General features: G+C 34.7%; 3 protein-coding genes across 3 annotated transcripts; all 3 read right to left on the reverse strand.

Annotated features, from left to right (window-relative positions):
* Positions 1-54,796: 54,796 nt before the first annotated feature.
* Positions 54,797-116,838, reverse strand: LOC101897331 (chaoptin). Its single transcript, XM_059122030.1, has 7 exons — positions 116,399-116,838; positions 112,225-112,487; positions 68,473-71,383; positions 64,298-64,375; positions 63,908-64,111; positions 59,799-59,806; positions 54,797-56,385 (listed from the first exon to the last, which is right to left on the reverse strand). The coding sequence occupies exons 1-7, from the start codon at positions 116,754-116,756 to the stop codon at positions 55,213-55,215; spliced, it is 4,995 nt and encodes a 1,664-aa protein (XP_058978013.1). The 5' UTR covers positions 116,757-116,838; the 3' UTR covers positions 54,797-55,212.
* Positions 84,551-85,361, reverse strand: LOC105261483 (uncharacterized). The gene is made up of 3 exons (XM_011292007.3): positions 85,298-85,361; positions 85,060-85,233; positions 84,551-84,994 (listed from the first exon to the last, which is right to left on the reverse strand). The coding sequence occupies exons 1-3, from the start codon at positions 85,320-85,322 to the stop codon at positions 84,675-84,677; spliced, it is 519 nt and encodes a 172-aa protein (XP_011290309.1). The 5' UTR covers positions 85,323-85,361; the 3' UTR covers positions 84,551-84,674.
* Positions 116,839-139,610: 22,772 nt separating the features above from the next.
* On the reverse strand, positions 139,611-140,388 carry LOC101897497 (uncharacterized). Its single transcript, XM_005178114.4, has 3 exons — positions 140,282-140,388; positions 140,047-140,217; positions 139,611-139,982 (listed from the first exon to the last, which is right to left on the reverse strand). The coding sequence occupies exons 1-3, from the start codon at positions 140,304-140,306 to the stop codon at positions 139,660-139,662; spliced, it is 519 nt and encodes a 172-aa protein (XP_005178171.1). The 5' UTR covers positions 140,307-140,388; the 3' UTR covers positions 139,611-139,659.
* Positions 140,389-144,179: the final 3,791 nt, after the last annotated feature.

Raw genomic sequence — 144,179 nt, forward strand, 5'->3', positions numbered from 1 at the left:
TAACAGAATTTTTTAAGGATTATTTTTTTTTTTAAATTTCTAAATTCGTTACAACTGGTGGAGGGTATTCAAAGTTCGGTCCGGCCAAACTTACTGCTTTTTAACTTGTTCATATTAATGCATTCCCTTCGTATTTATTTTCACAATTAAGTACAATTTGTTTAATTTCTACATTCGAACGTAAACAGTCATGCAATACAACGCATCAATTGAAAACTAACTTTTCTTCTGTGGAAAATTTCAATTGATATTTACACAGACAACAAACAATAATTACAGTTCTCCATGATAACTGATTATATCATGACATGACGAAGACATAACAGCAATCGTATTTCTTGGTATTTTTCTGTCTATCAATAATTCACTGTCTGTCTCCTACATTCTATTTCTGATGTCCTGTCAATATTTTAATTCGAAAAATATTTATCTTTAAGATTATAAAATTTAATATTGAAACAAAACTGGTATTCTGTAAAGTATCTGTACACACTTCTGATTTAATAGAATTCCAAAAAAAAGTAGGATTAAAACAACAAACATTTCTTCGAATAATGTTTTATTCATTCTGTGAAAATCCATAAACATGAGGATTGCATCAGACACATGAAAATTAAAAATGAAATTCAATGGAAGAATTCAGTAATTTTGTTATTTTTGAAAGAATTTATGTATAAATTTATATTTTGAAAGAATAAGCATAAAACAAGTAAAAAAGCAGTAAGTTCGGCCAGGCCGAACTTTGAATGCCCTCCACCATTTGGAACGAATTAGAAAATTTTCAAAAAAATAAAATCCATTAATTTTTTTTTAAATATTTACAATATCTAATATATGAAGGTGCCCATATATGGGGGTATATATGATATTGTGCACCTATTAAGACAAATCTATGTCTGGGTGTAAAGTACTCACAAGGAACTCCTTGTGTGGATTTTCAGATAATTCCATTGGAAAAAGTGGCTAAAATCATCAAACTACTGAATATCGGGGGTACCGTTTATGAGGGACAATTCCCTTTCAGGGGGTAAAGTGCTCACAAAGAACTCCTTGTGTGGATTTTCAGACAATACTATTTGAAAATGTGGCTAAAATCATCAAAATACCGAATATCGGGGGTACCGTTATATGGGTGCTATACGATATCATTAACCTATATAAAGAATTCTCTGTCGGGGGGTAAAGTACTCACAAAAAACCCCTTGTGTACAATTTCCGTTGAAAAATGTGGCTAAAATCATCAAAATACCGAATATCGAGGGTACCGTTATGTGGGAGCTATACGATATCGTGGACCTATATAGATAATTCTCTGCCGAGGTATAAACTACCCACAAGGAACTTCTTGTGTGGATTTTCAGAAAATTCCGTTGAAAAATGTGGGTAAAGTTATCAAAATACCGAATATCGGGGGTACCGTTATATGGGGGATATACGATATTGTGGACCTATATAGACAATTCTTTTTCAGAGGGTAGAATACTCACAAGGGACTCCTTTTGTGGAATCTCAGACACTTCCATTGAAATATGTGGCTAAAATCGTCAAAATACCGAATATCGGAGGGTACCGTTATATGGGGGCTATACGATATCGTGGACCGATATAGCCCATCTTCGAACTTGAACTGCCTGCAGACAAAAGAGAGATCTGTGCTTCCTATCTTAATTCGTTTAGACTGTAGCGTGATTACAACAGACGGACAGACGGACGGACGGACAAAGCTAAATCGTCTTTGAATTTTACGCTGATCAAGAATATATATATACTTTGTTGGGACTTAAATGATTATTTCGATGAGTTACAAACGGAATGACGAACTTAATATACCCTCCATACTATGTATGGTTGAGGGTATAAAAGGCCAGAAGTTCGCCTTTTGTGTATTTTGGATCTCGCTTGTAAGTTATTTTCAGAGTTTCGGTAGAATGGAAAATTCGATAATTTTTTACACAAAAGTAGTGGTTCATTCTACCCGCTGTCCCAAAACTCTAACTTCATGCGAGATTTCGTGTCCTTTGTTTTCTATTTGTGACCTTTAAAACGGATGCAAAATCAGGAATATTTTTAGTTGTTGGTCCATTTCAACTCCTAAATATATTGCGGACATCTTTGAAAACAATAGGCCTAACCCTTCTGAGCCTAACCCTACATTTTTTTCTCGTGAGGATCGGAAGATAATTGCAGTATGTACATAATAACAACAAACTGTTTTATAGGGTGAAAAAAATATTACAAAATATACACTTCAATATCATATTGAAAAAAATCGCATGCGGTAAAAAATATGAAAAAATAAAAAAATGCCAAAAAATACAACAAAATCTATATTAACATTATTATTGTAATCTTTTTATTCGATTTTTTGGATTTTATATTTTTTATGCCAAGAGAGAATTCTGAATTGACAAAATTTGTCAAAATTGGTTCAGCCATTCTGGAGATATAAGCATTCTAGCTAACATCCCATTCCTTTGTATACATACATTGTATATATTTCGCTATATATATCCGATATATTTAAGATCGGCTTCTGAGTAAAGGTCAGAATTGACCTGTTCGTCTTTTTGTGATTTCGCCAGGATTATAAATTTCCGCGGTTTAATGGAAGATTTGACTGTTATTTAACACAAATGTTACGGTATATTTTACCTACTAAATTATACCCGATGACCATGAAAATTGAAAGGCTTCTGCCAAGCCCTAAGCTCTAACCCCATGCTAACTTTCGCGCCGATTGGTCTATAATTGTGACCTGTATAGCAATTGCAAATCAGGAATTTTCAGTTTTTGGTCCATTTCAACCCCTAAATATTATGCAATCATCTCCAAAAGCAGTAGGCTTGTATTTTGACCATAACCCCACCTCCATTTTCAATTTCGTGAGAATCGGGCCATAATTGCGACCTGTAGAGTGATTACATAGCTCGACTCAGCTCGACGAAATAGGAAGATCCATACATATTTTCCTATGTGGGAAACCAATATTTTGAGGTGTTACATAATTTTTGGCCCAATCAAACTTATAATACCCCCAATACATAGTGTTGTAGGGTATAATAAAAATTTGGTAAACAATTATTGGAGCCGATAAAACAAAATTTTAAAGGCCGATTTTAAACTGCTTTAATGAGTATTCTAAATTTGTCGATTGAGTTGGAAAAACAAAATATAAATATAGACTTTATGTAGGGTGCCATTTTCCAATCAACTATTTTTTCTTCATTTTTATAAGCTCCTAGTAACATTACTACTTTGGCATATATGTACATACATCCACCATCAAATAAATATATTTTTAACATTTTCTTTCCTTCTTTTTGTTTGTATATTTTTGCTACAAACAAAATTAAATTCCTTTCATTTGCATATTCATTTACACCTCAGAAATTTAATCCAAAAGAAAATGTTATGCCAAACACATCAAATGTATCGAATACATACAAATATGTAAATAAGAACTATTGTCTGTACGTGTATGTGTGTGTACATGTGATTGAGTGTGTTTGGCTTTTTCTCCAAGGATTTCCGATCAAAAGAAGTAAAGAAATTAAAATAAATCAATTTACTGGCATTGCCTGCAAAAAAAGAGAATTGTGGAAAAAATAAATCCTTTTGCATTTACATATGAAAGGCAAGTCCTGTACAAACACATTATTTAATGTCAATGACTGCAGTAGAATGGGGGCGAATTGGGTGGCGGATTGTTTTAAAGAAGGTTTAATAATATTGATTTTTTTTTATTACCAAAATTTTTTATTATTACCAACATTTCTACAGGAATTCCATTAGTACTCTGTAAGCAGCTAAAGACAATTTTTGCTAAATACTTTGGTAAGAAACGAAATTTGTGGGATAGTAAGTTACTTAAATGGAGGAAAAATGATGCAAACCTTTATATTACAAATTTTGGTTTTTTGGAAATGCGACAAATAGGAAGATAGAGGTTTTTTCACATAACAGATTTAATTATTTTTTACTTTTAAGTGCAGAGGTTTAGAATTAAATTTTACATATGTTTAAAAAAATCAATTTCGGAACATTAAAAATTTACTCACTTATGGGCGTATTCAATATGCCTGGCATGTACGATCTGCTCCAAGCACCCTAATATTTTACCACACATATACAAATTTTATAGATCCTTAATCCTTAATCCTATTTTTTTCTGTCCAAAAACTTGGCATTATTTTTTTAAATCCATTAAAATTAATGTTAATGGAACAACTTCATAATTTTCAAGGTCATAATAGCCAAATATATTCCATATGTCTTCCATTTTTCTTACATAATACACTGTGCTATAATTTTCGGTCCATTCCAATCCTAGAACACTTTAGATCCAGTTCGGAGATGAGCAAAAACTGTCCACTCCTTCCGGTACCTCCCCCACAAAAGGTCAAATTTGTATACCTTATAATAAAATAGTTTACCTTATAGAAAAAGAAAGAATCGCCCAATTTTGAGTAAATGTTGCAGATCCTAATATTTGTTAAGGTCACGATATTAAATGGAATATATCATCCCACTCCATCAAGAACCTCCCACATGAGGGTTCAACATTTTGAATAATTATAACGTTTCTGAAATTTGAAATAACAGTCCGATGATCTTAAAATTGTTCACACCTCAATATTTTTATCAACACAAAATGTGGTGTGTGATAATAATCGTCTCTCTTATGTGAAATAAAAGTCTTGACACATCCCTATATTCCTACTAAAATAAAATCTGGTATGAAAATGGAATATATACTGGGTGAGATGGAAAAACTGCAACCAAATTCAGACTGCTGTAATTTCTAGGCCACTCGTCGGACAGCTGTGAAAATTATTCCAGTGACAGCTCATTTTATTATTTACAAGCGTACAAAACATATTGGTGAGAATTTTCCAGAAAAAAAAAACGTACTTCGTGATGGAATTCAAGGGTGGTAGTGTGATTTCTTTATATTTGGCTGGAAAATCACAAGTGGCTTTTGTTAGAGCACTCCAGCATTTAAATGTGAATAAATATTTTGTGTCTCGTACCATCGCTCGTTACCGTGATACTGGTAGCGTAGCCCGACGTCAAGAAAGTGGACGGAAGAAAACAGCAACATCAGCAGAAATGTTTCGAAAAATAAAGAAACTACTTGATCGAAAAACGCGTCGTAGTGACTGACGAGCTGAAATAGCTCGTAACCAATATTCCATTCGGCACATATGGAAAAATGAGCTCGGATTTAAGCCATTGACATTCAAAAAAGTGCAAGGACTTACACCGCAACAGAAAGAAAACAGATTCAAAAGAGCTAAAGAGTTGCTTCGCTGGGCCGAAAGTGGTGAAGTGCCGAATTTGGTTTTCTCCGATGAGAAAACATTCGTTGTCCAGCAGTTTCCAAACAAACAAAATTATCGTGTTTACTTGCCAAAGAGGTCGATCACCTCAAGCATACGCTTCGCCGGGAATGGACTAAAATACCGCAGAGCAACGTTCGGGCAGCGTGTGACGGTTTCATTGGCCGTTTGAAGTCCATAATTCGAGCCAAAGGATTTAAGCCATTGACATTCAAAAAAGTGCAAGGACTTACATCGCAACAGAAAGAAAACAGATTCAAAAGAGCTAAAGAGTTGCTTCGCTGGGCCGAAAGTGGTGAAGTGCCGAATTTGGTTTTCTCCGATGAGAAAACATTCGTTGTCCAGCAGTTTCCAAACAAACAAAATTATCGTGTTTACTTGCCAAAGAGGTCGATCACCTCAAGCATACGCTTCGCCGGGAATGGACTAAAATACCGCAGAGCAACGTTCGGGCAGCGTGTGACGGTTTCATTGGCCGTTTGAAGTCCATAATTCGTGCCAAAGGTGACCAATTCGAACAAATCTAAACTTATTCCAAAATTTGATGCTATTTCCGACATTTTTTGCTTTCATTCAATAAAATTAAAAAAAAAAAACAAGTAAGCAAAGGCTACAGTCGAGCGGGGCCGACCGTTGAATACCCTACAACACTATAATAAACGATACAGTTTATATAGGCGAGATACTCGAAAGAATTCCACAAGATATTGTGACAAATAATAAAAGAAAACCATAAGGTTTCGTTGCCTAATTTTCGAATAATAGCAACTTAAACTAATTTGCTCATTTCCAATTTATTGGTAGATGTTGCACTTAAATGGTCTTCCTAGATCTGGAACCAATATTTCCCAAAGACCTATAATCTCTCAGAAGTGGCAAAAGATTAACATTTATTATTGGTTTTTGACTGAAACGCATCTATATGAGATACAGCCATTTGACTATATTCTTCCATGAAATCAGCGTTAACGAAATAGTCAGAAGTGCGTCTTTCCTGTATTTGTGAATTCTCCAAAAAGTCACAGGAATGGAAATTTTCGTATTTTGTCTACAAAAGTTGGCAAATTATTTCACACAATGAATATTTTTGGATGGCCATCCAAAACTGCTTGGCTTTTGCAATGTCCGGTAACCCCCATTCAAATGTGCGTGAGGATCGGGCGATAATTACGACCTGCTGACAATTTTGCAGTTTTTTGGTCCATTTCAACCCCGATCATCTCCAAAAAGAGTAGGCCACAATTCTGAGCCTCATCATATCCCCATGCGAAATTTCGTAAGGATCGGGCCATAAATGCGATCTGTATATGATATCCTGAAATCCTAACTACTTAGTTTTGTTAGCTGCAGAAATATTACCAAATGTTTAATTTAAAATGAAAATATGACAAAATTGAAAAAATATGAGAAAATTTTACAAAATCAATATTTTCATCTTTAGAGAGATATTTTTATGCGATTTTTTAGAGGTTTTTTTTTTCCTGCCAAGAGGCCATTCTGAATTAATGAGAACTGTCGAAATCAGTTCAGCCGTTCTCGACATATAAGAGATCTTTCAAGCATATTTTCTTTGATAGACATATATATCGCACATATTTTGCTATATATCCGATTTGTTGGATGTTAACATCAATGTAAAGATCAGAAGTAACCTTGTCATGGCTTCGTGATTTCGCCAGGATTTAAAATATTCGCGGTTTAATGAAAAATTCTGAATTTTTTCAACACAAAATATATGGTCTATTTTACCCGCTAAATATTATCCGATGACCACCCAAATTGGTAGGCTTCTTCCCCGCCCTAAACTCTAGCTACATGCGAAGTTCCGAAGTTGGTCTATAATTGCGACCTGTATAGCTACTGCAAAATCCTACATTTTTTCAGTATTTGGTCCATTTCAACCCCTAAATATTATGCGATCATCTCCAAAAGAAATAGGGTTCTATTCTGACCTTAACCCCACCTCCATTTTCAATTTCGTGAGGATCGGGCCATAATTGCGACCTGTAGCGTGATTACAAATTAACATGGACAGACGGACAGACGGACGGACGGACATACATAGCTAGATCGACTCAGCTCGGCGAGCTAGGAAGATCCATATATACTTTCCTATATGTGAAACCAATATTTCGAGGTGTTACATAAATTCTGGCCCAATCAAACTTATAATACCCCCAACACATAGTGTTGTAGGGTATAAAAATTGAGTCCATCTGTCTGTGTGAATCGAGATAGAAGGCTAACTTTTTGCACACATATATATTTTGCCAGTGACAGGTTTAGTTCGAGAATGGCCTGTGTCTGTCCACGGTTTCTTATATTTCCATATATCGGTACCTGCCAAAATTCGGTATTAATATGATTTTGGCAGCATTATTTAACTAAAAACCCCTATATAAAGGTTTGCATTTAAGCGGTATTTTCGATGTATTTTTTGAAAATGTTTAAGTTTCTTCCAAATAGTGAAGGGTATTAAAATTTCGGCCAGGCCGAACTCAGCTGCTTTTTTACTTGTTTATACTAATTTCGGCAAATTTTAGTAACTTGAATTCTTATTGCAAAAACTCATATTTCGGGTGTCTTGGGCACATTTTTAAGTTGGTTTTGCCCTTATTTGGCATCCTGGTGTCTAAGGAGATAGATTTCGCAGAAAATTTTCAATGTGGGTCAATGTTTCGGAGTTTCGTACGAAATTTTCAGAATTTAAAGGTTTCAAGAACAATACGAAAATTTTGACCTTTTACTCCAAAAAGTCTTCAAAATACAAAATTTGACAGAATACGAGGAGAATATTAGTAAAACCTTTGCACAATAGACCCACATCAAGTTTATCTGCCCAAAACTATTTCAACGTCTCCATATGTAAATATTATTCAGAATTTTGACCCGTTGTTGGGGAGATACCAGAAAGAGTAGGCCGATACATCCCATTTTCATGCCAGATTATATGTTAATAAAATTTTTTGGATGTGTGAAAACTTAAGACAATCGTTTTTTATATATTCCAAATGTTTCCGCTTTGTGGGGGAGGAACTTGATGGAGTTTTCCGATATTATCCTTTTTCACACCTGACCTAACAAACGAAATATTAGGATTTGCAAAGTTTGCACAAAATTGAATTGTTCTTTCTCTTTCTATGATGTAAATTATTTTCTTTGAAAATTTTCAGCTTTTGTTGGGGAAGTATCAGATGCAGTATACCTATATTGCCCTAAGTTTGATATTAATATTACAAAGTATTGAATTTGAAACGAATAGGAAGGTCCCTTCTAGAGTTATCGTGCGCAGCCAGACAAACGGACGGACGGATATCACTAGATCGATTCCAAACGTCCGGAAACGGATTTGGTCAAAGGAGACCTATGATCTAAAACCGTTTTTTTTTTTAATGAGGCAATGAGGTTTGGGCCGTAAATTAACGTCATCCCAAGAAAGTATCCCAAGTGCATTTGATTATAACCACATTTAATGGATGATTTTTTTAATTGTTAAAATTTCACATAGAAGAATTTTAAATTTAATACTGAAAAGCGTCACATTTAATGTACATTTTTTTATCGAATGACAAATAAACAAAAGAAATAATCTGTCAGCGCTGCAGGGGTTATAATAATTGTTATTATTTATACTAAAGCGCACTTTTTTAGACTATGATATTTTATTCAAAAAAAAAAAAAAAAAAAAAATGAGAAAATATGGTTTCAACTGTATTTTAATAGGTTGAAATAAAAGCATGAACATTTGGCGAATTATTAATTTTAAATATTCATTAAATTTGCAACTGAGAACAGTGGAAAGCAAAATATTTTTTTTGGCGAAACGCATGAAAAATTACTTTTCACTTTTGTGAATATAATTTTATTATACCCTACAACAGTTTTATTGGGCCAAAAATTATGTAACAACTCGATGTATTAATTCCCGATATAGGGAACTTTATACGGATCTTCCTATCTCCCCGAGCTGAGCCGATCTAGCTATGTATGTCCGTCCGTCTATCTATGTCAATTTGTAAACACGATACAGGTCGCAATTATGGCCTGATCCTCACGAAATTGAAAATGGAGGTGGAGTTAGGGTTGTATATCAAGATAGAATTTATAGGTTGTATAGCAAGATAGGTACAATATATACAGGGTGAGATAAAAAAACTGCAACAAGTAAAACGCCATAATTTTTAAATTTTTTTACCTTTATTGAATGAAAGAAAAAATGTCGGAAATAGCATCAAATTTTAGAAAAGGATTAGATTTGTTCGAATTGGTCACCTTTGGCTCGAATTATGGCCTTCAAACGGCCAAAGAAACCGTCACATACTGCACGAATGTTGCTCTGCGGTATTTTGGCCCATTCCCGGCGAATCGCTTGCTTGAGGTGACCGACACTTTGGTAGTTTTAGTTCCTTGTATTCCAAAATATTTCAGACACAATAGTCCAACGGATTGGTATCCGGAGATTTTGGAGGCCATTGCGCTCTGGAAATGAAGCGAGGAACCTCATTTTCTAACCATTCTTGGGTGGAACATGCTGGGTGGATGGTGCTGAGTCCTGTTGGAATGTCTAAGGTCTGCGGCCAACACCCTCCATAATATTCTCGCGATAATAATTCTGATGCCACGTCGATTCATACGAGCGGAGAGTGACCTTTGGATGTTATGGCGGCCCACACCATCACCATGGCCGGCGCTTGAGTTCTGTTGGCCAATCGAAGGTGCACATTTTCAGCTAACCTCTGTGGCAAGGAAACACGATCATTTTGTTTGTCTAAAAACTACTGAACAACGAATGTTTTCTCATCGGAGAAAACCAAATTCGGCAGTTCACCTATTTCGGCCAAGCGAAGAAACTCTTTAGCTCTTTTGGGTCTATTTTTTCTGTGACGGTGTAATTTCTTGCACTTTTTGGAATTTCAATGGCTTTACCCCAAGCTCATTTCTCAATATTTGTCGAATGGTATATTGCGATATGTTCAGAAGTGATAGCAGTCTGAAGTTGGTTGCAGTTTTTTCATCTCACCCTGTATATAAAAGAAATATATCTTAGTTGTTCTGCTTATAAGTCAGGAACCGCTGGACTGATTTTCACAATTCTCAACAATTCAGAATGGTATCTTACCTTCCAATCCGTTCCAATGGACCAAAAAATTAAAATTTTCCTGTCACAATTGAAGAACCAATCGACACGGATTTTTGTATGAGAAGAGAGCTAAGGACTGGGAAGAAGTCTACCATTAGGGATGACCTAAGGATTATATTTAGAGTCTACTATGGACAGCAAATTTTGGTGTGAAATTGTTAGGGGTAATATCTCGGCAGGGCTCTATGACATAATTTCAAAAATAAAATCTTCCGAAATGGATTTGGACATAGGGGGCTTCCAACATATTGTAGTGTTGTGGGGTATCACATGGTCGACCCCGCACGACTATAGCCTATTCTTACTTGTTTTATGATGTAGCCCCTACGCACTTAAACAGAATAATTTAAAGGTTTGAAGCTCCGTTTATATAGTCCATGTGGGTAGAAAGTAATTCTTTTTTTTTTAATAAATCCAACTTGTATTATCCAAGATTGGGGAGATTTTGATATTCATTTGATGTATCGTTTGAATTGCAAGTAAGAGATGAAGACATGCATGCCCAGTTTTTGCGCTCATAATGGATATAATTAAAAATTTTGTTTGTTCCTCTCATAGACAGTATCCTCGCAAGGAGCTATTGACTTTGAATATATTCCAGCAATTAGAAAAACATGTACATGAAATTACCAACACTGTACACTGTTTTGTGGCAATAAACAATTAATTCCAATTAAACTCACCAATTTTTTACGGACACCTAAACCCATTCAGCCATTGAAAATTAAAAGTTTAAAAACACAAATCACAAGCTTTGATAACAAAATTCAAAATAGTTATTATTTACCATAACTCAATGAAATTAGCCACCACAACATATACATCTATAGTTTTGCTTTTATTTGAGTTGGTATTTTAAAACTTTTTTCCGTATGTTTTTCTCGCACAACTTTATATTAATATTTCTATTTCAATAACTAATGTTTGAAATTCTAGCTTTTTTGTTACAGTTGTTCACAACAGAACAAAAACATATTTTTTGCTGAAAACATCAAAGGAAACTTGAAAAAAAAGTCTGTAGTTTAGCCCATGGTAAAAAGTTTCACAACATAATTTTTATTTTCATGTCCTTTTTTTCTCTGTGTCATAACATTTATAGGCAGGATGGCTGATGACTCACAAACAAAGCCATTTCGTTGAACACACACACACACATGTTTTAAATACCACCGAAAATTGTTAAATGGTTTTTGTAAAATTGAATAATTCACAGAATGCACAATGGGATAAATAGTAATAGAAGATAGGGATGAACATTAACAGCGACTTTTTTCAGGAACTATTATATTTTCTAAAACATAATTAATGTTAAAATGTCATATTTAAATTCCAATGTCATATTCCATTCGGTAAATATTTAAAATGAGCTCGCGGTAAAGCTATTTAAATTCCAAAGAAGTTAAAAAGCAGTAAGTACCATTTAGAACGAATTTGGAAATTTTCAAAAAAATAAAATCCGTAGAAAATTCTGTTAAAATCTTAAAAATACCGAATATAGCTGTTATATTGGAGTCTATACGACGTGAACCTACATAGGCATTGTTTGTCATAAGCCATTAACATATTCAAATTCGAAACGGTGATTAATGTAGACAAAAATATCAAAATGCCGTATATAGGGACCGTTATATCGGAGATATACGAAGACTTGGACCTGCATAGACAATTTTCTGTCACAGGATGAAGCATCCATTATGAACCTAAAAGACGACATCTCAAAAAATTTCTGTGAGTATTGCACCTAAAACCGTCAAAATACCGTATATAGGGAGATACTGATATATGGGGCCAATACGAAGACATCACAGACTGTCGTTCCCATTACGTAATTTGAAACAATTCCGGTGAATAATGTCGCTAAAATCATCAAAAACAAACGAATATCGAGAGATACCATTACATGGGGGCTATACGAAGACGTGAACCTGCACACACAATTTTCTGTCTTAGGCTGTAGTATCCATTCCGAACTTAAAATTCCAAATTTTAAACAATTCTGGTGAATAATGTCGCTCAAATCATCAAAATACTAAATATCGGGAGGTACCTTCATATGGGGGCTATATGAAAACGTGGGCCTACATGACCCATTTACGAATTTAACCTGCCTACTGGCAAAATAAACATGTGTGCAAAATTTTAGCCTTCTATCTCAATTGGTTCGAAAGATAGCGTGATTACAACAGACGGACAAACAGACAGACATACAGACAGACGGACGTCGCTAAATCGACTTAAAATTTTACGCTGGCCAAAAATATATATACTTTGTTGGGTCTGACATGAGTATTTCGTGGAGTTACACACGGAATGAAAAAGTAAATATACCCTCCATAGTATGGTGGAGGGTATAAAAATGCAAGAACTTTCACCGAAAAAGAAAGAAAATAGACTTAAAAGAGCTAAAGAGTGGCTTCGCTTGGCCGAAAGTGGTGAACTGTCGAATTTGGTCTCCGATAAGAACACATCCGTCGTGTTTACTTGCCAAAGAGATCAGCTGAAAATGTGCACGTCCGGTTGGCCACCAGAACTCACGCGCCGACCATAGTGATGGTGTGCGCCGCCATAACAGCCGATGGTCGCTCTCTGCTCATATTAATCGAATTCTGGAGGTTGTATTAAAGCCTTGGGCACGCAAACATTTTTGGCCGCAGACCTTGGACATTCCAACAGGACTCAGCACCATCGCACTCAGCATGCGTCACCCAAGAATGGTTTCAAAAATAAGTTCCTCGGTTCATTTTCTGCGCACAATGGCCACCAAAATCTCCGTATACCAATCTGTTGGACTATTTTGTCTGGAGTATTTTGGAAAGCAAGGTTGGCACTAAAAAATACCAAAGTGTCGATCACCTCAAGCAAGCATTTCGTAGGGGAGGGACAAAAATACATCAGAGCAACATTCGGGCAGCGTGTGACGATTTAATTTAAGGCCGTAATTCGTACCAAAGGTGACCAATTCGAACAAATCTAAACTTATTCTAAAATTTGATACTATTTCCGCCATTTTTTGCTTTCATTCAATACAATTTAAAAAAAATGTTGAAATTGTGGCGTTTGTTGCAGTTTTTTTATCTATATCCGATTTGTCTTTTATTGTGCAACATATAGTTAATATAAGTTCGAAATGACTTAATTTGGCACATGCGACCCAATTCAGCCTAGAAGGAAGTGTATTCAATTTGGTGAAATTCGGTTCAGATATAGCAATAGGTCCTGTATATATATCCGATCCTATCTAGGATTTAAGTCCCTCACATCCGTTAAATGCACTCCACAATAACGATATTTGATCCCAGCTATCAGATACAGCACACAAATACCTCTTCAAATTATTTTAGAGATAATTTCAGATTTGGATGTAGCTCCCATATACATTATCGTGGGTTTCAACTATATTCTGGCTATATGAGAAAGTAGACCTGTGTGGATAATTTTCTACCGAGAAACTAGTTACTATTGTGAACATTAACCTTGAAGAAATGCCTTTAATCAATGTAGCTAAATTCATGAAAACACTTAATACCTGGAGGTACAGTTATATGGGAATATATCTAAAATTACTTTAATGTTATTTTAAAAATGTTTTCTACACACCAGGACACACCTATTTATTTCGTGATGATTTTCACATACGTGTGATTTTCACATACGAAAAAATAAACAGACAGACGGACATGTCTAAATCGACATAATCTTTAATACCAAGCAAGATAAAATAGTAAGGAATTTAGGTTTGAAGAACCTTCCATTTTTCAGACTGAATTCATTTACATTTCCCTTAGTTTGCCAAAAAAATAAATTGCAATTTTAATCTTCATTTGACAAAATTGAAATTTGTTTATCCCATTGTGAAGTGGTCCAAAAAAATTTCACAAACTCTTCAAAACTATGAAATTGTTAAAACATGTGAATCATGTGAAAAAATGCTTTATGAAATATGTTCGTATATTTGTAAATGTCATGAATATTAATTTTATGTTTTTATTCGCGTGCGATTGCGAAATAAAACTTCTTTTATTTCACAAAAACAAAAAATCTGTTACAACAATTGAAAATAAAGTAATAATTCACATGAAATTAATGGTTCTCTGGAAAATGTTGATCCAATAGCTGTTGTAGCAAAAACAATGAGATGGACAATATAGTTCAATAAATATTTGTTAATTTTTAGTCAGGATTTTGGGTCTAACCTTCACAATTATGTGATTGAAACAAGGCTGTGATTTAGAATAATATTTTCAAATAAGATTTGTAAGCGGGAAAACCTAAATCCACACCGGGTTAAAACTATTTTAAAGCAATCCGTTAATGTGTGATACTTGTTTGGGCCAGTGTTATATTTAATTTAAGCATGCCAGTAGGTGGACAATAATTTGGCACACAAGACATTGAATGATGACGCCGGCACCTAATTCTTTCATCTTCCTAATAAACTGACAACCATTTTTTGAAATCCTACATGACATTTAAAAATGTAAAATTTCGATTTTCTTCAAATTTCTAAATTTTTACGAAATTCAATCATGCTTCAATAAAAGTGGAATCTAGCGGTCCACTTTTTGTAGTACACATCCGCCTCCACAATAGGTTGAAATTTTGTAAAATCATTAAAGGTTAAATTAGTCTCATATTTACAAAAGTTAAATGAGGTGCGAAAATAAAGTACAAAGTTTTACTTTGTTTGCTATATTCTTCAAAAAACGCCCAAAATATTGAAAAAGACATGAATTCCTTTCTTTTTACGGACTTCCAAGACTTAAATTAAACATCAACCGAATTCCTGAATCGTGGATATGGGCCAAATCTGTTTCGGGACATTTGGAGTCGATTTAGGGATGTCGTACTTTCATCTTCCTGTCTATCGATTACTCTCGAAGACTGTACCCGATTTGATCCAATTTTGGTACACTCCTTCCGATACCTCCTCCACAAAAGGTCAAAATTTTCACAGAAAATAATTTAATTCATAAAGCATTCTTGCTTCATAAGATATTCATGAGACAAAATTTGGAAATCCTTGTATATATATATCAGTGCTATGTCAGGTGCGAAAATGGACAATATCGGCCCACTCCATCAAGTACCTTCCCTAGGAATAATTCAAACTCTTATAAAGTCCGACTGTCTTCAAATTTTAATAATCACTAATTCAATTGAATAACCATGAAGCCCATAAAACTTGTGTTGAGCGGCAGAACCTTATACTTATAAAAGCACAAGATCTTGTGAGGGAATTTTTGAATAATCATAATTTTCGTAACATATGTTGACGAACCAAGTCAACGATATTTTTATACCCTCAGGCATATGGTTAGTTATACTCTCTGCCATATGGCTAGAGAGGATATATATCATTTGATACGGCCAAAACGTGCCTCATCGAAATAACGTTTTAAGACCCTAGGTCTCTGCGGACCGAATTCGTTTCAGGACATTTGGATTTGATCTAGCGATGTACGTCCGTCGTTCAATCTATCTGTCTGGCTGGCTGGCAGGTACGTACGATAACTCTCGAGGGGATTATCCGACTTGGTCCAAACTTAGAACATATTAATTTTATTATCAAACTTAGATTGAGTTCAAAAATGGGCAGCATCGGTCCACTCCTTGCGGTACCTCCCCCACAAAATGTAGAAATTTTTGAAATAATATTTTATTGCACAGGTAGAGAAAGGATGACCCGATTTTGCTCCAATTTGCAACTCCTAATATTTTAGTCAGTTCTAGGGCAAGAGCGAAAATGGACAATATCGGTCTACTCCATCAAGTTCCTACACTCAAAAAGACAAAATTTTGAATAATTATAACTCTTTTAAAATGTAATGTAAGGATCCAATTGTCGTCAAATTACACACATCACAATATTTTTAATAACCCAAGGTCTTGTGTGAAGGCAGTATACATCTGAAGGGGGTATACATCTGTCGGCAAAACCGACTAATACTATATAATTTGTTTTTAGTATTTTTCATAAATTCAGAATCATCGGTTTTTATACCCTACAGCACTATGTGTTGGGGGTATTATAAGTTTTATTGGGCCAAAAATTATGGAACACCTAGAAATATTGGTTTCCCACATTGGAAAGTATGTATGGATCTTCCTATCTCGCCGAGCTGAGTCGATCTAGCTATGTATGTCCGTCCGTCCGTCTGTCCATGTTAATTTGTAATCACTCTACGGGTCGCAATTATGGTCCGATCCTCACGAAATTGAAAATGGAGGTGGTGTTATGGTCAGAATAGAACCATATTGCTTTTGGAGATGATCGCATAATATTTAGGGGTTGAAATGGACCAAAAACTGAAAAAAATCCTGATTTTGCAGTTGCTCTACAGGAAGTTTGCATGGGGCTAGAGCTTAGGGCTGGGCAGAAGCCTTCCAATTTTGATGGTCATCGGGTAATATTTAGTGGGTGAAATAGGCCACAACATTTGTCTTAAATAAAAGTCTAATTTTCCATTAAACCGCGGATATTTTTAATCCCGTCGAAATCACAAATAGATAAACAGGTCAATTCTGACCGTTACGTAGATGCCGATAGTAAATATATCAAATATACATAGCGAAATATATACAATATGTATATACAAAGGAGGGGGATGTTAGCTAGAATGCTTATATCTCAAGGATGGCTGGATCGCACAGGTTGAGGTTATTATATACAGATTGCAATCGATCTTCACGAAAATTTCCACAAGGGTAGGGTTAGACTGAGAAGAGCTAGGCCTATTGTTTTCAAAGATGTCCGCAATATATTTAGAGGTTGAAATGGACCAACAACTTAAATTGTTCCTGATTTTGCAGCCGGGCACAAGGACACAAATAGAAACCAAAGGACACGAAGTCCCGCATGAAGTTAGAGTTTAGGACAGCGGGTAGAATGGACCACTACTTTTGTGTGAAAAAATACTAGCATTACTTATGGGCGATATCCGAAATTCACAAAGGGAAATATAGCCAAATTTCGTAGACAAGAAAATCGTATAGATAAATCTAAATTTGGAGATACAGAGGGGCCTCTGGCTTGTGGTCCTGATCACACAATTGAAGCCAATCGACACGTCTGAGTAGGGAGCACGACGGAGTGCGTAAATATTGGGCAAATGTCCCTGGTCAAAATGCTTAGGGTAATGTCTGGGCAGTGCTCCGTGACATAATTTCAAAAGCGAAATTTTCCAAAATGGACTTGGACATAACAGGGCTTCTATCATAGTGTAGTGTTGAAGGGTATCACATGGTCGGACCCGCACGACTATAGCCTTTTCTTACTTGTTTTATTTTTTTTATTCTTGACTAGTTACTTTTTGAAATATTTTTCCAATGTCTTAAAATTTTAGGTATATTTTTGAAAAATTTAGGCCCAAAAAGGAATTCCTGGACCAAAAATCATGAATCTGATATTGCTGCCCAAAAATCGTGAATGTGTTTTATGTCCTTTGATCGCATTTGTTTATTATAATATACAATTATAAATTACCTTAAACTAAAGACATTCATGTGTCATCATATCGACAGATTTTGTGTTGTCTCCTATAAATAACTAACCAAGTACACAAATAATTATTAGTACCTTGTATAAAACTGCATTCGATTCCACGAGTAAATATTTGTATCTTCTTAATTTGAATCACGTAAATAAGTAAAGTGAATTCTTTATCCGCAGCCACGAACTAATTTTAATTAAGATATTTTCACCGCACGAACCTTGTGGCGACATTTCTATTAGATTTCGTTTGCCATCTAATCAGTAGCGTTTTATCGTTGTTTCGGTGTGTAAGCCGCAGAACAAAAAACAAAAACCATTTGAAAAGTGCAGAGTTGCATTTACAGAAAATGAAGAAGAAGAAGATGATGATGATGGTATTATGTGACGGTTTTAATACCCAACTGAACACAGAAAAACCAAGGAGATGAAAAGAAACTACAACCGGGCGGGTTGCGTAGCACTTTCAACACCATTGCAACATAATGCAAGTTGAAGGTGGTGTTGCTACTGGTGTTTGTCTTTCGTGTTGTCGTCGTCGTCGTCATTTTGCCAACAGCCTCAAGTGTTGAGGTTAAGCTCGGAAGTGCTGAAACACACAGTTAACGAAAGAGGTGTAGCTCTATAGGGAGGCTTTGGTCGGGTGGCATTAAAACACACACACACACACCCCCATCACACGCAAAGTTTGGGCTTTAGTTAAGAAAACCATAGGGTAAGTATATAATTAAACGTGTGTTTATATTGTGCTTTTCGTTGGCAAGTAAGTAACTTCAGGTATAAGTGTACGAATAATCTTTGGCTTGTTGGTTTTCACTGCTACTGCTGCTGTCGCCGCTGCCACAAGAAGCTCTCAGCATCCTTACAACACTCGACAAACACGCACGCCCTTTTGTGTACACGTTCTCGCAACAAGGACTTGTGTTGTGTGTGTGTGTGACTGTGTGCGTTTGAATGCGTGTTCTCTAATTAAGATAAACTTTAATTGCCAAAAATTTAGTATTGTTGTTAATTTGGTTTTTGTTGTTGCGTCTTTCTTTTTCATTTCAGCGATTTCTTCAAGCAGCACCCCAATTAAAGTAGCATTTTTGTGCGTAGTCTTCGTTTAGATTGAGACCAGTGGTAACAGAGTAGGGATTTGTTTTTAAATTGTTGAAAAAGTGGTTAATATCTAAATATGCAAATGAATTTAATTAAGAAACGAATAGAAGTGCCCTAGGGGTCGTGGTTAACATCGTCATCAAATCTAGGTAGAATCAAATCATGTCTAACCGTATTTATTTGAAAATAAAGGAGGATATATACAAGCAAAAAATTTGAAAAAAAAAACCAGTAAAGAAAGCCTCAAAGTCGGGCGGGTCGACTTTATTATACCCTACACCACTTTGCTAATTTAGTAGAGCTCCGCATAACAATTGAAAGTTTTTATGGGAGAATTCAATCATACACGCTATGATTACAATTATAATTTAAAGATCAAAAGAACTAAATATGACGAAGCATTTGTATCTTTTAAATTCGGACTTGTATTGCCCATTGGGTGCAAAATTAATTTGAAATCGGATAAAGATATATATGGGAGCTATATCCCAATCTGGACCGACCTCGATAAAATTTGGCAAAGATATTTATGAGCTGTATTTGATATATTTCCCTGAATATCGTTGTTACGGAGTGCATATTACGGCTGTGGGTAACAAATATAACAAATCGGATGAACAATATATATGGGAGCTATAGCTTCATCTGAACCGATCTTCACCAAATTTGACATACTAGGTTCTAGGCTCGATTCGGTCGTATGCGCTAAATTCCATCGCATTTGGGTAAATATTAGACGTTTGGTGCACAATAAAAGGTAAATCGGACGAAGTTATATATGGAAGCTATATCCAAATCTGAACCGATCTCGATAAAATTTATCAAATGTATTTCTGAGCTGTATTTGATATATTTCCTCAAATATTGTTGTTACACAGTGCATATTACGGCTGCGGAGGACAAAAAATAACAAATCGGATGAACAATTCCATACTATTTAGGCTGATATTACACGTTTGGTGCACAATAAAAGGCAAATCGGACGAAGATATATATGGGAGCTATATCTAAATTTTGACCGATTATCTCCAATTTCAATAGGGTTCGTCCTTGGGTCAAACAAATGATTTGTGCATCATCTCGATTGGGCAATAAATGCGAACTGTACTTTGTTTTTAAAAATACATGGACAGACGGACGGGCGGACATTCATAAATCGACTCAGAATGTGATTCTATGCAGATCATCAAAAGTAACTACGGGTCTATCTCTTTCCTTTTGTCTGTTACAAACAAATGCACAAAGACATAACACCCTGACCACCTTGTGGTGTAGGGTATAAAAATAAAAAATTCGGTCGAACTTTAGAATTTTTCTGAATGCTCTCTTCCAAATTTTTGTTCTCTGTACCACATGGTGATAAGGGTATTATGTCTTTCTGCATTTGTTTGTAACATGGAAGCGAAATAGGTCCATAGTTACATTTGAGGATCTTCATATAATCACTTTCTGAGTCGATTTATCCATGTCAGTCCGTCCGTCTGCCCATTTATTTTTTGTGAACAAAATGCAGGTCGCATTTATTATGATTATGACATCTTCTGAACAATATTTGTTTGGATTAATGACGACTCGTATTGGAATTGGTGAGAATCGCTTGAAATTTAGATATAGCTCCCACATAAATTTCCAATTGTTAATTGTGCTCGAAATGATAAATATCAGTCCAAATGACCTGAATGTTGATACATCCGACCGAATTCAGTTTAAAAAAAAATACATAAAATCTGGAGAAAATCGATCCAGACCGATTTTTGATTTTAAGTCCCTTACATTAGTTTGTTACCAGAAAACGTATGGACCTTAAAAATACCTCTGTCTAATTTTATCCAGATCGGATCAGATTTGGATAGAGGCCCCATATATATCCTTATCCCATATCAATTTTTTTGAGCACCAAATGGCAAATATCAGGCTATATAACTGAATTTTGGCAATTCCGACTGAATTTATCCTAGAAATAAGCACTTCATACTTGGTGAAAATCGGATCAGACATAGCTCTTATATATGTGCTTTATGCGATTTGGTTTTACAGTTCTTCACATGGGTACTATACACCCTACAACAACAGTCTTTGGTAACAGATATAAAATACAGCTCAGAAATAAGTGTTTAAAATGTTGTCAAGATCGGTTCAGATTTGAATATAGCTCCCCTAACAGGATGAGATAACAAAAAACTGCAGCAAAGTCAAACGCCATAATTTTTACATTTTTTTTTTAATTTTATTGCATGAAAGCAAAAAATGTCGGAAATAGCATCCAATTTTAGAATAAGTTTAGATTTGTTCGAATTGGTCACCTTTGTCACAAATTATGACCTTCAACCGGCCAATGAAACCGTCACACACTGTCCGAATGTTGCTCTGCGGTAGTTGGGCATATTTTCGGCGAAGCGCTTGCTTGAGGTGATCGACACTTTGGATTTTTTTAGAGCCAACCTTGCTATCCAAAATACTTGAGACACAATAGTCTAACGGATTGGTAGCCCGAGATTTTGGTAGCCAATGTGCGCTGGAAATGAAGCGAGGAACCTCATTTTGTTACCATTCTTGGGTGGCGCGTGCTGAGTGCGATGGTGCTGAGTCCTGTTGGAATGTCCAAGGTCTGCGGCCTTTAATATACCCTCCAGAATATTTTCGCTATAATATTCGGCATTTATTCTGATGCGACGGTCGATTAATAGAAGCGGAGAGCGAACATCGGCTTTTATGGCGGCCCACACCGCCACCGAAGGCGCACCTTTTCAGCTGACCTCTTCTGGCAAGTAAACACGATCATTCTGTTTGTTTACAAACTGCTTAACAACGAATGTTCGGGAAACTAAATTCGGCAGTTAACTACTTTCGGACAAACAAAGCGAATCTTTAGTTCTTTTTAGTATATTTTCTTTCTGTTGCGGTGTAAGTTCTTGCACTTTTTGGAATTTCAATGGCTTTACCCCGAGCTCACTTTTCAATGTTTGCCGAATGGAATATTGTCATATGTTCAGCTCACGAGCCATTTTCGTCCACTGCGAAGCGGGTTTCGATCAAGTCGCTTCTTCACTTTTCGAAACATTTCTGCTGATGTTGCTGTTTTCTTCCGTCAACTTCCTTGACGTCGGGCTACGCAGCCAGTATTACGGTAACGAGCGATGGTACGAGACACAAAAGATTTATTCACATTTAAATGCCGGAGTGATCTAACGATAGCCACTTGTGATTTTCCAGCCAAATATAGAAAAATCACACTATCACGCTTGAATTCCATTACGAATAGCTTTTTTTCTGGAAAATTGACACCAAAATCCTTTTGTACGCTTGTAAACAATATAATGAGCTGTCACTGGAATAATTTTAACAGTCTGAAGTTGGCTGCAGTTTTGTCATCTCACCCTGTATATAAGTAAATTAAATAAAATTGCGATTTCTCTACTATTTAGTTGCCTAGGAATTCAGATTTGTTACTCCCCAGACCGACCGACGTACATATATACTTCTATTTATTTATTTACGCACAGTTAGATCATGCAAACAATAACAAACTTGTTCTTTTCCGAATATTTAGACTACGTCCATTAAATTAATTTCTCATGTGCTAGAGTACTGGTCAAGAAGCACTTGGTAAGTTTCTTACCAATTTTGATCGAAATCATAGGTTCCAGTTAAGTCGCCTCAATAAATTGTTTTACTTCTTGTGCATTGTTCGAAAGGGATGGACAGCCCAATCACATTTATTTAAATCTTTTTCAAACCTATTTGTTATCTAAAAATTTATTGATTAAATCAAAAATGCTTTAAGAACTCCTTCTTCATCCCTGCTAATTACTCTCTAAGGTTTTGTAATATTTTGCCGTAATTGAATTGCTATGCCGTAATATAATTTGTAAAAATTGGTTCTCAGAAAACCAGGAGATTATTACACAACCTTAGAATAACTAATCAGCAAATTTTGTTCTCCTCCTGGCATTCCCTTTCAAATTTTTGCAAATTGAAAGATGGTCATAAATCTTTCTTTCTTTACGGCTCTATGTCAACGATTTTAGGAATTTTATTTTAAATTTAAGCTTCACCTCTATTTCGCAAACGGGTTGAGCATTTCATCGTTTGTTTGGTTGGCTTTATTTTAGTTTTTACCCAACAGTGGTAGGAAATTACAACAGTACATCTAAAAATATTTGAATGTTTGACCAACTCAGTGCTAATTTGGTTAGCTATAGTAGGTGAAACAAATAAAAAAGTAAGTTCGACTGGGCCGAACTTTGAATGGAACTAATTTGTAAATTTCAAAAAAAAATAAATAAATAAATAAATAAATAAATAAAAATTCTGTTAAAATCTTGAAAATACCTAATATAGCCGTTATATTGAGGTTCATACCAAGAAGTGGACCTGCATAGGCAACTTTTGTCATAAGCCATTACAATATTTAAATAAGAAACTTGGTAAAAATCCGGTGAATAATGTAGCAAAAATCCTCAAAATACCGAATATAGGGTGGTACCGATATATCCGGGCTATACGAAGACCTGGATCTGCATTGACAATTTTTTGTTACAGGCTGTAGTACTTATGAGAAACTCCAAATACGAATTTTCAAAATATTTACCACTAATATACCGAATAAAGGGACGTACTGATATATGGGGCCTATGCGAAGACCTAGACCTACATAGACAATTTTTTTGGCATAGACTGTAGTGCCCATTACGAATTCTAAATACGGTGAATAATGTCCGTAAAATATTAAAATATCGAATATCGGGAGTACCTTTGTATGAGGGCTATACGATATCGTGGACCTTTATAGACAATTCTCTTCCAGGGGGTAAAGTGCTCAAAAAAAACCTAGTATGTATTTTAAGACTTTTCCATTGAAAAATGTTGATAATATCGAATATCGGGGGTACCATTATATGGGGGCTATACGATATTGTGCACCGATATAGCCCATCTTCGAACATGACCTGCACGCAGACAAAAGACTGATTTGTGCAACATTTTAGCTTCCTATTATTATTAGTTTTGACTTTAGCGTGATTACAACAGACGCTCAGACGGGCGGACGGACGGACGGGGCGGAATCGACTTAGAATTTTACGCTGATAAAGAATGCAGGGTGAGATAAAAACCGCAACAAAGTCAAACGCCATATTTTTTACAATTTTTTAAAATTTTATTGAATGAAAGCAAAAACTGTCGGCAATAGCCACAAATTTTAGAATAAGTTTGGATTTGTTCGAATTGGTCACCTTTGGCACGAACTATGGCCTTCAAACGGTCAATGAAAGTCACGCCCTGCCCGAATGTTACCCTGCGGTATTTAGGCCCATTCCCGGCGAAACGCTTGCTTGAGGTGATCGACACTTTGGTATTTTTAAGTACCAAACTTGACTTCCAAAATACTCCAGACACAATAGTCCAATGGATTGATATCCGGATATTTTGGTGACTATTGTGAGCTAGTAATGAAGCGAAGAACCTCATTTTGTAACCATTCTTGGGTGGCGCGTGCTGAGTGGGATGGTGCTGAGTCCTGTTGGAATCTCCAAGGTCTGCGGCCAAAATATTTGCGTGCCCAAGACTTTAATACACCCTCCAGAATATTTTCGCAATAATATTCAGCATTAATTCTGATGCCAGCGTCAGTTAATACTAGCGGAGAGCGACCATCGGCTGTTATGGGAAGTAAACACGATCATTTTGTTTGTTTCCAAACTGCTGGACAAACTGCTTGTAAACAATATAATGAGCTGTGACTGGAATAATTTTAACAACTGTCGGACGAGTGACTTAGAAATGACAGCATTTTGAAGTTGGTTGCAGTTTTTTGATCTCTCCCTGTATAGACTTTGTTATCCTTAAAATTGTTAGTTCGATGAGTTACAAACGGAATGACGAACTTAATATACCCTCCATACTATGTATGGTGGAGGGTATGAAAAATGACAAGTACATACTTCCGGCATTACCACTAAGCCAAAAAATAATCAGTTGTTCCTATAGAATTTACTATGCAAATAATTGTCTCCTCATCACGAAATTAGTAACGACGTTTCATATTCGTGTACAAAATCCAACCACTGTTTCGTCACAGGATGAAGATAGCGTCGAAGCAAACCTGGCAAAAAATGAGGAATATTAAATCCCTTTTAACATTTGCCAACTTAATCCGACCATCCACGTGGATTTGTTTTTTGTTCTGTTCGTTTTCTTCTTTATCTTCCGCTTCTTCTTTGGTACTTTGCATTTTCGATTTGAATGAGTTAAATACAGCCGTCTGCTCTTATGTCCTCCTAACTTTATTACCATTTCCTGGCATTGAAGGTAAGAAGCAACCATCACCACCACGTCCACAGCTAGGTGATGGCAGTTTTTCCAGTCAAATGAGATGGTGTTCGTTAGCGGTACCCATCCATCCATCCATCCATTCACTAGCGTAGCCACACGATCATAATGCCGATTTGAATTTTTATTTCACTTTAATTCCACCACACAATGTTTTGTGTCGAGTCAAGTCACCTTTTGGCTGCTTAAAGAGCTACTGCCACAGCCACTCCTACTCCTCCACCTCCTCCTCTTTCTCAGGCGCATTTAGTACCATAACCAACCAAGTAACCACTTCAATAGTACTTCTCCGACACTTTTGCTTGTTAATGACAGCTTTTGCAGCAGTGTGGCGTTTGAATCCTTTGTCGAGGAGGACAAACGTGTGTTTTACTTTTGTTCGCTGTTCAGCGGGTTTTGGTTTGGCGGTTTGGAACAGAAATTGAGGAAGAAGACGACTACGACTATGGTAGGCCAAAGGCAAGCTTCCTCTGGTTACTTGGCTTGGTTCACCCAAAAGAGTTTAGCCATGGCATTTATGGTTTTGAAAAATTGTGATGCTGTTGTTGTTGTTGTTGTTCAATTCAATGTTCACATTTCGTTGCTGTTACTTTTTTTTGTTGTTGTTGCTATTATTGTTTCGTTTGTACAATGTAAAACGATTTACAGCTCCCTTGGCCATAGTAGGGATTTTTATTTCATTTCTATGTATTTTTAAGTATTGTTTCATTCTTTCATTTTGTTCTGCTTCATCTTCCCAAGCAAAAAAAAAAAAAATAAAACGATTTCTATGTAGGGATGTTGTAAAATGATGTAAAATGTTTACATGTGTGACATATTGAAATGGCACATAAGACATTGGTGTTTTTAAGGAATAACAAACAATTCGCTTCAAAATCAAAAAAGGCTTGAACTTAAAAAAAAAGTAAAAAAGCAGTTAAGTTTGGCCGGACCGATATTTATTACCCTCCACCATTTTGAAAGAAATTAAAAAATCCAAAAACTTCCGTCGAAAAACACCGCTGAAAGAAAAAACGAAGACTTGGTCCTGCATATACAATTTTTTAAGGATTTCCGAATTTACGAATTTTAAATGCGAAATTTGAACAATTCTGGTAAAAAATGTCACTAATATCATCAAACTGAAAATAATTCCGTTGAATTATGCCTCTAATATCATCAAAATATGAAATAAAGGGAGGTGCCGTTACATTTGGCCTATATGAAGATGTGGACCTACAAAGACAATCTTCCGTCATAGGTTGTAGTACCCATTGCGAACTTTAAATACGGAAGTTGAAACAATTCCGGTCTATAATGTCGTTAATATCATCAAAATACCGAATAAAGTGAGGTAGTATTGTATGGGGGCTATTCGATATCGTGGACCTATGTAGACAATTCTCTTCCAGCCTTAAAGTAAAGTAAGGAAATCCTTGTGTGTTTTTTCAAACAGTTCCATTGAAAAATTGGACTACAATCATGAAAATACTGAATATCGTGAGGTACCGTTATATAAGGGAAAACAATATCGTGGACCAATATAGACAATTTCCTTCCAGGGAGTAGACGATATTGTGGACCTACATAGACAATTCCAGGGGGTAAAAATTTATTTTTTTTTTCCCTACACCACAAGGTGATCAGGGTATTATGTCTTTGTGCATTTGTTTGTAAGAGGCAAAAGATAACGAGATAGACCCATAGCTCCTTTTAATGATCTGCATAGAATCACATTCTGAGTCGATTTATGCATATCCGTCCGTCTGTCCATGTATTTTTGTAAACAAAGTACAGTTCGCATTTATTGCCCTATCCAGATGAAATTTTCAAAAATCATTTGTTTGGCCCAAAGTTTAGATATAGCTCTAATATATATCTTCTTCCGATTTTTTTTATTGTGCACCAAACGTGTAATATCAGCCCGAAAAATATGGAATTTTGCACAACAACCAAATTAGGTCTGAAAATAAGTATGCCAAATTTGATCGAAATCGGTTCAGATATAGCTATAGCTCCCATATATATTATTCATCCGATTTGTTATTTTGTTCTCCGCAGCCGTAATATGCACTCTGTAACAACAATATTTGTGGAAATACAGCTCAGAAATACATTTGCTAAATTTTATGGAGATCGGTTCAGATTTGGATATAGCTCCCATATATAACTTCGTCCGATTTACTTTTTATTGTGCATCAAACGTCTAATATTTGTCCAAATGGGTTGAAATTTGGCACTTACGACCGAATTGGGTCTAGAAGCTTGTATGTCAAATTTGGTGAAGATCTGTTCAGATATAGCTATAGCTCTCATATATACTGTTCATCCGATTTGTTATATTTGTTCCCCACAGCCGTAATATGCACTCCGTAACAACGATATTGAGGGAAATATTTCAAATACAGCTCAGAAATATCTTTGCCAAATTTTATCGAGATCGTTTCCGATTTGGATATAGCTGCCACATATATTTTTATCCGATTTCAAATAATTGTGCATCCGAATTTAAAAGATACAAATGCTTCGGCATATTAAGTCCTTTGAACTTTAAATCATATTTATATTCTTAGCGTGTGTGATTGAATTCTCCCATAGAAACTTATGCGGAGCTCTACTAAATTAGCAAGTGGTGTAGGGTATCATAAAGTCGGCCCGCCCGACTTTAAGACTTTCTTTGCTGGTTTTAATTTTCAAAATGTCGGAAATAGCATCAAATTTTAGAATAAGTTTAGAACTGTTCGATTCGGTCACTTTTCGCACGAAGTATGGCCTTTAAACGGCCAATGAAACCTCACACGCTGTCCGAATGTTGCTCTGCGGTATTTTGGCCCATTCCCGGCGAAGCGCTTGCTTCAGGTGATAGACACTTTGCTATTTTTAGTGCCAACTTTGCTTTCCAAAATATTCCACACACAATAGTCCAACAAATTTATATTCGGAGATTTCAGTGTCCATTGGGCGCTGGAAATGAAGCGAGGAACCTCATTTTGTAACCATTCTAAGTGCAATGGTGCTGAGTCCACTTGGAATGTCCAAGGTCTTCGTCCAAAATGTTTGCATGCCCAAGGCTTTAATACACCCTCCAGAATATTTTCGCGATAATATTCGGCATTTATTCTAATGCCACGGTCGATTTATACGAGGGGAGAGCGACAATCGGCTGTTAATGCGGCCCACACAATCACCATGGCCGACACAATACAAATTGTTCTATCAAATTTGAAGCTCTTCAAATAATGTGGGCAACATTTACAACGCTTTATATGTTACGCCATTTAGAATTTTTGGTACATTTCTGTCTTTTTCGTAAAATCTCAATTCGTATCCCACCTCTGCACATTAACACCCCGACCCCCTTTCTAATTTAAGAACTTTATCTTGACCCATTTAACAAAACTAAGACTTTTCATGTCGATAACGAAATTTTCTTCAATGTTCAAACTTTAAATGTATGCTATAAAATTTCCCACAACTGTATATCTAATTTAAAATTGTTTTGTGCAAAGTATGTACATTGTGTAAATATAATCCTTTCTATTACAGCCATCACTTTTTTTTGCGGGTTGTTTTGTTTAAGTTGAGATTTCAACATTTACAATCCTAAGTACCTGGCCGGCAAAGACGAGCAATTTTGTGTATAACACACAACGCTGTTTACCAGCCCATTCAGCTAGGGACATAAAGCTCTTTCCTCCCGAAAAGGAACCCATCAAAAAAAAAAAAAAAAAAACGAACGACCGAACACTCTTCTCTCTTCTAGACATTTTGAGTTTTCTTCTTTTGCTGGCGCTTTTGGTGAAAACTTCTTCTAATGAAAAGTCATAGTTATTAATGTTGTTGACTCTCAGAAGTGTAGGGGGATGTAGAGGACACACGATGAACAACTCTTGGCCGAATGTCTTCAACATATTTTAATTTTCATGTAATTATCATAAAATGCCTGTGGAATTATTTATTTAGCGTTATAAAAGTTTTTGGCCAATAATTTGAACGGAACTCATTGGTCCAAACGGAAGAAGAGAGTAGTGGTGGGCAACATTGATTTCGGTGTATGAGTGTGTCGATGTCGTGGAGGGTGGGGTGAGGATGATTGTCTTCCAAAAGTAGGTAATTAGCATCTTTTCGACATTTATTGATTTTATTTGTTCGACAGCGGAACTTTTCAAAGTGCCTCTTGCATAAATTATCACATTTCTCTTTTCGCAGTTTAATTGTTTTAATGTCAATGTCTGAGTAGTTTAAAATTAAATTCTGAATGGATGAGAAGTTTATTGATGAAATGATTGATTTGGCCAATGTAGGTCAGTGTTTTACAGAGGACATTTAAATGAGGTAATTGTAAATAATGTTAGACTTCCTTTTTGAAAACGAAGGAAGACGTCGAATTCATTTGGTAAGGTAATAATGTATTGTTAACCATTGAGTCAAGGAAGACTGTGCATTTAAAAAAATGTGTTTTTATACCCTCGACCATACATAGTATGAAGGGTATATTAAGTTCGTCATTCCGTTTGTATCTCATCGAAATAAGAATTTAAGGCCCACAAAAGTATATATAGAAGGTGAAATAAAAAACTGCAAAAAAGGCAAATGCCATATTTTATACTTTTTTTTCTAATTTTTTAAATGAAAACAAAAATGTCGGAAACAGCATGAAATTTTAGAATAAGTTTCGATTTCATCGCATTGGTCACCTTTGGCACGAATTATGGCCTTCAAACGCCTAATGAAACCGTCACAGGCTGCCCGAATGTTGCTCTGCGGTATTTTGTCCCATTCCCAGCAAAGTGCTTGCTTGAGGTTATCGACACTTTGGTATTTTTTAGTGCCAACGTTGCTTTCCAAAATGCTCCAGACACAATAGTCCGACGGATTGGTATCCGGAGATTTTGGTGGCCATTGTGTGCTGGAATGAAGCGAGGAACCTCATTTTCTAACCATTCTTGGGTGGCGCGTGCTGAGTGCGATGGCGCTGAGTCCTGTTGGAATGTCCAATGTCTGCGGCCAAAATGTTTGGCTTTAATACACCCTCCAGAATATTTTTGTGCGATAACATTCGGGATATATTTTGATGCCACGGTCGATTAATACGTGTAGAGAGCGAACATCGGCTATTGTGGCGGCCCACACCATCACCATGGCCGGCGCTTGACTTCTGGTGGCCAACCGATGGAGCCTATTTTCAGCTGACCTCTTTGGCAAGTAAACACGATCATTTTGTTTGTTTACAAACTGCTGGACAACGAATGTTTTCTTATCGAAGGAAACCAAATTCGGCAGTTCACCACTTTCGGCCAAGCGAAGCAACTCTTTAGCTCTTTTGAGTCTATTTTCTTTCTGCGGTGAGTTGCGGTGTTAGTTCTTTCACTTTTTGGAATTTCAATGGCTTTACCCCGAGCTCATTTTTTAATATTTGCCGAATGGAATATTGCGATATGTTCAGCTCACGAGCCATTTTTCGCCCACTGCGACGCGGATTTCGATCAAGTCGCTTCTTTACTTTTCGAACTATTTCTGCTATAACGGTTCTCATTTAAGCGGTGTTTTTCAACGGATTTTTTTATTTTTTTTTTTTTTTGGATTTTTTAAGTTTTATGAATACTACAGCATAAGGCAGAAATTTGTTGGTGCAGGTCCACGTATAGCCACGTATAGTAGGTATAGCCCCCATATAACCGTACCTCCCGATATTTGGTATTTTGATGATTTTAGCGACATTATTCACCGGAATTGTTTTAAAATTGGTATTTGAGATTCGTAATGGATACTACAGCCTATGACAGAAAATTGTCTGTGCAGGTCTACGTCTTCGTATAGGCCCCATATAAAGGTACCTCCCAAAACTCGGTATTTTGATGATTTTAGCGTCATTATTCTTCGAAATTGTTTCAAATTACGTATTTAGAGTTCGCAATGGGAACTACAGTCTGTGACAGAGAGTTCCTTATGCAGGTACAGGTCTTCGTATAGGCCCCATATATCAGTACCTCCCTATATTCGGTATTTTGACGAGTTTAGGTACAATACCCACCGAAATTGTTTGAGATATCGTATTTGACGTTAGTAATGGATGCTTTAGCCTGTGACAGAAAATTGTCTAGACTGGTCCAGGTCTTCGCATAGCTCCGATATAACAGAACCTCCCTATATACGATATTTTGATGATTTTAGCTACATTATTCACCGTTTATTTCAAGTTTCGAATTTTATAGGGAAATGGCTAATGGCAAACAATGCCTATGTAGGTCCACGTCGTATAGACAATAATTTAACGGCTGTATTCGGTATTTTTAAAATTTTAACAGAATTTTTTAAGGATTTTACTTTTTGAAAATTTCCAAATTCGTTCCAAATGGTGGAGGGTATTCAAAGTTCGGCCCGGCCGAACTTACTGCTTTTTAACTTGTTACTTGTTACACTTTATTTATAAAGTAATTCTAGATTCATTTGTAATATGAACATCAACAGATGTTTTTACAACGCATATTTGTACTTGTCTTTAAAAAGAGTTTCATGTTGATATTTTCGGTTATTTAAGAGCTCATCTTCTCAGCGATAGGTAAATCGAAATATGTATAAAACAAAAATACTCCATTGTAAGTTTTTTAAGGATAAATTATTTGTTAAGTGATGATATGTATTATTTGTTTTTCTCTTCTTTAAATTTTTACAGATCTTCTACTTCTTCTGACTTTGTGGGCTGTTGATGCCTGTCGCTTTAATTGTCCAAAGAATGTTCCCGTTGAGGAACAATTTTGTGCAACGGATAAAGTGGGCAAAACTTGTTGGCTGCTCAGTAAGTGTCGTCTGAATGCCGAAAATTGTAATCGAAGAATGTTACGACAACCGGGTAGGTTCTAGGGTTTATATTGCTATAAAAATTAAATAGTAATTATATTCCTTTCGATAATTCTAGAGCTTGGCAGAGTGGATATGGGCCGCTGCAGAGGTATAGAGTTTCCAAATGCGATCGGAAATTGTCGCATCCATTGAAAAAAGAAAATACACCGATACAGTAATGAAATTTGACTTGACTTTCAATATAAAATAAAAAGGAACAACGACACAAGTTTTGGAAGGCCCGAAATTGCTATACCCTCCACCATGTAAAATAGGACATTTTTGTAAAATCAATAGTCATAACATCTTCAAAATTTGGAGTTGGCTTCATATGTCAAAGAGTTTAAAAATACTGAATTGTATTTATTTCTGATAAAACTGTGATTTGAATCTTTAAAAAATCAATAATCATAAGGCTACCGTCATATGGGGGCTCTTCTAAAATCTCGACTTATATTGAAAAAGTTCTGCATTGCCAATATCACAAAAATAACAAATTAAATTAACTTTGGCTGAAAAAGGTGAAAAGTATGAGTAGTGCCCTTCAAATCGTAAATGTCTCGGAAACTTTGACTTACGAAATTGCATAGTACAGACAATTGTGGCTAAGAAATAGAGATGTACCTTTACGAAATAACAGATCTATATGAAATTGTCAGTACACAAAATTAAATGAAAGGATGTATTAGTATACATTTTTAAAAGGCGAGAACTTAGCTATCAATATCTCTAAGTGAAAAATAATAATTGGTTTCATTGAAAACTCAAACTCATTTCATTGAGTCGCAATATTTTTGCAACACCAAATAATGAATCTTAATTGAAATTTGTGCATTCTCGGAGAGCATTAAGCGTTAAATGTATCCTTTGAATCTGCATGATAAAATTATACATAAATTTATAAAATTGTACAATCAATTGACAATTTTTTTTTTTTTTGAATTCAAATTTTTGAATAAAAAATTAAATTAGTAAAATTTGTTGAAAAACAACAATCTCTGAAAGTATTGGAAAATGTATAAAAGTCAATTTATTTTTGCAGAATTAAAAAAATGACATATCAATATTGGCAAATGTTGATGCATACACCAGCATTATTATACAGTACACCACATAGTGGTAAGGGCATTATGTCTTCGTGCACTTGTGTGTAATAGAAGGAAGCGAGATAAATCCGATTTCGGGGTAATTGTGCATCAAATGGCCAATATCAGTCCAAATGACCTAAATTTTGTCACATCCGACCGAATTCAGTCAATAAGCAAATACACCAAATTTGTAGAAAATGCAAATAAAGCTATAGATCCCAAATATATGTTTCTTCCGATTTAGAGTTTAAGTCCCTCACATGCGTAGTGTGCACTTCACAAGAATTATATTTGGTACCAGAAAATTTATGGAGCTCAAAAATATTTCTGTCAAATTTTATCGAGATCGGTACAGATTTGGTATAGCTCCCACATATATCTTCACTCGATTTCAAATTATTTATATACGAATGTATTCAGCCTGGTAGAAAGTGTATCAAATTTTTTTGGAATTCGGTTTAGATATAGCTACAGGTCCCATACATATGTTTCATCCGATTTTCTATTATACTCCCTCACACCCGTAAAATACTGTCCACAACAATGATATTTTGTGTCAACTGTCACATACAGCATAGACATAACTCTGCCAAATCTTATAGAAATCGGTTCAGATTTGGATATACCCCTCAAAAATATTTTTCCGATTTCACGTTTATTGTACCTAAAAAATGTATTATCTATCAGCTCAAATAGCATGGATATTGATGAATATCGGTTTAGACACAAATGCTTCCGTCAAATTTTAGAACGCGATAGAAACCTACCATATGTTAGTTTCTTTCAGCTTTAAATAATAACTGATTTAACGACCACAGTTAGTGTGTTTTAATTCTCATAAATTCCCCATAAAAAGTTTGTTTGTTATATGTAGCGCCATTATATATGCAAAGTGGTGTGGGGTAAAATAAAGTCGGCCCAGCCCGATTTTGGCCTTTCTTTACTTTTGTTTTTCTGTATCCTAAGATTGCCAGTCATTTTAAGGCTTTCAGATGACAACCAGTATGTCAGACGAATATAAATACAACAGTAAGCAAAGGCTATAGTCGTGCGGGCCGACCATGTGATACCCTACCACACTACAACATGTTAGAAGCTCTCTTATGTCCAAATCCATTTTGAAAGATTTCGCTTTTAAAATTATGTCACGGTGCACTGCCCAGATATTACCTTTAGCATTTTGACCAGGGATATTTGCCCAATATTTACGCACTCCGTCGTGCTGTTAGTGGTCGTGGTCCATTTTACAGCTAAATATAATGGTCATCAAAAATGGTAGAATTCTTCCCTGTCATTAACGCTCTTCTCAGGCGTGTCGAATGGCTTCAATTGTATGATCAGGAAATTTTTTCTGTTTTTGGTTCATTTGAACCCCTAATATTTTGCGATCATCTCCAAAAGCAATAGGCCCCTCGCCTGTAAGTAATGTTGGTATTTTGCAGACAAAAATAGCAGTTCAGACAAAAATAGTTCTACCCGCTGTCCAACACTCTAACTTCATGCGAGATTTCGTGTCCTTTGGTTTCTATTAATGACCTTTATAACAGCTGTAAAATCAGGAACATTTTTAGTTGTTCGTCCATTTCAACCTCTAAATATATTGCAGTCATCTTCTTCCCTTCTGAGCCTAACCCTACCCTTTTCGTGAGGATCGGAAGATAATTTCAATCTTCAATATTTTAAGTCAATATTTAAAGTCAATATTTTAAGTCAAATTGAAAAAATCGCATGCGATAAAAAATATAAAAAAATCACAAAATACTACAAAATCAATATTAACATCTTTGTAGGCGTCTTTTTATGCATTATTTTTAATGTTATACTTTTATGTCAAGAGGGCATTCTGAATTGACAACATTTATCAAAATCGGTCCAGCCATTCTTGGGATATAAGCATTCTAGCTAACATCCCTTCCCTTGTATATACACATTGTATATATTTCGCTATATGCATCCGATATATTTACTATTGGCATCTACGTAACGGTCAAAACTTACCTTTTCGTTTATTTATGATTTCGCAGGGTTTAAAAATTATCGCGGTTTAATGAGAAATTTGACTGCTATTTAACACAAATATTACGGTCAATTTCACCCACTAAATATTATCCGATGACCATCAAAATTGGAAGGCTTCTGCCCAGCCCTAAGTCCTAGCGGCGTGCTAACTTCCGCTTCTATTGGTCTATAATTGCGATCTGTATAGCAACTGCAAATAAGTTTTTGGTCCATTTCAACCCCTAAATATTAAGCGATCATCTCCAAAAACAATGGACAGATATACATAGCTAGATCGACTCAGCTCGATGAGATAGGAAGATCCATCTATGCTTTCCTATGTGGGAAACCAATATTTCGAGGTTTTACATAATTTTTGGCCCAATCAAACTTATAATACCCCAACACATAGTGTTGTAGTGTTTACTTTAAGGCTTAAATAATAAATAGTTTTAAAGATCGAACCTGTTTAAATTTAGGTTCAACTTTTTTGTTATTGAAGTTCCATACATCTGAAACATGGTAAATCGAATTGTTTCATTTTGAATGTTGCTTATTTTTAAACCTTCATTACATCGTCCACATACAGTCACCAAATATCATTGTGCAGTTTTCCATAGGACATCCCAAAATATTTTCAAATTCTCCTACTTCCGAGTAGCCCATTTCAACAACGCGTTTAAATAAGGAATTGAAATAAAAACACATGTTTATTGTTTAAGTTTATATTCACCGCTTTTTTTTTTTCTGATGTTATTTATTTTCTTTATTCCACCATAAATTGTTTTTAGGTTTTTTGTATTTGTTTTGCTTTTATATTTTTCCCCGTTTTGTTGTCATTTGCTATTGATTTATTTTCTGACGTTTTATTGAGTTCCTGTTGTTTTATTTGTTTATTTACTTTTATTTCATTTTTTTTTTTTTATTTTTTCAATTGGCGCAAACACATGTACGCATATATATACAAGTGTGTGAAATGAGTTTATTAAAAATTTATTTATACATTTATTTACTTTTGTTTAAACGTATTTCATAACCGGGTAATCTGGGTCATTGCAACTGTTGCGAAGTTGCATTTCACTTTTTTTCTATTTCAAAAAAAAAAAAATTTTTTTACATAATTGTTAATGTTTTTGTCCACTATATTTTATTTTATTATCTACTGTGTTTTATTGCTATTTCATAATATTGCAGTTGCATCTCTTTTGTAATTGTCATAATAGATAGTGTTTTAGGTGTTTTTTTTTTTTTTTGTTAATTTTTAATATTATTCTATTATTAAAACTTCCATATTTTTATTATTTATGAATGTCGCATTTACACAGTGAAACAAGCAGAATTAACCATAACTACGATTGCGAAGTTTCAAATATTAAATAAGGCTCATTTGTATTATTTGAAAATTTACACTCCCAAAGTATATATGACCAGTTATGCATACATACACCTGCTTTGCATTATAAACTCCTTTCAATCCTGATGAAGCCAGAATCTGAAATTTTGACAAACTCAATATGAAATAACTGATTTTTACGGGATTTTTTTACTATTACTTATTTCTCAACAATTTAATAATCAAATAATATGTTACCCAATTTCAAGATTCTTCTTTAGATTGAACAGGTAATGCTGATGGTACAATATTTCGTACTACTGAGTAGATTCGTTCCCTTTTATTACAACGATACACAAACATATAAATATCACGTACGTACTGATCCAGTATTTGATTTTTCTGCCCAAAACCCCAGTTTATCACTAATATCAAGTATGTTTATGAGATTATACACTCAGTGTTATGGCTGTCGTAGACCAATATGTGTCTCATAAAAAACAAGTAAAAAAGCTGTAAGTTCGGTCGGGCCGAACTTTGAATACCCTCCACCATTTGGAACGAATTTGGCAATTCTCAAAAACAATAAAATCCGTTAAAAGATCTGTTAAAATCTTAAAAATACCGATTGTAGCTGTTATATTAGGGTCCATACGACGACCTACATGGCCCCTTTTCAATACCAAAAGTCCTGCAAACATGCATTTAAGTAAAATTTTATCAATCTACTTCAATTCGTTCGGAAGCTAGAGTGATTTCCACAGACGGGCGGACATCGCTAAATCGACATAGAATTTTATGCTGATCATGAATATATATACTGTGTGGAGTCTAAAATGTATATTTGGAGGTGTTACATACTATGGTGGAGAATATAAAAAGATAAATTCTTTAATAGCACGATTATAGACACTTATAAATTCTTGGAAAATGAGACCCACACATTCATTAGTTTTTTAATGAGCAATAGTTTTATTTTTTTTACATTAGAAGTGTTTTTTTTATTATTTTTAGTAATTGCCAAGTTTTTAGAAAAAAAAAAATTAAAAAACTGTTTATAATTAAATGATAATTAATTAATGAATATAACTTTGTACTTTAGTATTGAATGTTCTCTTCGCAATTGAACAAAGAGCTTTGTTTTATTTTAAATTTGAAAACTAAATAGCCAGCGGTAGTTTTTAATAGCACCCACTTAAACGCTATACATTTTCAATTACTTTGACAAATATTTATACTAAACACTTTTTTCGCAGACCTTAAAAAATTCAAACCAAAAGAGAAGAAAATTTGGCAATTTCGGAAGCCGGCATATCGAATTATACATCGTTTTTCGCAACCAAACGTAGCAGAAAATAATAACAATGTCTGAGCAAAATTTCAAAAGAAAGAAAAACGGATCTGCGCTTCAGAATTACAACAAAAAACTTGGGCGAAAAGTTTTTTTTTAATTTTTACGAGAAAACTCCAAATGAAAGCTACAAATAGAAGATATGTGTGTCGGCGTTTTGAAGGTCTACAAGTCAAAATAAGAAAATAGCCAGTCAAAATATTCTACAATTATGTTTCAAAAATTTCTACCGGAAATTCGTATTTATTATTACCTCAGTTATATGGCCAGAGAGGGTATATATTATTTAGTACGGCCAAAATGTGACTTTGGACCAAATCCGTTTCAGGACATTTGATGTAGCGGTGTTCGTTCGTCTATCTCTCTGTCTCGATAACTCTCGAAGGGAGTATCTGATTTGGTCCAAAGTTGGTACATCGTAATATTATTATCAAAAATAGAACGATTTCGGAGATGTGAAAGAGAAAGAATAATCAGATTTTGTTCCAACCAATTAGGTCAGGTGGGAAAATGGACGATATCGGTCTACCTCATCAAGTACCTCCGCCACAAAGGGTCAAAATTTTGAATAATTATAACTCTTATAGACACTGATGTAAGGGTCCGATTGTCTTCAAATTACACATATCACAATATTTTTATTAACTCAAGGTCTATTGTGAGGATGGAATCTACCAGTCCACTCTTTCTGGTACCTCCCCCACAACGGATTTTGAATATGCATGAAGTAATTAAAACCACACATCCCATTATTTTTACACAATTTTTTCTGTGAAGATGGGATATATCGGTCCATTTCTTTCCTAGGGTCCAAATTGAATATACATGAAGCGGCAAATTAACATCCGATCTATATCTGAATATTTCCCTCCACCAGAATAGTAAGATGAATTTATGTATATGATATGGAATTTATGATTTCGCATATAATTGGATATAAATGTTAAATTTTCTTGTAATTTTGCACATATTAATCTTTTTATTTATATTAGATGAAGTTTAAAAATAGAATACTTAGTTCGACTATACCTGGTATCACATATCTAATATAAAGTTAAGGAAATAACCAATCCTATCATGTCACAATAATTATACCATATTAATTTAGGTCCGATATGAAATGGACAATATTGGCCAATTCTTTCGGAACCTTCTCCATAGAGGGTCAACAATTTGAATAATTATAGTATTTATCATGCTCTTAGTCAAATTTAAAGTTTAATTTCAATAAATTTTGGTATTTTGAATTCCATGAATTTGAATGAATTTGAATTCCATGAATTTGAATCGAATTATGTACTAGAAACTAGAAAAAATATATTAAATTATGGGTTCGCGTTTTAGTACAGCCTTATATACCCCCGAATTGCCGTTATTTTGAGGATTTGAAAGTACAATAGAACAGTGTTGGCATGTTTGTTTGGGATACCGTAGTATTTTGTTGTTGCAAAAATCGTCAGGCTTAATCCCAAGGAAGTACATTTCAAACGATTTGACAAAAAATTTGTATTTTGGTTTCTTCATGGAAGCGAAACTTTCAACTGAAGATATATAATTTCTTCGCGTTTTTTTTTTTTTTTTTTTGACAATGTAGGATATATGGATATTGGGATTTATTCTCTTTGGGTGCTTATAATAAAATTTGACGAAGAATAATTTTGTCTTTGGTAAAACCATGCTTTGCAGAATATATTGACTTATTATTCGTTTAAATTGAGTTTTGAATCAAGCAACCTTAATCCGAAAATTTCATAAATATGTTTACTATGCGATGTAAGCTTTTAAAATGATACCATTGTCCTACCATTTTTAGCTCAACTTTTTTTCTGTAATTACTGACAACATTTATTTTTTCCCACAGTTTAATATTTAAGAATAACAAAAAAACTCTCAACACGACCCCGAATCTCAATGTAATGTACAAATAGTGACCTGTCAAAAACTCAGCTTCATTGTGTACCTCGAAAAATTCAATCCTACTGACAAACTCACCATCAAACTTTAATATTCAAGCTTTAACTCTTCGCCCAACTCTTCTCATCAATGGCTCTTTTGCTTAATTTCAAGATTTATCAGTCTGTGAATCCATGTGTCACAGTACCATATATAATTTAGATACAAATCTGTGTATATGTCCTCATCTCATACAAAACCTTTCATACTTACCATGTCCTTTCAGTCAACTCTCCAATACGCGTGTTATGCTTTAATATTTTTTAATAATTGTACATTGTTGCCTACAATTGATAATCTATAACAGTTTCCCATTCCGATTCCGAATATAATTCAAACAAATCCAGGCAATTGCAATAAATGTTCACTTTGCCAATTCTGCTTCCAAAAATGTACATTATTAAAAGCTTTTGATAATTTTTCTTTCAGATTACGAAACTTCTTAGAATTGAAAACTACTTAAGATGTAGACATTTGAAGAGGGATACACATTTTTGTTATCAATCAAGTAACTTGTTACATCGGCAGACGAATTTCATGGAAATCTGGATTTTCAAGACCACTTTATTAGACTGCCTTCGATTTCAGATAACTCCCACTGAGATTAGGAATCTTCAAGAAAACAATTATTACAGAAAAAGAGACGAGACAAAAGACTTATAAATTTTTTATGGTTTTATTTATTTCTTTATTTTTTTTATTCTTCATATATTTATATGCATATCTGTGTGTATGTATGTCAGTTGTTTTTTTTTTTCAATTTCATATATTGTTTTAGGTATATAAATGTTGCTTGAGCATTGGTTTGATTTAATTTTGATAGTTTTCCATTTTATTTTTTTTTCGGTTGTTGCTTTTTTGTTTCTCTTTATTTGTTTTATTTATTAAAATATTAAATATTTTCTCTTGTTTTTTTTTATTATTTTATAATTAGTAATTAAAACTAAAATGTTGGGGGTTTCTTATGGTATTACTTAATTTTGATAATGTTATTTTGTTGTCAATGTTTTGTTATATTTTTCAGTAACTTAACTAAGTGTGATGAAGGCCTTGAGAAGTATAACATATTCTCATGATATTAAAGGTTTTTAATATTTTGAATACTTTTTTAAACAAATATTCGATCAGTGCCCATGGAAAAAGTTTTGAGTATTTTCAAGAAGATTGAACAGAAAATAAATAGGAATATAGCTATATTTTTTAATATAAATATTAGTTTTGACAATAAACTCTTCTTTTATAAAACCTCAGCCTACATTTGTCGTAACCAACCCCATTCCCATTTCCATATCAAAAATCTTTTGAATAGAAAATATTTTTGCTCGAGAAACACTTATTCTTCACAAAACGTCAACATTTTTAATAAAAAATCATACCTGATTTGGTCAAACTTCAATACCTTTATTATTAGTAACAAAACTGAATCAAGATCAAGGGCCAAGCTACATAGGTCCACTTTTATGTACCTCAAAATATTTTACCAAAGCTGCCGTAATTGAACATTTTGTATTCCCAGTAGTTAGTCGATGTTTGTCCTCTTTTTGGTATAGGCACAAAAATGGCTTTAATTTCGTATTTTGGATTTTTTATTGGTCGCTCTTCGCTCGTATTAATCGACCGTGGCATCAGAATAAATGCCGAATTTTGTAGCGAAAATATTATGGAGGGTGTATTAAAGCCTTGCTCACGCAAAGATTTTGGCCGCTGACCTTGGACATGCCTTGGACAGGACTCAGCACCATCGCACTCAGCACGCGTCACCCAAGAATGGTTACAAGATGAAGTTCCTCGCTTCATTTCCAGCGCACAATGGCCACTAAAATCTTCGGATATCAATCCGTTGGACTATTGTGTCTGGAGTATTTTGAAAAGCAAGGTTGGCACTAAAAAATACCAAAGAGTCCTCAAGCAAACGTTTCGCTAGTAATGGGCCAAAATTCTGCAGAGCAACATTCGACAGCGTGCGACGGTTTCATTGGCCGTTTGAAGGCCATAACTTGTTCCATGGGTGACCAATTCGAACAAATCTAAAATTATTCTAAAATTTGACGCTACTTCCGACTTTTTTGTACTTCGAACCTTTTGATCTCCCTTTTTCAGCCAAAATTGCAGTAAGTGTACATTTCAGTAAAAAAAAACATTAGATATTTGTCCTCTTATTGGACAACCCTTACATATGTCGATATATAATCCTCGCGAAATTTAGCATTTAGTAAATTACATGGTCGCAATATAATATGGAGATGAAAAACAGAATATATTCCTGTTATTGCAGTCGTTCTTCAGATCAAAATTATTGACCATTACGCGTACATGGGATTAGTGTTTAGCACAGGGCAGAAGCCTACTACCATAACTTTAGTGTGAAAAATTCCAAATTTTCAATTTCATTTTTTCTATTTTTGGTGCTGAAAACCATTTCCTGGCGATCCCACCAATACGTAACAAGTACACTTCTGACCTTAAAATAAATGCTGATTTCATTGAGAACTCAGATATATAGGAAAATAGACCCACGAATCTGAATTTTCAAATTTATTCCTATTAGCATGACAAAGGGCCTTAACGAAGACGTGTTCCTTCATAAGTAATTTCATGTAGTATCCATTACGAACATTGGATACAAAATTTGAAACAATTCTGTTGAAAAATGTCGCTAAAATCGTCAAAATACCGAATATTGGGACGTACCGTTATATGGGGGCTATAGGTAGACGAGGACCAGCACCAACACTATTTTGTCATACTTTCTAGTACTCATTCATCCACGAAATTTGAAACCACTCTGGTTAATAATGTACATTTGTTGGTAACATAGAGAAGGAATTTTTGGATTTTTGTAGCCAAAGTACAAGTTGCATTTTTTGACTGATCGAGATGAATTTTTTTAAAAATCATTTGTCCCAAATCAGATTTGGATATAGCTCCCATATAAGGATAAAGCTGTGATTTTATAAGGATGTGAGTTTTATCACCCAGTGTGAAGTACAGTCCATAAAAATGTTTGACAATTTTGGTGAATATCGGTTCAGATTTAGATATAGCTTGCATTTATATTTTCGTCAAATTGAATACGTGCTATATTCGTCCAAATGGAATGGATTTTGACACCTTCGATCGAATTCAGCCAAGAAGCAAGTACTTTAATTTCGGTGAAATCGGTTCAAATACAGCTCCCATGCATATCTTTAATCCGATTTCCCTAACATTTGTAATTTCCAGCCCACCAGATATCAGACACAACCTAGAAATACCTCTGCCAAATTTTATCGAAATCGCTTTAGATTTATTATAGCTCCCATATACATCTTCTTCCGATTTGAGATTTATTGTGCAAATAATATCAGCCCAAATTGACTGGATTTTTGGGCACGAATTCAGCCTAGAATTTTCACGAACGAATTCAGTCTAGAACCAAATAGCTCAAATTTGGCGAAAATCGGTTGAGATATAGCTATATCTATATATATTATAATAACATTATAACATTTTCCACGGATTTGTCTAAAAATTGGTATTTGTGGGTCATAAATGATTCTAGCTCCGGTGGCGAAACATAGTATATGTAGGCCCACGTTTTGGTATAGCCCCCATATAACGGTGCTTCCTAATATTCGGTATTTTAATGATTTTCGCCACATTTTTCCATGGATTTGTCTAAAAATTGGTTTTTGTAGTTCATAATTGGTTCTAGCTCCGGTGGCAGAACATAGAATATTTAGGTCTATGTTTTCTTATAGCGAACATATAACGATACCCACCAACATTCGGTATTTTTTAAATCCAAGTCACATTTACCAACGAAATTGTTTAAATTTTGTTATTTAAGAAGATTTGGTAAATGACCATCCTTAAAGTATAAAATAGTCTATAGAGGTTCTCGTTTAGGTATGACCCCCCCTCCATATAACGGCCTAAACTAATTTTTGGTTTTTGAAAAGTTTAACAGCATTATCGGGCATTAATTCAGACACTTTGATGTAAAAATGTTTTCTTTACCCAAAGGTGGAGGAAATTAAAATATATGGGCCCATTAGAGATCTTTTTTTTCTCTAAGTAATTAGCTGGCATTTAATATAAGATATTAAAGGAAACAAGCGCTTTTTCCATTTTTTGATAATGACAGACGACGACTTAAAAAAACCTTTGTGTTCCTACATCTTCAAAAATTCGAGGCATATACATTTTTCATATTTCTAAATGATTACTTACCTCTCAATGCCTTCATCACAACTTCATATCTTTTCTATTGGTTAGATTATACATTTGCAATTATTTATTATTTTATAATTAATTCACACTTAATGCTAATGAAATTATAATTAAATATTTTCAATTTAATTTGAGGGTTGTGTTTTCCACTCGTTTTAATGTTTTTCGTTTTACAAATGAAACTCTTTGAGTTTTTTTCTTCATTTTGCTTTTGTTTTTTTTTTTTTTTTGCAACTAAAAGTTGGTTTATTTTTTAGATTTTCAAATTGATTTAATGTTTGTTCTTTAATAAACTACCTTAAGCGATTTTTTATATTATAAAGTGTTATTTATTGTTATAGTATATTATTAATATGTGTTTGTTTTTAGTTCCTAATTTATTCATGTTTGCTTATTTTCCACAAAACTTTTTTTTAAACTGCTTTTTTGATTTGTTCTTATTTATTTTGTAATGTATTTCTTGTTCGTTTATTTGTTATGAGTTTTGATGTTACCGCGCTTTCATTTCGTCTAAGACATAATTTTTGTTTCATTTTTATTTTTTTAATGTTAAATGCAAAATGTATTTTTTGGTTTTATTTATCTGGTTTGTATTAACTTTTTTGATTTGTATTAACTAAATCTTAACATTATTTTAATTTTGGTTTTTAATTTTAAAAGTTTACCTTTTTCATTTCTTTCTTTCAATATTTACAAATTTTGATTATTTTTTATCAGTTTTTTTCGTTTGGTTGTTTGGTTTTCTTTCAATTTAGTTCTATTTAATGTCATAACAATCACTAACCTAATATTTGTGCTTTTTTATCTAAAAATATGCTTAACATTCGATATTTCTTATAAACGAATTTTTGTATTAAATCAAACAAATTCGCAACCAAAAAAAAAAAAATCATAAGATTTGTCTAACCAATCTCGTTTGGCAGAAAGGCAGAGAAAATTTCGAAAATATTTTTTCTTCAGATTTTCGTAAAATTTTACATGAAAAATAATGAATGTTAACATGAAATAGTTTTCTGTGCACAGTGGATAAGAATTACGACTTATCTTTGTTACTTTTGGTCCCTACTCCAATTATAAACAAATTATTGAAATCTTAAATCACATAAAGAATTTATTTATAGATAGGGACAAAATAAATGAAAGCCCAAGGTAAGGGAAATACGTAAGGAAGTTTGGTAATAAACAAATGTATAATTTGCAAGAATGTAAAAAAATTATCACTTTTCCAAAGTTTAGAATACAAAAATAAGAATTTCGAGAGTATTTCATTATTTGTTCAAAATAGAAATTTTAATTTTCATTGATAAACATTACCGATCAACAAACGTTATTGGTCAATAATTCTATTGCATAAGTGCAGTCCGTTCTATCGATCAATGACAAAAGAATTATTTGAGGATAATAGTTTAATAGACCGTCTGAACTCGAAAAGACGCTACCATACACTGCTTAAGGAATTAACAATCTCGATCACTGGTATAACCTCATATTAATATCCTGACACCTTTTCCAATAAAAACACTTTGACATATCAGTAATTTTTACTTTGTAATTAAGCCCAAATTAAAAGCTTTATTCCCTCCGACAAGTGTGTTCATCTTTGTATTTTTATTTTTTCTGAAAACCATGCGTACAATATGTACCTTCAGTACGCATGTACAACCACTTTAACTACCGTCGCCATATCATAGATTTTTGGTCAAAAAGTTTTTGACAAAAGTATATAAAAACATTCGATAAAAAAATTAAATTCTAAAAATACATAACATTTTTTTCTAATAGGATGGTGGCTCGGCACTTTTTTCAGAAAATTTGAACAAGGGGTCCCACAATGTTTTCGCCTCGAAATCCTTAAAAAAAGTTCTACAAAAAGACTTGAAATTATTGGTCAAGAATTATTTGAAAACAAATAATCTTAAAAGCGCACATGGTATCGGTTGGGATGAGTTAAAACTAAAAAAAGCAGTAAGTTCGGCCGGGCCGAACTTTGAATACCCTCCACCACTTGGAACGAATTATGTCTAGGGGTAAAGTACTCACAAAAAACTCCTTGTGTAGAATTTCAGACAATTCCGTTTAAAAATGTGGCTAAACTCATAAAAATACCGAATTTCGGGGGTACCTTTATATGGAGTTTATGCGATATTCTGGACCTATAGAGACAACTCCGTTTCAGGAAGTAAAGTGCTCACAAAGAACCCCTTGTGTAGACTTTTAGACAATTCCGTAGAAAAATGCGGCTAAAATCATCAAAATACCGAACATCGGGGGGTACCGTTATAGGGATATACGATATTGTGGACCTATGTAGACAATTCCCTTTCAGAGGGTAAATTCCTCACAAAGAATTCCTTGTGCAGAATTTCAGACAATTCCGTTGAAAAATGCGGCTAAAATCATCAAAATACCGAATGTCGGGGGGTACCGTTATATGGGGGCTATACGATATCGTGGACCTATATAGATAATTCCCCGCCAAAGGATAAAATACATACAGGGAACTTTTTGTGTGGATTTTTATACAATTCCATTAAAAAATGTGGCTAAAATCATCAAAATACCGGATATCGGGGGGTACCGTTATATGGGGGCTATACGAAATCGTGGACCGATATAGCCCATCTTCGAACTTGACGTGCCTGCAGACATAAGAGAGATCTGTGCAAAATTTTAGCTTTCTATCTTAATTCGTTTTGACTGTAGCGTGATTACAACAGGTGGACAGACGGACGGAAAGGGCTAAATCGTCCTTAAATTTTACGCTGATCAGGAATATATATACTTTGTCGGGTCTAAAATAATTATTTCGATGAGTTACAAACGGAATGACGAACTTAATACACCCTCCATACTATGTATGGTGGAGGGTATAAAAACATGAAGCACTGGGTTGAAAAAAAAAAATTAAAGCCAAAAATTTGTGATCAGCGGATGCTCGAATTTTATTTTTAAAAAAATCCATGATTTTTTATGAAATTCTAGAAAAATGTTGGACTGACTTTCAAAAAACAAAAAAAAAAATGTAAAAAAATTATCCCTTTTAAAGCTTTTTCGCCCTTAAAAAATATACGAAATTTAAAATTCCACGAAATGTTAGCCATGAGTTCCTTGGAAAAAAGGTCCGCAAAAAAATCGAAAAGTTTCCGAATTTGTGGTCAGTAGATCCTGAACAATTTAAAAGCTTATCAGCCGATCTCGATAACAAATGTTTTAAAACATATTTGAAATTTTCGGTAGAATGTCGTTGAAAAAATTCTTACAATTTTTTGATAAACATTTTCTTGAAAATTTGCAAAAATCGTGCAAAATTCTGTGTTGATTTGTTTTTCATTGAGGCCTGAGCGACTGTAAAATAAGGAAAATTTACATTTTTGATACATTTTAAAACCTAAACATACATCTTCAAATCAATAGGATTCTATACTGACCCTAAACCAAAATTTCGTGAGAATCATACGATAATTGCGATCTGAATATATTACCCTTAACACATGGTGTTGTAGAGTGTAACAAATACTACAACATATACAAATTAAAATTATAAGTAAAATATGAAAAAATCGCAGGCTATAAAAAATTATACAAAAAATATTTACTTTCTTATTGGCATATTTTTTGGCGATTTTCTAAGATTTTATCCTCCTCTGGCAAGAGGCCATTCCGAAATGGTAAGATTTGTCAAAATCAGTCCAGCGGTTCTTGACTTATAAGCGGACTTACTAACATCAATTTCTAGTACATATTTTGCTAGGTACGGTTATCGGTATCGCTGTAACGGTCAGAAGTGACATTTTAATGTATTTGAGATTTGGTCGGGATTATATATACGCGATTTAGTGGAAATGTTCGTATATGTTGACATAAAAGTTATGGTTTATTTTACCCGCTAAATATTATCTGATACCCGTCTAACTCTATGCAAAATTCCCCGTCGATTGGTTAATAACTGTGGCCTGTAGAGCAACAGCAAAATCAGGTCCGTTTCAACTGCTTAATATTTTGTGAACATCCCCAGAAGCAATAGGCTTCTATTCTGCATTTTAAATTTGGTGAGGATCGGGTCATAAATGCGACCTGTAGCGTGGTTACAAGTTGACATGGACAGACGGACGGACAGATATAGCTAGAACGACTCAACTCGACGAGATAGGAAGTTGGCCAAAATCATACTTTTTGGCCCAATCAAGCTTACACATTAAGTACAAAATTTATGTACTTAAAATATATTAAAAAAAAATTAAATAAAACAACTTATCAGCTGGTCCTTGCAGGATGTCCTTGAAAATTTCCTTAAAACTTTTACAAATAAATATCTTGGAAATATGCAAAGTTCTGACAGGAAGTCTCGAAAAAACCAAAAAATGGAGGAATTATTCGACATAAGGGCTTGGATATTTTTTTTAAAGGTCCATCAAAAAAAGTTCTAGAAATTAGAAAATTTTGATCGTTAAAATTAAAAAAAAAATCAAGTAAAAAAGTATAGATCGGTTTTGCCGACAGATGTATACCCTCAGCCCTCTTGACCTGACCCCCTGTGGAGTTGGTTTTTAAAGAATGGGTCAATTTTGTCCATTTCGTATCGGACCTAAATAATTAGACTTAGATATAGCAAGTTCAAAAGAATCGCTGAGTTGTTTCGCAATTTATGACAGATAAAAGTATTGAAAATTGTGTCCCTTTATGGTGAGGTGCCAGAAGGGGCTTGCAGATATATAGCATCTTCACAACAGATGTTGTGTTAACAAAAATGTTTGTGTGACTTTCGCATTCTTTGAGCGTTATGTTTTTCAAAATCTTCAACCCTATGTGGAGCAGGTAGCAAAAGAAATGGTCCGATCTGTACCATTTTTATAACAGATCTTGTGTTGATGAAAATATTGAGATGTACCATGTCTTTTCGACCTTTTGTGGGGGAGGTACCAGAAGGAGTGGACCGATATTGCCCATCTTTACGCCAGACCTTGGGTTAATATAAATATTGGAATGTGTTAAATTTGAAGACAATCGGACTCTTACATCACATTTTATGAGAGTTCGAATTATTCAAAATTTTGACCATTTGTGGGGGAGGTACTTGATGAGTGGACCGGTAGTGTCTAATTTTACACCTGACCTAGTACGGATGCAAATATTAGGATTTGCAAAGTTAGAGCAAAATCGGATTATCCTTTCTCTTTGTGTGCAAAAAAATATATTTTTTGAAAATGTCGACCTTTTGTGGGGGAGGTACCAGAAGGAGTGGACCGATGTTGCCCATCTCCGAACTCGATCTAAGTTTGACAAAAATATTACGATGTACCAAGTTCGGACTAAATCGGATACTCCCTTCGAGAGTTATAGTGCGCACCAGCCAGACAGACGGACGGACGGACATCGCTAGATCGACTTCAAATGTTCTGAAACGGATTTGGTTCAAAGAGACCTACGTTTTGACCGTATCAAATGATATATACCCTCTGTAGCCAAATGGCTGAGGGTATAAACAGCAGTTCCTTGCAATTTTTTTAAAGTGACGATTCTTCTTCGATTTTTTTTTTAAATTTAACAAATTTTTAAACAGGAATATCTTCAAAGTGTTTTTTTAAGTTCCACGAATTTTTGAAAAGAATTATTAAAATTAATTTTTAGCTAGGGTATTTTTGAAAATTGTTTTTTTTTTTTTTTTTTTTTTAATTTATGAATTCTTCTTTTCATTTTTGATGTGTATATCCATGAGAAATTTTTCTTAAAAATCTACCAATATTATTAATCCTATAATTAAAAAACTAATTTTTTTTTCATCAAGATTTTTTCTTTAAAAGTAGGACGTATTTCTGGTAAAAAGTTTCTTGAAAAAATGTCATAAAAAATCTATCAATTTTTGGTCAGGCGGTGTTTAAGAAAATCTCTATAGGCATCTACTTATTTTTGTGGAGGTGTCTTCTATATTTTTTTTTTTGTTTTCTAAACAATCACGGATATTTGCTTAGAAGATTTTTGAAAAAAATGTTATTAAAAACCGCCAATTTGTTGTTTGGAGGTCCTTGCATTTTCATTAGAAGATCCTCTAAATGTTTCTTACAAAACTATTTACTACTATTTTAATTCAATCATTTAAATTGTAATTCAGCAATTTCCCCAAATCCATCTCACAATCTCGTGAAATTGAAACCCAGCAAAATAAAGCAGCTAATAGTAATGCAATTGAAATGCATTTTTCCCAAAACCATAGCGAAGATTTCCTTAAGTCATTTGCCATGGCCACTAATCTGTAACAGTAGAGCAGCAAACCAAAGAACTGCCAATGCCATACATTTTATTCTTCCCTCTACCCTGCTGTCATTTGCTACTTATTTACAATTATTATTATTGTTACACGGTAGTGCAAAATCCTCCGCATTATCCCTGAACATAAATGAATGGCATAATGAAGTAGCTTAAGATGTGCCAACAACAACAACAGCTGCAGCAACGACAACGATGACGACGAAAAACATAAAGGAAACAACAAATTGTTAAAAGTCAACAGAAAAAGTGTACAAAAGAAAGAATAAATGAAGGCAAATACCAACCAACGAAACGGAGTCTTCTTCTGTCTTTCAGATCCTGTTGATGATAATACTGATGACAGGAGCTGGCCTTAAGGTAAGCTTGGCACAAAATATAACGATAAATGAAATTAAAGGAAGCCACCACAACAAACATCAAAATGCCGAAAAGAATACGAAAAAAGAACAGTAAAGAGCTTAAAACTCATTTAAATAAACCACAAAAATTGTTTAAGCCAAAAAAAAAAAACATGGAAACAAAAAAAGTTGCAATGGCTAAATAAAATTGTTGGCAGAATTAGTTATCGCTAGAATGGCTTCATTCTAATGCCTGCACAATGGGATGATTTTCTTTGGGCGATGAAATATTAAAATGCCGATAAAAATGTATACCAACTACAAGGTTCTCTCCCAGATACAAAGTTCGTAAATGGGCCATGTCGTTCCACGTTTTCCTATAGCCCCCATATAACGGTACCTCCCGATATTTGGTATTTTCATGATTTTAGGGACATAATTTACCGGAATTACTTTAAATTGCGTATTTGAAGTTCGTAATAGTCAAGTCTTCTTATAGCCTCAATATAACGGTACCTCTCGATAGTCCCGGAATCGTTTTAAATTTCTTATGGGGAGATCTTAATGGGTACTACAACCTATCGTATGCAGGTCTACGTCTTCGTATAGCCTTCATATAACGGTACCTCCCGATAGTCGGTATTTTGATGACTTCAGCAACACTATTTACCAGAATCGGCTCAAATTTCGTATTGGAAGATTTTAATGAGTACTTCAACCTATGGCAAAAAATTTCGTATGCAGGTCTACGTCGTCGTATAGCCTCCATATAACGGTATATCGGTCAGCTCGAAAATTTGCAAAGCCTAAGATTTGCATCAGTGCTAGGTCAGATGCGAAAATGGACAATATCGGTCTGCTCCATCAAAGAGTCCCAAATTTTGAATAATTATATCTCTTATAAAATTTGATATTAGAGTTTGATTATCTTCGGATTTCACATATCACAACATTTTTTTTTTAATCCAAGATCTGGTGTGAGGTTGAGATATATCGATCTACTTCTTCTGGTACAATGGGTCAAAATTTTGAATATCCGTGAAGCTCATAAAACCCGAAATTAATATTCGATTCCATTCAAACTTGCCACATCTCAATATTTCTATCAACACAAGGTCTCTTATAAAGATGGTATTAATCGGACCATTCCTTCTGGTACCGCCCTCACAAATATCCAAATTTTGAGCATAGAATCCGAAATTAGAATTCGGTTCTCTTCAAATTTCACACATCCTATTGTTTCTTCGCACACAAGATCTGCTGTGAAGATGGGTCAAAATGTTAAAATTCAAAACGCTCATAAAACGCGAAATAAGCATCCAACTCTTTTCAAATTTCACACATCCAAACATTTTTGCTAACGCAAGATCTGTTGTAAAGATGATAGATATCTGCTAAACCCATTCTACCTGACCACCAATGGATCACAATTTTCGATACTTATATCTGTCATAAAAACCACAAATGGCAATCGTTAGAGCACTCCAGCACTTAAATGTGAATACATCTTTTGTATCTCGTACCATTGCTCGTTACAGTGATACTGGTAGCGTAGCCCGACGTCAAGGAAGTGGGCGGAAGAAAACAGCAACATCAGCAGAAATGGTTCGGCAAATATTGAAAAATTAGCTTAGGTTAAAGCCATTGAAATTCCAAAAGGTGCAAGAACTTACACCGCAACAGAAAGAAAATAGACTCGAAAGAGCTAAAGAGTTGCTTCGCTTGGCCGAAAGTTGTGAACTGCCGATGAAAAGCATTCGTTGTCTAGCAGTAAGTGAAAAAAAAACAAAATGATCGTGTTTACGTGCCAAAGAGTTTATCTGAAAATTTGCACCTTCGGTTGGCCACCAGAACTCAAGCGCCGGCCATGGTGATGGTGTGGGCAGCCATAACAGCCGATGGTCGCTCTCCGCTCGTATTAATCGACCGTGGCATCAGAAAAAAAGCCGATAGCGAATATTATCGCGAAAATATTCTGAAGGGTGTGTTAAAGCCTTTGGCATGCAAACATTTTGGCCGCAGACCTTGGACATTCCAACAGGACTGAGCTCCATTATGCGCCTCCCAAGAGTGGTTACAAAATGATGTTCCTCGCTTCATTTCCAGCGCACCAGGGCCACCAAAATCTCCGGAACCAATCCGTTGGACTATAGTGTCTGGACTATTTTCGAAAGCTAGGTTGGCACAAAGAAATACAAAAGTGTGGATCACCTCAAGCAAGGGCTTCGCCGGGAATGGGCCAAGATACTGCAGAGGAACATTCGGGCAGTGTGTGCAGGTTTCATTGGCCGTTTGAAGGTCATAATTCGTGCCAAAGGTGACCAATTCGCACAAATGTAAATTTATTCTAAAATTTGATGCTATTTCCGACATTTTTTGCTTTCATTCAATAAAATTAAAAGAAAAAAATGTAAAAATTATGGCGTTTGACTTTGTTGCAGTTTTTGTAGCTCACCCTGTATATTTTTAGGTCCGATATGAAACCGGGTTTTCTTTATTTTAAAGTAATAAAATAATAAAATCCAAAGAGGACATATTAAAATTAATAAAAAACAAGTAAAAAAGTATCGGTCGGTTTTGCCGACAGATGTATACCCTCAGCCAATGTTCGATTATTTAAAAATATTTTTACTTCTGTTGTGATTATTCAAATGTTTAACCCCCTATGCAGAAGGTTCCGAAGGAATGGGTCAATATTGGTCATTTCGTATCGGACTTAAATAAATATGATATAAATATTGCGACGTGCTAGGTTTGGACTGTGTTATGTTAATGGAAATTTTGGGATGTACCAAGTCTTGAATAGAATCGGATGTCAATTTCGCTTCTTATGACTTTTATGGATATTCAAAATTTTGAGCTTTTGTAGGGAAGATACCAGAAGGAGTGGACCGACATATCCCACCTTCACAACGGATGTTTTGTTTGTGGAAATAATGGTATGTGTTAAATATAAAGATAATCTGACGCTTATTTCGGATTTATAAACGTTTTGGTTATTCAAAACTTTGGAGAGGTACCAGGAGGAATGGTCCGATCTCTACCATTTTTTTATAGATCCTGTGTTGATAGAAATATTCAGATGTGTCAAGTCTAAACGCGTTTTAGGAGCTTAAGGGATATTCAAAATTTCGACCTTTTGTGGGGGAGGTACCTGAAGGAATGGACCGATATCGTCCATTTTCACACCTGACCTAGCACTAATGTAAATATTTGGATTTGCAAAGTTGGGCCAAAATCGGATTATCGTTTCTCTATCTGTGAAATTTTTTTTTAATCCGACCATTTGTGAGGGACGTACCAGAAGGAGTGAACCGATATATTCCATCTTAACATTAGACCTTGGGTTAATTTAAATATTGGGATGTGTGAAATTTGAAGACAATCGGACTCTTACATCACATTTTATGAGAGTTGTAATTATTTAAAGTTTTGACACTTTGTGGGGGAGGTACCTAATGTAGTGGACCGATATTGTCCATTTCCGCACCAGACCTAGCACTGACGCAAATATTAGGATTTGCAAAGTTGGAGCAAAATCGGATTATTCTTTCTCTTTCTGTGAAAAAATATAGTTTTTGAAAATTTCGACCTTTTGTGGGGAGGTACCAGAAGGAGTGGGCCGATATTGTCCATCTCCGAACTCGAACTAAGTTTGACAAAAATATTACGATGTACCAAGTTTGGACCAAATCGGATACTCCCTTCGAGAGTTATCGTGCGCCAGACAGACAGACGGACGGACGGACGGACATCTCTAGATCGACTCCAAATGTATTGAAACGGATGTATTGAACGGTCCAAAGACACCTAGGGTCTAAAACCGTTATATCGACTAGGCACGTTTTGACCATATCAAATGATATATACCCTCTGTAGCCATATAGCTAAGGGTATAATTAAATGTTATCAAACAAATCTCATCTTTTAGTATCTTTTTTATATAAAATTTCTAATTCTGGAGTATTTCCATTAGTGCTTCAAGAAAAACAAAACAAAAAATTAATTTGTTAAGAATAATTATAGCTAAATGAAATTAATTAAAAAAGAGTAAAATTCCCTTCACTGTGCACATTTCAACTACATTTAAGCTTTGTCTCAAATGCCAAATCTTTATAAAATCTTTGTCTGACTGCATGAAAAAATATATAAAATAAAATCTATAAAAGTACACTCACACACACCTCACAGACACACATACAAAGGGTATACAAAATTCACACACTCACACTCATACAACACTTTTACAAAATAACTAAAGATATTCATATTCTATAATATTTCGCAATTTATTTTTCATTTTATTTTTCCTTACTTGTTAGGGTTTTTTATTTTCTTTTTTAAATTGAATCTGGTATCAGCATTTAACCACCAACATCCTAGTGTGGCATAAAAGGACAGCTCTTTCACAGAACTCCCATCTTCCAGCTATCCGCTACAACTAACGACTACTAACAGGCGACGTTATTTAAATGATTTGCACCTAGCACGACTCCTGCCGCCATATAGCCAACGACATTGCCATTTCCTTGTTGATAATGCTGTTGGGAAGCGTGCTGATGGTTATGGTGATTGTGATGATGCGTTGGCATGTGATGATGGTTATTTGTTCCGGTGCCAGACGACGACGATGTTGTTACAGACGCTGCGGCCGCCGCACCACTCTCCGACTGAGAGACTGAAATTAAAGTTCCATTGCCTCCAGCCATAACCGCATTACCGGTAGACGTTGCTGTTGTCGCAGGAATGCCACCCCCACCCACACCCATGCTACTATTCAGACTTTCAGTTACTTTTAAAATTCCAAGAGGTGTTGTGGCCGTGGCCGTTGTCGTTGCACTCGTACTTAGACTTGTGCCACTGATGTGAGCACTAATGCCACTCGGCACACTTGACATGACCGTACCGGCCGTCCCAGTTCTCAGCAACTCCTCATTAGGTATTGAGAAATGACGATAGGACATGTAATCGGGTGGCAGAGCGGCCTGGCGTTTGGCATTCTCAATGCGTTGTTTCTTCAGCTTCACATAGCTCAGCACAGATATCATGACGATGAAAACAATGATGCCCATGCAACAACCCACAATCAGACCGAGACGTCGTGTAAGTATGGAATGGATGAAGCCATTAGTGGCCAGGCCATTTTCGTCGGTGATAACACTGGGCGTTGAGTCGAGTGTCTGGACATCGGTGCAGGTGGAAAAACGTGAATTTTTGAGAACTTCTTGCAGGGCATTGTCGCTGGCCACGGTGTTTTCGATTAGGGCCTGCTGTTGTTGTGGCTGGGCCAGCGATGGATGTTCGCCAAAGGTCATGCTATTTGTATTAAACAAACTACCCGTATACGATAAATGATAGGGTGTATAGCCGGCTCCCTCCGGCACGGAATACGATGGCGAAGACGAGGATGAGGAGGCGGAGGCAAAGGGATACATTGCTGCGTTGGGTTCATCACGTGGCGCCATAAGGAAGCTATCGTTAACATGTATCCTTTGTAGGGCGTTTGCCACAGGCTCCGATAGCCAATTACCGGTGCCGATAACACAAATATGGTAACGTGTATTTGGGCTAAGTTTTGTTAATTTGGCTGAATGTGCCGAACCATTGAGGCGTTTGCCGCGTATCTGTAACAAAAGAAAAACAAGAAAAAAAAACACAGAAGACATGAGATAAGATGAAATGGACAAATCTTAAATGTAAGGTACGTGGGCACAAAGTTATGACATTATATTAAGAAATTGTTTATGTGTGTTGGATGTTTGGAAGGGGATATTCATGAAGGGGATATTTTGAACTTGGATATTCATGCCCCAAGGCTGTCGTTAATTTTTTTTTAGAAAAAATTTTGGATAGAAAGATCGAAAACAATTTTTTTAAATAAAATGTTGTGGGGTATATTTATATATTTTATTATATAATTTCAAATTCTTTTTCCGCTACAGAGGACTTAAACCAGTAAGGAAAAGTCAAAAGTCGGTTAGGCCAACTATGTAATACCCTACACCACTATGCATATTTAGCAGAGCTCCTGTAACAAAATAATTTATTTCAAGTAGATCAACTTTCGGATGAAACATATATATGGTAGCTATAGTTATATCTGAACCGATTTTCTCCGAATTCGATGTACTTTCTTCTAGACTTCGGTCGGATGTAAAAATTCAGGACTTTTGGGCTGATAGTGGCCATTTGGTCCACAATTAAAGATATATATGGGAGCTATATCCAAATCTGAATCGATCTTGATAAAATTTGGCGGAGGGATTTCCGGGCTGTATCTGATATCTGGTAGCAAAGATCATTGTTGTGGAATGCATATTACTCCTTGTGAGGGACTTTAAACCCCAAAGCGGTTTATGGAAGCTACAGCTATATCAGAACCGACTTACACCAAATTTGAAGTACTGGTTTAAAGGATGAATTCAGTCGTAATAGCCAAACTTCAGTCAATTTGGGCTGATATTAGCCATTTGACGCCCCAGAAACCTGATATCGGATAAAGATATATATATATATATGGGAGCTATATCTTCATCTGAACCGATCTTGACAACATTCTAAACACTTATTTCTTAGCTATATCTGATATCTGGTACCAGATATCATAGTAGTGGAGTGCATATTACGCATGTGAGAGACTTAAACTCCCAATTCGGATGAAACATATACATGGGAGATATAGCTATATCTGAACCGATTTTCTCTAAATTTGAGTTACTTGCTTCTACACTGAACTCGGTGGGATGTACTAAAATATAGATCATTTGGATTTATATTAGTCATTTGGTGCACAATTATCCCGAAATCAGTTGAAGTTATATGAGAGTTATATCTAAATCTGATCCGATTATCACCAATTTCAATAGGGTTCGTCCTTGGGCCAAACAAATATTGTTTGCAAAATTTCATCTCAATCGGATAACAAATGCGACCTGCATTTTGTTCACAAGAATACATGGACGGACAGACTGACTTGCACAAATCGAATCAGAAAGTGATTCAATGAAGATCCTCAAAAGTAATTATGGGTCTATCTCGCTTCCTTCTTCATGTTACAAACAAATGCACAAAGACATAACACCCTTACCACTATGTGGTGTAGGATATAAAAATAAGATTTTTGGCCAGGAAGTCCATGAAAAATGTACAAAAAATTATTGAAAAACATTTTTAAAAATCCACAATTTTATGCCCAGAAATAATTGAGAAATATTCCCCAAAAATTCACGAGTTTTGGACAGAAGAAGACTTGTAATAAATTAAAAAATTCCACGATTTTTGGCAATATTTATAAAAAATTTTTGAACAGAAAATTATTGAAAAACGCTTAAGAAAATCCACATTTTTTGGCCTGGCAATAAAATAGAGAGTTATTAAAAAAAAAAACTATTTAAAAAATCCTTCAAAATTTTTTTTAAAAAATCCATGATTTTTGGCCAGGAAGTCCTTCAATATCATTTTAAGATATGCTCGATTTAGGGTCAGGAAGTCCTTGATAAATAATTTTAAAACCCGTTTCGACACTTGATTTAAAAGTCTTTGAAAAATATATTTAAAAAATTTAGAGGTCATAGCTACGAAATTTTAAAAAATTGAAATTGAAATAGAATTTAAAAATTCTAGTCCAAGAAATATTTACAGAATAAATTTTAAAAGCATTTAGGACGCCTTAAAATATGACGATTTTCAGACAGAATGGCCTTGGCTACCTTGCTATCTTGAAATCACATTCATGTCCAGAAAAAAATATACCATTCCGGATCATAAAGAATATTTAAATATACTCTCGACCGGGAAGTATACGACAAAAATATAAAATATTTTTTCCGATCAGGAAGCCTTTGAAAATTATTAAAAGATATTATTATTTTCTCTAAAAAATTTTGACCTAAATTACCTAAATTTGATATAAATATTTCTATATACAATGTGGGGGCTTTTAAAGTTTGAGTAATTTAAAAAAAAAAATAATGTGTCAACATTCTTTACTATTTTGATTTAAAGTGAGTTATTAGTATTCATACTCATAGATGTAACCCCCTGTGATGAGAGGTCCAAATAAAATTATACTCCAACTCATTTCCATTAAATTTACTTGCAATTACTTAACTATAATCATATTGTAAAATATTTACTCTAAAATGCAAATTTCACCCCACCCCGAAATTATGTAGTTAAGTTCATTGAAGCAAAGATTTCAATATGTTCATCATTCTTAAATCTCAGCTCAAATTACGGCAATAAAATGTAAAATAAAAAAAAAAAAAACATTCAACCGAAATTGTCGAAAACATTGTCAATTACAAACACGTACCGAATTACATGGAACATTAAGAGTCGGATGTGCCATATCTTTGTGTACACGTTTGTTCTGTACTGTTCTTCTCGCCCTGCCCGTAAGGACATTCAAATGAGTCAATGCGTGTCATTGTGGGCCTATTTCCGTTTAGTGATGCATTTGACAAGCGTAAAACAAGGAGGCTGTAGTATCTCCCATCACACAAAAACTGCCACCCACACACACACACTCACATACTTGCATACAATCTGTGTATGGGCTTTAGGCCTATCCCCGTATGTGTAATTATTGTTAATTTTATTGCAGTAATTTTCCAACAGTAAAAATTGTCACTTTTCCTCCAATGATTGTAGTTGTTGGATTCCGCACATGTTTATAGCTATATACTGCTGCTGTTGTTGTTTTTGTTGCCGCTGCTATAACATTTACGACAGTAGCTGGTGTAACTGCAGTTTTATGTTGTTCGTAATTTCGTTTCAGCGTGCCAAAAAAGAAACAGTGGCATGAATGGCAACAACAGGATGTAATGAAATTTAAAATGATTTCTGTCAACCGCCCAAAACCACCTCCATATAGTTTAAAACAGATCCATTACGTATGTTGATGAGCTGCCAGCGAACAATAGGCATGGGTCGCGGCATTGGAATGCATGCATAAATATATACCCAACAGTTGAAAAATGTACAGGGCTGTTATGTGGGAAGGACTGTGGGATTCTAAGGAATATTCTTTAAATACATCGTGAACTCTTCAAAACCTATTCTCTTAATTCTCAATTTTTATGGATTTTTTTTGATATATCATTCAATTAGGAAAGATTGTTCACATTAGGATAATTAATGTATATGTTATTTACACAGATTTTAAATCTGCAGAGACTTATTTGAATATTTCTTTTTCCTTTACCTATGATACTACGACCATTCGGGATGAATTCACAGAAATTAAGACTTTAATCCTAAAACATATTTTGCATATTTCGGATATTCAATGTTTCATGGCGAAAACTGTTGTCGAATATTTTAAAATTTCGTAAAAATGTTTCTGATAGTATTTAACTAATCTCTGGAAATAGAAAAAAATATTTTTTTTACAGAAATATTTTCCGCACATTTTTCATTCCATTTGTAACACCCCGAAATATATATTTTAGACCCCACAAAGTATATAAATATGTCGATTTAGCGATGTCCGTCCGTCTGACCGTCTGTGAAAATCACTTTAGCATCCGAACGAAATGAATTAGGTTGATACAATTTTACTCAAATGTGTATTATGTCTGCAGGACTTTTGGTATTAAAAAAGGGTGATGTAGGTCCACGTTTTGGTGTAGCCCCCATATAATGGTACCTCCCTTTTTTCGGTATTTTGGTGATTTAAGCGACATTATTCTCCGAAATGGTTTCAAATTTGGCATTTGAAGTTCGTAGGGGATACTACAGCCTATGACAGAAAATTGTCTGTGCAGGTCCCCCATATTATGGTACCTCCCGATGTTCGGTATTTTGATGATTTTAGCTACATTATTCACCTATTTTTTTAAGCTTCGCATTTGAATATTGTAATGACTCATGACAGAAGTTGTCGAATAGACCCTAATATAACGGGTACATTCGGTATTTTTAAGATTTTAACAGAATATTGAACGGATTTTATTTATTTATTTTTTTTTGAAAATTACGAAATTCCTTCCAAATGGTGGAGGGTATTCAAAGTTCGGCCCGGGAGAATTACAGCTTTTTTAATTGTGTGTTCAGGAAACACTTAAAATGGTGGATCCATCCCCACAATTTAGGCTAACATCCAGCGTTAATTTTCGTACACATATAGTAAAATCCTTCTAAAAAATCGTTCACATTGACAACGACACATAAAACGTTCAGAATTCCAGCCCTATCAGATGTTGTCGTATTATATTGCATATCTCGACATCCACTGCTTTATCCCAAACTTACACATGACCAGTTCTAATATTCTTGTTATTCATTCTTTTTTGTAAAATTTTGCTTTTCTTGGTCAATAAAATTTAGAATTTAAAAAACCAATCTTTATAAGACCAATCTTGAAGCTGGTATCAATTCAAAATAGCTCTTCATAACCAATGATATATTTCTGGGCACATTTAGTTCAAATCTCCAAGAATTATATAAATTCTGCTCTGTCATATACCATGGTTAAAAAACAGCTGCGACCGGCAGGGTCAAACCTTTAAGACCCTCCACCATTTCGAAGAAATTTGCAAGACGTAAGAAAGTCGGCTGAAAAATGCGGCTATATTATTAAAAATTCTGAATATATAAGTCTATAAGAAAACGTAGACCTCTATAGCAGATTATCTGCTCTAGGACAGTGCCTAACACGACCTACAAATACCATGTTTGAGATAATTCTATTGAAAAACCAGTAAAGAAAGTCCTAAAGTTGGGCGGGCCGATTTTATGATACCCTACACCACTTTGCTAATTTAGTTGAGCTCCACTTAATAATTAAAAGTTTTTATGGGAGAATTCAATCATACACGCTATGATTACAATTATAATTTAAAGTTCAAAGGACTAAATATGTCGAAGCATTTGTATCTTTTAAATTCGGACTCGTATTGCCCATTGGGTGCACAATTAATTTGAAATCAGAAAAAATATATATGTGAGCTATATCCAAATCGGAACCGATCTCGATAAAATTTGGAAAAGATATTTCTGAGCTGTATTTGATATATTTTCCTGCATATCGTTGTTGCAAATCGGATGAACAATATATATGAGAGCTATAGCTATATCTGAACCGATCTTCACCAAATTTGGCATACTACCTTCTAGTATGTGCCAAATTCCATCCCATTTGGGCAAATATTAGACGTTTGGTGCACAATAAAAGGTAAATCGGACGAAGTTATATATGGGAGCTATATCCAAATCTGAACCGATCTCGATAAAATTTAGCAAAGGTATTTCTGAGCTGCATTTGATATATTTCCCCAAATATTGTTGTTACAGAGTGCATATTACGGCTGCGGAGGACAAAAATAACAAATCGAATGAACAATATATATGGGAGCTATAGCTATATCTAAACCGATTTCGATCAAATTTGGTCTAATTTGGTTTTATGTGCAAAATTTCATACTATTCGGGCTGATATTACACGTTTGGTGCACAATAAAAAGAAAATCGGACGAAGATATATATGGTAGCTATATATAAATTTTTACCGATTATCTCTAATTTCAATAGGGTTCGTCCTTGGGCCAAACAAATGTTGTTTGCAAAGTTTCATCTCAATCGGATAATAAATGCGATCTGCATTTTGTTCACAAGAATACATGGACAGACGGACTGACCTGCATAAATCAACACAGAAAGTGATTCTATGCATATCATCAAAAGGAACTATGGGTCTATCTCGTTTCCTTTTGCCTGTTACAAACAAATGCACAAAGACATAATACCCTGACCACCTTGTGGTGTAGGGTATAAAAAACATTATATAAAATGCACATCATAAAAAATTTGAATATAGGAGGTACCGTTATATGTGGCCTATATGAAGACGTGGTTTTGAAAAGGCAATTTTCTGTCATAGAAAAGAGCATCCATTGGGAACTCCCAAATTTGAAATAATTTCGGCGAAAAGTGGAGCTAAAATAATGGAAATACGGAATATAGGGAGATACTGTTATACAATTTTCTGTCAGGGTAAGTGGAAACCTTGGAAATCAAACTTGAAAAAAATCCGATGAAAAATAGAGCGCAAATTTCTAAATACCGAATATCGGGGGTACAGTTACACGGGGATTATACCTTAAATAGGGTGTACAGGGTTGCCCATATTCGACGGATCCATCTGGCAATGCCATAACTTTTAACAGAGATGTCACATCGCTTAATGACATACCGCGTTTGAAGCGTCAGTCCAAGCAGATTTTTACCATGAACCAATACACGCTACGCGAGCGCTCTATTTGAAATTTACATTCAACAGAAGAAGTCAATTGTGAAAACAAAATTTTCGACTGGTAAGGCTCGTTCTAATCCGAAGAGGCCATATAAAAGTCGACCAAGGCGATCGGCCGAGAATATCGCTGCCGTACGAGCCAGTGTTGAGAGGTCCCCAAGAACATCCCAAAAACGCCGTTCTCAGCAGTTGGGCATGGCTCGGTCCACTTTACAACGGATTATTCGCATTGATTTGCATTTGTTCCCGTACAAAATTCAATTGACGCAAAGAATGTTGCCTGCGGACAATCCTCGTCGATTGGAATGGGCCCATGCGTCCGTCGAATATGGGCAACCCTGTACATACATTCGTCCATCAATTCCAAAGGTTAAATATTTAGAACATTTTTCATTCTGAATTCTTGAAGACATCTTCGTTAGTCCATTTAGCTTATCACAGTTGCAAATTCCTTCCAATGTTTATGGTACATTATTTTGTACTCTGCTGGTTGGAATTTTAAACCTGCGGCCGTATTTATCTCTACACTGCAGGATTGAAATTCATTCCAAGTTTTACAAGTTCTAGCTTCACGCGTTGGCTTAATACCAATACACACCCCATTTTGAATCATGTATACATTTAGTGCATTTTTAATTCGAATTTTTACAAACCCAGCTGTCAAAATTCAATGGCCATATTATGTTTTAAATTTCAAAAGATAGTGAATCCTAGCCCTATACTATGTATATGACAATTTCAGTAATTATATACATATATAGGCATGTGTTCGTATGCATGCATTTATTTATATAGTTTGTATGCCCATGCACTTCTACTTACCTCATCTATGTCCGGATAACCGCCCATACCACCTCCAACACTATTGCTGCTACCACCTCCACCACCGCCACTGCCATCACCAACAATGGCATGATAAACAATTTCATAGCCGTTTAATCCTAAATGCTCACGACTTTGCCAGGATACAATAACCGAATATGGTTGGATATCCTGTATGGCAATTTTTGGTATTAATGGTGCATCACAGAATTGTTGCGGCTCCATTTTGGCAAATATCTTGCCACGCAACTCAGCCGGATGTTCGCACCTTAAATAATTTATGTTATCGCCCGATGACATCATTACCGAGGAGAGAGAAGACGACGATGATGATGAAGACGATGATGGCGACGACAGGGAATACGAGGATGACGACAGCGATGACGTTGCAAAAGAGGAGGGTGATATTGAGCCACCCGATAATGATGAAGTCGACGAGGATGATGTTAAGCTGGCGGTAGTGCATGAAGACCATTTGCGATGATCACGTAACCATTCCCAGAGTTTTTGGGCATCACAACTGCAATGCAGTGGATTTTCTGTTGAAATGGACACCAACATGCATGGTGTTGTTGTTGTTGTTGGTGGTGGTGTTGATGATGTCGGTCGGTGTCATCATGTAATTCATATATTTGGCCAAGCGTTCGAGGAATTGAGCCAAAAATTTTGCGGTGTGGATAAAGTCAGGCGATTAAGTTATATTCCACATCGTACAGTTTAATTAATGTCCACGCAGTCATTTTCGGGCAGGACGGTGGACACAATGAAATGGCAATGTTGTCATCGCATTCCAGGTTGCATGCAATTCACATTGTGGTCCATCCAGTTGGTTTTACACAAATTGAGAGAGAGAGAGCGAGAGAGATATGAAAAGAGAATGAAGAGGATAAACATTTCGTGTTATTATTGCCAAAAAATTAAATGCCATTTATTTGGGTTATGTAAATATTTTAAATCACTGCGATTTAATTAATTTGAGCGACAATTACGGATGTAGCAATTAGGGCATATTTAATGAGGGAGATATTTAAAGGGGTGTTTCTTAAAATATGAATATTCTTTAAATCGAACTAAGTTGAAATGTCAATTTGTGAATGATAACGAGGTGCATTTCTTATGCTACCCCATATAATGCGAAGAGATAGGCAAGTTGGTTAAATTTTTCTAATGTCTAAATATTTTTCAATCTTTGACCAATAATAGGAACATATTTAAAGGACCACAAGGTATACTTTTCCAAGAATTATGAATTTAAAAATAATTATTCTAGCTCTATATCATACAGGTTGAGATAAAACAAGTAAAGAGTCAGTAAGTTCGGCCGGACCGAACTTTGAATACTCTCCACCATTTGGAATGTATTTGGATATTTTCAAAAAAAGATAACATTCGCCAAAAGTTCTGCTAACATCTTAAAAATACCGAATATAGCCGTTATATTAGGGTCTGTACGACGTGCACCTACATAGGCATTGTTTGTCACAAGCCATTACCATATTCAAATTCTAAGCTTGAAATAAAATGTAAATATTGTAGGTAAAATCATCAAAATACCGTACATAGGGAGGTACCGTAATATCGGAGCTATACGAAGACCTGGACCTGCATAGACAATTTTCTGTCACAGGCTGTAGCTTCCATTACCAACTTCATACCAACGACATCTCAAACAATTTCGGTGATTATTATACCTAAAATCGTCAAAATATCGAATATAGGGAGCTACTGATATGTGGGGCTTATACGAAGACCTCGACCTGCATAGACAATTTTTGTCACAGACTATAGTTTCCATTACGAACTCTAAATACGTAATTTGAAACTACTACGGCGAATAATGACGCTAAAATTATCAAAGTACCGAATATTGGGAGGTGCAGTTATATGGGGGCTATAGGAAGACGTGAACCAGCATAGACAATTTTCTGCATTAGGCTGTAGTATTCATTACGAACTCCAAACACCAAATTTGAAAAAATTCCGGTGAATAATGTCGCTAAAATCATCATCATCATGTCAGAATAAATGGCGAATATTATCGCGAAAATATCCTGCAGGGTGTATTAAAGATTTGGACATTCCAACAGTACTCAGCACGCGCCTCCAAAGAATGGTTACAGAATTAAGTTCTTCGATTCATTTCCAGCGCACAATGGCCAACAAAATCCAGGATAACAATCCGATGGACTATTGTGTCTGAAGTATTTTGGAAAGCAAGGTTGGCACTTAAAAGATACCAAATTGTCGATCACCTCAAGGAAGCGTTTCGCCGGGAGCAAGAAACAGAGATGCAAGTAACAATAGTTTTGTAATTTGTCTCTTCAAGGATCTCCTGTTTACAAATCTTGCATTTTTTAATATTTTAAGGATCTGGATATTCAAACTTCTTTCCAGAATATCCTGACCAAAAACTGTGATTTTTTGGATTTTTTCCCATGGACACCCTGGCCAAAAGTTTTGATCATATGTTTTTATTTTTAAGAAAAAAAAATTCGAAGGACCTCCGTGGTAAAAGAGCATGACGCAGTATTTTTTTAATTTGTATTTCTTATCACAAATCTTGATTTATTTGTATTTTTAAGGATGCAGATATTTTAAAATTTTCCAAAACGTAATAATCAAAAACCGTACCGTGACTTTTTTGGAATTTTTCGCGTGGACATTCTGGACAATACTTTCGATCATAAATTTTAAAAGATTTTTTTAATGTTTTTTTTTTGTTGTTGTTGTATATTGTTGACCTGTTATATTTATTTTACTTATTTGGTTAATAGCTTGGCTTAAGGTCATTTTTTTAAATGTCAATGACCTCTTTTCTAAAAGACTTGGATTTTTTAAGAGAATTTTTGTGGGTAAAAACTGTTTTTTTTTTTTTATTTTTGCTTGGACACCCTTGAAAAGAGTTGTTAACAAGGTCATTTCGACAACAATTTTTTTTTTTCAGCGAAAGATTTTACGCAAAGACCTCCTTATCAAAAAATGTATTTTTTCCTAACATATGTTTTTTTTCAAGGAAGACTTGTTACACCGAATTTCATCAAGGACTTCTTGGTAAAAGATCATGGTTATTTTATCTAATATTAAAATCTTTTAAGAGTATTTTGACTGAGAATTTTAATTTTTCGAGAATTTTTTTTTTTAATCCCCAAAATCATGGATGTTAAGGGAAAAACCTCCTGACTTAATGTTTACAGGAAATTATTTTCAAGAAGTTGAGATTGTGGTTTTTGAAAAAATAATTTTAATTATATCACGGACATTTTGGTTTTTTAAAGAATTGACCACAATTTGACTGCTTGACCACGATTTTTTAAGAAATAATTTCACAAACGTCGTTTATTATTATACCCCCAGCCTTGTGGCTACAGAGGGCATATATATTATTTGATACGTCCAAAACTTGCCTCATCGAAATAATGGTTTTAGACCCTAGGTCTCTTTCGACCGAATCTGTTTCAGGATATTTGGAGTTGATCTAGGGTGTAAGTCAATGTCGTGTCAATGTGAATATGGGGTATGTCGATCCACTCTATCCTGTAATTCCCGCACATAATTCCAACATTATCCGTAAAATAAATATCCCATAAAAATTGGAAAAAGAAGTCTATATAGTCCAAACCTAGACCTCTTGACAAAAGAACACGATTTTTTTATAGATATCTTGCAAATGTTGATCAATTATCCTCTAACCAAATTTGAGCAAGATCAAGAGCCTGCTGAAAAGAATTTTTAAAATATTTTTAAGGATCAAAAGTCGAAAATTTTTTCAAAGTTCTCCTGACCAATTGTCAAAATGTTGAAAAAATAACAAGTAAAAAGAGCCCGTCCGAACTTTGTATACCCTACACCACGATGTTTACAAAGTAAAGTGAAATAATGAAAAAATAGAACATGTTAACTTAGAATATTAATCCGTTTTAATTTAAATAACACAAATAGTAAAAAAACCTATTTTATTTATTGTGGCAGAAAATACTGAAAATCGGAAGATACCGTTATATGAGAACTATACCAATTAGTGGACCTGAACCGAACATTTTTTGCAAGGAGAGAACATACTTTTGAAGAAACCCAAATGACAAGTTTCACCTAATTTGGTTGGATGTTGTCGCAGAAACCTTCAAAATACGGAAGATCTGGAGGTACCATTGTATTAGGGCTATACCAATTGGTGGACCTGCACCGAACATTTTCTGCATGAAGAGAACATACCTAGTAAGGAGCCCAATTTTCACCTTATTTGATAGAATATGGTAGCAGAAATCTTCAACGTACCTAAGCGTGGACCAATATAGCCCATTTCCTATACATCGCTAGATCACATTACATTTTTATTCTGATCAGGAATTTATATACTTTATGGTGTTATAAACGGAATTAGAAATTTAATATACCTTCCATTGTATGGTGGAGTTTATAAAAAATCGTTGTCCACCTGAGCTAAAATTGTGGACTTTTAAATTAACATTTTCTAAGCAAAAAATAGGATTTCTATGTTGATTCTGATGTTCTTCAAAAACTATCGATTTTTTATTAAAAACATCAACATATTGTAATTCTTATAAATATTCCCTACTTTACCTAATTCTTTGCCAACCGATAATCCATAGTTGTTTCATATTTCCCATTCACTTACCTTCCAATCGTAGCGTCTTAATGTTCGCCTCCAGTGGCTTCAATGCCTCAATGGGTACCAGCTCAAAATAGTTCTTTCTCAAATCCAAAATATGCAATTTACGCAAATATCGGAAAGCATCCACCGACAAGACAGTCATACGATTCCCCATTAAATATAGCTCCACCAAATTATGTAGATGAGTAAAAGTGAATCTCGATATCCGATCCAATTGATTAAAAGATAAATCACAAACTTGTAGCTGCACCAAATCTGAAGAGAATTCATCTAGTTCCCGTAAAATATTATGGGAAATATTCAGCACTCGAAGATTATTTAGACCCTTCAAACGTTCAATGGGCAAAAGTTCCAATTCATTGATGCTAATATCCAAGGTGAGTAGATTGGTGAGATTCGTGAATGCTCCGGGAGAGATTCGTGTTATGCGATTGTTGACCAGGTGTAAATGTTGCAAAGCTTTGAAGGCTTTGAAATCGTAGGAGGTAAGTATGGAGAGATTGGTTTGACATATGTAGAGCTCCTTGAGATAGGGATATCTTTCTTCGATTACCGTGTAAATAGTGTTGATGGGATTACCGGTTAAATTTAGCCAGGAGAGTCTAGGCAAGGAGATATCCGATAGGGCGGAGCTAGGTATTTGTAGAAAACGATTACTGGATAAGTCGACTTTTTGCAGATTTATGGAGTTCCTTAGGAAGTTGGCTGGCAAGGAGAGCAAATGATTGCCACTTAGGTCGACGGTGTCGAGTTGGGTGAGATTGACGGCATTGAAGCCGGTAAGGGATGTGATTTTGTTGTCCTTTAGATTTAGTTGCCTTAAATTAAGAGTTCCGCTAAGTTTGTAAAAATCAATGGTGGAAAAGAGATTGCGCGACAAGTCCAATATCTCCAAGGTGCTCAAATTGTACAGGGCCACATGGGGAAATTCCATTAAATGATTGCGACATAGCCGCAATTCCTTGAAGACATTCAGGCCATTGAAAAGATTGCGGGTCATTTTGGTCAGCTGGTTGTCGCACAGATCCAATTTAACCAGATTGGTGTTTTTGTTGAACATATCCTCGGGTAGGGCGCTAAGTGAACAATTGGCCATGGTCAGGTGCTGCAGCGATCTCAGCTTATCAAACATGCTGGCCATTGCTTCCATGTGATTGGTGAAGTCATTGTGCGATAGATATAAAGTGCGTAAACCTGGTAACTCTAGTTTTTGTATATCGGACGGCAAGAGATAGTTAAGCTCCAAATTAAGTTCATTGAGATTTTGTAGCGACTTAAAGGTATTGGTTTCGATTTTCCTTAAAGAGGTATTTTTCAAATTCAAATGGGTCAGCGATAAATCTTCCATGAACACATCGTTGGTGATTTGATGCAAAGGGTTATGAGAGAGATCTAATATTTTCAGATTTTTCAATTTATTGAAGGCATAACCCTCAATGGCCTCGATGAAATTGTGGGCCAACAGCAGTTCCTCCACATTTTGCAGGGCTCCAAAGTAATCTCTTCTCAGCTGTTTCAAGCGATTCCAACTCATATCGAGAAATTTCAGATCCTTCAGTTTGCCAAATGTGTCACGATCAATGTCCCGTATAAAGTTGTGATTCAAATAGAGGCGTGCCAGATCCACCTGATCCTCGAACATGGATTTTTCCACTCGAGACAATTCATTGTGACTCAACCACATGATTTGGATTTTATCCTGCCTCCGGAATGTTTTTACATGGATTTTATTTAAATAATTCGCCTCCAGCTGAATGGTGAGCAGCGACGAATTGTTGGCCTCCTTGGGGAAAATATCCTCTAGCACTGTCAATTGATTATCCTGTAGATTTATGTGCTGCAAATTATACAAAGTTTGAAATGCTCCCGGTTCAATATCCTCAATATTATTTTTCTGCACATGCAACTCCTGCAACGTGGGCAGAGGTTCAAACACTCCCTTCCTTATACGCCTTATGCGATTGTTGTGCAAGCGGACCTCTCTCAAAAATTCCAATTTACGAAACATACCAATTTCCAAATCCTGGATTTCATTGTCATCCAAGGACAGGGAACTCAATTTCTGACACTTATCCAACAAAGTAACCGGCAGGAGGGGTATAAAATTCGCCCTCAAATATAAATGATCCAAATTTACCAACGAAGAAAACACATTTGGATCCACATGGGCAATGGCGTTGTACTCCAAATATATCACCTCCACATTCGAGGAATTTGTAAAGGCATCCGCGGGCAATTCCAAAATATTATTTTCTGAGAGAAAAATCTCACGTAAATGCGGCAAATTCGAAAACACCCCACTTATCGAGTGGATGTGATTGTGGCTCAAATCCACCGTTTGCAAACGTTTATTTTTATCGAATATTTTGGAATCCAAAGATATAATTCGATTGTGTGACATATCCAAAGACATCAATTCCTTCAAACTCTTAAAAGCATCCGCCTGCACCGTCTCAATTTGATTTGCATACATTGACAACGTTTTCAACTGGGGAAATGTACGAAAGCAGTCGTCCAGAATTTCCGTGAATTTATTTGAACTCAAATCCAAAAATGTCAGTGAAGGTAGTCGTAATGCTGATGCAGCCGTTGCATTATTCGTCACCAATTGAATATCCCCGTAAAATGTTGAAATTTTATTATTCGACAGTCGCAGAATTCGCAAATAATCCAATTTTCTTAAGGCCATCATTGGAAAGGATCTCAAACTGTTTTCGGACAAATCAATTTCTTGCATAGACTCTTCCAAGCCCACAAAGGCATGTTCTGGAATGCTTTGCAAGCGATTGCCTTTCATATTCAATTTGGAAAGACGTAGGCCGTAGAAACTGTAGTCTTCGATTTTCTCAATTTCATTGTAATCAAAATCTAGGGCGCTCAATTTTTGCATGGAATTGAGGGCACGTGATGGTAGCTGTAATGAGAGAAGAGAGAAAATAATCGTTATTATTAAATAATATGTTTAAATATAAGGTATATTTTTTTTTGACTTGAAATTATCAATACATACATTTGTATAAATGAAAATATATACATACATAATAGAAACCATAAATATGGGATAATGTTAGTATGTATCTGTGTTTTTGAAAATACGAACTAGAGGGTTACAAAAATTTATACAATATTATTAGTGAACACCAAAGCTAAAATTAGGCCATACACACTAAGTTCGAAGAGTACTAAATGCTAATTATCTTATATTTGTCTATTATAATTTTTTGGGATATATAGCCGTGCGGGGCCGACCATGTGATACCCTACAACACTGCAATATGTTGGAAGCCCCCTTATGTCCAAATTAATTTCGATATTGAAATAATGTCATAGAGGCCTGCCCAGATTTTACCCTTATTTACGCACTCCGCCGTGTTGTTATGTATTCGAAAAAAATTCACAAAAGCCATGGTCCATTTTACAGCTAAGTATGATCCAATAGTCATTCAATATGCTCGACTTCTTTCCTCTTTCAGGAAAATGTTTTTTTGTTTTGGTCCTCTTAATTTAAATCTCCATTACAGTAGGCCCTAACGCTACCCCATGAAAAAATTCGTGGGTATCGGATTGTAATTGCGACCTATATATAAAACCTTCAACACATAGTGTTGGGGGGTGTAGAAAAACTTTAACAATTTACAATTCAAAATTGTAAGTCAAAATGAAAAAATCGCATGCGATAAAAAATATGACAAAAATTAAAAAATGTAACAAAAAATATTCACTTCTTTATTGGCATATTTTTACGCCATTTTCTCTGATGTTATGCTTTTCTTGCAAGATACCATTCCGAATTGATGAGAATTGTGAAAATCTGTCCAGCGGTTCTTGGTTTAGCGATCTAACTAACATTCCCTTCTTTGATATATAAGATTGTATATTTTTGCTATACCTATATGCGAGATTTTGGATATGAGCATCAATGTAACGGTCAGAAGTGACATTTTCGGGTATTTGTGATTTCGCCAGGATAAAAAATAACCGCGGTTTAGTGGAAAATTTCGTATTTTTTTTTTAAAAAAAAGCTATGGTCTATTTTACCCACTAAATATTATCCGACCAAAATTGGAATGCTTCTGCCCAGCCCTAAGCTCTAGCCCCATGCTAACTTCCGCTTCGATTGGTCCATAATTGCGACCTGTAGAGCAACTGCAAAATCAGGAAATTTTTCAGTTTTTGGTCCTTTCCAACCACTAAATATTGTACGATCATCTCCAAAAACAATAGAGTTCTATTCTGACCCTAATCCCACCTACATTTTCAATTTCGTGGGAATCGGGCCATAATTGCGACTTGTAGAGTGATTACAAATTAACATGGATAGACGGACATACATAGCTAGATCGACTCCGGTCGGCGAGCTAGGAAGATCCATATATACCTTCCTATGTGGAAAACCAATATTTCGAGGTGTTACATAATTTTTAGCCCAATCAAACTTATAATAGTGTTGTGGGGTATAAAAACCAGTAAGGAAAAGTCAAAAGTCGGACGGGGCCGACTATATGATACCCTACACCACTATGCATATATAATAGAGCTGCCGTAACAAAAGAATTTACTGGAAGTAGATCATAATTCCTATCAACATTTGGCTTGAGAACAGTTATAGTTTGGTTTCAGAGGTATCGAATATATGGGAGGCATATCCAATTCTGAATCGATTTTCACTAAATTTGACGGAGACATATTATAACAAATAACATTGCTATAGAGTGCATCACATCACTTCGAGAAGGATTATATTAAAAAATATATATATCGGAGCCGAGTTCCACAAAATGAAAACGTACATCCTGAAGTTTACTCCATTTGGGCTGATATTAGATATTATTAGCACAATAAAACTGAAATTGCTTTAAGGATATACATGGGAGATATATCCAAATCTTAGTCGTTCTTGATAAAATTTGGCAAAGGTATTTCCGAGCTCTATAATATATATGGTATCAAATATCATTGTTGTGGAGTGCATATTACGAATATGACTTAAAGACCAAATCGGATGAAACATATATATGAGAGCTATAGCTATATCTGAACCAATTTTCACCAAATTTGATGTACTTGCTTCTAGGCTGAATTCGGTTGGATTTACCAAATTTCAGGTTTCAGAATTTGGATTGATATGTACCATTTGCTGCACAATTATCCCCTAATTGGTTGAAGATATGTGTATATGGGAGCTATATCCAAATCTGAACCAATCTTGATAAAATTTGGCAGAGGAATTTCTGATCTGTATCTGATATCTGGTACCAATTACAATTAATGTCGAATACAGATTACGAATGTGAGGGCATTAAACACTAAATCGGTTGAAACACATATATGGAGCCATAGATATATCTGAATCGATTAACACCAAATTTGAAGTATTGCTGTCTAGTATGAATTAAGTCGTAATTGCCAAAGTTCAGTTCATTTAGACTCATATTAGCCATTTGGTGCACAATAAACCTGACATCGGATAAATATAAATATGAGAGCTATGTCATAATCTAAACCAATCTCGATAAAATTTTACAGAAGTATTTTCGAGCAGTATCTGATGTCCGGCAGCATCTGATGTCCGGTGCAAATATCGTTCTTGTGGAGTGTAAATTACGCAGATGAGGGACTTAAAACCCCAAATCGGATGAAACATATATATGGGAGCTATAACTATGTCTGAACCGATTTTCTCCAAATTTGATGTACTTGCTTCTAGACTGAATTCCGTAGAATATACCAAAACTCAGGTCATTAGGACTTATATTAGTCATTTGGTGCACAATTTACCGGAAATCGGTTGAAGATATATGGGAGCCATATCTTAATCTGATCCGATTATCACCAATTTCAATAGGGTTCGTCCTTGGGTCAAACAAATATTGTTTGCAAAATTTCATCTCAATCGGATAAAAAATGCGACTTGCATTTTGTTCACAAAAATACATGGACGGTCATTCATAAATCGACTCCGAATTTGATTCTATGAAGATCCTCAAAAGTAACTATGGGTCTATCTCGCTTCCTTCTCCATGTTACAAACAAATGCACAAAGACATAACACCCTTCCCACTATGTGGCGTAGGGTATAAATAATCGCTGATTTGTTTGGAGATATCAGCAGATATCTATTATCTTCACAATGGATCTTGTATTGACAGAAATATTGAGACGTTCTGAGTTTGAAAGGAATCGGATGTTCATTTCGCGTTATACGAGCTGCAAAATTTTAAAATTTTGTCCGTGTCAGATGCAGTAAGCTGATACATCTTCACACCAGATCTTTTGTTAATAAAAATATTGGGATGTTAGAAATTTGAAGACAATTAGAATCTTACTTCACATTTTATAAGATTTTACCCTTTTGTGGATGAGGTACTTGATGGAGTAGGTCGATATTGTCCATTTTTGCACCTGACCTAGCACAAATAAAAATTCAGAATATCCAAAGTTTAAACAAAATAGAATGATCCTTTCTTGTTATATAAGGTAAATTATTTTCTGTAAAAATATTGACAATTTCTAGGGGAGGTACTAGAAAGAATAGACCAAACCCGTTATTTCGGTGAGACACCTTTAGCTAGTTAATTTATAATCTACAAAATACTGAAAATGCAGAGGTACAGTTATATGGGCGATATACCTAGACATGTGGAGACAGTTTATCCACCCAGAATTTAATGCTGACCAGAAATATATATTTCATGGAGACTCTGACGAAATGCAATAGGTTGCAAATTTAATTAGTATTTTAATCAACCTAATACTATGGTGGAAGGCATAACAATTATGTAATGTTCCAGCTTTAGAAATTCTAACCAGTCCTTATTTAAATTTAATATTTAAATTCATAAATATCCAACCTTAAAACTGAAATCGTCTTAACTAGTTAATTGATATTCTGAATTTGAAATATTAATCATTTAATAGAGCACCTATTTAAATTCCAAAATTACCTAAAACATAATAAGGATTAGAGAGAGCAATTTAAATTATTATCCCCCATAAATCTAGTCATTTAAAAAGCTATTAATTTTAAACATTCCTAATTGAATATCATAAATCTCCGCTTGGAATTACATTTGGATTATATTTTCATATTTGATTGACATTTTAAATGCTATTACAAATAATGTTCCGCCCCATCTTCAAAACGTGTAATTCGAATATCTCATCATTCGGCGCCGCACCTAGGATTGTGTCTCAGGTGAAATGACCCCCCACCTATGGGCAACCTAACTCCTCCTCTAATAACGTAGGGCATAAAAAACACAATGAAATTTCATATTGCAATCGATTGCGGTAGAGGTTATGCCATAAGGGGTTCGGAAAGGGGAACATGGTGTAATACAAATGTATAAACTCAAATAAAGGTAGACAGACAACCGGGAAATAAAGGAAGACAAATGAATATTACAATAATTACATTTAACCATTATGCCACATACATCATCTCCGCTAGTAATACCAAACGATATCGATTCAATGAGATGGAACCCAGAGAACGAACGAACCAAGGAACGAAAGACACATGTAAAGAGGACAACTAAAGCTGCACCCACTGCACTTTCCCCGATAAAAATAAATTCAATTTGAAAAAGTGCTCGCACGGAATAGATATGCCGGCAAGGAGAGCGTCGTAGACTACCGCTTGGCAATTTTGCACGTTTTACCTGGCACGCAGTTAGCAATTGACATATGTCACCTTTTTTGCCCAGACCATTCCCCGGGTGATAACATGCTGTAGAATAGTTGTTATCCAGATGCAACTACGACAAGCTACAATCATGCAGCACCACTACTGCTACTACCATTTTACAAACCAGGCAGCAACTAATGGGGCGTAAACGAAAGGTAGCACGAAGAGGAGAAAAAACGTCTAAAGAGGGCGTGTTGGCTCTTTGAGATACATTCTTAAAGATGGAAAGGAAATGCTTTCTTACACTTACGATGAATAAGTTTTAGGTGTTGTTTAAGATTATTAAAGAAGAGCTAAAGTTGTACTTCATATGAATTTGCCGAATTCCCCTATAAAACGTAATTTTCGAAGACTAAAGTTATAGACAAAATGTATGAAAACGTGTACCATATTGATGTATTTTTTACCCTCAGCCATACGGCCGAAACGTGCCTCATCAAAATAATGGGGTTAGACCCTGCGTCTCTCCGTATGTCTGCCTGGCTAGTGCGCACTACAACTCTCGAAGCGGGTATCTAGTTCAGCCTAAACTTGATGCATATTAATATTAATTTCAATCTTAGATCGAGCTCGGAGATGGGCAACATCGGTCCACTCCTTCTGGCACCTCCCCTACAAAAGGTCAACATTTTCAGAGAAAATAATTTGCCTCATAAAAGAGAAAGAATATTTAAATTTTGTGCAAACAATGCAAATCCCAATATTTTTGTCAGTGCTAGGTCAGGTGCGAAAACGGACAATATCGGCCAACTTTATTAAGTACCTCCTCCACAAAGGGTAAACTTTTCGAATATAAATATATAACTCGAATACAATTTGAAATACAAATCCGAATGTCTTAAAATTGTTCCCACATCTTAATACTTCTACTACAAAATTTTGAATAGCTTTCATTTCACGTAAACCACAATTTCTACTAAAACAAGACCTGGTGTCAAGACGGAAAATAAAGGACCACTCCGTCTGGCACCTCTCCCACAAAACGTCAATATTTTGAATAAATGTAAATTTTAGAAAACGTGAAATAAGAGTCGAATTGAAATGAAATATTGCACAATCGTTTTTAAGACACACAACAAAGTTAAACGCCATAATTTTTACAATTTTTTTATACCCTACACCACAAGGTGATTAGAGTATTATGTCTTTGTGCATCGATTGCAAAGGAAACGAGATAGACCCCAAGTTATTTTTGATGATCTGCACAGAATCACATTCTGAGTCAATTTATGCATGTCCATCCGTCCGTCCGTTTGTCCGTCTGTAAATGTATTTTTGTAAACAAAGTACAGTTCGCATTTATTGTCCTATCCCGATGAAATTTTCTACAAATCATTTGTTTGGCCCAAGGACGAACCCTATTGAAATTGGAAATAATCGATCAAAATTTAGATATAGCTCCCATATATATCTTCGTCCGATTTGCCTTTTATTGTGCACCAAACGAATTTTGCATATACAACCAAATTTGGCATGAAAATAAGTATGCCAAATTTGATCGAAATCGGTTCAGATATAGCTATAGCTCCCATATATATTGTTCATTCGATTTGTTAGTTTTGTCCTCCGCAGCCGTAATATGCACTCTGTAACAACAATATTTGAGAAAATATATCAAATACAGATCAGAAATACATTTGCTAAATTTTATCGAGATAGGTTCAGATTTGGATATAGCTCCCATATATAACTTCGTCCGATTTACATTTTATTGTGCACCAAACGTCTAATATTTGTCCAAATGGGATGGAATTTGGCATTTACGACCGAATTGAGTCTAGAAGCTAGTATGTCAAATTTGGTGAAGATCGGTTCAGATATAGCTATAGCTCCCATATATATTGTTCATTGGATTTGTTATATTTTTACCCACAGAGGAAATAAATCAAATACAACTCAGAAATATCTTTTCCAAATTTTATCATGATCGGTTCCGATTTGGATTTAGCTCCCATATATATCTTTATCCGATTTTAAATTAATTGTGCACCAAATGGGAAATACAAGTCCGAATTCAAAAGATACAAATGCTTCGGCACATTTAGTCCATTGAACTTTAAATTATATTTATATTCATAGTGTGTATGATTGAATTCTCCCATAAAAAATTTTATTGTTATGCGAAGCTCTACCAAATTAGCAAAGTGGTGTAGGGTATCATAAAGTCGGCCCGCCCGACTTTAAGACTTTCTTTACTTTCTTTACTTTCTTTATGGCCCATTCCCGGCGAACCGCTTGCTGGAGGTGATCGACACTTTGGTATTTTTTAGTGCCAACCTTGCTTTCTAAAATACACCAGACACAATAGTCCATCGGATTGGTATCCGAAGATTTTGGTGGGCATTGTGCGCTGGATATGAAGCGAGGAACCTCATCAGCGCTTGCTGAGTGCAATGGAATGTCCTGTTGGAATGTCCAAGGTCTGCTACCAAAATGTTTGCGGGCCACGCAATCTAGAATATTTTCTCGATAATATCCGCATTTATTCTGATGCCATTAACACGAACGGAGAGCGACCATCGGCTGTTATGGCGGCACTCACCATCACCATGGCCGGCGCTTGATTTCTGGTGGTCAACCAAAGTCGCACATTTTCAGCTGACCTCTTTGAAAAGTAAATACGATATTTTTTTGTTTACAAACCGTGGAAAACGAATGTTTTCTCATCGGAGAAAACCAAATTCGGCAGTTCACCACTTTCGGCTAAGCGAAGCAACTCTTTAGATCTTTTGAGTCTATTTGGAATTTAAATGGCTTTACCCCGAGCTCATTTTTCAATATTGGCCGAATGGTATTACGTGATATGTTCAGCTCACGAGCCATTTTTCTATCACTGCGACGCGGGTTTCCATCAAATCCACTTCCTTGACATCAGGCTACGCTACCAGTATCCATTACAAATAACTTCTTTCTGGGAAATTCTCACCAAAATGCTTTTGTACGCTTGTAAACATTATAGTTTGCTGTCACTGAAATAAATTTAACAGCTGCCGGACGAGTGGCTTAGAAATGATAGCAGTCTGAATTTGGTTGAATATTTTTCATCTCACCCTGTATATCTTTTCACTTAATACCAAACAAAATAACATTCAGTATGCATATCAAAAATATTCTGCATTTTTCTTTCCTAGACACCAACAGAGACCTCAGTAACACATACGTGTCACTTAATAATATTCGAACAATTATAATAGGCATTTGCAAACACCCCCCCCCCCCCCCCCCCCATTGGTAATGCCAGATACCAACAGAGACATATATAATACATGAATTTGATTCCGGCTCTACCCCTTCACCCAATAACAAATTTAGTACCAATTAGTACTTGTCGTACAAATATTGGACATATTTCCCAAAACCACTGCCAAATCTCAAATCTAAGTAATCTAAGTATCAAATTTCAAAATTTTTTCTCTGTCCCTTCATCCAATACTAAATATTGTACCATTAAGTACTATATTATATTAAGTACTATAAGTATATATATTAAGTACTATAAGTATATAATCCCGAAACCACCTCCATATATCTAGACCACACATGGTAAAAGCCTATAATACCAAAATTCTGATTTCAAGCAAAATCTCTTCACTCAATACCAAATTGTACCAAATATAGTATTATTTTGTAATTTTCATGCAATTGTAGTACACAAATTTCGCAAAAATTCTACCAATAGGAACCCCAGTACAAAATTTACAAATTCCAGCTTCATCCGTTCACCCTACACCAAACTGTTTAAAATTTTTGTACCGTTTAGTATAGTTCGCTCACATACAGGGTGAGTTCAAAAAAATGCAACCAAATTCAGACTGCTGTCATTTCTAAGCTACTCGTCCGACAGCTGTTAAAATTATTCCGTTGACAGCTCATCATATTATTTACAAGCGTACAAAAGCATTTTGGTGAGAATTTTCCAGAAAAAAGTTATTCGTGATGAAATTCCAGCGTGATAGGGTGATACTTGTCACAGAGGTCAGCTGAAAATGTGCACCTTCGATTGGCCACCAGAACTCAAGCCGGCCAGGGTGATGGTGTGGACCGCCCCAAAAGCCGAGAGTCGCTCTCCGCTTGTATTAATCGACCGTGGCATCAGAATAAATGCCGAATATTATGGCGAACATATTCTGGAGGGTGCATTAAGGCCTTGGGTACGAAAACATTTTGGCCGCAGATTTTGGACTCAGCACGCGCCACCAAAAATGGGCCAAAATACCGCAGAGCAGCATTCGGGCAGCGTGTGATGGTTTCATTGGCCGTTTTAAGGCCAAAATTCGTACCAAAGGTGACCAATTCGAATAAATCTCAACATATTCTAAAATTTGATGCTATTTCCGACATTTTTTGCTTTTAAAAAACAAATGTAAACATTATAGGGTTTGATTTTATTGCAGTTTTTAATCTCACCCTGTAGTACACATTTCCAAAACCACCTCCATCTTCACATAACACCAAATGGCATTATTTTAGACGTTTAATACCATTTCAGAAATTTTCAATTTTCATTTTCAAAAACCCTTTGGAATATATATGTATTTTGCAGTGACTGACATTCCAGTTTTCATAGAATTTCAAATTTGATTATTTTCTTTTCATACCCTGCATTATCACGCGTCTACAAACCAAGACTGACCCTCGCGCAAAATTTCAGATTTCTAGCTTTGCCGGAGGTTGCTTCTCAGTCAGTCAGCTACTTCGCACCGTGTAAATATGCACTAAAATTAGATTAATTATAAAAATATAATATGTCTGTCCAATCTTTATGTGATGACCCAAAACAATCTCAAATTTAAAATATTTCGTTGATGTTCAATGTTCACCTAAGCAATTATATAACTTGTCGATTCGCTGAAAGGTAAACGTCCAATGTTTTCCTTTATTATTTTAATTTTTTCGCTATTGCAATTACAAATTTGACATTTCCTTTTTGTCGCTTTCAATTTACAAGAAATCTCTTCATGCAAAAGCCTTTCATGCAAATAATATTCGTTTCAGAGCTATGAGGGGAAAAAACGACCCAAAAAATATTTAATTCCAGTGAAATTGGCTCCCGTAGTTGGAATATTCCAAAACACTGACGTTCACGTTCATAGTTCACATGTCCGCTTGCCATGCAGTGACAGTTCCCAGCATCAGCGCAGCAACGTCTTAACGAAAACACACAATTCTCTGGCATGAAACTCCTTACGGCGACAGGACGTAACTGGCGACATGGTTAGTGCACATAGTGTGTCCTCATCTTCCATTCACATTCACATTTTTTTTTTTTGTGCAAATTACAATTCCAACGTAAGTGTCTGACAGCAAAAAAAAAAAAAAAAAAAACAATGGGGAAACTGAGCGGCAGACATGTTTTGCAGCATTCAACCAGGAAATACGAAAAGAACAATGACACCATGCATAATAATTTTATTAAAACCATTACCATTTTATTATTTTTAAAACAGAGATTTCCGTTGCTTTCAACATTTGTTTATTTGCGAGTCGTTAAGACGGTTGTGACAATGGGTGGCTACCGTATAGCAATTGTTTCATTTAATTAACATGCAGTCGCAGCGATGTTTTTGGTTGAGTTTAAATGCGTTTTTTTTTCTAGGGAATTTATTGAAAAAATGCAGATGATGACAAATATTCCACGAATTTTTTGCCATTATTATTGTCAATATATACCTTAAATACACGAATTTTCAAGAACCTTAATACAAGTATTTTCAAACTAAGCTAGGAAGGAAAGTTCAAAAGTCGTACGGGGCTAAATATGCGATATCCTATAAATGTACTATACAGCTACCCGTACCATATAATTGTTTATATTAGGAATTTATGGGAAGTAGGCTATACCAACTATGGACCTCTTGTGGAAGCGTATTATGGATTTTGAGCAATTATAAATTGGAATCAGGTGGAACGAACAGATATTTCACATTCAAAAATTTTTTTCAATGTATATTGAACTTTATAAAATCTGATATAGTACTGCAAAAGTTTTTTCATTGCTTTGACCGAAACCACGAGTTCAAACAATACTTGAAAAACGATATTCCTCTATATGATTTCCTGTATCTTCGATATTTGGATATATTCGTCAACGAAATCAACATCAATGTAAAGAACAGAAATGAGCCTCTCATGTATTTGTAATTTCGTTAATTTTTTTATTTTTTCATACAAAAATGTTGGTCCACCAGCCAAGTATAATCCGCTCCAGTATGATAAAACAAGAAAGCAAAGACTATAGCCGCTGTCCTAAACTCTTACTTCATGCGAGATTTTGTGTCCTTTGGTTTCTATTGTTGACCTTTACACACAAGGAGCTCCATGTGGGTACTTTATGTCTTGGAAGAGAATTATCTATATCCACACTAGGAGTCCCTTATGAGTATTTCACCCCCTGAAGAGAGAATTGTCTATATAGGTCCACGATATCGTATATCCCCCCTATAACGGTACCCCCCGATATTCGGTATTTTTATGAATTTAGACGCATTTTTTTAAACGGAACTGTCTGAAATTCTACATAAGGAGTTTTTGTGAGTACTTTATAGTACTTTGTCTATATAGGTCCACGATATCGTATACCCCCATATAAAAGTAGCCTCCGATATTCGGTATTTTGATGATTTCAGCCACATTTTTCAAAATATTCACGGTTTAATGGAAAATTTGACTTTTATTTAACACAAATGTTATGGCCAATTTCACCCACTAAATATTACCCGATGACCATCAAAAATGGAAGGCTCCTGTCAAGCACTAAGATCTAGCCCCATGCTAACTGCGACCTGTAGAGCAACTACAAAATCGGGAAATTTTTCATTTCTTGGTCCATTTCAACCCCCAAATATTATGCGATCTTCTCCAAAAGCAATAAGCTTCAATTCTGGTCCTGGCCCCACCACCATTTTAAATTTCGTGAAGATCTGGCCATAATTGTGACCTGTAGAGTGGTTGCAAATTAACATGAACAGACGACTCAGCTCGACGAGATTGTGGGATCCATATATACTTTCCTATGTGGGAAACCAATATTTCGAGTTGTTACATAATTTGTGACCCAATCAAACTTATAATACCCCCGACACATAGTGTTGTAGGGTATAATGAGTACTAATTTGAGTAAATGAGAGAAGTAGCGGGCACTTGTTAGTACCTTATATAACTATATCTCCGACCACATTTTCTAACGAAATTGATTCAAAATCGGTACTTATGACGGTTTATTGTATGTATGTAGGTTCACCTATAGCCTCCCAATTTCGATACGTCCCGATATTCGATGTACTGATGATTTTAGTCACATTTTTAGGTGGACTCGTTTAAAATTCGGTATATGGAGTTTGTGCAGAGTTCTCTTTTTCATGGCAGAGGACTGTTAGAATAGGCCATTTTATATATTATCCTCAAAGCGGTACCTCAGAATTTTAATTTTTGGCGATTTTAGCCGTATTGTATTGTAGAATATTTCTATCTAATATGGTCACTAGTTAATGGAGTTTTTGAGTGTTGTTGAAGAAAAGATAACCTCTTAATGCCTCGACTAAAATGTAATTTGTTTTACAAAAAATTTCCCCTGATCAGCGTAAAATTCTAAATCGATTTAGCGATGTCCGTCTGTCTGTCACATCCCTATATTCGATATTTTGGTGATTTTAGCGACATTATTAACCGGAATTGTTTCAAATTTAGTATTTGAAGTTCGTAATGGATACTACAGCCTATGACAGAAAATTGTCTGTGCAGATCCACATTCAGTACCTCCCTATATTCGGTATTTTGACGATTTTAGGTACAATACCCACCGAAATTGTTTGAAATGTCGTATTTGAAGTTCGTAATGGATGCTACAGGCTGTGACAGAAAATTGTCTGTGCAGGTCCACGTCTTCGTGTAGGCCCCATATATCAGTACCTCCCTATATTCGGTAGGTACAATACCCACCGAAATTTTTTGATATGTCGTATTTGAAGTTCGTTATGAATGCTATAGCCTGTGACAGAAAATTGTCTATGCTGGTCCAGGTCTTCGCACAGCTCCGATATAACATTACCTCCCTATATTCGATATTTTGATGATTTTAGCTACATTATTCACCGTTTATTTCAAGTTTCGAATTTGAATATGGTAATGGCTTTTAACTTTTTAAGGATTTTATTTTGTTGTAAACTTTCATATACGTTCCTCATATTTGTAGCTCTAATTCCATAATATTTTCGGTGTTTCGTGTTTATGTGGAAAATAGTTTAGTTTTGTATCACTCAGAATTATTGCTGTGCTATATTCCTCTAAACTATGTTACTAAAGGTACAATTTTAATCCATAATATGCCCCAACAAATTAAGGTTAAAAATTCTAAATTATTAAAAATTCATAAATGCAAATTATGTAATATTTCAGCATGTTTTATTTCAAGAGCGAAAGAATATAATGAGAGTAACTATATAATGAACAGCAGCAGCATTATTCAATTTCCCTTTCCAGTCAAATCCTATAAGTCGACTCCCCAGTACATTGCCTGCACTTAACCGCTCTTGCGAACGGGTCTGCATCTCTGGGGTTTCTGGCCTGGTTTCATGCCAGCACATTGACGACGATCGGTTTGACTCAAACGATTCAATGGATTACGCAGGCAATTTGCTCGCTCGGCCTGGCAGACATTCAAGAGACGACAATTGTTCTGGCGACAACGATAGCAACGGGCGGTTTTGTCCGGATTGCGACATTTCAAACGATTGCAATCACGTTTTGGTGTTGAACGAGGGCGGCGAACCTTGGCACAGGCTCCTCTACGATTAGGCGATTTTATATTGCGACAACGTCCAGAGGCAACGGGTGATAGGGCTACAATATATAATATAATTGATTAAGAGTTGGAAATCATTTCGTTTCCTATAATTTCGAATTACCTGGCCGATTTGTAAGACGACGACGACAATTCTCCTCCGCCAGCTGACATTGGCTCAAACGATGGCAAACCTGTTGCTTACCATCTGTGGCACAAACCGCCTTGCTGGGCACATTGGGTTTGCACACCGGTCTACAACCACGATTGGCATGTACACTGACCACCAGGACCAGGGCTAGGAAAATGTGGAAATTATTTTCGATAAAAAGTCCTTGATGGTCAAGTTTCCTTAAACTTACCAAAAATGCAAATAACTTTTAACATTTTAATGTTTCAGTGATTGTTGAATGTGAACAACTATCGATAACTTTCCCAATCACTGGGGCTCTTATATACTTAAATGGACAATAAATTGAATTTATTGTATCCAAAGAAATTATAAAATATCTGTCCCATTTTCCAATATAAAAAATGAAAATAATAATTGCAGTTGTTTAAAATTGTTTTATTGTTATTTACAAACCAGCTATCCATACAAGGAAGCTTTAGGTAGTCCAGACGTAAACAACAGGTGATCTTTATAATAAAATGTTGTCGTAATATTGATATCTTGTCTTGAATATATCATATTGTTTCATTGATTTTATAAAATAAAACATTAATAAAATAAGGAAGTCCCAATTAAATTAAAAGAATGTGCCCACGAATAAAATTCGCATACCGAGGTATTATTTAAACTTCTTAAAGAGGACATGTAATTTTCTATGAAACTGAAATTCCTGGTTCGTCTGGAAATTATTCAGAACTGAACAAGGCTCTAAATTTTTGAAGAATCATAACTCGTATAAAATGTAAAATAAGCATCCGATTCTCCTTAAATTTCGCACATGTAAATATTTTTTCTAACGCAAGATCTGGTGTGAAGATGGTTTATATGGGCCTACTTCTTCTGGTACCTCCCCCACAAAGGGGTAAACATTTTGAATAACCATGAAGCTTATAAAACGCGAAAAGAGTTTCCGATTCCATTCAAACTCGGCACATCCCACTACTTCTATTAACACAAGATCAGTTGTAAAGATGGTATATGTCCGACCATTTATGATTGTAATTCCCCCAAAATGGGTTAAGATATTGAATAATTATATCTCTCATATGTTTAAATATTTTTATTAACAAGGTCTCGCGTGAAGATGAAGGGAATGCCTAAATATCGGCCTACCCCTCTTGATGTCTGATTAAAAAAAATATATACTGGAGATGCCAAGAGGAGTTGATCGATGTTTGTACCAGACCTTAACCAGACATAAATATTACGATGTGCCGAGTTTCACCACTATGTGTTGGGGTATTTAAGTTTTATTGGGCCAATAAATATGTAACTTCTCGAGATATTGGTCCTGGACATAGGACATATATGGATATCTCTATCTCACCGAACTGAGTCCATCTAGTGTGTCCATTTAATGAGCAATCACGCTACAGGTCACAATTTTGCCACGATCCTCCGTAATTCTACATAGTGGTGGTAATTACGGTCAGAATAGAAGCCTATCTTCGAAAGTAGATTATCTTAAAATATATAGGCATATTCAGAACCCTGCCCTTTTAAATCCCGGCGAAATCAAAAATACATTAAAAAGTAAGTTTTGACCGTTACAGTGAAGCTGATAGCCAACACATCGGATATACAGGGTGGGATGAAAACACAGCAAATACTGCTGTAATTTCTAAGCCACTCGTCCGACCGCTGCTAAAATTATTCCAGTGACAGCGTACAGCATTTGCTGAGAATTTTCCAGAAAAAAAGTTATTCATGATGGAATTCAAGTGTAATTGTGTGATTTTTTTATATTTGGATGGAAAACCACAAGGGGCTATCGTTAGAGCACTCCAAATGCAAATGTGAATAATTTTTTTTTTGTCTCTTACCATCGCTCGTTTCCGTGATAATGGTAGCGTAGCCCGACGTCAAGGAAGTGGATGGAAGAAAACAGCAACATCAGCACAAATGGTTCGAAAAGTTAAAAAGCGACTTGATCGAAACCAGCGTTGCAGTGGCCGAAAAATGGCTCGTGAGCTGAACATATAGCAATATTCCATCTGGCAAATATTAAAAAATTAGCTCGGGGTAAAGCCATTGAAATTCCAAAAAGTACAGAAACCTACACCGCAAAAGAAAGAAAATATACTCAAAAGAGCTAAAGAGTTGCTTCGGTTGGCCGAAAGTGATGAACTGCCGAATTTGGTTTTCTCTGATGAGAAAACATTCATTGTCCAGCAGTTTGTAAACGAACAAAATGATCGTGTTTACTTGCCAAAGAGGTCAGCTGAAAATGTGCACCTTCGGTTGGCCATTAGAACTCAAGCGCCGGCCATGGTGATGGTGTGGGCCGTCATAACAGCAGATTGTCGCTCTCCGCTCGTATTAATCGGCCGTGGCATCAGAAAAAATGCCGAACTTTATCGCGAAAATATTATGGAGGGTGTATTAAATCCTTGGGCACTCAAACATTATGGGCACAGACTTTGGACATTCGAACAAGACTCAGCACGCGCCACCCAAGAATGGTTACAAAATGAGGTTCCTCGCTTCATTTCCAGCGCACAATGGCCACCAAAATCTCCGGATACCAATCCGTTGGAGTATTTTGGAAAGCAAGGTTGGCACTAAAGAATATCAAAGTGTCGATCACCTCAAGCAAGCGCATCGCCGGGAATGGGTAAAAATACCGCAGAGCAACATTCGGGCAGCGTATGACGGTTTCATTGGCCGTTTGAAGGCCATAATTCGTACCAAAGGTGACCGATTCGAACAAATCTAAACTCATTCTAAAATTTGATGCTATTTCCGACAATTTTTGCTTTCATTCAAAAAAAAAAATAAATAAATAAAATAAAAAATAAAAAAAATGTAAAAATTATGGCGTTTGACTTTGTTGCAGTTTTTTTTATATCACGCTGTATAAGAAACCCGCTGGACTGATTTTTGACAATTTTCACACAATTCGGAATGTCTTCTTGGCAAAAAAGGATGAACACTAAGAAAATCGATTGAAAATATGTCAATAAAAATAATTTTTTGTTATATTTTGTAATATATTTTTAATTTTTGTCCTGTTCTTTTTATACCCTACACCACATAGTGGTAAGGGTATTATGTCTTTGTGCATTTGTTTGTAACATGGAGAAGGAGACGAGATAGACCCATAGTTACTTTTGAGAACCTTCATAGAATCACTTTCTGAGTCGATTTATGCATGTCCGTCCGTCTGTCCGTCCGTCCGTCCGTCCGTCCGTCCGTCCGTCCGTCCGTCCGTCCGTCCGTCCGTCCGTCCGTCTGTCCATGTATTCTTGTGAACAAAATGCAGGTCGCATTTATTATCCGATTGAGATGAAATTTTCCAAACAATATTTTTTTGGCCCAAGGACGAACCCTATTGAAATTGGTGAGAATCGGATCAAATTTAGATATAGCTCCCATATATATCTTCATCCGATTTCGGGTTAAATGAGCACCAAATGTCCACTATCAGTCCAAATTGCCTGAATTTTGGCACACCCAACCGAGTTCGGCCTAGAAGCAAGTATATCAAATTTGGAGAAAATCGGTTCAGATATAGCTATAGCTCCCATATATATCTTTCATCCGATTTGATCTTTAAGTCCCTCACAGTCCTACTATGCTCTCCACAACCGTGATATTTGGTACCAGGTATTAGATGGAGCACAGAAATAGCTGTTTTAAATTTTATCGAAATCGGTTCAGATTTGGATATAGCTCCCATATATATCTTCATCCGATTTTGGGTTAATTGACCACCAAATGGCCAATATCAGCCCAAATGGCCCGAATTTTGGCACATGTGACCGAGATTAGCCTTAAAGCAAATACCACAAATTTGGAGAAAATCGGTTCAGAAACAGCTATAGCTCCCATATATATGTTTTATCCGATTTGGTGTTTAAGCCTCTCACATTCGTAATATGCACTCCACAAGAATGATATTTGGTACCTGATATAAGATACAACCCAGAAATAGCTGTTTGTAATTTTATCGAAATCGGTTCAGATTTGGATATAGCTCCCATATATATCTTCATCCGATTTCGGGTTAATTGTGCACCAAATGGCCGATATAAGTCCAAATGGACTGAATTTTAGTACATCGGACCAAATTCAGCCTAGAAGCAAGTATATCAATTTTAGTGAAAATCGGTTCAGATATAGATATAGCAACCATATATATGTTTCATCCGATTTAGTGTTTTAGTCCCATACATTCGAAATATTCACTCCACAACCGTGATATTTGGTACCAGGTTTTTTGGAGCACAGGAATAGCTGTTTTAAATTTTATCAAAATCGGTTCAGATTTGGATATAGCTCCCATATATATCTTCATCCGATTTAGGGTTAAATGTGCACTAAATGGTCAATATCAGCCCAAATCACCTGAATTTTCGTACATAAGACCGAATTCAGTCTAGAAGCTAATACGTAAAATTTGGAGAAACCCGGCTCAGAGATAGCTATAGTTCGTAAAATGCACGATAGAATTAGATAGATTTTGATTTTGTACCAAATATCTCATAGAGCTCTGAAATGCCCTGTATAAACCTTTTTACGAGAGCTCTACTAAATATGCATAGTGGTGTAGGGTATCATATAGTCGGCCCCGCCCGACTTTTGAGCTTTCCTTACTGGTTTTTATTTTGCATGCAATTTTTCAATTTGACTTGGGGTGGGGTTAAGCTCAAAATTGAAGCACATTTTGTTTGAAGATGTATATTCAGAGGTTCTAATGGACCATAATAATAAATAATAAAATTAAAATGTCCTGGATTTTGCAATTACAACCAAACGACACGAATTTTCGCATAAGGTTAGAGTTTAGGACAGGGCAGAAGTCTACCATTGGCCATCGGATCATATTTAGCTGGTAAAATGGATCACAAATATGTGAGAAATAGTTTTGAATAACGACTAGTGTGACAGAAATGTAAGACAAATGTCAAAGGTCAAAAATCAAAGGTAAAATTGTTGCAGAACCGGTTTGCAATAATTCGAAAACGAAAACTACCAAAATAAATTTAGACCTTAGGGCTTAATGTATTGAAAATATATATGTAAGGTGAATTTTCATCCGAAGTGTAGCAAAATGGTTTATTACAGTTAATTCTTGACTTCAAATAACTGATAGTAGAATTGACATATCTGAATCGACTTAAATTTTTATGCTGATCAAGAATATATGAACTTTATGAGGTCTCAGATGTATATTTCGATATATTGCAAACGGAGTGAAAACATTAATATACCCTCCATCTTGTGGTATAGGTAACAACCGAGAAAGCTATAAAACGGCCGAATGTGAATACAGCTGTCCATTTGTGTAAATCAGTCGCGTCACTTAGCAACGAAATGTCAAGAAATTTAACAATTCTTTGTAAGTTATTTCAATTAACCCTTCTTTAAACAATATAAGAAAATAAATAATATTTCAGGCCTACTTATAACATACCTAATAAGTGTCAATGCTTCCTGTCCGGTGCGCTGCAACATAACAGATTCCTATAGGCCAACATGTGTAAGTGATTTTCGGCGTGTAGTTTGCATTCTGATGCGGGAATGTGCCATGAATGTGGCCAATTGTCGATATGCCCAGAGAAATCTTCCACGTAAGTGAAAAATTTCATTTTTATAAAAATAAGGTGAAATTAATTTTGATTGTTTTTTTTTTTTTAGTTCTAGACAAGGTTCCACTATTGGAGTGCCGAAATATTAACCTCAATGGCCATGGTCTGTGTGATAGTGAAGTGAGGCGTAAACAAAATTAGAATGTTTTAAAAAGGTTTGAGGTTATCAAAAAAATTCAAAATTAAATAAAAGCAGCAACACATAATGTTTTGATTATAACGGAAAAATGTTGCACTAAATAAATATAATAAGCAACGGAATTAAAACAAAAAAAAAAAAAAAAAAAACAAATTAAAAAGTATCAGTCGGGTTTGCCGATAGATGTATACCCTCAACCAATATTCGATTATTTAACTATATTTTGACTTCTGTTATGATTATTCAAATTGTTGACCCTCTTTGGAATAGGTTCCTAAGGAATGGGCCAATATTGTCTATTTCGTACCGGACCTAAATAAATATGGTATAAATAATGAAATGTGCCAAGTTTGGACTATATTGGTAACTTCCTCCACTTTATATGAGATATGTGATAATTTTTAGTATCTGTCCAAAGGAATACTTAAAATATTGGACCGGAGTATTTTATTTTAAATTAATTTATTGAATATGAAATCTTAATTTCCATTAAATTCAATATTTATATAAGGTTTCTGGTTGAGAGAAATATTTAGATATATCAAGTTGTAAAGAATCGCTTACTTGTTTCGCAAGTTATGGTAGGTAAAAATATTAAAAATTGTGACACTTTCTGAGCGAGGTACCAGAAGGGTTGGCCGATAAAAATCATCTTCATACCAGACCTTTGTTTAATAAAAATATTTTCATGTATTTAATTTAAAGACAATCGGACTCTTACATAACATTTTATAATAGCTATAATTATTCAAAATATTGACCCTTTTGTCGGGTAGGTTCATGATTGAAAGGGCCAATATTGTCCATTTTCGTACCGGACCTAGCACTAATGCAAATATTGGTACTTTGAAAGTTGGAGCTAAATCGGATTATCCTTTCTAAAATTCTATGTCGATGAAGCGATGTCCGTCCGTCTGTAGAAATCACTCTAGCTTCCGAACAAAATGAAGTAGATTAATAAAATTGTACTTACACATATAGTATGTCTGCAGGACTTTTGGCATTGAAAATGGGCCATGTAGTTCCACGTTTTGGTATAGCCACCAAATAATGGTACCTCCCTATTTTCGGTATTTTGGTGATTTAAGCGATATTATTCACCGTAAGTGTTAGAAATTTGGTATTTGAAATTTGTAATGGATACTGCAGCCTATGACAGAAAATTGTCCGTCCAGGTCCACGCCTTCGTATAGCCCTCACATAACGGCACCCCTCGATATTCGTTATTTTGATGATTTTAGCGACATTATTCACCGGAGTTGTTTAAAATTTGGTATTTGAAGTTCGTAATGAATACTACAGCCTAAGACAAAAAATTCTCTGTGCAGGTCCACGTCTTCTTATAGACCCCATATAACGGTACCTCCCGATATTCGGTACTTTGATGATTTTAACGGCATTATTCACCGGAATTGTTTCAAATTTGGTATTTGAAGTTCGTAGGAGATACTACAGCCTATGACAGAAAATTGTCTGTGGGAAAGTCCACTTTTTGGTATACCCCCATATAATGGTACCTCCCGATATTCAGTATTTTGATGATTTTAGCTACATTATTCACTGATTTTTTTCAAATTTCGCATTTGAATATTGCAAAGGCTTATGACAAAAGTTGCCTATGCAGTTCCACGTCGTCGTATACATACGGCTACATTGTATATTTTAAAGATTTGAACGAAATATTAAACGGTTTTTTTTGGAAAATTGCCAAATTCGTCCCATATGGTGGAGGGTACTCAAAGTTCGGCCCGGCCAACTTGACAGCGTTTTTACTTGTTTTTTATACCCTCAGTCATTTGGCTACAGAGGGTATATACAATTTGATACAGTCAAAACGTGCCTAGTCGAAATAACGATTTTAGACCCTAGGTCTCTTTGGACCATATCCGTTTCAGAACATTTGGAGCCGATCTAGCGATGTCCATCAGTCCGTCTGGCTGGTGCGTACGATAACTCTCGAAGGGAGTATCCGATTTGGTCCAAACTTGATACATCGTAATATTTTTGTCAAAATTAGATCGAGTTCGGAGATGGGCAATATCGGTCCACTCCTTCTGGTACCTCCCCCACAAAATGTTGAAATTTTCACAAAACAAATATTTTATTGCACAGAAAGAGAAAGGATGATTCGATTTTGCTCCAACTTTGCAAAACCTAATATTTCCATCAGCGCTAGGTCATGTGCGAAAATGGACAATATCGGTCCACCCCATCAAATACCTCCCCCACAAACGGTCAAAATTTTGAATAATTACAACTCTCATAAAATGTGATGTAAGAGTTGGCCCCTTCATTCTAAAGCCACTCTTTACAGGGAAAGAGTTTTAAAATTCATAACAGAATTGAAAATATTTTTAAATAATAGAACATTGGCTGAGGGTATACATCTGTCGGCAAAACCGACCCATACTTTTTTACTTGTTTTTCGACCTTTTGTGGGGGAGGTACCAGAAGGAGTGGACCTATATTGTCCATCTCCGAACTCGATCGGGTAAAAAACCTAAAAGTGAATAGGATTTTGGGTTTTATTATGAAGACACTTTAATTTTCAGGTCCACAAACCATTTGAACTTTTAACCAAAATCGTATAATAATTTATTATACCCTCAGCCATATGGCTACAGAGGGTATATATCATTTGATACGGTCAAAACGTGCCTAGTTTTTGCTCTGTTTTAATAATCACTTTTTCAATTGTTAAGCATGTCGTAATTTCTTTTTCATGTTTGGGACTTGCCACCATTCTATTTTGATGATGACCATATATAAAACATTGCAAAACTCTGGAGAAGAATCGAAAATTTTTCTTTTTTTTCACATATTCTATTTAATGCTTCACATGTGATATCTTCTGTGGTGGACATATTTAGAAAATCCTCCAATTATAATTTCCCAATTTTGTTAGTCCATATTCATATCGTTTTAGCTATGTTTTTCAACGGAAATACATATTATCGGACTTATAGGCAGAAATTGATAATAAAATGAAGCAAATAGCTTACTAGTCCTATTAACTACTGAAAGCCAATACCAAGAGTAGCCATTAAAATAAACTGCCAAAATATGCTTATTATCATAACCGGCATCGTTGTTGACGCCACACTCGCTTTCGAACCGCAAACCAATTTTATGTCATTGCGGGTTTATTTAGGGAAATACAAACATGACAGCAGTTTCTGTTATCAATGAGAAGCAGAGTTTTTTTTTTTTTGGCCTTTTATCTCAATGAATTGGCTAGCTTTAGAAATTAGCAAATTGGTAAGGGAAAATATTCAATATTGAATTATTAAATTTTTAAAGGCAAAACTGGAATAGAGTTTAAATTACTTTGGACTCTTTGAGAAAAATTGCGACTACAATCGAGGATATCTTTAAGGAAATTTGCCTATGAGGAAATAAATATTTTTTTTTCCAATTAATTCGTTAAAAATTTAATTTTTGTGGGTATCCGGGTTTTTTTTTCAGTCGACATATCAAATATGGGAAAACCTTCCCTTTCACTCCCACAAATGTATAACACTTAAAGCAATTGAAACACAATAAACAAAAGAACTCATTTGCACTGTCAATAGTTTTCATTTGTTTAATTTTAATTTGTAATTATATATATGTGTGTGTGTATCTGTACCTTCCCGCTAGTCTGCTACATCAAAGCTGACAAAAGGAAAATGAAATCACCTAAAATACTCTTATTAAAATAAATTGAAAACATTTAAAGGATACTGATGTTGGCTGCTGCTGTCATCTCCACAACACCACACGTGTATGTATCCATATAACAGAGAGTCCATACATGGATGTATACATACCTATACACACGAAGTGAGATCTACACACAGGCATTCAGATGGAAAACATTACAAACATGAAATATAATTTATGTTTAAATACTAAAAACAAACCATCAACCCGACCATTCTCACATGCCTCATGTCAGATACATTTACGAATGGTGTACGCACGCATTCACTCACAGTTTGACTCGCAGATGCCCAGCGAACCAAATTGTCAGAGTTTGTGTGGAGTTGAAATTTCGAAATCATAAATTCCATATTAATCTTAGATTTCTGGCTGAGAGAAATATTTAGATATAGCGAGTTGTAAAGAATCGCCGACTTGTTTTGCAAGTTATGATAGATAAAAGTATGGAAAATTGTGATCTTTTGTGGTTGAGATGGGTTCCTAGATATAAATGATCATCTTCACAACAGATCTTGTGCTAGGAAAAATCTTTGTATGTGTGAATTTTGAAGAGAGTTGGATCCCTATTTTACATTGTTTTAGCGTTTTGTTTTTCAAAATCGTGAATCCAATGCTGTGGAGGTACCAGTAGAAATGGTCCGATCTTTACTATCTTTATAACAGATCTTGTGTTGATGGAAATATTGCGATGTAACAAGTCTGGATTGGAATCGGATGTTAATTCCGCGTTTTATGAGCTTCAAGGATATTCAAAATGTTTACCTTTTGTGGGGAAGGTTCCAGAAGGAGTGGACCGATATATCCCATCTTTACAGCAGATGCCGTGTTAGTAGAAATAATGGGGTATGTGAAATATGCTTATTTGGGACTTTTAAATCGATTTGGTTTTTCAAAACTTTGACCCTCTGTGTGGGGGAGGTACCAGAAGAAATGGTCCGATCTCTACTATCTTTATAACAGATTTTGTGTTGATAGAAATATTGAGACGTAGCAAGTCTGAATGGAATCGGATGTTAATTCCGCCTTTTATGAGCTTCAATGATATTTAAAATTTTGTCCCTTTGTCGGGATGGTTCCAGAAGGAGTGGACCGACATATCTCATCTTTAAAACGGATCTTGTGTTAGTAGAAATAATAGGGTATGTGAAATGTGATTATTTGGGACTTTAAAATCGATTTGGTTATTCAAAACTTTAACCCTTTGTGTGGAAGAAATGGTCCGATCTCTACAATCTTTATAACAGATCTTGTGTTGATAGAAATATTGAGATGTACCAAGTCGGAATGGATATTTAAAGTTTTGGCCCATTATGGGGAGCGTACCCGAAAGATGGACGGATATATTCCATTTTCACACCAGACCTTGTGATAATAAAAGTACTGTGGCCTATATAATTTGGAGACAATCGGACTCTTAAATCACATTTTATAAGAGTTAAAATTATTCAAAATTTTGACCCTTTATGTGGGAAGTACTGGATGGAGTGACCGATATTATATTTTTTTCCCGATGACCTAGCACTCATGCAAATGTTAGGATTTACAAAGTTGGAGCAAAATAATCAAAAATGATTATACTTTCTCTTTCGGTGCAATAAAACATTTTTCTGAAAATTTCGACCCTTTGTGGGAGAGGTACCAGAAGGAGTGGGCCCATCGGCCCGATCTATCTATATTTGATAATAATATTACCATGTGCCAAGTTTGGCCCAAATCGAATACTCCCTTCGAGAGTTATCGTGCGCACCAGCCAAACAGATGGATGGACGGGCGGATGAACATCATTAGCTCGACTCCAAATGTCCTGAAATGGATTTAGTCCAGTGTGAATAATTCTTTTGTATCTGGTACCATCGCTCGTTACCGTGATACTGGTATCGTAGCCCATAGCAACATCAGCGGAAATGGTTCAAAAAGTAAAGAAGCGATTTGATCGAAATCCGCGTAACATTGGCCGAAAAATGGCTCATGAGCTGAACATATTCATTAAAATTCCAAAAGTGCAAGAACTTACACCTCAACAGAAAGAAAATAGACTCACAAGAGCCAAAGCATTGCTTCGCTTGACCGAAGGTGGTGAACTGCCGAATTCAGTTTTCTCCGATAAGAAGACATTCGTTGTCCAGCAGTTTGTAAACAAACAAAATGATCGTGTTTACTTGCTAAAGAGGTCAGCTGAAAATGTGCACTTTCGGTAAGACACCAGAACTCAAGCGCCGGCCATGGTGATGGTGTGGGCCGCCATAACAGCCGATGGTCGCTCTCTGCTCGTATTAATAGACCGTGGCATCAGAATAAATGCCGAATATGATAGCGAAAATATTCTGAAGGGTGTACTAAAGCCTTGGGGACGCAAACATTTTGGCCGCAGACCTTGGACATTCCAACAGGACTCAGCATCATAGCACTCAGCACGCGTCACCCAAGAATGGTAACAAAATGAGGTTTTTCGCTTCATTTCCACCGCACAATGGCCAACAAAATCTACGGATACCAATCCGTTGGACTGTTGTGTCTGGAGTATTTTGGCCATAAATCGTTTGAAAGCCATAAATCTTGCCGAAGGTGACCAGTTCGAAGAAATCTAAACTTATTCTAAAATTTGATGCTTTTTCCGAGATTTTTTCCATTTATTCAATAAAATTAAAAAAAAATGTAGAAATTATGGCGTTTGTGTTGAATTTTTTTTATCTGACCCAGTCTATCCTCTCTAGCCATAATGGTAAGGTTATTAGTGTGGAACCCAGTACTATCTCATTTCTAAAAAAATATATAAAATTTCACAATTCTTCTTCATTCATTACCTTTTTCGTTGCTTTAAAGGGTCTAGGCAAATAATTTACATGAGATATTTCGGATGTGTCTTACATTCGTTGTTTGGTTTGCTGGGTAGTCGTACCAAGTCTGCAGCATTACTAGCTTAGTGTGTGGTTACCCCTTATTGTTCTTGTGCGGTAAAGGATAGACTCAAACGTAATAAGGAAACGTTTGTGAATTAAATACAAATGAAATTCATGTGCGATGCCAGTACAAATAATATAACGAAACAGAGGCAACCATTCACCATGGTTACAACGGCGACTTCATGTAGGGAGATGGAAGTCTTTTAGACAGGGACACGTAGATCCCTTTGTCCAGATCCATATTAAATTTTTAAGAAGAAGAGTAATTTTGAATTTCAATATATTTCACTTTTAACAACTTTCTAGATTTTCGATGTCATACCAGTTCTTGAATCTTATATGGACTTCAATATGCACGTTTAATTCCTTTTGGTACCTTACAAAGATTTTATCAAAAAATAGCTCCATTTGCTATTAGAAATGGTTAAAAATGATGTACTTTTATATATTTTGTGTTTGTGTGGGACTGAAGCGACAGTCTTTTTGAGTGTTGATAGACCCAACCACTTGTTCTATGGCAATGTTTTCGGGGTTTTTACAGAAACTGACGGAATTTGATATTTATACAAGTTCTCTAATATTTTTAAATCCAAAATTTTACAAAAATCTTCCATCTCTCTCCCTGAAAACTACTGTCACCATTTGTCACATGCATTTAAAAGCTTTTGTACCACTGCTCTATATACATATATGGAGAACGTTTATCATGTGGATGACAGCGGTCATGATGTTGGTTGCGACAAAAATTTGTTAATATATTTTTGAAGTGGGAGTGAGTGTCTTTGAATGTATGTGTGTGTGTCTGTATGCATGTGGTTTTTGCGTTAAAACATTGTTAAAATGTGACAAAACTGTATATGTGTTGTAATTCATTTTGTGACTAACATAATTTTCACTACAAAACACAAGTGTGCCACTTTTTATTACAGCCACACTGTCCTACATCGCATATGGCATTTTCGTTTTTTTATTTTTTTTTTCTTTTCACACTCTTGTAATGGAGAAAAAACATTTGTAGTTCAGTTCATTCATACATTTATAAAATATATCATTTACTCTTGGAATACTTTAAATCTGTGAATTTAAATCATTGAATAACGTTAAACATTGGTATTTTAAAGAAATATTATAGTTTATTTGTTAAGGGGGATTTCAAGGACTATAGCCGTCAATTCAAGAACTATAGTCGGGGATTAATACATAAATATTTAGCAAGGACTATAATCAGCTATTAATGAAAACATATTTTTCAATGACTATAATAGGACACTTTTTAGAGAAAATATTTCAAGACCATAACTGCAACATTAATTTAAATATTTTTTAAGGACTAAATGCATGCTAGATTAAAAGTTAACACGAACTATAATCCTGTATTTTTTAGAACATTGTTCAAGCGTTATACTCTGGTAAATTTTTTTAAATATATTAAAGAAAAATTCTTCAGTATTATAATTATGGATTTTTATACCCTCAGCCATATGGCTACGGGGGATATATTTCATTTGATACGGTCAAAACATTTTAGATCCTATGTCTCTTTGAACCAAATCCGTTTCAGGACATTTGGAGTCGATTTTGCGATGTCCGTCCGTTTGTCTGTATGCACGATAACTCCCGAAGGGAATATCCGATTTAGTCCAAACTTGGTACATCGTATTTTTTTTTTTTTTTTTTGTCAAACTTAGATCGAGTTCGGAGATGGGCAATATCAGCCCACTCCTTCTGGTACCTCCCCCACAAAACGTTGAAATTTTAAAACAATATATTTTCTGCACAGAAAGAGAAACGATAATCCAATTTTACTCCAACTTTGCAAATCCAAATATTATCCTCAGTGCTAGGTCAAGTGCGAAGTACCTCACCCACAGAGGGTCCAAATTTTGAATAATAACAACTCCTATAAAATGTGATGTAAGATTCCGATTGTCTTCAAATTTCACACATACCAATTATTAACCCAAGGTCTGGTGTGAAAATGGAATATATCGGTCCACCCCTTCTGGTACCTCCCAAACAAAAGGTCGAAATAAGTTGAATATTCATTATGCTCATTAAACGCGAAATAAACATCCGATTCCATTTAGACTTGGCACAACTGAATATTTCTATCAGCACAGGATCTGTAATAAAGTCAGTAAAGATCGGTCCTCTCCTTCTGGTGCCTCCACCAAACAGGGTCAAAATTTTGAGTATCCATGGAGCTTATAAAACGTGAAATTAACATCCGATTCCATTCAGACTTGGCATATCCCAATATTTCCATCAACACAAGATATCTTATAAAGATGGTAGAGATCAGACCATTTTTTTGGTACCTCGACCCATAGGGTTAAATATTTGGAGAAAGCAAACGCTCAAAGTGAGTAAAATAAGCAGTCATCTGTCTTCAAATTTCACACAAACAAACATTTTTGCTAACACAAGATCTCTTTTGAAAATTATATATAGCTGCGGACTCCTTCTGGTACCTCCCCCACAAATAGTTACAATTGCCAATACTTTTATCTCTCATAAAATACGAATCAAGTCAGCGATTCTTTAGAATTTGCTATATCCAAATATTTCTCCCAACCAGAAACTTGAGATAAATATGGATGTTATGATGAAGTTATGTATATATATATATATATATATATATATATATATATATATATATATATATATATATACTAGCTGAACCCGGTGCGCTTCGCTACCCCTTTTGATTTTATATGCATTCAAAATTTTATTTACGAATATATGTTGGTTAAAAAAAAAAAAACAAATTAAAAAATTAAAAAAAAAAATATGCACTACATTAATGCATAAATAAGCAAAACCATTAGAAAAGCAGTAACATGGCATACATACACGAAGGGTTTGTCCATCGGATTTTTTATTTCATAGCAAATACCAAGCGTGCAGTAAACTGCAATCTTTTGAAGTTGAGTGGCATTTCTATTGCAATTAGTGAATTCGAGATAGCAACATACTTCGCCGTAATAAGCGTATTTCAAATCAATTGTTGTGTTGTTTTTTAGTGTTAGCCTAAGGCGTTGTGGGTCAATGGTTCTTATTAAAATCATATCCCAATCTGATCCGATTTAAATATAATTTAAAAATAAGTAAGCAAAGGCTATAGTCATGCAGGGCCGACCATGTGATACCCTACAACACTACAATATGTTAGAAGCCCCCTCATGCCCAAATCCATTTTGGAAGATTTCGCTTTTGAAATTATGTCACGGAGCACTGTTAAGATATTACCCATAGCATTTTGACCAGGGACATTTTCCCAGTATTGCTGTTAGTTGTTGTGGTCCATTTTACGGCTAAATATAATCCAATGGTCATCCAAAATGCCACATCTTCCCTGTGTTTAATTATCTTCTCAGGCGTGTCGAAAGGCTTCAATTGTGTGATCAGGAATTTTTTTTCTGTTTTTGGTTCATTTGAACCCCTAAATATTTTGCGATCATCTCCAAAAGCAAGAGGCCCCTCTGTGTCTTCAAAGTTAGGCTCATTTAATTGATTTGCTTGTCTACTATATTTGGCTATATTCGTCAACGAAATCAGCATAAAAAAGGCAGAAGTTCGTCTATTGTGTATTTCGGATATCGCCTGTAAGCAATGTTGGTATTTTTACACACAAAGGTAGTGGTCCATTCTACACGCTGTCTTACATTCTAACTTCATGCGGCTGCAAAATCAGGAACATTTTGAGTTGCTGGTCCATTTCAACTTATAAATATATTGCGAACATCTTTGAAAACAATAGGCTTAGCCCATCTGAGCCTAATCCTATCCTTGTGAAAAATTTCGTGAGGATCGAAAGATAATTGCAATCTGTATATAAATAATAACCCCAACCTGTGATGTAAAGTGCAAAAATATTACAAAATATACACTTCAATATTATAAGTCAAATTGAAAAAATCGCATGCGATAAAAAATATGAAAAAATAAAAAAATATCACAAAATACTACAAAATATATATTAACATCATTATTGACATCTTTTTATGCAATTTTTTTAGAGTTTATAATTTTATGCCAAGAGGGCATTCTAAATTGACAAAATTTGTCAAAATCGCTCCAGCCATTCTGGAGATATAGGCATTTTAGCTAACATCCCTTCCTTTGTATATATACAGTGTATATATTTCGCTATATATATATCCGATATTTTTGCTATCGGCATCTACGTAACGGTCAGAATCGATAGAATTGAGAATATTTGTGATTTCGCCGGCATTAATAATATTCGCAGGTTAATGGAAAATTTGACTTTTATTTATCACAAATCCTATAGTCTATTTCAACCACTAAATATTAGCCAATGACCATCAAAATTGGAAGGCTTCTGCCCAGCCCAAAGCTCTAGCTCCATGCAAACTTTCGCGTCGATTGGTTTATAATTGTGACCTGTAGAGCAACTGCAAAATCAGGAAATTTTTCAGTTTTTGGTCCATTTCAACCCCTAAATATTATGCGATCATCTCCAAAAGATATAGGGTTCTATTCTGACCTTAACCCCACATACATTCTAAATTTCGTGAAGATCGGGCCATAATTGCGACCTATAGAGTGATTACAAATTAACATGGACAGACGGACAGACGGACGGACGGACGGACATACATAGCTAGATCGACTCCGCGAGATAGAAAGATCCATATATAATTTCCTATGTGGGAAATCAATATTTCGAGGTGTTACATAATTTTTGGCCCAATCAAAATTATAATACCCCCAACACATAGTGTTGTAGGGTATAAAAATTACTTTTACACCAAACTCCGCCACACTATTCATATTTCATTGAAATTGGTGCGTCAAATATTTGAAATCGGCCGAGAAAATATATATGGGAGCTATATCCAAATCTTAACTAATTTCCAATTAATTTGTCACATTTATTATTGTAACCAAATTCCGCCACACATTCTGAATTTCATTGGTATCGGTCATATATATTTTGTTTGGTGCATAACATTTATGAAATCGGCCGAAATATATATGTTAGTTATATCCAAACCTCAACTGATTTCAATATAATTTGGCAATTTTTTCTGGTGCCAGATTTTGTCTCTCTCGTTTTGGGTGCATCAAATATGTGAAATCGGCTGAGTATATATATGGGAGCCATAATCAAATCTGAGCGTATTTGAATATAATTTGTCAAATTTATTTTTGTACCAAATTTAGCCACTCATGCCGAATTTCATTGGAATCGGAATTACGTATCGTGTTTTGTGCATCAAATATGTGAAATCGGCTGAAAATATATATGAGAGCTATATCCAAATCTGAACCGATTTTAATATAATTTGACTAATTTATTTTCTAATCAAAACCCCGGTACATATTCCAAATTTCTTTGGAATCGAACATACATATCGTGTATGGTGCGTAAAATACATGAAATCGGTCGAAAATATATATGAGAGCTATATCCAAATCTGAACCGATTTTAATATAATTTGACAAATGTATATTTGTTTTAATTTCCGCTGCACATACCAAATTTCATTGAAATTAGAGATACATAGCGTGTTTGGTGCATCAAATACATGAAATCGGTCGAAAATATGTATGTCCAAATCTGAACCGATTTCAATATAATTTGACAAATTTATTTTCGGATTAAATCCCGTCACACATTCCAAATTTCATTGGAATCGAACATTCATATTGTGTTTGAGGCATCAAAAGAACGAAATCGGTCGAAAATATATATGGGAGCTATATCTAAATGTGAACCGATTACAATATAATTTGGCAAACTTATTTTTGTTCCAAATTCCGTTACGTATTCCAAATTTGGAGACTGTATCTTCAACCAATCAATAGATATGTGCATATAAAATCTAAATTTTTGGGAGGTACCTCCGATTTTGATGCTATATCTCCAGTTCCAAGTGGAAATTCAAAAATGTATATAGCCTATGTTACTTTCAGGCGATGTTGCAGTATATATGGAAATTTTCAGGAAAATCTATTCATATATATATATATATATATATATATATATATATATATATATATATATATATATATATATATATATATATATATATATGTATATATATATATATATATATATATATATATATATATATATATATATATATATATATATATATATATATATCGTATTTATTTAAGTCCGATATGAAATGGGTCAATATTGTCCATTCCTTCAAAAACCACTCCAAAGAGGATCAAGAGTTTGGAAAATCATAACAGAAGTCAAAATATATTTAAATAATCGAACATTGTGTGGGGGTATACGTCTGTCGGCAGAACCGACTGATATTTTTTAATTTGTTTAAATTATTTTCAAGATTTTTAACCGTGCGTTTCTTATTATGTCTTTTAAGGGCTATGCTGTATTGTATCAAGCATTATAATCGTGATTTTTTTAGTACTGTTTTAATCGTGCAATCTTTAAGAATATTTAATTATAGAATTTTAGGAATATTTTCATGGTAGAAAATCATGGAATTTTAGGAATATTTTCATGGTGAAAAAACGAAAATTTACAAGAATACTTTCAAGTATAATATTTTATTATGGACTATTAAGGGATCAATGCGAATTTTTAAGAACATGTTTCAAGGAAAAGATTTATTTATTTTTTAAAAAATTGTTTCGATTTATATAGTCCTTCAAAAACAAATTATCGTTAGGACTACCAAGGACTATCATCGTTGATTTTATAAGAATATGTTTCAAGGACTCTCCAGTAGCATAAACATTGATTTTGTTACAATATTTTGGTAAGGGATATTTAAGGACTACGGATTATTATGATCATGTTCCTGACCATAATAATGAACTTTTTTAGGAATATTTTTAATTGACATTAAAGGTAGATTCTTAAAGAGTATTTTTCTACGACTATTTTTGCGTTTTGTTCAAAATTTTTTACTAACAACATAATCGTATTTCTTCAAGGTCTATCCATCGAATTTTTAAGGTATTTCCTCATAGACTATCAGTAAAATTTTTAAAGTATTTCCTTATTTATTTCCTCAAAGACTATCATGGAATCTTTAAAGGCTATTTTTAAGGAGTTTCGATATACTTTGCAAATAATATTTCAAGGACCGTTAAAAGATTTTTAAGAATATTTCCAAGAGCTTAATCGTGGACTTTAATAGTTTCCAAGGACTATACATATGGATTTTTAGATTATTTTTGAAGGATTAAAGTTTATAATTTTTTGCGGCATTTCTTTATTATCGATTCTTTAACGAATAGAATATTGAGAATATTATTTCAGGACTCTAATAGTGTTTTTAATACTATTTTTCAAGGAAAATAATGGTGGATTTTTTTAATATTGTTCAGAGAATATAATAATGGACTTTGTAAAGAAATTCTTGTAAGACAACCCAACCATTATTTGAAGACTATTTCAAGGATTATTGGAGGATTTTTTTTTAGAATTTCCTCTATCAGGTTCAACGATTATTTTCAAGGATTATCTGGAGATTTTTTAATGAATTTTGCAAAGACATTTCTATTGGATTTTTTTTTGGAGGACTGGCAAAGAAAACCTATTTTTGAACAAGTAGAGCATTACTTGTTAATTTTTAAAAGCAGAGCTATACTGAGCCACTTTCTAAAGGTATCAGTGAATTTTTAAGGTCTTGTAGAAAATCGATTTTAAAGAATGCTTTTCAAACGCTGCAGATTTTTTTTCTAATTCAAGGACTTTTAGAATATAAACTTTCCCTTTTTTAATATTTATTCAGGGACCAACAGAGTTATAACTATGGATTTTTAAGGAACCTTTCTTTTTTTGAAGATCTATCATAGCTACAATAATAGACTTTTGAAAAGTATTTTCTTTTAATTATATTTTCAACATGTAGCGGTAAAATCTGAGTTTGTCTAGGACCAGCTTTGAAATAATCAGGGATTTTCAAAGACTATTATAACGACATTTTTTATACCCTCAGCCTTATGGCTGCCACTTGATACGACCGAAATTGGCCTCATAGAAATAATGATTTTGGACTCTTTCTCACTTTGGATAAAATTTTTCTCACGTCATTTGTCCGTTCGTTATCTGCCTGACCATCTGGTGTACACAATAACTCTCAAACAGGGTATTGAAAACTCTGATACATAATAATATCTATACCAAATATAGATTAGATTCGGTGACAGACAATACGAATGGGTCTACTTCTTTCCGCACAAAAGGTTAAAATTTTGCAAAAATCTCATATAAGCGAACGGAATATCGGATTTGATAAAAAATAGGTAGATGCTATTATATATATTAGACTTGGCCTAAGTGACAATATATGACCGCTGAGTCCATCCAATAATTATAACACTGCTAAAATGTGAAAAAATTAACCCATCCCAATATATTTCGGCACTTTTATTTAAACTCTTAAATGAAATATATCGGTCCACATTTTTCTGGGCCATTCCCAAAATTTTTAAAAATTTCGAAAAAAAACAGTAAAAAAGCTGTCAGTTCGGCCGGGACGAACTTTGAATACCCTCCACCATTTGGTACAAATTTGGCAATTTTCAAAAAAATAAAATCCGTTAAAAATTCTATTAAAATCTTAAAAATAACGAATGTAGCAGGATACATATTAGGATATGTACGACAACGTGAACCTGCATTGGCAACTTTTGTCACAAGCTATTACAATATTCAAATGCGAAACTTAAAAAAAATCTGTTTATAATGTAGCTAAAATCATCAAAATTCCGAATATAGGGAGGAACCATGGGAGTTGTAAAACGTGTACTTGCACAGACAATTTTTTGTCGTAGGCTGTAGTGTCTATTACGAACTTCAAATGCGAAATTTGAAACAATTCCGGTGAATGATGTCTCTAAAATCATCAAAATACCGAATATCGGGGGGTACCGTTATATAGGGGCTATACGAAGGAGTGGACCTGCATGGCCCATTTTCTGTTTTATGCTGTAGTATATATTACGAACTTCAAATACCAAATTTAAAACAATTCTGGTAAATAATGTCACAAAAATCATCAGAATACCGAATATCGGGGGGTACTGTTATTTGGGGGCTATACGAAGACGTTGACCTACATGGCCCATTTTCAATACCAAAAGTTCTGCAGACATAATTAATATTTGAGTCTAATTTTATCAACCTACTTCATTTCGTTCGGAAGCTATAGTGATTTCCACATACGGACATTGATAAATCGACATAGAATTTTATGCTGATCAAGAATATATATATACTTTGTGGGGTCTAAAATGTATATTTCGAGGTGTTACAAGCGGAATGACAAACTTAATATACCCTCCATACTATTGTGGAGGGTATAAAAAGAGCGATATATAAAATATTAACTCAATACTTCTCACACCCCCTCCTCCACCTCGAAGAATCATAATATTGAAAGTCTGCCAATCCCATAAATATTGTCCAATGTCATTCAAACTTCGAACATCTTAAAATTTTTACCAACATTAGATCTGGCATGATGATGTGATAAGCCTCTCTTTATCTTATGTTACCTTACCAACAAACGTTAAAATGTTTCCTTCTGGTGCTGTTCTCACAAACAGTCAATATTTCTCAAAATAACTCTCATAAAATGCAAAATAATTCCCAATCCTCATTAAACTACGCACATTGCAAAAACATTAGCAACATAGATCTATATTTACTATTTTCAAAATTTATATTCTCTTCTCTACAATATTGCCAGTCAGTTGACCACCATCTGCTGTCACATTATTATTCCCCATGCACACATACAAAGAAACTCTAGCTACATTTACATACATGACAGTTCAAATATGCTTAGACATATTTGTGCTAATAACATAACTGAAAATGACGATGCCAACATTTGTTTGCCATGTGGCAACATGACAGACTAATTCTGTACAAATACTCGCTTACAAAACATAACCGCTGGCCATAAAGGGCTAACAACAGCCAACATCAGCAGCCATGTGGCCATGGTAAATTATTCCGACTGCAAATTAAATATTAAATTCACACTCGCTCGTCAACACTCTATGATAAAGACAACAGCAGCAGCAACAACAACAAAAACGAATGATGAAGAATCTGTTTTCAACACGTTTTCAATTTGACAATATAACGTAGGTCCTTGGCATCCACATCATCATCATAACACATCCAAGAGTTTTCAAACAAACATCCGAAAATAAAAGAAGTACGAACAACAACATTGGACAGAACAAGTCAACAATCTCTCTCCGAAAAAACAAAAAACATCAGAGCGGCAACCTGGAAACGAGAATCACATAAGAAGAACATCCATGATTACTGAAAACGTGTCAGCCACAACATCTTGGCTGAGTGTGAATGTGTGCTGTGATGTTCCCTATGCCACAATAAACAGGTTGTCGGAGGTATGAGATTGTTTGACTTTACATTCGAGTGTGTTGGTGTACATGGGTGTGTACGAGGATTTGTGTAGCAACACGCAATACATCCGTTTCCGTTTCCAAATTCACTCATGCACACGTGCTCCTGCTTAACGACTAACACCAGCGTATTCGCATTACCATAGCATGCATTCATAAGTAATGCGCATTACTCGTGTAATATTCGGTCTTATAATGGCGCTGTAGCTGTTCTCGTCATCTCCCTCTCTGCTGGAACAATAATTCTGACTAATTCCACAACAGCGCTGTGCTACTACCGTGGTTGCATTATTTCAAAAATGAATGAAATTAATTTTTAAGTTGTCAAAGGAAGTGGGAATGAGGAGGGATATAGAAATATTGTTTTCAAATTATTATTCTTTTATCCGCTAATTCGTCAGTGAAAAGTCCATCCTAATTTTTTCTAAAACTTCGTTTTTGGCCTTTTTAGTACTCAAAATTCATATTTTTTTCTTTTTTACAAAATGTTCTAATCTTATCTCTATACAGCGTAATTTTCAGACTTTCAAAAATTTTTCAAAATTTTTCATTTAGAAATTGGCCGAGGAGGATAGGATAAAACCACTGCAGAAGTGACCCACATCCAATTTTTCTGTTCAAAACTAGTTCAACTTCCCCATACGTGAACAAAAAAAAAACAATAGTGACCTTAATAGCAAATTTCAGAATTTCAGCTTTATCCCAGTAATATATGTAGTAACATATATAACAAGTAGACCCCAACAGTGATCCAAAACAAGTTAAAAGGTATCAGTCGGTTCAGCCGATGCAGATGTATATCCTCAATATTTGATTTTTTAAATATATTTTGATTGTGTCTTGATTATTCAAATTATTGACCCTCTATTGAGTTGGCTCCGAAGTAATGGGTCAATATTGTCCATTTCGTATCGGACCTAAATAAATATGATTATATATTGCCAGAAGGATTGGACCGATATATTACATCTACATACCAGACCTTAGGTTAGTTAAAATATTTTTTCGGCCTGACAAATATTAGGATTTGCAAATTTGGAACAAAATCGGATTATCTTTCTACTTCTTTGGAGTAGTTTTTTTTTAAATTTCGAACTTGTGTGGGAGAGAAGGGGTGGACCGATATTACCCATCGCCGAACTCGACCTAAGTTTGATAATAATATTACAATGAACCAAGTTTGGACCAAATCGGATACTCCCTTCGATAGTTATCATACCTACCAGTTAGTCAAACAGACAAACGGACGGATGGACGGACATCGCTAGACCGACTCCAAATGTCCTAAAACGGATTTGGTCCAAAGAGAGTTAGGGTCTAAAACCATTGTTTCGATGAGACATGAGGCTCTAGCCATATGGCTGAGGGTATAACTAGTGCCATTTAGTACTTTTCGAAAAATTATAGTAAGCAGTTCCTAAACTACCCCCACATATCAACATCAGATACTAGAGACCACAATGTCAAATTTCAGGATTCCAGAAATCGCTAGATCGATTCTAAATGCCCTAAAACGGATTTGGTCCAAAGAGACTTAGGGTCTAAAACCGTTATTTGGATGAGGCACGTTTTGGTTGTATCAAATGATATATACCCTCTCTAGGTTGAGGGTATAATTAGTAACTTTTAGTACTTTTCGTACAATTACAGGATTTCAGATCTATTCCTTCATCCAATATCAAATTTAATACTATTTAGTACTTTTCTTAAAATTATAGTAGACCACCATCAACCAGACACCAATATAGACCTTAATATCACATTTCGAGATTCCAACCATATCCCTTCACAAAATAACAAATTTAGTACCATTTAGTATCTCTCGTACAAATTTAGAACAAATTTCCAAATCTCAAACACAAACCAGTAAAGAAAGTCTTAAAGTCGGGCGGGGCCGACTTTATGATACCCTACACCACATTGCTAATTTAGTAGAGCTCCGCATAACAATTAAAAGTTTTTATGAGAGAATGCAATCATACACTATATGATTATAATTATAATTTAAAATTCAAAGGACTAAATATGCCGAAGCATTTGGTGCACAATTAATATGAAATCGGATAAAGATATATATGGGAGCTATATCCAAATCTGAACCGATCTCGATAAAATTTGGCAAAGATATTTCTGAGCTGTATTTGATATATTTCCCTGAATACCGTTGTTACGGAGTGCATATTACGGTTGTGGGTAAAAAATATAACAAATCGGATGAATAATATATATGGAAGCTATAGCTATATCTGAACCGATCTTCACCAAATTTGACATACTAGCTTCTAGACTCAATTCGGTCGTAAGTGCCAAATTCCATCCCATTTGGACAAATATTATATTGGTGCACAATAAAAGGTAAATCGGACGAAGTTATATATGGGAGCTATATCCAAATCTGAACCGATCTCGATAAAATTTAGCAAATGTATTTCTGAGCTGTATTTGATATATTTCCCCAAATATTGTTGTTGCATAGTGCATATTACTGCGGCGGTGGACAAAAATAACAAATCGGATGAACAATATATATGGGAGCTATAGATATATCTGAACCGATTTCGATCAAATTTCGCATACATATTTTCAGGCCTAATTTGGGTGTATATGCAAAATTTCATACAATTCGGGCGGATATTACACGTTTGGTGCACAATAAAAGGCAAATCGGACGAAGATATATATGGGAGCTATATCTAAATTTTGACCGATTATCTCCAATTTCAATAGGGTTCGTGCTTGGGCCAAACAAAAGATCTTTGCAAAATTTCATCTGGATCGGACAATAAATGCGACCTGTACTTTGTTTACAAAAATACATGGACAGACGGACGGACGGACATGCATAAATCGACTCAGAATGTAATTCTATGCAGATCATCAAAAGGAACTATGGGTCTATCTCGTTTCCTTCTGCCTGTTACAAACAAATGCACAAAGACATAATACCCTGACCACCTTGTGGTGTAGGGCATAAAAAAAATTCAATATTTCGAAAACTTCCTCCATATCCCAATCCCACACTACGCCAGTAATGTTAATTTCAAATTACGTGATTCCAGTACTATACCTTCCTCCAAATTCATAATGTACTAAATTTAGTACCGTTTAGTACATTTTGTATACATGAGTACACATTTTCAAAACTACCTCCTTGCATCGATTCTACTCCTCAACTTCGATTCCCATTCCAAATTTCCAGATTTTAGCTCAAACCGTTCGCATAATACGAAATGGTACCAAATGCTGTACATTTTTGTACTTTTCGTACATCTGTAGTGCAAGTTTCCAAAAACACTTTCATCATCATCTATCATCCTTCAACGACCCTCATTCCAAATTTAAAAGGAATAGTTGTACTGCTTCCCCAAAGGCACCATATTTAGTATATTTTTATACTTTTTGTACCGTTTTAGTACGAATTTCCAAAAACCCAGCCTTGTCTCACCCCTTAAGACCAAGAGTGACCCTCACCAAAAATTTCAAGATTCTTACTTCAGCTTTTCATTTTTATTCTCTCACTAGCAAGTGCCCGCTACTTCGAAAGCGAAAAGTCCTCGTTAAAATTTACATCCGTTCCAAGAGTTCATGCTAGGCCTTTTTTGTACTCAGAATGCATATTTTTCTTTTTGACAAAATGTTTTAATCATAACTTCATACAGTGCAATTTTCAAAATATCAAATTTCGAGATTCCAGCTCTATATATTCACTCAAGACGCCCCATCAGCGATCCTAATTCCAAATTTAAGAGTTTTAGATCTACAGCTTCCTCAAAGTGTACCATATTTTTTACCTTTTTATACTTTTTGTACCGTTCTAGTATGAATTTCCGGAACCCAGACTTATCTCACTTCTTCGAAACCAAGAGTAAACCAAAATTTCAAGTTTAAGCTACAGCCATTTCGTCTAATTGTTGATGAATGGTTAAGTCAGTCAGTCAATTACTTAAACCTTTATTCATATAGATATATAAGGTTTTTGTAAAGGTACAAACTTATTTAATACAAAAGCATTTTTTATATCAAATATTCTCATTTATTACAAAACAAAAAACTGGAAACAATTAGCGTTTCAAAGTGTTCTTAGTAGGAACAAAACTCCACCCATTTCACTGTCCACATTTCAACAAATATTATTCACCCAACTGTCTTATATAATTACGCAACTGTTAAATGGACTTTCGTACGTTATTTTATTCACACAACATTCCCACAAACACATATATACATCTATAAACATGTTCATGTCCATTTCAAACATATGCCTGCCTTACACACATGTACCCACACCTTTATGTTCGAACATGTGTTCATCACTGCCAAATGCATTGCACATAACCATTATGTTACAATTCGAGCGTTCGGCTTAAAATATGTAGGTACATACCTGTGTTAATTTACCATTAACGATGCTCAACGATTCCAACGATGCACGTACATTCTTGAGACTATTATCTTTCAACGTTTCCAAATGCGAATGTGAAAACTGTAAATGTCTTATATTGACACCTGGCTGGAAGACATCCTGCGATAGAGACGTGACCGAACGATCAAAATCATAAATTGACAACGAATGGATGGGCGATGATATTCGTTCCAGTGTGGAACGCAACGATATCGCCGTTGTACCGGGACACTCGAGAAAGAGGCCTGTGAAATAAAAATGAATAATATATTAAAGATACATCTGTTTTAAGTTGCGGTTTAAATTTGGAGTTTGATTAAGGGATTCATATTGCATTACACTATGAGTCTTATTGACCTTTTTATTTGTCTAATAGTATTCTGGTAAAGACTTTTTTAATTTAAAAGGGAATACGTACGAATGATCAAGTGTAATAGCTAATCTTGCTATACAACATTTATTCAAAGTTTCGACTTTGTGAAGGACCACAAAAATCTTTTGACTTCTGTTATGATAATTCAAATGTTTAACCCCTTATGCACTTGGTTCTGAAGGAATTGGCCAATATTGGCCATTTCGTATCGGACCGAACTAAATATGATAAAATCGGATGTCAATTTCGCTTTTTTTAGTTTCATGGATATTCAAAATGTTAACCCTTTATGGGGGAGGTACCAGAAGTAGTGGACCTATATATCCCATCTTCACAAAGGATTTTTGTTAGTGGAAATAATGGGATGTGTGAAATATTAAGACAACCTGATGCTTATTTCGGATTTTATAAACGTTTTGGTTATTCAAAACTTTGACCATTTGTGGGGGAGGTAGCAGGAGGAATGGTCAGATCTGTACCGCTTTTTTTGTAATAGATCCTGTGTTGATAGAAATATTTAGATGTGCCAAGTATAAATGGAATAAATGGTATAAATGGGGTCATACCAAGACCCAACTTTTCAAAAATATGTAAATGTCCACACCATCAAAAGTTTAACTTTTTTAGGATTGGAATATTCTTATAATGTCTATTTGGAAAAAATCATGGATTTTTTAACGAATATTTTGAGGAACGAAATTTTTATTTTATTTAACTGCCGAATTTGGTTTTCTCCGATGAGATGAGAAAACATTCGTTGTCCAGCAGCGTTGTACCTCCTCCACAAAAGGTCGAAATTTAAAAAATACATATTTTTTGCACAAAAAAAGAAAGGACAATCCGATTTTGCTCTGACTTTGCAAACCCTAAAATGATCGTGTTTACATGCCAAAGAGGTCAGCTGAAAAATGTCCACCTTCGGTTGACCACCAGAACTCAAGCGACGGCCATTCTGGAGGATGTATTAAAGCCTTGGGCACGCAAACATTTTGGCCACAGACCTTGGACATTCCAACAGGACACAGCACCATCGGACTCAGCACGCGCCACCCAATAATGGTTACAATATGGGGTTCCTCGCTTCATTTCCTGCGCATAATGGCCATAAAAGGCAAGGTTGCCACTAAAAAATACCAAAGTGTCGATCACCTCAAGCAAGCACTTCGCCGGGAATGGGCCAAAATACCACAGAGAAACGTTCGGACAGCATGTGGCGGTTTCATTGGCCGTTTGAAGGCCATAATTTGTGCCAAAGGTGACTAATTCGAACAAATTTAAGCTTATTCTAAAATTTTATGCTATTACCGGCGATTTTTCCTTACAGTCAATAAAATTTTAAAGAAATGTAAAAATTATGGCGTTTGCAGTTTTTTTTTTATCTCACCCTGTATAGGTCAACGAATTGGGGTAAATGCCATATAACAGTAGCTCCCAATATTAGGAATTGTAATGTATTTTTTACCAATTTGTTTAAAAATTGGTATTTATAGTTATGTGTTACAGCTTCGGTGACACGTGGTAGGTCCACGTTTTCGTATAGCCCCAATATACGTGTACCTCCCGATATTCAGTATTTTGATGATTTCTGTCACATTTTTCCGCGGGTTAGTCTAAAATAAGGGTATTTGTTGAATGCCATGGGTTTTAGATCCGGTAGCGGAACGTTGTATATGTAGGGTACCTCTTGATATTCGGTATTTTGATGGTTTTAATCACATTTTCCTCGGATTTGTCTAAAAATTGGTATTTGTAATTCGTTGTGGGTTCTAACTCCGGTAGCGGAACATTGTATATATAGGTCAACATTTTCATAAATCCCCTATATTAGAGTACCACATTCGGTATTTTGATGATTTTTTATTTATTTGTCAAGAAATTGCTATTTGTAGTTCGTAATGGGTTATATGTTACAACCTACAACCTGTGTCAAAAACTGCCCATATTGGTCAACGATTTTTATACAACGATTCGGTACTTGATATTTGATATATAGACCTATATCGGTATTTTTATACCCTCCACCATAGAATGGAGGGTATATTAAGTTTGTCATTCCATTTGTAGCACCTCGAAATATAGATTTTAGACCGCATAAAGTGTATATATTCTTGATCCGCATAAAATTCGATGTCGATTTAGCAATGTCCGTTTGTCTGTGGAAATCACTCTAGCTTCCCAACGAAATGAAGGACATTGATGAATTGGTATTGAAAATAGGCCATGTAGGTCCACGTTTTGGTTTCGCCCCATATATTGGTAATGGTTTCGTTATTTTGATGATTTAAGCGAGATTATTCACCGGAATTGTTTTACATTTTGTATTTGAAGTTCGTAATGGCTACTACAGCCTATGACAGAAAATTGTCTGTAAAGATCCACGTTTTGGTATAGTCCCCATATAATAGTGATGATTTTAGCTACATTATTCACCGATTTTTTTTAAGTTTCACATTTGAATATTTTAATGGATTATGACAAAAGTTGCATATGCAGGTCCACGTCGTATAATATACCCTAATATAACGGCTACATTCGGTATTTTCAAGATTTTAACAGATTTTATTTTTTATACCCTCCACCATACTATGGAGGGTATATTAACTTTATCAATCCGTTTGAAACTCCTCCAAATACTTATGCCAGACCGTGTAAATACTTATGCCGCGTAAAATTCAAAGTCGATTTAGCGATGTCCGTCTGTCTGTTGTAATCACGCTATCTTTTGAACGAATTGAGATAAAAGGCTAAAATTTTGCACACCTATAACGGTACCTCCCTATATTCGTTATTTTGATGATTTTAGCGACATTATTCATCATTATGGTGGCTCTTTCCAAAACCTAGGTATTCCCTGCCTTACCCCCTGGTAAACATTACCATCGTTCTCCACTAATAAACTAACGTTGTTTTTATAAAAACAACAAAAAAAGGGATAAAGCCTGACCATTTTGCAACAACAAAATACTACGGTATCCCGAACAAACAAGCCACACTATTCATCAGAATTGTTTCAAATTTGAAGTTCGTAATGGATACTACAGCCTACGACAGAAAATTGTCTGTGCAGGTTCAAGTCTTCCTATAACGGTACCTCCCAATATGCGGTATTTGGATGATTTTAGCGTCATTATTCACGGGAGAAGTTTACAAATTACTTATTTAGAGTTCGTAATGGGAACTACAGTCTGTAACAGAAAATTGTCTATGCAGGTCCCGGTCGTCGTATTGGCCCCATATATCAGTACCTCCTTATAATCGGTATTTTGATTTTAGGTACAATATTCACAGAAATTGTTTGAGATGTCGTATTTGAAGTTCGTAATGGATGCTAAAGCCAGTGACAGAAAATTGTCTATGCAAGTCCAGGTCTTCGTATTGCTCCGATACATCCCTATATACGATATTTTGATGATTTTAGCTACATTATTCACAATTTATTTCAAGTTTTCGAATTTGAATATGGTAATGGCTTATAACAAACAATGCCTATGTAGGTCCACGTCGTATAGACCCCAATATAAAGGCTATATTCGGTATTTTTAAGACTTTAACAGAATTTTTAACGGATTTTATTTTTTGAAAATTGTCAAATTCGTTCCAAATGGTGGACTGTATTCAAAGTTCGGCCCGGCCGAACTTACTGCTTTTTAACTTATTTTAATTGCCAAATTCGTTCCAAATAGTGGAGGGTATTCAAAGATCGGCCCGACCGACTTACACCTTTTCTACTTGTTACTTGTTTAATTTAAATTCCACAAATTTGAACTTCCAAAAAATACTCACCATCTTCAAATTTATAACAAGGACATGCTGAACTCTCATCAAAGCTGGGGCATTCGATGTTATTGGCTAGACCGACATCCAAATTTTGATTGTTGATATTCATAAAACCAGATGGTCCGGTCGAAGAAGATGTGAATGAGCTCGAGCTGGTACTGCTGCCACCTCCGCCACTACTGCTACTACTGCCACTCTCCAGAGAGCGAATGAAACGTGAAGTAAAGATGTTATTGGTATCAACAGCTAGCCTGGAATTGATTTTGTTGTTGTTGTTGTTGTTGCCATTTGCCAAGGATAACGTGTTGCTGGGCCCCAGTGATGTTGGTGTGGAAACTACGTGGGATGGTGTTGCGGATACCATGTCATCATGCTCATCAATGAATGCCAGTGATGACGAAAAATCCTGCGAATATTTGTTACTCCTGACGATATCGATGTTGTTGTTGCTGCTGTTGTTGTTGTTGTTAACTATGAACGTTGATGCCCAGGATGAGTTTTTCCCTGCCGTTGTGGCTATTTCCAAATTCCTTTCGTTTAAGTTCACATGTTGTTCGATTGCTGTTGGTGTTGTTGTTGGGGTTTTTGCATACGATGTCGGCACTGTTAATGTTGTAAAGATTGCTACGAAATATGTCAGCAATTGTAAGAATTTTCGTGTTTTATTTAACAGTGGATGTTGTTGCCGCTGGGAATGCCGCTGCTGCAGCTTTTCTTTCGTTTTCTGCCGCTGATGACAATGTTTTCCATGTTGCTGTACAAGATCTGTGCTATTATTTGGATGTTGTAATGAAATTCCGGCACAATGGTTTGAATGTGAGTGACAACTACGTTGAGAGAGACTGAAGCGTTGGACTGACCCGTCCTGGTTGGTTGGGAGTTGGTATTGCCGGACCTTCTCCTGCCTTCTCCGCATTGTGATTTTGATATTTGTGTTGATGATGCTGTTGAGCCAACACGAAATGTAAGAAGCTCTATGGATGATGCTGCAGCTGCAGCCTGACGAGCTGTGGCCTGCAATGGGTTTTCTTAGAGTCCTTAATAAGCACGTTGGTGTTAATGATGTTTTAGCTCTTGACTCGTTTTTGTTTCGACCAGAAGAGCTATTCGTTGTAGCTGAAGCTGTTGCCTTTGCCGATGACAATGATGACGCTGCTGACGACGATGAGTTAAATGGGTATGACAATATCCCAGATATTGCTGACGATGAATTATGTTCGGTTTTAAATATTGCAGAATCCATGCGAATCATTTCGGAGCAGGACATTGTGGTGCATGTTACAGATGAAGCGGTTGGTGGCACTACTGATAAAATTGCGGATGATGGTATAATTTTTAGATTTCGTTGCTTTTGTTGTGTTCCCAGCTTTAGTATTTCTATGGAATCCTGCTTAGCTTTGTGTTGTTTGGTTGCCATGGATATTCTTGGTTCGCCGTTACGGTGCTTCGCTTTAAGATCTTGCATGACTTTGCCTCCAGTTATGCCAAGTTCAAATTCTCAAGAAACAATGTCTTTGTCAGCAACATTTTTATTCTACGATGCTCATGCAATGCCGTCTGTCTGTCTGAATGTGTGGGGGGCTGGAGGAGCCTAACTTGGTTGACAGTTTCAATTCAATTTGCATAATTAATCCTGGAGTATAGAGAAACCCCAATTGCGCTTCTTACCATTTCCACATCATTCAGCGAACATTTCTTTTCAGATCCAAGTGTTTCTTTCTTCTCCCCACCGATGTTGTCCTTTCGTCCACTTCTTCTTCTCCTTTTCCACCACTTCGACAAACTATATGTAAATATTCGTCTTTCAACTTCTTCGGAGCAATTAAAGCTTAAAGCAAAAACGACGACGCAGAAGAAGAAGAAATATTTTGAAAACTAAGAAACTATTTGAAATAACGTTTGCTGTTAAATCTCTTTTGATGGTGTATGCGTCGTATAATTTATACAAATGCAACATTTGATTGACTGTAGTTGTTTCTTGTTGTTGTTGCTGCTGCTGCTGCTGTTGTTGTCGTTAAAGTCAGTCTTTTATCGCTATGAATATTTGCTGTAGTTTTTGTTCGCGTTGTTGTTGTTGTTTCAAGTTCCTGAAAATAGAATAAAACAACATTTCAAATTAGATAAATGATCTGTTGTGACTTTTTTTCCAAATAAAAGTAATTAAACGAAAACAATTTTCTGAAATTCAAAAGTGCATAAGACAGAGTAATTATATTCTAACGAATTAGCTGCACACAACAAAGTTCTTTAAGAAATTGAATTCATGTGCCCTGATATAATTAAGATCTGCTAGGATATTGTTTATCTAGAACTGGGATCCGGTATTAGCACATAAATTATTTTGCTGGGTAATTACATAGAAAATATTGTACACGGTTTTTATGCCCTTCACCACATAGTGGTTGTAACATGGAGAAGGAAGCGAGATAGTCTCATAGTTACTTTTGAGGATCTGCATAGAATCACTTTCTGAGTCAATTTAATCCATTTGTCCGTTCGTCCGTCTGTCCATGAATTCTTGTGAACAAAATGCAGGTCGCATTTATTATCCGATTAAGATGAAATTTTCAAAACAATATTTGAAAGTCGAATCCTATTGAACTTGGTGGTAATTCGATCAGGTTTAGATGTTATCCCATATATCCTCAACCGAAGTACATTAAATTTGGAGAAAATGGAATCAGATATAGCAATAGCTCCCACATATACGTTTCATTCTATTTGGTATTTAAGTCCCTTACATTCGTAACATGCATTCGACAACAATGATATTTGGTACCATATATCAGGTACAGCCCAGAAATACCTCTACCAAATTTTAACAAGATCGGTTCAGATTTGGATATAGCTCCCATATATATCTTCAACCGATTTCGTGTTAATTGTGCACCAAATGGCCAATATCAGTAAAAAGTCCTATGATTTCGGTAAATCCGACCAAATTCAGTCTAGAAGCAAGTACATCGAATTCGAAGAAAATCCGTTCAGATATAGCCATATATATATATATATATATATATATATATATATATATTTATATATATATATATATATATATATATATATATATATATATATATATATATATATATATATATATATATATATATATATATATATACTTTCCGATTTGGTGTTTGAGGCCGTCACATTAGTTATATTCCCTCGACAACAATAATATTTGATACAAGATATCTTATAAAGCTCGGAAATATCTCTGCCAAATTATATCAAGATCGATTCAGATTTGAATATAGCTCCCATATTTATCTTTAACCGATTTCGGGTTGATTGTGCACCAAATGGCCAATATCTGTCCAAAAGTCCTTAATTTTGGAACAGCCTACCGAAATCAGTCTACAAGGAAGTACATCTAATTTGTTGTTTGGTGTTTAAGTCCCTCACATTCGTAATATGCATTCGACAACAATGATATTTGGTACCAGACATCTTATAGAGCTCGGAAATACATTTGCCTAATTTTATCGAGATCGCCCAAGATTTGGATATAGTTTCTATATATTCGATTTCTGACTTATTGTGCAAATAATGACTAGTATTAACCCAAATGGAGTGAATTTTGGGACGAATGTTTTCATTCGATGGAACTCGGCTCCGAATTAATAGAATCCTTCTCGAAGTGATATCATGCGTTCTATAGCAATGTTATTTGGTTTGAAAGATAAAAATGTCTCTGTCAAATTTTGTAAAAATCGTTTCAGAATTGGATATGCCTCCCATACATCAGTTCCCTCTAAAACCAAATTATAATTGCTCTAAAGCCACATGTTGATAGGAAGTATGATCTACTTCAAATAAATTCTTTTGTTACGGGAGCTCTACTAATTATCCATAGTGGTGTATGGTATCATATAGTCGGTCCCGTCCGGCTTTTTACTTTTCTTTATTGTTTTTTTTGTTTTTTTTTTTTTTCTTCAATAAAATTGGAAAAAAATAGAAATTTTCCATAACTCCGTCCGATTTTTATATTTATTGCATACCAAATACGTAAAATTCGACAATAGCATGAATTTTAGCGCATAGGACTTAATTCAGCCCACAAGTCGATTGAGTCGTAGAACCCATATATATGTACTTTAAAGCAATAGCATTTGTCAAAAGAGTTCGCTTACAGCCGAAACAATACTTCTTCCAAATTTTGGAAAAATCGCTTCAGATATAGTTTCTTTGATTTCAAAGTTAAACCGCTTTAAAGCTGATATACGCGTTCGACATCGATCATAGTTTGTATGGTTAAATTCACACGAGTTAGGAATATAAACGTATATTTGTTATGGAAAGAACTGCTAAATATGCGAAGTGTTGTAGGATATCATATACAGGGTGAGATAAAAAAACTGCAACAAAGTAAAACGCCATAATTTTTACATTTTTTTTAAACTCTATTCAATAAAATAAAAAAATTTCATCAAATTTTAGAATAAGTTGAGATTTTTTCGAATTGGTCACCTTTGGCACGAATTATGGCTTTCAAACGACCAATGAAATCGTCATACGCTGCCCGAATGTTGCTCTGTGGTATTTTGGACCATTCCCGGCGAAGCACTTGCTTGAGGTGATCGACACTTTAGTATTTTTTAGTGCCAACCTTGCTTTCCAAAATACTCCAGACACAGTAGTCCAACGGTTTGGTATCCGGATATTTTGGTGGCCATTGTGCGCTGGAAATGAAGCGAGGAACATCATTTTGTAACCATTCTTGTGTGGCTCGTGCTGAGTGCGATGGTACTGAGTCCTGTTGGAATGTCCAAGGTCTGCGGACAAAATGTTTGCCTGCCCAAAGCTTTAATACACCCTCCAGAATATTTTCGCGATAATATTCGGCATTTATTCTGATGCCATGGTCGATTAATACGAGCCATGGCGCCCCACACCATCTCCATGGCCGGCGCTGGAATTCTGGTGGCCAACCGAAGGTCCATATTTTCTGCTGTCCTCTTGGCAGGTAAACACAATCATTTTGTTTGTTTACAAACTTCTGGACGACGAATGCTTTCTCATCGGAGAAAACCAAATTCGGCAGTTCACCACATTCGGCCAAGCGAAGCAACTCTTTAGCTCTTTCGAGTATGTTTTCTTTCCGTTGCGGTGTAAGTTCTTGCACTTTTGGAATTTTAATGGCTTTACCCTGAGCTCATTTTTCAATATTTGCCGAATGTAATATTTCGATATTTTCAACTCACGAGCCATTTTTCGGCCAATGCGATTTGGGTTTCGATCAAGTCGCTTCGCTTTTCGAACCATTTCTGCTGATGTTGCTGTTTCTTTCGTCCACTTCCTTGACGTCGAGCTACGCTAACAGTATCACGGCAACGAGCGATGGTACGAGACACAAACAATTTATTCACATTTAAATTCTGAAGTGCTCTAACGATAGCCACTTGGGGTTATCAAGTCAAATATAAAGGAATCACACTAATTGTCAATAGACATTGTCGTTCTAGGCATATTTTCCAAATAATTTCTTAAAAAAATGGAAAAATATCAATAATAGCCCACATTTCGTTTGAAGGTCTGAGACACATTTTCCATTTGATTTGGCTCCAGCTTGGTATTTTTGAAACACCTTTTCATAGAAAAATGTTAATGACATGAAAGTACTTCCAGATCTTAACTATCTCGAAAATCTTGCTCAATTTTCCTCCCTCCACCATCCTATGGACATTCCGTTTGTAACTCCTCGAAATATTCATTATAGACCCAACAAAGTATATATATTCTGGATTAGCGTAAAAAACGATCTAGCGATGTCTGTCTGTCCGTCTGTCTGTCTGTTGTAATCACGCTATCTTTCGTACGAATAGAGATAGAAGGCTACATTTTTGAATACATTCATATTTTACTAGTAGGCAGGTTAGGTTTGTAAATGAGCTATGACGTTTTCGTGTAGCCCCCATATAACGGTTTCCAATTAAGTGGTAGTTTTCAGATTATTTTTGAAAATGTTCAAGTTCCTTCCAAATGGTGGAGAATCTTAAAAGTTCGTCCAGGCCAAAATTAGCTTTTTTTGTTTTGTTTAATTAAGCTACAAAACTTAATTTTATTCTCTTTGGATGCAAGCTGCTTTCCTCAAGAAAATTTTCAAAAAAAAAACATATTTTTAGGTAAAGCCCTATTGCCTTATAGGTCCGAAAGTTTGCAAACTTATGTATTATGCTTCCGAACGTGACATTGTTTTTAAATAACTCCTAGGGAGATTATCTGCTAAAAAATCCGAAGGAAACCATAACTCACCGCCTGGTTAACATTGTAATTTTTTTCCACTAAATAATAACCATTTTACCTCTGAATATTGCTTCTGAATAAAATTGGTTAATAAAATTTCACTCAAATGCATTTTTTAATCCCTCCACCTATTAACTTTGTCATTCCGTTTGTAACATCCTTAAATATTCGTCTTAGACCCCATAAAGTATATATATATATATATATAAATATTCATAATCTAAGTCGATTTAACGATGTCCGTCTGACTGTCCGTCTGTCTGTCTGTTGAAATCACGATACAGCCCACATTATTTGACGTAGAGCGCCAAAATTTGGCAGAGCTATTTGCATTGTGTCTAGGATGGTTGGTATTGAAAATGAGATATATCGGTCCACGATCTGGTATAGCCCCCATATAAAGGTACCTCCTGATATTCGGTATTTTAGTTTTTTGCCACATTTTTTCACGGAATTGTCTAAAAATTGGTATTTTTGGTACATAATGGGTCCTAGTTCGTGTGGCGAAACATTGTAATTATAGGTCCACGTTTTGGTATAGCCCCCATATAACGGTACCTCCCGATATTCGGTAATTTGATGATTTTTGCTACATTTTTTCACGGATTTGTCTGAAAATTGGTATTTGTTGGTCATAATGGGTTCCAGCTCCGTTGGCGAAACATTCCATACCTCCCGATATTCGGCATTTTAATGGTTTTTGCCACATTTCTTCTAATGTTTCTTTTACCCTAAGGTGGAGGGTATTAAAAGTTTGGCCCGGCCGAATTTAATGTTTTTTTACTTGTTCTTACAATATTTGGTATTGAAAATGAGAAACACGTTTTGGTATAGCCAACTAGAGCGCAATAGTGAAATCAGAAAACATTATCGTCATATGATGACCAGCTTTCTCTTGCCTAGAATTGAAGAAATGAATATGGAGGGCATGTGGCTTCAACAAGGCGGCGCCACATGTCATACAGCCATTTCCCGTTCTTATTACTTGCGTTTGGGATTTTCAGAGTTTTTCTTTGTTTTTTTTTTTTTTTTTTTTAATCAATGGTTTATTTTCGACACTACATTAATGAGTATTTATGTAAAACGGTCATTGACAATTTAATTAAAAGATCGCGAATTTAAAAAAATATCGCATTATGTCAATTTTACGATATAATACAATTTCACATTTTTTTAAACATCTGTGTCTTATTTAAAATTTAAAGATTACATTCTAGTTGGGACACCTTTTATTTTTATGATTTTGGGAAATTACTAATTTTTTTTAAATTTTTTATTGTTTTTTCTTATTTCAGTCAGCAATAAGTAACAAATTTTCACAGAATATTATCAATTAATTTTCTTTTACGATTTTATAATTAACTAGCTGAACCCGGTGTGCTTCGCTACCCCTTTTGATTTTATATGCATTCAAAATTTTATTTACGAATATATCTTGGTTGAAAAAAAAAAAACAAATTTAAAAATTAAAAAAAATATATATATTGCACTACTTTAATTCGTAAATAACCAAAACTATTAGAAAAGCAGTAACATGACATACATACACGAAGGGTTTGTCCTCCGGATTTATTTATTTCATAGCAAATACCAAGCGTGCAGTAAACTGCAATCTTTTGAAGTTGAGTGGCATTTCTATTGCAATTAGTGAATTCGAGATAGCAACATACTTCGCCGTAATAAGCGTATTTCAAATCAATTGTTGTGTTGTTTTTTAGTGTTAGCCTAAGGCGTTGTGGGTCAATGGTTCTTATTAAAATCATATCCCAATCTGATCCGGTTTAAATATAATTTTAAAAAAATTACTTTTACACCAAATTCCGCCACACCTTTCATATTTCATTGAAATTGGTGCGTCAAACATGTGAAATCGGGCGATAACATATATATATGGGAGCTATATCCAAATCTTAACTAATTTCCAATTAATTTGTCACATTTATTATTGTAACCAAATTCCGCCACACATTTTGAATTTCATTTGTATCGGTCATATATATCATGTTTGGTGCATAACATGTATGAAATCGGCCGAAATATATATGTTAGCTATACCCAAACCTCAACTTATTTCAATATAATTTGGCAATTTTTTTGGTGCCAGATTTTGTCTTTCTCGCTTTGGGTGCATCAAATATGTGAAATCGGCTGAGTATATATATGGGAGCTATAATCAAATCTTAGCCTATTTGCATATAATTTGTCAAATTTATTTTTGTACTAAATTTAGCCACTCATGCCGAATTTCATTGGAATCGGAAGTACGTATCGTGTTTTGTGCATCAAATATGTGAAATCGGCGGAATATATATGGGATATGGGAGCTATATCCAAATCTGAACCGATTTTAATATAATTTGACATATGTAAATTTGTTTTAATTTCCGCTACAAATTCCAAATTTCATTGAAATTAGAGATACATAGCGTGTTTGGTGCATCAAATACATGAAATCGGTCGAAAATATATATGGGAGCTATATCCAAATCTGAACCGATTTCAATTTAATTTGACAAATTCATTGTGGCTCCCAATTCCGTTACTTATTTTAAATTTCATTACAATTGGAAATACATATCGTGTTTGGTCCACCAAATATATGAAATCGGCCGAAAATGTATATGGGAGCTATATCCAAATCTGAACCGATTTCCATATAATTTGGGAAATCAATTTTTTAGATAAAATCTATCACACGTCTCTAATTTCATTGAAATTGATGAAACATAGCGTGTTTGGTGCATCAAATGCTTGAAATCGGCCGAAAATATATATGGGAGCTATATCCAAATCTGAACCGATTACAATATAATTTGGCAAACTTATTTTTGTTCCAAATTCCGTTACGTATTCCAAATTTGGAGACTGTATATTCAACCAATCAATAGATATGTGCATATAAAATCTAAATTTTTGGGAGGTACCTCCGATTCTGATGCTATATCTCCAGTTCCAAGTAGAAATTCAAAAATGTATATAGCCTATGTTACTTTCAGGCGATGTTGCAGTATATATGGAAATTTTCAGGAAAATCTATTCAGCGGTTTTCGAGTCCATAAATTACAAACAAACAAACATACATACAAACATTTTCCTCTTTTATAGATATAGAAGAAGAAGATAGCAACAACATATTTACCAAAATTGTTTAAAAACTTACAATCCTTTCGGATGATTTACAGCATCAATTTAATAATTGCCACTGCTTTGGTAAGTTTGAATGGGGTGTTAAGGGAGCGAGGATATTATCGGTTATGATTCATTAAACTCTCATTATGAGCGATATAAATATGAAATGTCAACTCATAAATTTCACAAAGGGGGCCGGTGTAGCTTAACTGCTAACAATCAAGGGTAAACATTGAAGCTTTATTGACGAAGTTTGTAATGGCTGTTTTTAGCAGAAGCGACAATCTAAACAACAAATATTTAATTTTATGAAATAAAAAAAATGCATTTACCCATTTTCTAATTAAATGTAATACAACATTTTTGGTAACTACTTAAATAACCCTTGATCGTACATGCACGGTTTTTGGCGTGAATTTTAGAAAATCTATTGTAGTTTCAGAGATGCTCCAACACACACACACACACTTAGCTAAAAGAATTGCAGCAGCATGCAATTTAGCTTTTCCCACAGTCATGGCTGATATTAAAGCGTTCTGCTTTGTTGTTTTCTTTTGTGAAAAACTCTCTACTCTGGCATCCTTTGAGAGTATGTGGATGTATGTGTGTGCCCGCTCTTTGCGTGCGTCCCTTTGCATGTGTTTGTCAATGGCGGTTCTTTGTTGGAGTAAGTTTTTGGTTAGTTACCATAAATCTAAGGCAACCAAACATCAGGAAGAATCTAATATCACAACACAAAACAACATAGCTGCAGAATAATGCAATACAGCAACAAAACACCAGCAACTACGACGAAAATAACGACAAGAACAATAAAGCAGCAGAGCTTCAGCCACCAAGCATCCAACCAACCAACCAACGTTCAACTACAGTGACATCGGTGTCTTAACATGAGCAGTTCACAAAACATTGAGTGACAGGGAAACCGGAAACAGGAAACTTGTCTCCTCTGATAGTTTGCCATAAACAGAAAATAATTAAGGCGCTAATAATTTAAGATAATCATGTGCAATGATGCGTGATCGGATAGGTTGAAAAGTGCTTTTAAGCAAATTCCCTTTTGTAGTTGCCATGGAATTTTTGATGCATGGGAATGTTAATATGAAAAGTGTATTGTTTTGGTTGCTGTATTAATGAATTTAAATTAGGAACAAGTAAGCAAAGGCTATAGTCGTGCGGGGCCGACTATGTTATACCCTACAACACCACAATATGTTAGAAGCCCCCTTATGTCCAAATCCATTTTGGAAGATTTCGCTTTTGAAATTAGGATTTTGACTAGGGACATTTGCCCAACATTTATGCACTCCGTCGGGCTGTTAGTTGTTGTAGTCCATTTTAAAGCTAAATATAATCCAATGGTCATCCAAAATGCTAGAATTATTCCCTGTCCTTAACTCTCTTCACAAGCGTGTCGATTGGCTTCAATTGTGTGATCGGAAAAAACATTTCTGTTTTTGGTTAATTTGAACCCCTAAATATTTTGCAATCGTCTCCAAAAGCAAGAAGCCCCTCTGTATCTCCAAACTTAGACTCATCTATATGATTTGCTTGTCTATGATATTTGGCTATATTCGTCAAGGAAACCAGCATAAAAAAGCCAGAAGTTCGCCTTTTGTGTATTTCGGATATCGCCTGGAAGTAATGCTGGTTTTTTTTCACACAAAGTGGTCCATTGTACCCGCTGTTCTAAACTCGAACTTTATACCAGATTTCGTGTCCTTTGGTTTCTATTTATGACCTTTATAACGGCTGCAAAATCAGGAAAATTTTTTGTTCTTGGTCCATTTCAACCCCCTAATATATTGCAGATATCTTTGAAAACAATAGGCATAACCCTTCCGAGCCCAACCCTACCCTTGAGAAAATTTTCATGAGGATCGGACGATATTTGCAATACTTATATAATATCCCCAACCTGTGTTGTAAGGTGAAGAAATATTACAAAATATTAAAAGTAAAAAAAACGCATGCGATAAAAAATATGAAAAAATAAAAATATGTCACAAAATACTACAAAATTTATATTAACATCATTATTGGCATATTTTTCTGCGATTTTTTTAGATTTTATACTTTTATGTCAAGAGGGAATTCTGAATTGACAAAATTTGTCAAAATCAGTCCAGCCGTTCTTGAGTTATAAGCATTCTAACTAACATCCCCTTCCTTTGTATATACACATTGTATATATTTCGCTATATATAACCGATATATTTACTATCGCCATCTACGTAACGGTCAGAATTGACCTGTTCGTCTGTTTGCGATTTCGCTGGGATTAAAAATATTCGCGATTTAATGCAAATTTTGACTTTTATTTAACACAAATGACCGATGACCATCAAAATTGGAAGGCTTCTGCCCAGCCCTAAGCTCTAGCCCCATGCTAACTTCCGCGTCGATTGGTCTATAATAGCGACCTGTAGAGCAACTGCAAAATCAGGATTTTTTCAGTTTTTGGTCCATTTCAACCCCTAAATATTATTAGGGTTCTATTCTGACCCTATCCCTACCTCTATTCTAAATTTAGTGAAGATAGGGCTATAATTGCGACCTGTAGAGTGATTACAAATCAACATGGACAGACGGACATACATAGCTAGATCGACTCAGCTCGGCGAGATACGAAGATCCATATAAACTTTCGTATGTGGGAAACCAATATTTCGAGGTGTTACATAAGTTTTGGCCCAAGCAAACTTATAATACCCCCAACACATAGTGTTGTAGGGTATAAATGTTTAATTAAATTAAAGTTGATATTTTTGGTCCAATTTTCGAAAAAAAAAAAAAGAATATCTGTAAACAAGCTAGAATGTATCGGTGGGATGGCCGGAGGTATATATTCTCTTGATAATTTTTATACGTCTATTAAAAAAAAAAAAGTTTTAATTTCGATTTTTAAGGGCAAGTCCTTTGAAGTAGTTTCGAGTGAAAAATTCTCAATATGTCGGTAAATAAAGTTCTAGATTGAAATGCGACAGATTTTTGCAAGTAAATACTTAAGAGTTTTCCAAAAAATCCGAAAATATTTAGAGTGAAAATCTAATATATATTCAATTGCATTTTTTTAATTCACGAACTTTGTACAGAACGCCCTTGAAAAATTACTTAAAAAATTCATGAGTGTTCCTTCATTTTTTTTCCAGAGAACATTGAAATGCGTTGCTTAAAAACAGCACTTTTGTTCTGGATGTCACGATTTAAAAAAGATGCGTTGGAAAATAATTCTTTAAAAATTCAAAATTTATGTCGAAATATCCTTCAAAGGGTTTTTTTCCAAAATTCACGATTTTTTGAGAAGTTTTTTAAAATTTCTTGAAAAAACAAAAACGTTAATAGATCTATGAATTAATGCGTGAATTTTGGTCAGGAGTGCTTGAAAAATGCCTTTACTTAAAATAAAACTAAAAACATTTTAAGTGGAAACTGCTTAAAAATCGGTATTTTTAGTCAGTGGTCCTTCACAAAAATTGCATAGCAAATCAACGATTTTCAGCCACCATGTCCGTTTTTTATAAAAAAGACCTTGAAATTTTGATATACTTTTTTTTTTGTTTTTTTGATTCATCAAAACATTTCTTAACAAATCCACAATTTTTCAGAAGGTTCTTGAACAACATTTTTTGAAAAATTCCCTGTTTTTTCCCAGTCTATACTTTAAAATTTTTTCTAAAACCTACATTCCTTTCACGATAGGCCTTATGTAAAATAATTGTAAAAATTTTGTATAAAATCTTTGAAAGTCTTTTCTGAAGAATTCGGTATTTATGAAACTGAATTTTTTCTTATTTGAAATCCACGATTTTGGGTGAGACGACGTCAAAAAAAATCGTAGAAAAATCACAATTTTTAGTCATATATTCTTAAACTAATTGCTTCAAGCATTGGTAATTTTAGGAGATTTCTATCTTAAAAATGCAGGATAAATAAAAACCTCTAAAAAGTTCTTTACAAATCTAACAACACTTTCAAGATTATCGGTCACTATTTAATATTGTAATATTTTTTAGAGTCTGTGATTTTTTTTTTTTTTTTTTTTGCCTCCATGCCCGAGTTTGCTCAAAAGGTCCTTCAAATTTTAAAATCGACGATTCTTTTGTCAGCTATTCAATAAAAACATTTCTTAAAATATTATTTAAATATTCACAATTTTTCAGGAGGTGCTTGAACATTTTTTTTTTTTTTTTTTGAAAAATTCCAATATTTTTTGTCACACGATTCTTTTAAAATTTGCACAATTTTTTTCTTGGTAGGCATCAAAAAAAAAAATAGTCGTCGTAAATAAAGAATACATTTTCTTAAAAAAACATGATTTTGGATAAGGCGGTATCTAACAAAAATTCTTAAATATAGCCATTTTTGATCATATGTCTTTAAAAGAAATTGCTTTAAAAATCTACGATATTTGGAAATTTCTTTCTTAAGAATGCAGAATATTGGGTGGGAAATCTTTTTAAATAATTCAGAGATCCCGAAGTAAAAAGTTCATTCATTCAATTGCCATTTAGTCGGGAATGTATGAAAATGTATATGTCCTTTAGGTTCTTATGAGTCGAAGGAATTCTTCCACTTCGTTACACAGAGGAACTATATCGGCACACTCACTTTTCTGCATAAAGCTGTTTGCTCAAAAACCTGTATCATCGGAATTAAGATTTCACTTATCACATCTCTTCGTACGAAATTTATTTCAGAGCAACATAATTCATCGGTCTACGACATGTAGCTCCGAAGGGAATTTTCGTATTATAATTGAATTTTCGCATCACAATATATATTTATTTAACCATTTTTGAAAAGCTGGACAATTGGTTCACTTCTTTTCTTCCTGATCTAGGGTAATAATTTTCATACCCCCAGACATATGGTTAGGTATGGTCTGGCTGGTGCACACGATAACTCTCAAAGGGAGAATCCGATTTGGTCTAAACTTGGTACATCGCAATATTCTTATTATTTTATTTTGCACACGATATTTTTGAGCACTTTTCACATATCACAAAATTTCAAATTATAAATAGTAATCTAATTCAATTAGATTGGGCCAAAATTCATATAACACCTCGAAATATTGGTTCCTATATATGGATCTTCCTATCTCGCCGATCTTTTTCGATCTAACTATGTATGTCCGTCTGTTCGTTCGCCTGTCCATGTTTATTTGTAATCACTCTACAGGTCGCAATAATGACCCGACCTTCACGAAATTTAGCATGGAGGTGGGTCTAGGGTCTGAATAAAAGCCTATTTTTTGAGAATATTTTGGGATTGAAATGGACCAAAAACAGAAAAGTTTTCTGATTTTGTAGTTTGTCTACAGGTCGCAGTTTTAGACCAATCGACGCGGAATTTAGCATGGGACTAGAGTTTAGGGCTAATCAGAAGCCTTTCATTTTGTTTGGTCATCGGACAATATTTAGCGGCTAAAATAGACCATAACTTTTATGTAAAAAATACGAACATTTCCACTAAACCTCGCATATTTTTAATCCTGGCGAAATCAAAAAATTCACGAAAATGTCACTTCTGACTGTCACATTGATGCTCATATCCAAGATATGAGCCCTTTGCTTATTTGTTTTATCACTTAATTTTAAATTTTATAAATATTTCAAATAATTAACCAACGCAGAACTTGTATTCATAGAATTCCGTATTCCATACTTTTATGTTACGTTCACTATATTTTATGCGTATTTTGTTATTAAATGTTTCATTGTTTTATTATATAAAAAAAAAAATAAAATATTTTGAAAAACTACATAGCACACAGATACTTTTTATTAAAAGTATTTTTATTTTCAATTTTTTTTTTTTTTTGACTGAATATTGGTTTTTGAAATCATTATCTGGAGAAAAGAAACATTTAAAATTATTATCTTAATTGTTAAATACATAGTGCATTCAATTATTTTATTGTATTCAATTTAAAAACAACATTTTGGTTTGTTCAGGCATTTCAAGATTTTTGTTGAAAATTGTTTTCACCATTTTTTTTAATTTTTGTTATAAAAGCCTTCATTTCATAAATTTAAATTTTTATAATTTTTTTTTTTTTCGGATTTTTTAGGTCACTGATTTATCATTGATGTATCGCTTTCTTTCTTTTTCATTTTTTTCGTAGATTAAATGGATACTTTTTTAGAAAAGTCAAGCATTTTCACAAGCAACTTTAATATCATTTTTGTTATGCAAATTTTAAAATTTAGAAACGAAAATTGTATTTTTATTGTAATTTTTATAATTTTTTTTTTTTTCGTAGATTTTATGGAAATTTTTTTAGAAAAGTCAAGCATTTTCACAAGCAGCTTAGATTTAAATATTATTTTTGTTATGCAAATTTAAAAGATTAGAAACAAAAATTGTATTTTTATTGTATTTTTTATTATTATTTTTTTTAATTTGCAAATATGCTAAATTCGACTTGTTTTATTTTTTTAACTTTTAGAAACATTCACCAAAAAATATTTAAGTTTTTTTCTATTTTTTTTTTTTTTTGTTTTTGCATTGGGACCTCATTTCTTTATTGCATACAAAAAAATACAAAATGAATAAATGTGATATTTTATTGTTAACTTTTACAAATATTATTTACGATATTTAACCTGGCATATATTTTGTATATATATTTTTAATTTCACATATATTTTTAATTTCACAAATACAATTACATTGTCATATTTTTTTAAACTTGTTTTTATCATTTATTTCATTTTTAAAAAGTTGCGGACGGAAATTTTTTAACTGGTTATTGGAATTTATATAAGAAAAAATATGTAATATTTTTATTGTTATTTTTTCTTAAATTCCGAAAATATTTACTTATTTATTTTTTATTTATTTATTTTTTTTTTTTGAAATGTAACTTTATTCATATTTATTTTCTTACATTCTTTAAGAGGCTAGCTCTTTAAAGCCACATTTTAATGCGTTTAAATCTGTTATGACCAGCCTCGAACGAAATATAACCCCTTCACAATTAGAAAATTCCACTTAAATATCACACACAATAGAACATCTCCTCTGGTTGAATGTCAACGAGAGAATGAAAACTCTAATAAGGTTACAGGTTGTTTACGGCCGACAAACACACACTCACACACACACCGCGACATAATGGTAGATTTCTTCCTTTCTTTGTGACCCTCAAAGAGGTCCACAATCGACTACACCACACTTACTTTGTTTGTTGTCGTTTACCACCATCACCGAATTCACCACAACGATTAAATTGATGGAAATCGTAACAACAAAAACGTCAAGGAATAAATTTCAGATTAACCGGCACGTTGTTAGCCGTATATATTACACTGAACTTTCTTCTACTCTGTACCGGCGTTAGAGTTGGAATGACGAAGGGTGGATGTCAATTTCAAGGCTAAACCGAGGAGACTTCGATGTGGTGTCACGAAAGAAATTTTTGGCCCTCTTTGTTATGCTACACTCTTTCTTCATTTCTGTTATACTCTTTTTGTGAATGTTTCAAGGGAAGGCCGGCCAGAACAGAACAAAGAAGACAGCCAGCCGTTGTAAATAACATCATATAAAATGTATAGCATACTTTAGGGAGGTAAGAAAAAAATAGAACTAACTCAAAAGAGAGAATCTCAAATGCTGCAAACATAAAAATACCCTCACACACACACACTCAAACAAAAAGTGAAAACATGAAACATGTGTTTTGTGTTGCCTAACGTTAGGCTGACAGTGGCGTTGTTGCCGCCGCCTCAGATGTTGTGTTGCCATGACACACACTCAATACCCCCGCAAACCATTGGAAGTACAAACACACACTACACATGCGTCAATATTGTTCTGTTAACACAAAAATATCCCACCAACAAACATTCAAGCGATAAACAGACAAAAACAATGTTTCAAAACATTGCAACATCTGCTCGTATGGAAAGGACACAAACGAAACAAGACAAGTGCTTGGTTATGATGAAGTGAATTGAAAATTGGAAATAAAAACACAACAAATTAAGCTAATAAAAAACATGGTGAAATAAACAAAAAGAAAAAGTGGTATAAAGAAAAACTAAAATAATGAAGTGGATATATTGAGTTCTTAAAAATAAAAAATATAAAATATCTGAGTAAAAATAATCAATTTAACTAAAGTGAATGTTGTAGAGTCATATTCAAGTAAATATATAAATGTAAATGTTTAAAGCAATAATATTTTATTTAAATACCAAGTAAATATTCCATAAGTTTGTGTTAGAGTCATTGTCTTCAATTTAAGTAATTCTATGATATTTTATCCAAATTTACTACTAAATTTAGTGCCGGCATTAAATATTGATTTTTCCATTACGCTAATGCATGGTGATAAGGCACAAAAAACATGCTGGAAAAAAAATTGCATTGCAATATTTCTAGACAATACCTTCCGGTAAAAGTGGCGGTTTTTCTTGTTCTTCTTTTTTTGTCTGCCACAAGGTATTTATGTGTATCCGCTACACGCGAGGGGTAAGTTCATGTACATTAGGTTGGCAGACATGCAACACAAAATACACTGTGTCTCGCGACAAGGACATCAATTGTTGCAGTGTCTAATAAAATGATTAAAATTGTTGAGAACATTTTGTAGAGTCTTTTATAACGAAACCTTCAAAATACCTTGATGGATATTTAAAGAATTGTTATTTTCATAAATAAAAGCTAGTTTACCTAATAAAATTTTTTTCAGAAGTATCAATCGGATAACCTATAAAAAGGAAATAAAAGAATAAGGGAATAGTCTTAAAAACTCTGCAGAGAGTTTGCGTGACAGATTACAAAACCGCAGTTTTTATGTTCAAAACTGGGGTTCGGAAATTGAACAAGTAAAAAAGATATAAGTTCGGCCGGGCCGAACTTTGAATACCCTCCACCATTTGGAATTGGCAATTCTCAAAACAAAAAAAAAATAAAATCCGTTAAAAATTCTGTTAAAATCATAAAAATATCGAATTCAGTCGTTATATTAGAGTCTATACGACGACGTGGACCTGCCTCATCAAAATCATCAAAATACCGAATAAAGGGAGGATCTATTATATGGAAGCTATACCAAAATGTGCAAATACCAAATTTGAAGCAATTCCATACTATGGTGGAGGGTATAAAAATATTTATTGGAGCACCAAGTTTTACCAAATCGAAAAATTTGCCATTACCATATCGTGGACCTATATAGATAATTCTCTGCCGAGGTATAAAGTACTCACAAGGAACTCCTTGTGTGGACAATTCCGTTGAAAAATGACAATTCCGTTGAAAAATGTACCTAAAATCATCAAAATACCGAATATCGGAGGGTACCGTTATATGGGGGATATACGATATCATGGACCTGTATAGACAATTCTCTCTCAAGGGATAAAGTACTCACAAGGAACTACTTGTGCGGATTTTAAGACAATTTTTTTGAAAAATGTGGGTAACATCATCAAAATACCGAATATCGGGGGGTACAGTTATATGGGGAATATACGATATCGTGGAACTATATAGACAATTCTTTTTGAGGGGGTAAAATGCTCGCAAGGAACTCCTTGGGTGGATTTTCAGACAATTCCGTTGAAAAATGTGGGTAAAGTCATCAAAATACCGAATATCGGGGGGTACCGTTATATGGGGGATATACGATATCGTGGACCTATATAGACAATACAATTTTGGGAGGTAAAGTACTCACAAGGAACTCCTTGTGTAGATTTTCAGACAATTCCGTTGAAAAATGTACTTAAAATCATCCAAATACCGACTATCGGAGGGTACCGTTATATGGGGGATATACGATATCGTGGACCTGTATAGACAATTCTCTCTCAAGGGATAAAGTACTCACAAGGAACTACTTGTGCGGATTTTAAGCCAATTATATTGAAAAATGTGTCTATCATCATCAAAATACCGAATATCGGGAGTACCGTTAAATGGTATATACGATATCGTGGACCGTGGCCCATCTTCGAACTTGACCTGCCTGCAGACAAAAGAGAGATCTGTGCAAAATTTTAACGTGATTATAACAGACGGACAGACGGAAGGACAGGGCTAAGTCGTCTTAGAATTTTACGCTGATCAAGAATATATATACTTTGATGGGTCTAAAATGATAATTTCGATGAGTTACAAACAGAATGATGCTATGTATGGTGGAGGGTATAAAACAATAATTAATAAATATATATAATAAAAATAACTTAAATCAGATTTTCTACAGCTATAGGGTATTAGCTATTCTTCTTTAATCAACTATTTTTAACCATTTTCATTCTTTACTTTTCAAATAAAATACAAAAATACAGACAAAATCGTTGAATATTCCACCGTCTCAATGGAAAATACGGAATGCCGTGTGCCCGTCATGCATGCACCACAAGTAGATTATGGGAGGGTGGATAGCATTTGCAGCACGTGCAATTGCCATAAAAAATATTCCCTTTAGAGTTGGCCGCCTGGCTCAGCCGACGACCGTTCAACCGACGACCAGCCATTAAAAATGTTCAAATATGGTTAAATATGAGAACGAGTTCTATTTGTTAAGTGGTAACAGATGGAAATAGTAGTCAATTTGATACATTTGTTCGTAATAGAGGACGATTCTTGTAACGTGGAATGGAAAGGATGGCTGGCTGTGTAGGCGTTAACAAAGGGCAGAAACGATTTGGAAGAGAAACAGGTTGCAATAAATGGATTTTGTTTTCGTTTGTTTTTTTTTCTGCTAAAGAGAAAAGTTTGTTTTTTTTACTAAATTTTGTAAATTATTAAAAAATGATTGTGGGAATTCAAATACTTTTGGGGAAGAAAACACTATGTGAAATACAATTTCCATAAAGTGGTTATGTATTTCTCTAGTATATTGTTGGAACAGCGTCAACGACACGATTCCGGTTGTGATTATCTAGGGGTAATAATATTTAATCACAAGAGCCCTCTGAATTTGGATCAATCCTCTTTTTTTCTAAATTTCGACTTAATAACAAAATCCGACGTAACATCGAGATTTACCATCATAGTAAAATTTACTTTTTAAGATCTACACATTCTTCTTATGCCAATAATGATGACAGTTGTGTACTTTTTTATACCCACCACCATACATAGTATGGAGGGTAGATTAAGTTCGTTATTCCATTTGTAACCCATTGAAATAATAATTTTAGACCCAACAAAGCACGAATTAACATAGGAAGCTAACATTTTGCCCAGATCTGTCTTTTGTTTGGAGGCAGGTCAAGTTCGAAGATGGGCTATATCGGTCCACGATATCGTATAGGCCTCATATAACTGTAAACCCCCTGGTATTTTTATGATTTAAGCCACATTTTTCAACGGACTTGTCTGAAATTCTACACATTGTCTATATAGGTCCTCGATATCGTATAGCCCATATATAAAGGTATCCCCCATATTTGGTATTTTGATGATTTAGCCACATTTTTCAACGGAATTGTCTTAAAATCCAAAAAAAGGATTCCTTGTGAGTACATTACCCTCCCGATATCCGGAAGTTCGGAACACGGTTTTATTTTTTATTTTTTCAAGTTCTTCCAAATGGTGGAGGTTATAAAAAGTTCGGCCCGGCCGAACTTAGCTTCTTTTGCACTTTTTGTACAGAAATTAGATTCAAAAATATTTCTAAAAATCTAGGTTTATCGGTCAAATAGTCATTTTAGAAATAATCTTTAAAAAATTCTCGTTTATGGCTCAGAAAGTCCTTCTAAAAATATTCCTAAAAAAGTTAAAAAGTATTATTCGGTTGTGCAGCCAATGTTCGATTATTATATATTTTGACTTCTATTATGATTATTCAAATTGTTGACCCTCTATGGAGTATGTTCCGAAGGAATGGGCCAATATATAGACCTAAATAAAGATGATATAAATATTGCCACGTACCAAGTTTTGAATTATATTGGTTACTTCACTTTATGTGAGATATGTGCTAATTTTTAGAAAATGTTAAAATGTGCCTGAGGTACCAGATACAGTCGACTGAGGTATTCCATTTTCATACTTCAACTAATACAGATAAAAATATTGGCATGGGCAAAATTGCAAGGAAATCGGATATATATCAAGCTGTAAAGAATCTCTGACTTGTTTCGCAAGTTATGACAGATAAAAGTATTGACAATTGTGACCCTTTATGGGTGAGGTACCAGAAGAGGTTCGCACATATATATCATCTTCACAATAGATCTTGTGTTAGCAAAAATATTTGTCTGTGTGAAATTAAAAGAGACTTGAATGCTTATTTCGCTTTCTTTGAGGGTTTTGTTTCTCAAAATCGTGAACCCTATGAGGTACCAGAAGAAATGGTTTGATATCTACCATCTTTATAGCAGATCTTGTGTTGATGGAAATATTGAGATGTACCAAGTCTGAATGGAATCGGATGTTAAAAAATGTAACCATTTGAGGGGGTGGCATCAGAAGGAGTGGGTCAATATATCCCATCTTCACAGCAAATCTTGTCTAAGTAGAAATAACAGGATCTTTGAAATATGAATAGAACCGTATACTTATTTCGGATTTTATAATCGTTTTGTTTATTCAAAATTTTGACCCTTTGGGAGGTACCAGAAGGAATGGCCCATCTTTAGAAAAGATATTGAGTTGAGTTGGGCCCACCTTCACACCAGATCTTGGGTTAATAAAAATAATGCGATGTGTGTAATATGAAGACAATCGGACTTAAACATCACATTTTATAAATTTCAACCTTTTGTGAGGGAGGTACCAGAAGGAGTGGACCGATATCGCCTATCTCCGAACTCAATCTAAGTCAGGCAATAAATAACGATGTACCAAGTTTGGATCAAATCGAATACTCCTTTCGAGAGTTATTGTGCAGCCAGACAGACAGACGAATGATTTGACACCCCTACATCGACTCCAAATATCCTGAAACGGGTTTGTTTCAAAGAAATGAGCCATGTTTTGGCCATATCAAAAGATATTAGCCACATGGTTGAGGGTATAAAAAATACTTTGATTAATCCACATTTTAAGCTAAACATGTCATTTTAGAAATGTCATTAAAAATACAGGATTTCGGCTAAATTAGACCCTATCAAAATATTTTTATATAAAATCCAAGATTTTGGCTAGGCAAGTCATTTTAATAATATTCTAAACATTTCAAGTTTATGACTCTTTCTAAAAATGTCTTCTTTTGTAAATATCCCTCATATTAATGTTTGTAAATTATCTTTCTCTGAAAATTTTTTTAAAAATAGTTTAAAAAAATCTACGTTATAGCCGAAAAAAATATTTTACTTTACGTACTATTTAGCTCGAATTTCCAATAATCCCATCTTAATGATCCCTTTCGCGACAAGGGTGACCCCAATGCAAAGTTTTACGGTTGGATCCTCAACTGTGTTGTCCGGACGTTATTTATACTGGCATATATTACTCTTAGTACAAAACTTTCCAGCATAAAAAAGATATCTGTAGTGAGATTCTCTAACTCATTTTTTTTTTTGAGTTACCGACAAAAATCGGTAACTTTCAAACGCAAAATTTTGATATAAAAGAAAAAAGAGTTAACAAAATTGATATCTATCGGTTGGCCTTAGCAACTACTTTAATTTCTGGGCTAGCTTTCCGACAAATTTCGCTAATTACCGAAGTTATAAGCATTTGAATTTTACCGAATTTTTTTCGTTAAGTCAGAAAATGAATTTCAGAATTCCACTACAGTTCCACTTGAAATATTTTGAAAAATTCAGATTATAAAAATTCCCACTTTTTTTAGTTCCAAGAAAAATTTTTTATTTATTTATCAATTTTATGAACTTTTCGAAATTTAGAAAAGAATCGAGAAAATGCGTCGAAAAAATTCATTAAGTAGTCCTCTAAAACGACTCCTGTGTCACAAGAGCTTATCCACTCTTTTTACGAATAGCCTTACATCTTTGCAATTTTTGTCCAGCCTTCATGCCGGCACAACGACGGGTATCAGTCCAAGTTAAACGATTTGAACGGCCACGTAGACAGTTAACACGTTCCAGCTGACAGGCAGTCAACAATTGACACATATTCTTTTTGCAGCGATAACATCTCAAGACCTTGCTAGGATTACGACACTTTAGCCGGTTACAATCCGGTTTGGTGGAGCGTGGTTTGCGCGATGGGCTGGCACATTTACCCTTGCCATTTGGTGACTTTATGTTACGGCAACGTATCGGATCGACATTGGAAATGGCTAAAAACAAAATATTATTAACATTATAATTTCTATATCCTAAGGATATAATATTTTTCCTCACTTGGTCGTTTGGCAGCCCGACGACGACAATTCTCTTCATCCAACTGACATTGGCTCATACGGAAGCACTCTTTCTGATGATTATCAGCAGCACAAATGGCTGGACTAGGAACTTTAGGTTTACAAACCGGGCGACATCTTTGAGCCTCACAAGTCATCACAAGGACGAGGGCTATTTATTGAAAAATATCCTTTTTATAGATATATTCGCAATATCTAATATTTAAGGAACTTACCAAAAATGCAAATGACTTTAAGCATTTCGTTTTATTTTTAATTTCTTAAGATGTTTTAAGGAACTGTAGAGATACTGATAATATTCGTAGTTAAAATTGCAGTATTTATAGCAATACTGATATATTGAAACCCTTGTAAAGAATAAAATCAAAATTTCCATTCACAATACCTTTGATTTGAAAGCGATTTTTTGGTATTGTCATATTGTTAAAATACAGTTCCATGATACACGTGTATGATCGGAACTTCCTACTTTACTGTTATAATAAACAGCTGACAGATTTTTTTCATTTAGTCTGTAATACACAATGCGCTATTGATGTTTGAATAAATATGGTTCCCTTCACATTGTTTGGTTATCTGTCGATATGAAAATTAAAGGCTAAAATATGTCAGTGGATTTTTTTTACTATGTATATTTTTTATATATTAAATGCTAACGTCAGACTGTCATTCTTTTGCGACAGATGGTATATATTGTTTGATATGCACAAAAGTTACAAATTAAGGCAACGGTTGTAGACCCCGTGTCTCCTTGGACTTAATCTATTGCCGGACATTCGAAGCCGAACTAGGCATGCCCGTTCCTTTGGATGTCCGTTTGTCTGTCTAACTGGGGCGTATGCACTCTTTTTGTAGCTCCGCCTAAAAATTCAGAAAAATATATCCCTCGTAGAAATCAATGACCGATATACCGGTCCCCTTCTTCTGGCACAATGTAATAATTGTTTCACATCTATTTGGGTGAGAATCTTGACTATTTGGCAAGTCCTATTGTTACCTCGTTACAGAAATTTAAACATTAAAATAATAACTAACATTATGCAAGTGAAAGTGAAGTGAAGTGATTTCTGCCAATTTTAAAACTAGTGTGTAAACGAGACCCACTCTTTCACTTCCTGGTTCAGAATCGTGGATTTTTTAAATACACACATTTAGAATTTTTTAAAAAGGTCCATCTAAATATATTTTCAAATATTAGAGGCGTTTCTTATTTTTTAAGAATATTATCCTGGGACGAAAATTATGGATATTACGACATAATTTTAAAGGAACTCAAACTAAAAATATTTTTTTTAAGAATATTTATACCCCACAACACTATGTGTTGGGGGTATTAGACGTTTGATTGGGCAAAAATTATGTTATACCTCGAAATATTGTTCCCCGGCATAGGAAACCATACATGGATCTTCTTATCTCGCCGAGCTTAGTCGATCTAGCTTTGTATGTTCGTCCATGTTAAATTGTAGTCAAGCTACAGATCGCAATTATGGCCCGATCCTCACAAAATTCAAAATGGAGGTGGGATAAGGGTCAGAATAAAAACTTTTTGTTTTTGGAAATCATCGCAAAATATTTAGTGGTTGAAATGGATAAAAAACAGAAAATGTTCCTGGTTTTGCTGTTGCTGCTGCTCTACAGGCCACAATTATAAACCAATCGGAATTTTGGATGGAGTTGGAGTTTAGGGCTGGGCAGAAGCCTACCAATTTATGCAGTCACCGGATAATATTTAGCGGGTAAAGTAAACCATAACTTTTATTTAAAAAAATGAACATTTCCACTAAATCGCGACTATTTTTAATTCCGGCCAAATCACAAATATATTAAAAGATCACTTTTGACCATTACAGCCTAAGTATAGGATATATAGCAAAATAGGTACAATATATATTTAAAAAAAATAGATCTTAGTTATTCGGTTTATAAGTCAAGACCGTCTGGACTAATTTTCACAATTCTCATCAATTCGGAATGGTGCATCTGCATAGACAATTTTATATCACTGGCTATAGTACCCATTACTAAGTGCAAATACGAAATTTGAAACAATTCCGGAGAATAATGTCGCTAAAATCATCAATATACCAAATGAAGGGAGGTACAGTTATATGGGGACTATTCCTAAGCGTGGACCTAGATAGCCCATTTTTAATATCAAAAGTATTGCAGACAAAATACATATTTGAGTAAAATTTAATCAACCTATTTCAATTCGTTCGGAAACTAGAGTGATTTCCACAGACGGAGAGGCGCGCGGACATCGCTAAATCGACATAAGATTTGATGCTGATCATTGACTGTTTTTTCCAAAATGTATATTTCGAGGTGTTACAAACGGAATTACAAACTTAATATACCCTTCATACTATGGTGGAGGGTATAAAAAGTGAATATTTTAAAATTAAAAACTAATCCACACAGAACAAGTCTAGCATTTTGTATGACCATTGGATTATATTTAGCTGTACAATGGGCCACAACTTTCATATGAAATTGTATTGAATACCTAACAAGACGACGGAGGGCGTAAATATTGGACAAATGCCCTCGATCAAAAAGCTAAGGGTAACATCTAGGAGCTCTATGAGATTATTTCAAAAGCGTAATCTTTTAAATTCGATTTGCAACATATTGTATTGTTGTAGGGTATCATGGTCGACCCAGCACGACTATAGCCTTTACTTACTTTTTTTATACACTACACCACTCAGTGGTAAGGGTATTATGTCTTTGTGCATTTGTTTGTAACATGGAGAAGGAAGCGAGATAGACCCATAGTTACTTTTGAGGATCTCAATAGAATCACTTTCTGAGTTGATTTATGCATGTCAGTCCGTCTGTCCGTCCGTCTGTGCATGTATTCTTATGAACAAAATGCTGGTCACATTTATTATCCGATTGAGATGAAATTTTCCAACAACATTTGTTTGGCCCAAGGACGAACCCTATTGAAATTGGAGATAATCCTTAAAAATTTAGATATAGCTCCCATATATATCTTCATCTGATTTGACTTTTATTGTGCACCAAACGTGTAATATCAGTCCGAATAGTATGGAATTTTGCACATACAACCGAATTAGGCCTGAAAATAAGTATGCCAAAATTGATCGAAATCGGTTCAGATATAGCTATATATCCCACATATATTGTTCATCCGATTTGTTATTTTTGTCCTCCGCAGCCGTAATATGCACTTTGTAACAACAATATTTGGGGAAATATATCAAATACAGCTCAGAAATACCTTTGCTAAATTTCATCGAGATCGGTTCAGATTTAGATATATGGTACACCAAACGTCTAATATTTGTCCAAATGGGATGGAATTTGCCACATGCGAACGAATTGAGTCTAGAAGGTAGTATGGCAAATTTGGTGAAGATCGGTTCAGATATAGCTATAGCTCCCATATATATTGTCCATCCGATTTGTTGTTTTTGTAACTCACATCCGTAATATGCACTCCGTAACAACGATATTCAGGGAAATATATCAAATACAGCTCAGAAATATCTTTGCCAAATTTTATCGAGATATATATAGCTCCATATATATCTTTATCTAATTTCAAATTAATTGTGCACCAAATGGGCAATACAAGTCCGAATTTAAAAGAATTTACAAGTCCTTTGAACTTTAAATTATAATTATAATCATAGCGTGTATGATTAAATTCTCCCATAAAATCTTTTAATTGTTATGTGGAGCTCTACAAAATTAGCGAAGTGGTATATGGTATCATAAAGTAGGCCCCGCCCGACTTTAGGACTTTCTTTACTGGTTCAATTTTGTTTTATATAAAGACTATGATTACGTGGTAAAAATGTCCTACTTTTGTGGAAAACGTATTTCTAACATTTTAATCAATTCGTAATACACATATAAACTTATATAGAAGCTTTGGTTAATTTCGCTTTACAAAGAATATATATTTGGCATAGTTTTATATAAATCATAATTACATAAATAACAATGAAAATCTCAAATTGTTCTTAAAAGTTCAAAATGTTAGGCCTTTATAACAGTCTTAAAGATTTCCAAGAAGTTCACCAAAAATTAACCCTTTAAATAAATTCACACAACACAAATTTCTGCCACAAAACTTAA

This window comes from Musca domestica, unplaced genomic scaffold (assembly GCF_030504385.1).
Source record: "Musca domestica strain aabys unplaced genomic scaffold, Musca_domestica.polishedcontigs.V.1.1 2, whole genome shotgun sequence".
NCBI lineage: Eukaryota > Metazoa > Arthropoda > Insecta > Diptera > Muscidae > Musca > Musca domestica.

Excerpts from the sequence above, each read along its gene's own strand:
- LOC105261483 (XM_011292007.3), bottom strand. The coding sequence starts at position 85,322 with ATGTTAAAAGTTATTTGCATTTTTG. Across the intron at positions 85,234-85,297 it reads AAAAGTTATTTGCATTTTTG|CCCTGGTCCTGGTGGTCAGT; the intron begins GTAAGTTTAAGG and ends ACATTTTCCTAG. Across the intron at positions 84,995-85,059 it reads TCGTCTTACAAATCGGCCAG|CCCTATCACCCGTTGCCTCT; the intron begins GTAATTCGAAAT and ends TATATATTGTAG.
- LOC101897331 (XM_059122030.1), bottom strand. The coding sequence starts at position 116,756 with ATGGTATCCGCAACACCATCCCACGTAGTTTCCACACCAACATCACTG. Across the intron at positions 112,488-116,398 it reads TTGTTATAAATTTGAAGATG|GCCTCTTTCTCGAGTGTCCC; the intron begins GTGAGTATTTTT and ends TTTATTTCACAG. Across the intron at positions 71,384-112,224 it reads TTAATGGTAAATTAACACAG|CTACCATCACGTGCCCTCAA; the intron begins GTATGTACCTAC and ends CTCTCATTACAG.
- LOC101897497 (XM_005178114.4), bottom strand. The coding sequence starts at position 140,306 with ATGCTTAAAGTCATTTGCATTTTTG. Across the intron at positions 140,218-140,281 it reads TAAAGTCATTTGCATTTTTG|CCCTCGTCCTTGTGATGACT; the intron begins GTAAGTTCCTTA and ends TTCAATAAATAG. Across the intron at positions 139,983-140,046 it reads TCGGGCTGCCAAACGACCAA|CCATTTCCAATGTCGATCCG; the intron begins GTGAGGAAAAAT and ends TTTTGTTTTTAG.